This window comes from Sphaeramia orbicularis, chromosome 13 (genome assembly GCF_902148855.1).
Source record: "Sphaeramia orbicularis chromosome 13, fSphaOr1.1, whole genome shotgun sequence".
NCBI classification, from domain to species: Eukaryota; Metazoa; Chordata; class Actinopteri; order Kurtiformes; family Apogonidae; genus Sphaeramia; species Sphaeramia orbicularis.
In genome coordinates this window covers 30,529,378-30,673,556 of record NC_043969.1, presented here as the reverse complement: position 1 = coordinate 30,673,556, position 144,179 = coordinate 30,529,378, and the positions used below count along the sequence as shown (strand labels likewise).

At 38.6% G+C, this 144,179-nt stretch overlaps 8 protein-coding genes, 1 long non-coding RNA gene and 2 other non-coding genes across 16 annotated transcripts; 7 read left to right on the top strand and 4 right to left on the bottom strand.

The window, feature by feature from the left end:
- The first annotated feature begins 21,319 nt into the window (after positions 1-21,319).
- On the top strand, positions 21,320-57,899 carry LOC115432002 (CD166 antigen homolog). Of its 2 annotated transcripts, XM_030152760.1 has the most exons (16): positions 21,320-21,587; positions 43,774-43,877; positions 44,102-44,315; positions 44,462-44,526; positions 44,948-45,035; positions 45,251-45,424; positions 46,734-46,858; positions 46,997-47,129; positions 47,480-47,592; positions 47,677-47,803; positions 47,912-48,033; positions 52,859-52,991; positions 55,256-55,285; positions 55,741-55,852; positions 56,358-56,493; positions 56,599-57,899. In XM_030152760.1, exons 1-15 carry the CDS (start codon positions 21,527-21,529, stop codon positions 56,458-56,460), a joined length of 1,704 nt encoding a protein of 567 aa, XP_030008620.1. In that variant the 5' UTR covers positions 21,320-21,526; the 3' UTR covers positions 56,461-56,493; positions 56,599-57,899. The 2 variants fall into 2 exon arrangements, with proteins under 2 accessions (XP_030008620.1, XP_030008622.1); XM_030152762.1 differs by lacking the exon at positions 55,256-55,285.
- On the bottom strand, positions 43,333-59,316 carry LOC115432003 (uncharacterized). The gene is made up of 3 exons (XR_003937154.1): positions 59,118-59,316; positions 54,030-54,036; positions 43,333-43,346 (listed from the first exon to the last, which is right to left on the bottom strand). It is a non-coding gene; the product is annotated as an uncharacterized LOC115432003 (long non-coding RNA).
- A 7,092-nt stretch (positions 59,317-66,408) lies between these two features.
- dyrk1ab (dual-specificity tyrosine-(Y)-phosphorylation regulated kinase 1A, b) lies at positions 66,409-77,980 on the top strand. Of its 4 annotated transcripts, XM_030151487.1 has the most exons (12): positions 66,409-67,255; positions 69,084-69,153; positions 70,667-70,863; positions 71,186-71,278; positions 71,405-71,593; positions 71,793-71,940; positions 72,046-72,332; positions 72,508-72,654; positions 73,023-73,163; positions 73,304-73,607; positions 73,870-73,994; positions 74,322-74,909. In XM_030151487.1, the coding sequence occupies exons 2-12, from the start codon at positions 69,144-69,146 to the stop codon at positions 74,907-74,909; spliced, it is 2,229 nt and encodes a 742-aa protein (XP_030007347.1). In that variant the 5' UTR covers positions 66,409-67,255; positions 69,084-69,143. The 4 variants fall into 4 exon arrangements, with proteins under 4 accessions (XP_030007347.1, XP_030007350.1, XP_030007351.1 ...); XM_030151490.1 differs by lacking the exon at positions 69,084-69,153; XM_030151491.1 differs by lacking the exons at positions 66,409-67,255; positions 69,084-69,153 and adding an exon at positions 67,920-68,123.
- Positions 77,981-78,194: 214 nt separating this feature from the next.
- trnap-cgg (transfer RNA proline (anticodon CGG)) lies at positions 78,195-78,266 on the top strand. Its single transcript has one exon. It is a non-coding gene; the product is annotated as a tRNA-Pro (tRNA).
- Positions 78,267-78,530: 264 nt separating this feature from the next.
- trnap-agg (transfer RNA proline (anticodon AGG)) lies at positions 78,531-78,602 on the bottom strand. Its single transcript has one exon. It is a non-coding gene; the product is annotated as a tRNA-Pro (tRNA).
- Positions 78,603-79,166: 564 nt separating this feature from the next.
- Positions 79,167-83,906, top strand: thap12b (THAP domain containing 12b). Its single transcript, XM_030152815.1, has 5 exons — positions 79,167-79,516; positions 80,371-80,491; positions 80,580-80,687; positions 80,789-80,825; positions 81,402-83,906. The coding sequence occupies exons 1-5, from the start codon at positions 79,428-79,430 to the stop codon at positions 83,312-83,314; spliced, it is 2,268 nt and encodes a 755-aa protein (XP_030008675.1). The 5' UTR covers positions 79,167-79,427; the 3' UTR covers positions 83,315-83,906.
- Positions 83,907-84,108: 202 nt separating this feature from the next.
- On the top strand, positions 84,109-92,161 carry LOC115432005 (microtubule-associated protein 6 homolog). The gene is given in 5 exon segments (XM_030152763.1): positions 84,109-85,191; positions 86,366-86,579; positions 90,358-90,411; positions 90,413-90,442; positions 90,444-92,161. Coding segments are annotated over 5 exon segments (1,143 nt in total). The 5' UTR covers positions 84,109-84,469; the 3' UTR covers positions 90,567-92,161.
- Positions 92,162-94,871: 2,710 nt separating this feature from the next.
- LOC115432093 (histone H4 transcription factor) lies at positions 94,872-101,767 on the top strand. The gene is made up of 10 exons (XM_030152903.1): positions 94,872-94,926; positions 95,415-95,611; positions 97,136-97,362; positions 97,502-97,613; positions 97,729-97,881; positions 97,962-98,036; positions 98,122-98,242; positions 99,413-99,551; positions 99,661-99,785; positions 100,825-101,767. The coding sequence occupies exons 2-10, from the start codon at positions 95,461-95,463 to the stop codon at positions 101,255-101,257; spliced, it is 1,536 nt and encodes a 511-aa protein (XP_030008763.1). The 5' UTR covers positions 94,872-94,926; positions 95,415-95,460; the 3' UTR covers positions 101,258-101,767.
- A 1,902-nt stretch (positions 101,768-103,669) lies between these two features.
- Positions 103,670-110,510, bottom strand: LOC115431836 (uncharacterized). The gene is made up of 8 exons (XM_030152498.1): positions 110,249-110,510; positions 107,473-107,539; positions 107,335-107,363; positions 107,205-107,304; positions 107,015-107,110; positions 106,850-106,918; positions 104,717-104,828; positions 103,670-104,628 (listed from the first exon to the last, which is right to left on the bottom strand). The coding sequence occupies exons 4-8, from the start codon at positions 107,292-107,294 to the stop codon at positions 103,808-103,810; spliced, it is 1,188 nt and encodes a 395-aa protein (XP_030008358.1). The 5' UTR covers positions 107,295-107,304; positions 107,335-107,363; positions 107,473-107,539; positions 110,249-110,510; the 3' UTR covers positions 103,670-103,807.
- A 4,072-nt stretch (positions 110,511-114,582) lies between these two features.
- Positions 114,583-134,065, bottom strand: LOC115431804 (mediator of RNA polymerase II transcription subunit 13-like). Its single transcript, XM_030152455.1, has 30 exons — positions 133,210-134,065; positions 132,263-132,497; positions 131,250-131,418; positions 128,707-128,852; positions 128,384-128,581; positions 126,989-127,183; positions 126,710-126,866; positions 126,502-126,609; positions 125,164-125,877; positions 124,840-125,056; positions 124,215-124,245; positions 123,955-124,076; positions 123,742-123,832; positions 123,464-123,660; positions 123,174-123,364; positions 122,050-122,927; positions 121,755-121,922; positions 120,833-121,056; positions 120,522-120,717; positions 120,046-120,415; positions 119,514-119,730; positions 118,403-118,594; positions 118,079-118,302; positions 117,834-117,976; positions 117,589-117,747; positions 117,323-117,505; positions 117,080-117,225; positions 116,556-116,720; positions 115,605-115,705; positions 114,583-115,507 (listed from the first exon to the last, which is right to left on the bottom strand). The coding sequence occupies exons 1-30, from the start codon at positions 133,273-133,275 to the stop codon at positions 115,375-115,377; spliced, it is 6,336 nt and encodes a 2,111-aa protein (XP_030008315.1). The 5' UTR covers positions 133,276-134,065; the 3' UTR covers positions 114,583-115,374.
- Positions 134,066-134,728: 663 nt separating this feature from the next.
- On the top strand, positions 134,729-141,876 carry c18h3orf33 (c18h3orf33 homolog (H. sapiens)). 2 transcript variants are annotated; one of them, XM_030152511.1, is made up of 5 exons: positions 134,729-134,890; positions 135,817-135,876; positions 137,155-137,314; positions 139,022-139,182; positions 139,913-141,876. In XM_030152511.1, the coding sequence occupies exons 1-5, from the start codon at positions 134,753-134,755 to the stop codon at positions 140,165-140,167; spliced, it is 774 nt and encodes a 257-aa protein (XP_030008371.1). In that variant the 5' UTR covers positions 134,729-134,752; the 3' UTR covers positions 140,168-141,876. The 2 variants fall into 2 exon arrangements, with proteins under 2 accessions (XP_030008371.1, XP_030008370.1); XM_030152510.1 differs by having other exon boundaries at positions 139,910-141,876.
- Positions 141,877-144,179: the final 2,303 nt, after the last annotated feature.

The window sequence follows — 144,179 nt, the reverse complement described above, 5'->3', positions numbered from 1 at the left end:
CAGTCAGAAGCTGCATATGAATTCAGTTATTTTTTTAAATTAGTTGTGGCTAAATTAATGATATAAAACCTGCAATGCTTATGTCACACCACTCACAGTATCAGGTTTTACTGCCACGTGCTTTTCTAAAAAGTTTTAAAAGGGTCTTTAGAGCCAATCAGCCTCTGTAATAAAAAGTCATGAAATTCAGAACAGTCTCACTAGAGCAGGTTTGAGTTGAATGGCAACGCTGGCTAATCTCCATATGAAATGCGTACAACAAAGGAGAAAATTAGCTGCAAAGAGTAATTGTTTTGAATGAGGCATGGTAAATGTAAGCACAAGCGAGTGAAAGCAGCAGAGCAGGGACCCATCAGCCTCCAGTCATAAAATGCAGAATAAAGGTCCATGAGTTCATACATGTTTTTTATATATATATATATATATATATATATGTGTGTGTACAGGGTGTCCCATAAGTCTCCATACATAGGAAAAATAAATGTTTCTTGACATAAACCATTTTTATTTATATAAAATGCTCTATATGACTGCCATTGTGTCGGGAACAAATTGATCCAAAACACTTCCTGTTTTTTTGAACTTAACAATAAGTTTTGCCACAGTGTCGTGTGTGATACTCGTCTCATGTTTTCTGTTAAATGCGCTTGCAACCATACGACTGCTTGCTGAACCAGCCATCAGGATGATTTCAATTCGTTGCTCTTTATTCAAATGCATTCTTTGGGTTATCTGAAATATAAAGAAATACATGTTAGAACCATATATGTATGGAATGTATTATGTCTCCTATGTATGGAGACTTATGGGACACCCTGTGTGTGTGTGTATATATATATATATATATATATATATATATATATATATATATATATATATATATATATATATATATATATATATATGTCAGGGTAGAGACTGTGATCTGGTAGGATCGGCGATTCTACCAGTAGAAACTCCGATCAGAGTCTCTACTGGTAGAAACTCTGATCCTACCTACCTAACCCTAACCCTAACCCTAACCCCTAACCCACATCTGGACTTTTTAGTTAGTCTCAGCACGCTCACATAATATATAAATAATTTATGGAAAGCACCAAATATTAAAACCATTTGTGAAATATAAAATGACAACAATTTTCTCAAAACCTTTGGAATTTCAACATTAACTTTGCATTTGGCAATTCTATTGGTAAGATCGGAGTTTCTATCAGTAGAGACTCCGACCGGAGTTTCTACCAGTAGGATCGGAGTTTCTACTGGTAGAAACTCCGATCCTATTAAATGTTTGGTAGGATCAGAGTTTCTACCAGTAGAGACTCCGATCGGAGTTTCTACTGGCAGGATCGGAGTTTCTACCAGTAGAGACTCTGATCGGAGTTTCTACTGGTAGAGACAACGATCGGAGTCTCTACTGGTAGAATCGCTGATCCTACCAGATCGCAGTCTCTACCCTGATATATATATAAAACAATCACACTTAGGACTTAAAGCAACTAACGCTTCTATCCTAAATAGGATCCGATTGAAGAGTTTAACACTGCCTGTTTGACTGAGAGTCAATAAAATGTACCCATGCACCATTTATAGTTCACAAACATATCCTCTGTTATTGTCTGGTGGTTTGGTTTTATATGTTTAAGAGAAGTAATTGCTTTGCAGGAAAGTTAGTCTAAAAAGATGTTGAAAGTGGATACTACCATTTAAAACAGAATTTTACGAGTCAAGAAAATCACAGTTCATGGTAAAGTTGTTGAGCTATCAGACTGTGAAAATATGTAAATGTGAAGACTACTTTCCAGAAAGGAGGTGACGTCCTTGCAACTGAAGATCTCTCTGCACCTTCACTATAACCAGACTGAAATAATTTTCACCTCTTGAATACTTTTTCACCTTGTTCTCAAAGGCTGAGGTAAAAAATGCCAGCAGAAGAGTTAATGATGTGTATCACATTTGACATCCACAAAACCAAACGTTTCTTTTCTGTCTTTACCAAAAACCACAACTTTACTGACTTCAAATTATCTTGTAAATTGACAAACATCACATCATCAAGTCAAACTAATGATCTAAGAGTTATTTTCCTCTCACCATTGACTGCTGTTCATATTTTTTTCTGAAGTTCAATCCCATGGAGCCACTGGAGGGGTTCTATTGTGAACCTGGATTTATTGTGACATAGAGAGTTCAACATTACTCAGCTTTAAGAAAATTTAAGGGACTTCAATATTTTATTAGATTAAAAAAAAAGAAGAAATAGTGTAAGAGGATTATTCAAATTAACACAACAGTAATAAAACAAACTAGGAAGAATAGAATAATAGAAACAATAACATAGATCTGTGCTGTATGTGCATAAGCTTCTGTATGCACGTAAGGACATGAACATCTGCACCGTGGAATTGCTTCTTTGTTTTATTTTATTTTCTCACAAAGCAAAGATAAAAGTAAATGTAAAACATCAATGAAAATAAAATACAAAACAGCAAAATGTCATTAAAAGTAAGCCAACACGATACAAACAAGTCAGCAGAACCTGAACCGTGTCACAGTTATATAAATGTAAATATGAACAACAGAGCAAAACTTGTCAACATTAAACAGAGGTGATGTATACAAGGCCAGATTTCAGATATGGATTGTAATCCAGTGCATCGCTTCGGGGAGGTTTCAGGATCATTTGCATTCATTCAAATACTCCCAGATGGTAACAATGGCAAACACCATGTCCTGATCTCCAACGGCAGTCAGCTCTGCACCACCCTGCTCTCTTCCTCTCTCTCTGCAGCTGAAGTTGCATTGTCATGGACACGGCATGAGGCGAAGGGAAAACTGCTTAGAAACAGTGGGGATTGTAATGGAAACATGTATTTGCTTGGAGGTGTGGTGTAAATGGAAGTGTGGCTAATTGCAGTATGTTCTCGTAGGTCATAGGAGATCATAAATGCTTGGCTTTCACGTTGTTATTCAGACCCCGGGGGCATTGAGGAGATAATGTCAACCCGTCTTGAGCCAACAAACAGGCCACTGCTTTTGCCCCCAATCTGGTTTCATACCAATACAAACCTTGGGGGCAAAGATGCTCCAATCTCTCCACATTCCAGAGTTTGGGGGCTTTAGTTGTCCCTGTTTTCTGCAGTGCCGCCGGCGGTGTTTAAACAGTCTTAATGAGATCTGTGTTGGACCGTTGAAGGCTTGGCTGGATCCGCATTGTTGTCCTAAACAATGACTAGCTTTATGGCGGCGGTGCCAGGTGACACCTGTAATGTGCTTCTTTCACACACAACAAATAAAGTATTAGGAAGTAAGTAAGAAAGCAAACTTTATTTATGTGATGCTTCTCAAAGCAGGAGTCACAAATGACTTGTCAAACCAAAACAAAGGAACAGAAAGAAAGACTGATAAGAAAAGAAGCAGAAACATACAAGAAAATAAATAAAGAGGTATTATCTCACTAAAGACTAAGTGATTACACAGTTGCTTGTAATTCAACATAATTCATCTCAGTGTAATCTCACATTTAGTGTAATTTGTTATCAGTATACTGTTTGAAATCTGAAACCTTCCCCTATGATTTTTTTTCTCTCCATCGCTCTAAATAGACAGATTTGTTCCCTGTAAGTTGCAAAACATGTAGTAATGTGAGAAAAAAATCAGCCAGCGGCTCAGAGGTTTTTCACCCGTAGAAATACGTAGCGTACCAAAGTGCAATGTCAAGTAAGAGACAACAATGAGCAGAAAACTCAGTGTATAAAGTATGCGTGTGTTTGTGAGTGACTGCCACCAATTGGGATCTGCACCGGGGTCGTGAGCAGTAGTGCATTCAGATATTTGACACCTCCTCAGAATAAAAGACAAGTCCTATTCTCTGTCGGAGACAAGCGTAAAGTTGGATGAAGGTTGTGAGATAACAGATGTTTACACCAGTTACTTGAAAAAAGCTCCAGTAGATATTAATGTGTGTTATTTTTAACCTGTTCCACATTTATGTCATGCCAACCAAAACTCCATCAACAGAGGCAATAAGGAAATAATAAGGTGTCGATCACCAGCTGTGAGCTCCAGATTTAAGCTAATAAAACTGGCAACCAAGAAAAGACCCAAGGACATTGATACTCAGCAGCTTGTAAAAGGTCTGTGAAGAAAGAATGAACATCAGGTCATTGGTCAGAGTCATAACATTTGCATTTGCTATTTATTAGTGTTCCTAAACTAAACTATCTCCATCCTCACTACCCTGTAGTTCTAATGGTCATATCCTAAATGGAGAGTTTTTACCTGCCACCACTGCAAAGGAGTAAATTCTTGAAAAAAGTATCATGAAATTAGCTTTAAATATTTAACCCATAAGGACCCAGTGGGACATTTGTGGCGGTTCCCAAATGAATTTTTCTATATATTTAACCATACTTAAGTGGTTTATCCCTATTTATTGTAATATTATCTTCTGTATTTTGTGAAAATCAGGTATTTTCCAACATTTAATTCACTGATCATGTAGATGTGTATAAAAGCTTAAAGCAAAGTTGAGGATCATTATATCAGAAATAGAGAAAACTGAAGAAAAAGTGACTTTTCCAGCAAAATCTATCATTAACTGAACATAAACCAAGTGTGTCCATCCACTGTCATTGAGCCAACTCCATGGGTTTTACTGGTGAATCAATGTTGTAGAAGATGACTGTGTTTCCACGGTAACTACAGAACCTCTGCACGTCCAAATGGGTCATAGCTGATGACCATGAAAAGATAATAAATTGTATTTTACACCAATTATTTACATGGATTAGTTGATCAACAGGGATTAGACAGTTTAAATCCGTAGATGATTTTGGTAGGTGGTGCATGTTTGGGTCTTTTTGGGTTAATACAGCTGGGTTTAGTTACATTTTTGGAGATTATATCAAAAAGTTTCACCATTTCCAAGAGCTCAGGAGACAAATCATGCTCAATTTTGTTTATATGTTCCTGTTAGGTATCACTATTGGCGGCGGTGTGAGGTGATACTGCTGACATATTTGCTATTATAAGATTATAAACACCTGCATAAAACAAAGCCCCTGAGGTGTTAAATGACATGTTGAAACCACTTGAGGTTTCTACCTGAGACTGAGGGCAGCTTTAGGGAAGTGTGAGGTGCAGATTTGTAAAAAGTATTTTTCTGTTTCGTGAATTAATATGTGAAGTTCCTTCCCTCGGTGAGTTTTTAAGGATGGCACACACATTGCTTTTTGCTGTATTTCTTGTTTCATTGCTGTTTGCGTTGGTTTGTATGAGTGGATGGAACCTACTTATTCTGTAGTGTTCCAAATAAAGCTGTAAAAAATGCACAGTTTCCTATACAGTTGGAATAATTTTGTTTTCAGACACATTCCCCTTCATTCCTGTTTATACACATCAGTGAACTGGTGCAATGATAACATACTGAATCTCAGGTACAGTTCAGGAATAAATCACATTGTCACAATCGTTTCATGAGAAGAGAAAAATATTTTACTCCAACTTTATGGGGAAAAGCGTACATTCACGGAAAAAAATATTAGACCATCAAAAGTCATCAAAAACAATGGTTATGCACTCAAGTACTAACTCCTGTGTGTATCATGTGACTAAAACAGACAGAAAAGAAAACATGGAATGCCTAAAAGCACTGTTTTTGGCAGTACAATGCCAAGACCTTAAGTGATTTTTGTTATTATCAAGAAAACATGAAAAATGGTTAGGTATCAGCTCTGAATTAAACTCTTATGAGCTATTTTTGTTGTTATCATTATTGTTATCATTATATTTCTCCAAACAAATAGACCTTTAGTTGTACCAGGCATTAAAAGGAACAAGAAATTGTAAAAAACAAGGATGGTCTTATAATTTTTTCTGTGACTGTATTTCTAATAGTGATATCAGTTAACCCCCTGAGACCTGAACAACCAGCAGTGAACAAAAGCATCTAAAATGATCTAAAATTTTCAGTTCCATCCTATCAATACATCGAAATTGTCTATGTTTTCCAGCAACATCAAATGTGTGTTTTTTGCATTTTCAGAGGTTTCATAGTGAATATTGAAACACCATCATCTATAAAACCCATGTAGTTTAACAATCAACAGATGGTACAGATACTTGTCTTTATAGTTAAAGCTATACCGTATGATGTGGCATTTTTACACTTTTCTTTTGTCATCTTAAAATGCTCCTAATAAGTGTGTGTCAAACTAAAATGTAAAAGAAATCCGCCAGGTATTGAAACTCAAAAATGTTTAATTCTCATATATTTCTGGTAAAAGTCTGACCAATCATTTTAGTCGGTCCGAATAAAATAATTGGCCAAACCTGACTGAGCCTCCTGTCAATCATCCATTAAGGCCGTCCAGCATCCGATCCATTATCGCCGTCTCACATCCGATATGTGTCCCTCTGAATCTGACGCTTCACTGGCGCTGCTTCTCCTGTCACTGACCACAGTCTATTGTCTAGGATGTGTAAGATAGAACTGACATGCACATGTGGAAGGGAAAAAACGGATTTATCAACAGAAACAACAACTGAGGGGCACAAACGGGAGTCTGATGAATGAAGGATGGAGATAAAAGTCCGGAAGTCAGCTGTACTGGACTGAACAGGTCTGCATAAAGCTCAGCTTTTATGACGGTGGGACTCATACAGGTACATGTACATGGTGTCACACAATGTAAGATGATGTAGGATGATAATTGTATGGACTATGAAACCTCAAATGTCCACAGAAAATTCGCGGAGGCCGCGCGTTCACAGTGCGCGCGCCCATCCTCTGGGCACTGCAGTGAAGACCCTGACCCAGTACTGCACAGACCAGGTCTACTGATGGAACAGGAGCCACGGGCCCGCGGCAGGTGGATGATGCATCTGATTACTGAGGGAGGGGTCTGCGGACACGCCAAAACGGACCGGACCTCCACCTCTGCTTCCTCCTCCGTTTCCATCGCGTATGAGGAGGAGGAGCCTCAGTGCTCAGGCAGCGGGAAGGGGGCGGGGCTTTGGAGGGAGGCGGGTTGTTCATGTTCAAACTTTTACTAAGTGCTGTGAGAAATGCCACATCGGTAGGTATAGCTTTAAGTTAGTGATGATTTGCTGAAAAAGGTCATTTTTTCTTCAGTTTTCTCTATTTTAATATCCTTTGAATTTACTCTGAGCTTTATGAACATCTCAATGATCAGTAAATTAAATGTAGGAAAATACTGAAAGACACCAAATGTAGAGGATAATATAATAAATGGTGATAAATTTCTTCAGAAAGTTTATACATAGAGAAAAATTACTATTGAAGGTGAGACGAAAATAATTTTAGGTCTTTAAGTGTCAATACATGTGCTATGTATATAATTAAGCACAAAATATTATAGATACATTTTTGTAGAGCAGTATTCTAGACACAAAGAACCAACAAATGCAAAACAGTGCAAAGCAAAAGACTAAATTCACTGTAAAAGCATAAAACATTGTAGGAATGAGTGGATGTCTGTATCTAAATTGGGGTGAGGCGAAATCAGTTTTATCTAATTTATTGCACAACAGATGATGTATGATATTGGTGCAAAATATTGTTGAATTTTTATGAAAACATGCAGGTCCCCGTAGAGTTAATGTAGAAGAGTCTCTACTTGTAGGAAAAACAGTCTATAAATCAACAAATTTGACCTGGATTTGCTGAAAATTGGCAAAACAAAATGCAAATATATGCACTTGAACTGTATATTCCATACTAAAATGTGGTCCATCATCATTTTAGTCAAAGTTTAACCCGTAAAGACCCAACGTTACTTTTGTGGCAGTTTCCAAATGATTTTTTTTTTCTCTATTTAACCTTACTTAAGTGTTTTATCACCATTTGTTATAATAATGTATTTTGCTATGTATTTTGCTTTTTTAAAGTGAATATCTGGTATTTTCCTATATTTAATTTTGAAGTGGCTATTGACACAGAACTGTGACACAAAATATCGGTTTGTCTATTACCACAGAGCCAATCAGTGCTCTCGTTATATAATGTGTTGACTGGCAGCTTACATCCTTAAAAGTACCAAGGCAGTCAGATAGCAAATAGGTCAAATGTAAGCACACTCGGTAACGTATTGGACTGTAACGCGGAAGACTCGAGTTCAATTATCAGTTGGAGTAGGTTTTTTTTTTCCTGAAGGTTTTCAAATGGGGGGGGCACATGGCACGAAGGGCATGAGCAGGTAAATCTGACATTAATATAAATCAGCCACTGGAACAATGTTCAGAGTGCAGAATTCAGACCACAGCACTCAATACACTGAACTGACACAGAGCTGAGAAGTCACACATCACACTGCTGCATCTAACATGTAGCTCCGCCCATCTCCTCCAGCCTCACTGACTGAGCAAAGAACACTGTAAAACAACATACAGAGTATTTACAACAACAATTCCTACTCTATACTATATACTATTACTAATTTGTTGTTTCTTCCATCAATTGCCACAGTTCTGTGGTAGCAAAACGCACAAAAGAATGCACTGAAGTGTACGCCATATATCACCACAGTACTGCGGCAACAAGAGACTAATGGGTTCATAGAACAGTATCCATGATTGGCTCCAGTACAAATGCTAACATTTGATTGGTCTGTGGCAATAGACAAACTGATATTTCGTGCCACAATACTGTGGCAGTAGACATGGCCATTTAATTTACTGCTCATATGGATGTTCATAAAAGCTCAGATTAAAGTTGAGGGTTATTGTATTATAAATGGAGAAAACTGAAGAAAATGTGACTTTATCAGCAAATATATCAATAACTGAACATAAACCAAGTGTCTATCCACTGTCATTTATCAAAGTGTATGGGTTTTACTGGTGAATCAATGTTGTAGAAGATGACAGTGTTTCCACAGTAACTACATCCAAATGGGCCATATCTGATGACTATGAAAAGACAAAAAAAACCAACTGTATTTTACACCAATTATTTACATGGATTGATTGGATTAGTGCAGGGGTGGCCAACCCTGCTCCTGAAGAACCACTATCCTGCATGTTTTAGATGTTTCCCTCTTCCAGCACACCTGACGATTGTTATCAGGCTTCTGCAGAGCTTGATGATAGGCTTATCATTTGAATCAGGTGTATTGGAAGAGGGATCCATCTAAAACATGCAGGACAGTGGCTCTCCAGGACCAGGGTTGGCCACTCCTGGATTAGTGAATCAACAAGTATTAAACACTCTAGATTGGCGGATGATTTTGGTTGCCAGTGGCTGGTTGGGTCTTTATGGGTTAAAACACTAACATTAGTATTTCACACATTCACACAGAACCTGAGCTGTTGATTGAGGTGTAAGTTTCAGTTGTTTTTGTCAAAACCTGACCCTGCTGTAGCTTTTGACCTCTGAGCAGAACCACTGGTTTGGATCGATCATACAGCACTGTTACAGACTTTACAAACCCTTTGTCTAAAATTTGCTTCTGCAGCTCATCATACATGGGATTGTTTTATAAACATCTAATATAGTATTTCTGTCTTTGTTTTAATTCACTGAATGTTTTAGTCTCCCGCTATGTCCACACATGCATAATTACATGCTAAATCTTCTTCCACTTCACTTATTTGTAGTTACTTTTTATCAACGCATCTACTTTTCCATCTCTCCCCAGTATAAAAGCTGGGTTTTTTTTGGTGGCGGGGGGGGGGGGTTTGTGATATTTCAATGTTTTCATTATGTGCAAATTAACACAGTTGGGTGGTATATTACCTGTGTGTTAAGGAGGCACTAAATTGAAACAGTGGCAACAACATTACATTGCACTGAATAAATGCATAATTCTTCATTTTTGACTTTTCATGTGTATTTTTTTCTCCTTTAGTTATACGGATGTCATGATCTTGCAGAGCATCCAGTACTGCAAAACCATTGTTTCTGTGGGGTGTATATTATGATAATAATGTTTGTTACTCTGTGGTTTTCATCCCTAATCTGAATGATGCAACAGTTCTGTGCCAGTGGTGAGTATATTGAGCATATGCAGCAGCAGCCTTGTACAGGGAGGATTTTGAGCTTAATACAGAAGTGAACATGAAGCCAGTGAAAATTAATTAAATTGAAGTTACGTGTTGATGTGGGGAGGTGAGACTGAGGATATGGCACAGTTTTGAAGATACTTAAATTTACAAGATGATAGGAGATAGAGAATTGCAGTAATCTAATCCATAGATAACAAAGGCGAGAACCAGTTTTTCTACATCAAGAGCTGATAAAAAAAAAAAAAATTATTTTCATTACACTGTGGAAGTGAAAGAATGAAGTTTGGTTGATGTTATTGAGATCAGATATAAAAGAGAGACACTGTTAAACATAATACTAAGGTTTCAGATTAATGAGGATGGAGATACAAGATGTTGTCAAAAGGTATATTTGGGTTACTTGCTTTATTTATAGTCGACATAGTACCAAACAAAATAATGTCAGCTGTTGAGCAATTTTAAGAAATTGTATCCTCAAGCAGACAGAGAAGGTTAGAAAGAGTCAGGGTCATATAAGCCTTGGTTGATACGTAGAGTTCAGCGTCATCTGCATATAAATGCGATCCCAGCCCATATTCGAGGCTGAAACTCACTCCCAAGTCGTCACATCTTGCTTCTTGGTCAAGAGCCCTTGGCATCCCATTATCAACCTGGGAAGTGTCAATTTTTGATGTGCAGGGTATCCAGGATAAGTCGCAGTGAGTCTGTAGATGTGGATTTAGACACAAAAGACCTGGGTTCATGTGAAGTTTCTGGGGTTTATTTTCAGGTTCTCTCTAATAGTTCTCTTAATTCATCTTTTAACCCTAACCAATTTGTTTTTTAGTGCCTGAACATAACCAAACTATTTTCTCAGCATTGTCTCCATATTACAAAACAATGCTTTAACCCATAAAGATCCAGTGCTATTTTTGTGGCAGTTATACATTTAATCTTTCTTAAGAGATTTTTCACCATTTTTTGTAATATTATCCTCTTTATTTTAAGTTGTTTTTTAGTGTAAATCATGTATTTTCCTATATTTAAGTCACTGATCATGTAGATGTTCATTAAAACTCAGAGTACATTCAAAGGTCATTATATCAGAAACAGGAAAAAGAGAAGAAAAAGTGACTTTTTAGTAGAATCAAACTGAATATAAATACAGTGTTTCCATCCACTGTCATTGATCCAACTCCATGGGTTTTACTGGTGAATCAATGTTGTTGAAGATGACAGTGTTTCCACGGTAACTACAGAGCCTCTGAACATCCAAATGGGTCATATCGGATGACCATGAAAAGATAACAAACTGCATTTTACAAAAATTATTTCCATGTATTGATAGGATTAGTGAATCAACAGGTATTAAACAGCTTAGATCAATGGATGCTTTAGGTTGCCAGTGAATGCTTGGGTCTTTATGGGTTAAAGGTAATCTAAGATTCTAGATACGATGGCCTGGCAGAGTGTCATTACGTGACAAGTTCAGACTGTGAATACCTCTACATATTCTGTGGGATTCCACATGACAGCAAGTGCGAGCAGGAATCCTAATAATTATAGGTTTTCCTTTATAAATAATACAGATCTAATATTAATAATGTAAAATGAATGATATGAAATGCAGATGAAAATCACCTGTTCTGAGAAATGTAAAGGGTGAGAGGTGCCAAATTGCACTACATTACCTGTAGACACTACCTATCTCAACCCTCAAAGACATAACTACTTTTGTAGCAACTTCCAAATGATTTTTTTTTTTTTTATTTTTTTTTTTTTTACATTTAACCTTTCTTAAGTGATTTATCACCATTTATTATGACATTATCCTCTACAATTTGCATTTTTCTGTGACAAGCACATGTTTTCTTTAATTTACTTCACTGGCTTTCAGTTAAATTTGTCTTAACATGTAAACAATCATCTACAAAGACTGCAATTTGTAGTTACAGGGGTTATATTGTTAAGTTAATGTTGATGACAGTGTTTCCATGTTCATGATGGAGCCTATAAACTTCTGAATAAGACACATCTGATGTTGCACAAAAGCTGAGAATCTGTATTTTGCCTTTATTATTTCAATGCATTCATAGGATTAATGCTTCAAAAGTTATTAATTTTTTTTGCTTAATTCAAGATTTTTTTGCTTAATTCAAGCAAAAAAATCTGCCAATCGAACAAGTAAAAATGATCCTGGTAAGATTTCTTGAAATAAGATTTTCAAGATCTTTTGTCTAAAAATAAGTTCCTATATCTCACTGAAAAGTTACTCTTTAGGTGATTATGTCTTATTTTAAGTGTGATGAGATATTTTTTTCTAGAAATGAAAAAAATACACTTGGTAAGATTTAGATTTTTCTCAGTGAAGTATTTATGTGATAATACAAATCCACTCCTGTCACCCATTAGTCCATATTACCTGATGATGTGGCCAAGTGGTAGCAGGTAAATGCCAAGTGGGCCCAGACTAGCAATTTGTAGATCTCCTTGGGTTAACTCTAATCTGGTGAAACGTTTTTAACCAGTTTAATGTGAGCAGGATTATTGTCATGTATGTAAAGCTCAGAGAGATAACCTACAGTACAGACTCTGTGGGATCCTCCTCCACATCACATAAATGTAATCACAGACTTCATTCAATCCATATAAATAATGAATGACATTAGCCGCTTGAGTTGTTGAAAAAGTTCATCTTTATATTTGATTACTTTGTCATCTGTTTGATATTCTTGACATGCCCTTTTCACTTTAATATATCAAGAGATTGCATCTCACTTTGGCTGGTATCTAGCCCCTCTGCTTTAAAGATTAGCTGGCAAACAGAATGTCAACCTGTTTTCACCACTTTGTGGGGAAAAAAAAGGAGAAAAATGACAGCAGCAAAGTATACACACACAGGTTGTTCTGAGAACTTTTCCTTTGAAATCCCAGCATAGTGAGGACTTACAGCTAATACTAATAACAGAATTGTTGTATCAGGACTTATCTTTTATGTAAGTGTTAATTTCATGGAGCATTTGAGTGTTGTACGTCATAAGGGGAAAGTAGTGGAGAAAGTTTACCCAAAATATTCATTGCTGTATGAAAGACGGATAACAAGAATATGCCATTTCTGTTTATTCTGGGTTGTTGTTCAAAGCTTTAGCCTGCAGCAGGCAGCATTTAAATACCGCCTATTCCACCGGTGACGAGCCACCATTAGCTGACACACCAACAAATAGTTTCAAGCTTAGGTGAGAAATAAACAATACTGACAGCTGACAGATGCCTCAGTTGTAGCAAACCCGTCTACATCTTCATGAATAATTTTTCTGCCTTTCATGTTGCCAGTGAATTACATTTATGCATTCAATACCAGGTAATTTAGGAAAACAGGCACAACCAGCAGCCAAGCTTGCCAGACTGGCTCAAAAATATCAGACATCAGCAGCTGCATCCAATACTGAAGGAGGCTGAGACAGACATTTCACCTGTAATACATCTGAACTTCATTTTTCCCTTTAGCCCTCAGTGTAATTGATTCTTCTTCACATATTCTGTCCCCAGTCATCTGGGTCTGTTTATTTTCTGTTTAGAAATGTATCCCGCTGGAAATTTACTATAAGGTGTTTGCAATCTGTGCTCTGGAGGAAGGTGTTGAAACCAAGTGGCATGTCATCAAAATAAGACTGTGCCAACACTAAAACCTGGTTGTGCACTCGACTTTTATGACCTAAACGCCAGCATACAGCACTTGTAATCATTAATAGAAGCGTGGGTTTTTTCACTCTGGCTCATAAATGTGATCAATGACCAGTAAATACAGTTATTATATAAAAGATAGCAGAGGCACTTCTGCCAGTACTTCTCTCAAGCATCTTTGCTGAAATCACATTCTTTCACTAAGCACAATACATTCACAAGGAATTTGTCTCGGTAAATTTGCCCTGGCATGCCGCAAGTCAGTTCTGCAATACAGGATTAACCGACAAGAGGATAAAAACCTCACACATGGAGAGAGAACATACTGTAGATGATAAACTATGTATGAGGAACAGTGTAGCTGTGTGTTAATACATGCAGTGTTATTATTTAACTGTATGTATGAAATGAAAATGTGATTAACGTGAAGGTTGCATTAATTGTTAAGATCTTGATATGTCTTTTGTGCATGTTGTTTACAATGGATGGATGGATGGATGGATGGATGGATGGATGGAAAAACTAGTGGGGAGGGAGAGCAAGAACGTATGAACACAAGACAAACTTTTAATAATTCATTCAGTTTATAATGCTTATCAAATCCTTTCATTTTAATATTTCCCTGAAGTCCACCTGCATTTTAGTGTTTTTTTTGTTTGTTTGTTTTTTTAATAAACACTTCCTTCTAAGACTGGACCCACATGTTGATCTAGGCATACCTTCTCCCCTTGACCACCAGTCACCTGTGATACTACTTTCCTGTGTTACATACATAACCAAATAGCCAAGTGGTGCTTGGTCTCTTGCTCCAATGAAGTGAATATAGTCATACAGCAATTACACTGAACAAAAATATAAAAGCAATGCATTACTAAATATAAATAAATAAAAAATAATTATTTACGATGGCAGATTAGGGCCACATAAGAAAATAAAAACACTTGTCACTACGAGAACAAAGTCATATTATTTCGAGAATAAAGTTATAATATAATGAAAATAGTTTAAAAAAAATCATTATTTAACAAAAATAATGTTGTATTTTTGGGAAAAATATCATAAGTTACAAGAATAAAGTCGTACTCACTCGTTGCATAAAGGAGAACTTGGAACATTTTGTGAGGTTATACTTTCTTTGGAGTTTGTCCAGTCCAACAGAAGTGAAAGTTGCTGCTTGTAACCAGAAACTCCGTCAAATTTATTTTCAAAATATTATGAATTTAATCTCATAAAAGTATGACATTATTTTTGTTAAATAATGAGGTTTTTTGGTTTTTTTTTTTAAATTATGACTTTATTCTCATTATATTTTGACTTCATTCTCAAAATATTACGATATTCTCGCACTGACAAGCATTTCTATTTTCTTATGCGGCCCTAAAACGCAGTCATATAATAATAATAATAATAATAATAATAATAATAATAATAATAGATTATCACACACTTTTCATTCAGAGAATCTCAGAGTGCTACAATAGAAAAGGACAGATTTTAAAAATATCAAAACATATTCAGTTTAGCTTTAAAAGAGTCCAGACTCTGTGTTTCTCTCAGCTCCAAGGGGAGGCTGTTCCAAAGCTGAGGTGCACCAGAACAGAAGGCTCTGTCCTCCATCGTAAATGGAGTAAATGCTAAGTTAAATGCACCTTTAATGAAATATGTCCACAGATAGTGTTTACAGGTGTTATGAAGGATTTGTTTTGTTCAGTTCTGGTGACTGAATTTTCATTGACCACTCTCTGTGTGATTACTCTTTTATTAAGTTATTCCACCTGAGTACTCAGTACTAAGTGCTCTGAACTCTTCCCACTGTCCACTGACCACTGGTGTGTTCAGGCTGTGATAACTCATGAACTGGGTACAAATTGTTAGTCATTGTTTCTGTTGCTTGAATAGTAAGGCAAGACTAAAATAATAATTACTTGGCTGAAATGTTTCCCAAATGAAAAAAAAAATTATTTGAAACATAAAATGACTTGCTTGTATATTTTTGTTCAGTGAAATTGAATACAATTAAAAACAACCTCTATAAATCTAGGAGCCAGGATCTACTGGATATAGGACAAGTTTTACAGCATAATAATGTAAACATGTTTTTTTTTTTTTAATATCAGAAACATTTTTGCCAAAACAAACATGTTTAAACAGCTCTTCTTTGAATAAATTTAAGAACTTCTGTACCCAGCTCCTCCTATGGATCAGCCGCCACTGGTGAAAGACCATGAAAGTATATATCATATCAACCAACCAGTGGCATTGAAGTATCAAAATCAGCATGTTAACTTGCTTCTGAACTGCTCAGCAATGAAGAAATAGCTTGAGGATTAACAAGTGGTGCCAGGCACAACAAACCCCACCCCTTGCATCTATTGCAGCGTATTTTGGCATGGATCCAGCTGATGTCATCATGTCTATGGGTGTGCTGATGTCAGCTTATCATTCGCTTCTACATGCGTGGCAAGTTTGAAGTAAATTGAAACAAAATTGATGTTTTTATAGACATTTGATATTTCACTCATTGTAACTAAATGTGGGGGGGGGGGACTAAAAAAAATCATATAAAATTGGAACTTTGACCTACTGTTCCCAAAATGTAATGATATCTATTCTGTGTCACTAGCAATCTATAAACCCAATTTGATATGAATCTAACCAATAGTTTTGCTGCTACAGACATTTGAAATTTCACCCATTATAAGTAAATGGGGAAACAAAAAGATTTTAAAAATAAATACAAATTTTGAACTTTGACCTACTGTTCTCAAAATGTAATTAGATCTCTTCTGGGTCACTGGCAGTCTTTAAGCCCAGTTTGGTATGAATCCAACCAATAGTTTTGCTGCTAGAGTTTTAACAAACAAACCAAACTAAAAACAATACCCTTTGCCTCCTAGAGTAAATATTGAATGCTTAGGCTAAGAATGATTGTTTTTGTTTTGTTTCTTAACTAAAACCGATGGAGCTGAAAATCAGGGGGTTTTGTTAATCGTAGCTTTCTCCTTTCTGTCCGAAAGAAAAACGTAAATAGATGACCTGATGTTTCCCTCTTTTCTGAACAAGTGAAGCCACTTTCTGTAATGATGATAGAGTAGAGTCACGTCTGATGGAGTATTAACAGTGATTAACAGGTAATTGCACTTGTCAATCACATTTTTAATCCCGCATTAACTGTCTGAAACACCTACAAGTAGCAAAAAAACCCAAAAAAAACCCTCTATGTCAGGGTAGATTTTCTACATCCCAAAACACAACCTAGATTTCAGCTCCCTTCACATTAGACTAGTGTTACCTTTGGATCTCTGGTAATTTGTACTTACTGCTGAAGCCGCCTGTGATCCGTGCGAATTGGCCATGTTTGTAATTTGCAAGGTAAATCTTCCACAACAAACTCCCTTTCCTATTTCAGCAAACACAGATGACCTATGATAATATTAATCCCACGTGAATCCATTTCTCTGTGATTTTGTGTGATTTGCAACATTTTTGGTATCTGTCACACATTTACGTTTCCTGGTTGAGGACTTTAGAGGCTGCACTGGTGAAGACAGAGAAAGTTTTCGAATCTCATATTACAAATTAACATGGATATTCAGTGAAAGAGCAAACTTAAATCCTTCACAAAGCACCTCAAAAAATGGTGAGATGCATGACATGCATGGCAGGACAAGAGTAAAGAATGTTTTTCTGTCTTAAAATAATTATCTATATAAGCCTTAACATCAGAATTGAGAAATAATAGCATTACATTTATGTGAAAAAAACAGACTTTGCTTTTCCTGTGAGAAACCGAAGCAGATATAAAGTGTTAATTTCTAAACCACCAGAGGTCTACGGGTTATCCTTGTCCCTTGTAAATATAGCTTTAGGTGCAGAAGACTAATTTCTTCTTGAATTATAAAATGATGAGATAAGTTTTACTAAGTGAAGCCAAATGACTGACACTTCAAGTCCCATACCCTCAGAGAACCATCCCCCAAAAGTCTGCAAAGCATTTTGAGTTCATGTTTTTCAGCTCACTGTTTCAGAAAAGCACCCATTGTCATTGCTGTCATCAACACCAGGTCAAGATGCAGCAGATCGATGTTTTTAGCGCTCATAAACTCACTGTACATACTTACCTAATGCCAAACGACTGACATAAATGCTTATCTATTTGGCGAACCAGATATTTCCCTCTAGACTTGTTTGACAGCAAAAAAGAGCTGAAACGAGACTGAATATTGGAATTACATTCACCAGACAAACATAATTACATCTTCAAATGAATGATTATGTTACTCGGCATCTGTTGGACAAAAACAAATACCATTTTCATAATACAGTGTGTCACTCAGTGCTTGATGACAGCATCCATCTGTGAATGTAGCACTATACAATGTTTGCTACCTGACTTTGCAATACATTTTATTTGAATGACATCACTTTGGGAAATGCACTTCTGTTAATTGGTTCACGCTCCTAATTAAATGTGTGTAATTATAAGAAAACTTGGATCAGATTATGTGTATTTTTGGCACAATTGCCTCCAGGAGTAAAAAGAGCCTGGCAACAAAAGACATTTTATAGGGTCTTCTCTTCTCATTTGTTTTACTGGTGCTATCAAGAAGTGGAATCTATTGATTGGTTTTAATATAAGCGAAGTATGGATAGCATGAGGTGCTCAAACAAAGAGATCCATTTTCTTTTTCTTCGCGTAAATGTGAGGATTAGTTGGGGGGAAAGTTAGGCTCTAAAGAGAACAATATAATCGATGAAACACAGACTCCTCACAGAAAGAGAGGTAACTCTGCATCGACTACAGGCTGCTCGCACACTCAATCAGATTAACTAATGAAGCAATTATCGATCCAGAGTGGTGCTGCTGGCCGGCAAAGGACTGGCCATTAAGTGGATCTTCCCCTCCCTTGGTCATGCTGAAAATGTCAGGGTCACTGTGCTGGCTGTTTGACACAGTTTACTGAAGCCCAATCTGGAGGAGACTAATCACTCGTCTATACCTCCCAGGAGCAACTGGGCCACTCAGTCCTTTATACCTCCACGGGATTGAGGAAGATTTCATTCATTTGCAAAAAAGCTGGTGAGGAGCCAAATTAACTTGTCCCTAATTTGCTGCTTCAGCTTTGTGAAAATGAAAGAATGCAACATTTGAGGACAGCACGGCTGAAAATGAGTGGTATCCTGTTCCATCTGTAACCCATCCTGCACAGCCACGTCTAGCCGTTGCATTTCTGACAAACCTAGATTTATCTATTTTTAAACTTGAAATGCACCCACAGTAATTAGTGCAGACCTGTGACATGAACAAGTGTGGAGATGGGGGCATATCTTGCTGCAGCATCTCTGCATGTCAAAAATGTACTGCGCACTTTCATTGCCAGTCCATAGCAACACAACTTGTTTGTTTCCATTCTCATAGCAGTAGCAGTGTCACAAGATGTCTCACAAGATGTCAAAATAGGAGTGCTCATTCTTTTATCAAATGAAAAGACAGCGGGAGCTGCTACAGTTCCTCCAATATGACATGATATATTGTAATTCATTATTCTGTGTGTAATCTCTTTCGCCAGTCATGAGGACTGACTGAAAATGCTCTCCTGTGAATACAAATTCAACATGAGATTCAGTTGTATTCTTACCCCACAAAGAAAAGCAAGACATAAGTCTTTCTATAGTCTGCTCACAACAGACTGTTATTTAGCAACAAAACCCGGACTTGGTCTGTTGTTTCCTCATTATTTAGTCCTTGACCACATCTCACCTGAAATCACAATTATGACCGAGATGTTATTGTTTGGTAATTGAACACCACGCTCCAGGCTTGGTCATCAGTCAGTCTCATTCACTTTCACCCACGTGGAAAAAAGGCAAATAGTTCTTTTTTTTTTGCTCAGCGCACCGAAGCAAGAAAAATATTGCTTTGCGGTTAACTTCTAATCAAATTGCATTAGGTTTTCACAGCCTGTGCCCTCACTCCATTTGCACAAGCCATCACAGACCTACATGAATTTCACACCCAGGGTGAGGAATACTTACTTGTTCACCCCGATAGATTGCTCCAGCAGCCCAACACACACTGTGCACATACAGACACACATTTTGTGATCAGACAAGCATGATCATGCATTTACAGCACAGCGGTAAATCATTTTATTTGCACCAAGTGTGGTTTTAATGACATTATACACATGCTCTGATGTTATTTTTACCAACTTCTGAAATTGACTTCCTAAAACTGTCAGTGTTAAGATCATTTTAATGCTCACTTGTCTGCTGAAACAGGCCTCATCTATGGTCACAATCTGTTTGTCATCACAGTGGAAATTTGACTTGAATCCACTTGCATGTCACACAAGAAAAAGTAGATTAAAACTGTCATGACTGAGCTACAAAAGCACCAGTGAGGTAAAGTAAAGGCTCTGTACCAAAGTACTCAGTGCCTGACATTATTGTCATTATTAGCATAGTCATTATATGTACATTAATTAATATAGCGTTACTCAAGTGATGGGTGAATTAATTTCAAAGTAAGATATGGGGGAAAATTTTAATAATTAATTGTGGCTAAATTATTTATGCGGAAATTTCCTTATTATAATTAACCATGGACCCACCACCTATGGTGTACTTACCATGAACCTTTTGTACTTTGCCTGTAAAGCACAACACTGTGTGTTACTGCGCTGTTATCTGCATGAAACAAGCCTAAGGTGGAGGTTAATTGAAAGTATAACAACAGTGTGCGTTTGTGTGTGTGTGTGTGTCTATGTGCTGAAGACAACAGGACCTGAAAGTAACATTTCTTAAAACTACTTTTTTTTTTTTTTTCCTTTTAGCACTTTCCATCATGGTAGGCAACTACAATTGAGACTGAAGAGTTGTGGCTACCTTTTTCTCTAGCTCATTTTTCGTGGTGGATGCAGTTTTCAGTTACTTTGAGATTCAGATTTGATACTCTGATAAGACTGTAAAATGTCACTGTTGTCAGATAAAAGCAACAAAAGAAATGCATGATTGTAAATGTCAGCTTTCCAGATCCATTTGACAGACTGAATACAGTTTTTTTTTAACTTATTTGGCAGGATGAGAGCTGCAAAATTGTAAATATATAACTAAATACATTCAATATGTCTTTTACATTGCACATTTTAACTTAGACATAGCTACTGCTACTATTTAGGTTGTACTGTAGCCTCCTTGTTCCACCTTTGGCTGTTCTGCATGAAATCTGCTTCACTGAAGGTTCCCCCTGTTTGCGCATTTGTGTGTACGTGGGGTGTGTGCGCATGTGGAATGAAAAGAGTGAAAGAGCAGGGTTGGGGGATTGAAAGGGGGAGTTGAGAAAGGTTGAGGGAGCATGGGGTGAAGGGGTGAATTTAAGGAGGGGGTTCTTAAGAAAAAGGATGGGCTATGGAGGAGGGGGGGGGTGTGCACTTGTGTGTGGGAGGAAAGAAGGAGGAGGAGGAGGAGGAGGAGGAGGAGGAGGAGGAGGAGGGGTGGGTGAGCTGAAGAGAGAGAGGCAGGAGGAGTGGGAGGGAGGGTGACAGGGGAGGGTGGGGGGTATCAGGGGCGGGGCTGCAGACAGTATCCCCCGCCCTCGCGTTCGTCTGTGCCCCTCACAATTACCTGTTCCACCAGAACTGATGCGAGCGCGACTTGGCGAGCACATGCCACAGTGGGAAAGGAGCCAAAACTGAAGTGAGCCGCCTTTTTACAAGCCCAACACCGGACTGAGCGGAGGACCACTTCAAGTCCCCAAGAATTAGACCAGTAAAGAACTCAACCAAGTGGTTTAAACGCACCTCTGAAACAGAACCGAGGATCTGTAAAACTCGTCAGGATGCACTTGTTGTCCGCCGGTTGCCTGTGCGCCTTCCTTACCGCCGCGCTTCTCCGCCAAGGTAACCTATTGTCTCATTTCCTCTGTGTGTGTGTGGGGGGTGTATGTAGTGCGTGTGTGTGCGTGTGTGTGCGTGCGCTTTTTTCCACGCGGGGTGAGGTTTGAGGAACAGTCCCAGGTGTCACATGCAGGTGAAACTAAAACTTCAGCCCGGCTTCTGGACCACATTTAAGGGGGATAAGTGTAAGCAGGGACGGTGGAGTTAGAACTTATTAAATCACAATAATAAATAAATAAATAAATAAAATAAATAAAATAGTTCCTGTAATTCATAGGTGACATAAGTATTAGGTCATGGATGATCTTAGAATGTGATTTGAGTTTAAATGCATTATTATTGTTATTTCCTGTATCTAAAAGTGTACAATGTCACCAGTTTAAATCTACCATCTGCGCGTAAATTACATTTTACGCATTAGAATTAAATAAGATGAGTGACTTTTAACTCCACTTAAGTAAAAAAGATGCTTTTGTATTTTTAATAAATAATGGTGTCGGCTTATGCATGGACGTAAACTCCGTCTGTGAAATGGGATCTCGGCCATTGTGCCACATGTGCCACTCTTTTCTTCTCCAAAATGATGGGAGAGGCGGTGAGGTAGTTATCACCCCCCATGTCTTCACATGTGCTCACTCTATGATGTCATCGTGATGCCTGATTTTTTTCATGTGTTTTCCCTCCTGTTAACCGGGCTGCTGAGCACAACGACGCTGCACTTACACATCCTTTCTGATTTATTGTAATTATGGGCTGCCTGTTGGGTGGGGAAAGCACTCCTGTTGGGCTGCCTCTCTTAATTACATTGAGGATAGGACTCATTTTGGATGTGGGCAGTTGTTAAGAGGTTGTTCACAGGCATGCTCCCAAGTTTGAGGCATGAAATTTACTTGTTGTACATGCATTAGATTTGTATTAAGTGGCAATTTCCATTTATTTATTCAAGTAATAGAGTCATTCTTCTCTGATAACACGAGGAAAGAAGAAGGAGAGGAAGGGAAAATGTAGCTGCTACTCCTCATTGTGCAAAATATGTTTATTCCCTCTTTCTTGTTTCCTTCCTCTCTGTTGTGTGAGCCATGACAGGCCAACAGGTAGCAGCACCATGTGTTCCCATCACTCAGCCAGGCCATTAAGCAAAGCTGCACCAGAGCTCCGACTGTTCCCTTGGAAAGAAAGGGGTGGAGAGGTTGATCTCACTGTACTCCCCTCCACCTCGTCACACTACAGTGGCGCCTGTTGTTGTAAATTAACACCATGCAGCACCTATCAGTCAGGCTCAGGTGGTTTATTTGAGAGGAAACGAATGGCCCTTTTGAGGTGTTTTTATACCGCCGTTCCACTGCAGTGCCGTGTGTTTGAGACTGGAAGAGAGTGCCCAGAGTTGGTAATGAGGTTAGACTTTATGGTCGTCGACACTTGTGTGTGTTCGACAGGCACGTTGTCTTAAGTGATGGGCGAGACATGTGTGTGTTTGCTTGGACAACAGATGGCCAGGCCAGGGATGTCTTCTAGTATCCCGGTTGTTGAAGTGTTGTTACAGAAAGTCACCTTTTTACACTCAACCATGAAACATTCTTTGGAATCACTACAAATCAGAAAATATTTATGGCTTTTGTCAGTGGGTTCAGTATGAGCAAAATCTTACTGAGGTAGATTATTGAGTTTGGGATTTGTAATAAAACTACATCGATACTTTAATCAAAAACAGATGTTAGCTTTATTGTATTTGAAAAGATGAAAAAGAAACAGCTTGAGGGGGTTTCAGCGTTAAAGGCCAAGAAAGAGGCAGAGCAGAGAAAAAAAACAGCCTCTGAATTACTCTAAGAACAAATAGTCTGGAAAGATGCATCTGTTTTTTTGTTCACTCACTTGTCCCCACCCTTCCCCCACCCATGGCCCCTCCTCGCCAGACAGCGCTCGGTGTCACAGCTGGTATTACATGTCAAGCAAGCAGGGCTCTCCCTTCGCTAATGGACTAATCTCTTAGCGGGGTCACCCAATTTCACCTGAGATAGATTCACTCTCCCTTCTTTCATCTTTAACTAGGTTATGTCAAGGCTTGTCTCGTGAATGTTGCGATGCTAATACACAGGAAATAACAGCCTTAATTATATCCTGGGTTTATATGTAAGATTATGTACAACTATGGATTTGTGTGCTTGTGCACGTCCCATCTTGTTTATAGGTACTTTCCTCTTGATGTCTGAAGACTGCTTGTGGTTGTTTCCCCTTCTGAAAAGAGATTTCTTTGTGACTTGCAAAGTATTGTATCCCTTCATGCAAAATTCAATGCATTCATGAGAAGTATGGCAACTGAACCGAATCATGGCTTTGAATAGAGATGCTGCATCTTTCTTCACTTTGTGCTACCATTTTAGCACTTCCTGTCTTAAAGTAGATGTAATGAATTTTGTCTGTTGATCAATTTTTGGAAATATAGACTATCTGTCTAGCAGTCAAAAGAAAAGTTGTGAAGAGAAGTAATTACACTTTCAGTAAGTACAAAATAATAAAGGAGAATCTGCAGATTTGATAGAAATAGGTGCATTATCTTTTTTATACTTTTCAGTCTCTTGCTGTTGTTGAACACAATGAAAAATGTATGTAAGTCAGGCTGAAATCCTCTTAAACTAACAAAAGAATGAAGCCGCTATTAATCAGAAGTTCTCACTCATAGCTTGATTGCTGAAAATTGCCTAAAATGTGCAGGGTACCCAAATTTAGCCACTCTCAATATCTCATAAAACTATCTAGGACTCTCATCTGTCCTCAAAGTGAAGTGTGAAGTGGATTTTTCTTCTCACATCACACCATTTTTTGTTGTTGTGATGTACGACTCCACTTTTATTTTTGAGGCCAGATCAAGTGGTGACATGTGGACACATTTCCTGTTCAGTAACCTCTGTGTTGAAAACTAAATAACTTATTTCCATGTTTAATACATGTATGAACAGGTCTCACTAAGTACTTTAACATGACACATGTTACAATTTACAAAAACAAAACCCGGGGTCACAGGGACTCAATATGAACATCTTTTTTTTTTTTCACTTTACACAAATGTACAAAACATGCTGTTCTCTTAAAAAAATGATCTTAAATGAAACATATAGCTTTAGCTATGATGTTAAACTACAACTGTGATCAATATCGGATAGAAATATTTAAATGTAAAGTTTTTATGAACACAAATGTTGTGATACAGGGACAGCAGTTTGTCACTTTGTTCAGTATCAGAATAAAAGACTTTGCTGGAACTAAAACACTACAAATATACCAATAAACTTTTATTTAACATACATATTACAACTGAAGGGATATATACAGCTAATAGTGGAGCATATTTTACAAATAATTGGATTGTACATAACCTTTCTGTATTCTTGTACTGTTGAATAATTAGTTCCTACAGATTAGCAGACTTAAAATATCACTTATACAAGCAAGAAACAATATTATTATTAACGTTAATAGTGCATTTACATATTTTAGTCCTTTTTAGGTTGTATTTTTTATTGATTATATCTTTTTTTCCTACAAGTGATGCTGAAATTGTATAAACAGTTCCATAAAATAGAGTTCTTAAACTAAAAAAATGAGCCTATTTGAGAAATGAGAGGTGAAACTTTAATATTTGACACTGATGTTCACTTTCGCTTGATCTGGCCCTTGGATGAGTTCCAGTTAGACAGATCTCAGAATTGGGAGTGTAAAGTCAGACAGTATTACTGCCGTTGCATACAGAAAAAAAATCACAGAGCAGTTGAGACGTAAGGAAGAAACAGATGTTCAATATAGAGAATTTACATCAGACAAGATGGCTGATTATGTGCTCCTCAGACGCTGATGAGAATTTAGAAACAAGTTGAAATGTGACCAGCATGCAAAGGTGCTACCCTGAGAAAAAAAGAAAAAAAAAAAAAAAAGAGGGAAATTTTCATGGGTTATTTAGACAGTCAGAGTGATACCATAAATTAAAGTTGTGTTCGATTGGGGAGCCCTGTGTCTGTTCCCATCAGGGGGTGCTGAATTCCTACCAGCGCCCCTGGCACTGGTGTTTATAGCCTCAAAGTGAGGATCAAGCTTAATTAACTGACACAGTAACTTTAGCTTTAAATTACAAATGTCTAAATATAAAAAGGAAATTGCGGGTGAGTGAAAATAACCTGAAGTTTTAATTCTCTTAATGAAATGTGGCTGTTACACAACAATCAGTGTTGCAAAGAAAAGACCAAAGGGCAGGTTATATTTCTTAATTCGAGTCTCAAACTAGGAATTAGCATATTAAAGTCAACTACTAACCTGAGGAGAAGACTCATACAGAAATGCTACAGAAATCGGACAGATGCATCAGCTTGTCCCTGGAGAGATGATGCTCATAACATATGCGTCTGTACCATATGGTATAGTAACTTTGCTCTGCTACACATTAATTAAAGGCAGAATAATCAATAAATTCATATCCTGCTCGGAACTTCATGCTTAAAACAAAGAGAACAGACACGAGGAACTCCATCACTATGCAACAGAGTTCCATATAGAAATGTATTCCTGCTTTGCTTTTTGTCTTTGTTTGCTCTGTGCCTCACACAAAGCCTTGCAGTGGTGTACACTCACACAGTGTTGCTCAGCCTCCACCCCCAGCAGGACGCTGAACAGGTGGAGCAGTGTTGGTTTAGGGCCATGAAGGGGGCGAGTGTCTCTTTATGATTCCTGCTTGTGTGTGCAGTTGTTGGAAGAAAAGCAATGTGTTCCCATCACTCATGTAACTACCTCACTGTTACTCAATAATAACTTTAAATCAAGCTTGATTAAAATTCATTCTCTTGTGGCACAAGGTCCAAAATATCAAAATTCAGTCCCAATAAAAAACCCCTCACCTTTTGATTTGATGCAATGAAACAGCAATAAAGAAATAAGCTACCACATGAACCTGCTGAGTTTCCTACATGTCACACTCTACTGGCCTTACTGAGTGGGGAGATGTATGAGTGGCTTTGCCTTGAGAAAATAAAAGGACTTGTGTGGCAAAAGCAATCACTCTCAGCCAACGACTCAATTGGAAAAAGACCTTTTGTTCACGTCTGACAGTTTTACACACAGGATTATCAGTAAAACAGCAGAAAGTGAATCTTAATTACACTTTGGTGATTGGCTTGCTCCACTTTTAGAGCAGAGTGTGAGATATATTCAATTTTTATAATCTCAGCTGAAATTGCCTCTTCAGCTGTCCATTTTTGGTTTAATTTGCTGGTCAGGTTCATAAAGGCTGGTGGAATTTATCACCATAATGAGTTTTTAAATATATATATATACTGTTTTAGGCTTTTATTGTTTCAACTGTAGGGAGATGATTTTAAACTAAGAAAGAATGTTTTACTAAATGCACTCGAATCGAAGTTTCCCATTTTCCCAGTTTTTGTGAAGCGTTTTTTCCCTCTGCTGTGTAAAGTAATGGTTTATTTGTCATCCAAGGGGAGGGACTAGAGTTTCATTGTTTCAGCCCGAAAAGAAAGGCTTAACAACAGGAGAGAGATGACTGTGCTATGCAGTAGTGCTTCTTTCTTTATGCAGGAATACCCCCATTGAAATGCATGAAGGTATCCTTGGTTTTGGTGAAAGACCAACGGCAGTCTGAAATTGGGCAGCCCTTGTTTCAGGGACAAAAAGTGAGGTTGTTTCTGTCTTTTGTCATTGATGCAGCCCCCAGCTTTCACTGGATTCCTGTGGACTCCTGCCGACTGTATTGTGAGGTTGGCTCTTTTTAAACAAATGAGTGTATGATAGCGACTTCTTGCTCCCGCTCCTCTCTTTGTCATTAATATGGAACAGCACACACCCCTCTGAGAGGGCACAGAGTAGCTGCTGCCTGTCCCTACCCTTCACATGTGCAACCTGACTGGGGAGGGGGGCATCTCTGCTCCATATGAAAAGCCTGAGGCCACACCCATCTTTAACAAGGCCTGGATCTTTGTTCAAATTCTCTATCAGAATCATTGCTTTATTTTAATGAATTCTTTTTGGGGCCTCCATTAACTGTGATGTTAATTGTCAACCTCAGAGAATATCTAAGGGACCCTATAAAGCAGCGCATGTCTGTTGAAAGCCATCGTGTAGGGGCTGATGGTGGCCTTTGTTGTTTTAAATTACATTTCATTAACTTTTTTTCTCATTAAAATCTATGTTATAAAAAAAATGGAACAGTTCCATTGTTTCTGCCTCTGAGCGCAGAATATCTCCATGTGGGAGTGTCAAAGGAGGTCAACACTGAATCTCTGATATTTATGCCTGCCCTCCCTTAAAGTCATTATTTCTGCCTATTCCTCAGAGTCAAGTTTCAAGACATGAGTTTGCTATTGTATTAAATCTTTATTTTGACTTTGTCCGAGGTTCAGGGAAATCACTTGGTTTCACACAGCTTTTGTACAGAAGGTGAAACATTCATTTCAAGCTTCAGGGCAACTAATAAATTGCATGGAATATTGTCTTTGGAATCATCTTGTGTTACATCCAGAGTTCTTCTCAATACTGAGAAGTGACTCTGTTCTTTCTGATGCTGCTTAGCAAATCTTCATTCATGAAGTCCCCCGTTATGTGTTGGCCATAGAGAACTGACACAATAGATTTTATGTCTGCGTTTGACCTCGCTTTTCACATTCTTGCCATTTTAAAAGCTGTTTCTTTGTGTTGTACTGATGTCCACCACCCTTCTCTCATAGACTGCAGCAGCAGTCTGTGGTGCCTGAAGCTATCTTTGATTACTGCTGCTTCGGTTGAACTTGCAGAAGACAGCAGCTCTCATTCAGGGAGACTCTCATTCAGAGAGGATACCACAAGTATATGTCTGGTTGGAATTAAAAGACTGGTGTTCTGCAGGAGCTGAGTAAGAAACGTGATAAAAAGTTAAATGGTTGACCCACCTCTGTGGGTCATCAGTGAGTCGGTACCTTTGGGACTACCCTTGAGTCTGAAAAGAAATGTCTAAAACATACTCAAGACTCTCATACTTTGAATCCATCTGTTTTCTCCATTAGGAATCTTGAAACACTCCTTGAATAGATAAAAGATTATATAAAATGTACCCTATAATAGAGTCTTTGTCCAGTATGTTGGCGCACTACGTTCCAATGATTATGGTCTATTAGGTGGAGAAATTGGTTGAAACGTTGTAGACGTTGCATAAAAATTAATGTAGTTATTTAGAAAACAAGAACACACAACAACCATGAATATGTTGGCCTCGGGGTATGCTTCTGAGTTTACCAAGAAGTTTCACATCTGCCTAATTTGTAACTTCTTGGTAAAACCATGATTAAGTGATAAGAAATGTAATCCTCACAACAGATTATAGGGTCTTATTCAAAACCACCGCGTTGTAAGAAAATGCAGCTGCAGCAGTGTCTCTGCTTGCCTCACATTCAGTGTCAGTTTTTATTCATAGGAGTCAAGTGGAGGCTTTTTGCATGGCAATTACCCCACTAGAGATGCTTTGTTGATGCATGACTTGTAGATGTGTTTTATGATAAGATGCTCTACTTTGCTAAGTATTTGGCTTTGTCACCACCAGACACTAGAAGGAAGGTGAAGAGATACTTGTCTGTTAATTGGATGCAATACTTAATTTTCTAATGGGAAATCTTAAGAGGTCAAGTAGCCTCATGTTCCTTGGGAGAATTTCTAAACATTACAATCCCACCAGTGCAATTTAAATGCTGACATTTGTACTGACTTATCCTCTTAGTACAAAAAAATATATGCATATGACTCATGCTTTTTCTCTGACTCAACAGCAGGGTGGTCACAAAAGAAAAAAAAAAGGAGTGTTTAATAGTAAAGTCACAAGCAGCCTGTCTACTGCAGGCCCATGTCATATAAAAATGCATTATTGCAATGTCTGGCCTAGCTACAGAGTGAGGATGTTGTTAAATGAACTTTGCAGTGTTAAATATTGAGTAATGAAGATGCCATAACCCATTATGCTACCACCCCCCCCCCCAATATGTAGTAGATACAGAAAAGATGACACATCATTTCCTCCTTTAATGATAATGCATAGAATCAAGCCGCAAGAACTCTGACAATGAGAAATGAACAGTGATTACTTTATGGGGATGTTTAAGGTGAAGTGGCCTGGCTTGTGTACTATTTTCGGTGGAAATCTCAGAATTACCTGTCGTATTGTGGACAGCATCCTACAACACACGCATTCTTAAACAGAGCCATTAGAAACCCAGACAACATCACAGCTACAGTTTGTCATTAGATGTATATATGTGGAGACGTTAATATCTTCCGCAGGGATTTTAATAATTGAAGTAACTTTGTTACCTTTTTCATCTGGGCTGCATTTCCTCAGACATTAAGCTTGATTGAATATGCATGTATTGATTTTTTCCCCCTTGTCCTCGATAGCGTCTTGTGCTTACTCGTTTTTCCTGTCTTGGGTCATTACATCTGCAAATATGCAATTTTCATATTAATAACATAATATGAGCATGAACATTTAATTTCCCCCCATATCTCTTTTTACAGTTATCTTTTGTTCTCTTGTTGAAAAAATCTAATTATAAAAAGCAAAAGTAAGGCTGGAAGCCAGCAGCTTCATGAAGCTACACCAAGGCAGAGCGATACTTTGAGCTGTTGGAAATATCAGTATGCTCTCAAGGCCATGTTAACATGTAGAATTGATACTTTACAATTAACATTGTTGATCATTTAGTGTAAGTCTGCCAGCATTAGCTTATTAGCACCAAACAGACATACATTTTGCTGTAGTTTGTCTCTAACCTTGGAACCTGAAGCTGCTGCAAGAAGAAATATTCATCATTACCATCATTCTGACTGGAGCCCAGCATTTACCCAGTAGACCATTCTCGCTGCAGATACTTTGGCTTGTTGCTGCAAGAAAAACACAGGTAATTCTAATAACATTATTGATGGTTCTGTTCCATTTAAGTGTCCCAGAGCCATGCTGAGTAGACACCATGTGCAAACCAAAACCCTGGAATGATGCATCTACATAGCATGCAGCAGCTATAAAGCTATTAAATCTGTGTAATATCTGCCATAACAAGTCAAAATATTTGGAGTGGAAAAGGTTCATTCTTTAGTTCTTGAGGCATTTCATTACAAATACGAAATTTGAGCCTTATATTGGTGACAGTGGTGAAAGTCAGAGCATTGTAGAAATCATTAGGATTCATCCTCTGGGGAATAAGAATGTCAGAGCCAAATGTGAACAGCAACCCATGCAATAGTTGTTGAATTATTTTATTTTGGACCGAAATGGTGCACTGGCCAACCCACATTCACCCCCCTAGAGCTACTTGACAATCTCAGCTAAAAAAACATTCCCATTGCGTAGGTAAACTTTATTATCAGTGGTGTTTTTTTGTTCAGTTAAAATTACACCAGTCTTTTCTAGACTTTCAGGGGAGCTTCCGCCCTGAGCCCCTGTTTTGTCTGACCCTGCAGCAGAGGAAGCTCGTTGCTGCAGAGGACTTTGCGAACAGCATGTTGACTCAGTTTGCTTGAAGGGGATATTCTGTGCAGAACATTCCCATGGAGATTTTTTTACTCTTGAGTTCCTTAGGCCACGTTGTAGTTATTCTGAACATCTTTCAGTGGTGTGAGTGTTGTTTGGCACATTTTTGCGTATTGACGTGTTTGTGTGAAGCCGGGTGTCTCTCTGTTACCAGTTTAGCTCACTATGAGATGGGTCTGTTGGGCTTTTTCCTCTAAAAAAAGAAGCTTGTTCTGAACACACCAGACAAGACAAGAGGCAAAAGGGCAGCAGTGTAGGATCTGTAACAGCAGGGCAGATGGTTAAAAGCACTTACTGTGATATATGGCCTCTCTTCATGTCATGTTAGAAGAAGAAAATGTAATGGCCAGTACTAATGAAATTATTATGCCTTAAAGGCCCTTGCACAGGAGAGGACAGTGACATATGCTGAATTACATAAACCGAGAGTAGCTATCTCAATCAGCAAAAACAAAAGAAGCAAACCAAAGCAGGACAGGGTTTGTTGTGACAGTTTTATCTATTATGTGTCTGAAAAAAGAAGATAACACTATTAGTGACCTTGCTTCAACAAAAGACAAATTGTCTTGTGGACAAAAGCGAATTTATTTCACATAAGCAAACAGTCTTCCCTTTATGGGGTAGACAAAGACATCACAGGATTCAACATAGTGCCGCTGGAATTTAAACTAATAAAACCATGTTAGCAGCTCTCCTACCACGTAAATCTGAAAGCTATGAAGTCGCAGGAAGACCCAGTGGCGTGACATCCCCTGTTAATCTCAAACCTTTCACAGGGCTCCATTGAAACGGACGGTGGTCTTTGGGTGTTAAATGTGAAACCACGCAGATTTGACGTACAAGCAGCTACATAATCCTTTGTATGTATTATCTGCATTCCATGTATTCCTCCCGCCGCTCTCTGGTTCACTAGCAGAGGCTTTAGGACCCCTTAGAGCCAAAAACTGAAGCAGGACACAATCTGAAACCGTCATGCTCTCTTAATACCAGCCAGGCTTATTGAAATGGGGAGCCTTCCTTGGTTTGTTTCACACTGAAGGGTTAGAAGGTCAGGTCTGTCACTATCAGTACACAACAGCATACATGACTCCTTGCTCAACTAATGTGAAAGTAGCGGTCTTGTCGTGGCAATTACCAATGATGAAAGCTCACACACAAACCATCTGCTGAACAAATGAATCTATCTACCTTTTAATATTCTCTGTTGTTTACAGAATATCAAGGAATACATTATTGAAACAGGGGAGTAGGTGCTGTGCATCATGTTCGGGCAATAATACAACAATTGCACAAATTTCCATTAATCATCCATTTTGTGTTGAGAAAATATTAGTCCTAGCCCCATGCAGCATCTAATGAGCCACTTTAGGATCAATAACTGAATGCATTCTTGTTTACCCATGTAGAAAAGTGATGAGACCTAGGCTGGTTCATCTTTCTGTCTCTCCACATGTCTGGTTTGGGCTGTGGCTTTGTTTCCATTTCTGCTATGTAGACGAGCGCCCGTTTAAACTTCAGTAGGAGTGTGTTGTGACAGCAGCTCTGATTGGTATCCTCAGGCACCACTTGCAACCCTAATGTACTGTACTGTAGTAATACAGATACTATAATAGTAAATACAACCGCTCCCCTGGGTCCTATCAGCTACAAATGTTCAAAGCTCTTTCTTTTGAGAGAGTTTGGGGTGGGGGCAGGGAAAAGGTGGGGCTGTTTTTGCAGCGGCAGACAGACAGGTACTTGAACAAAAAGCTGATGGCAGCATGGTTAAAAGCAGCTGCAAAATTATAATCTAATTTACTAAATTTACTTCGAACAAGAGGAAGCTTTTAGTCTGATAGAGCTGTCTTTCTCCCTATTTTGACCCTTGGCATACTGTATGTAATATGTGACAAGCTCAAACCGTCTTTAGACTGCTTGTTATCATTATCATAATCTTAAACTATAGCTAACGATATAACAGCCATAAATAATTTGCTTTCAAGTAACGGTTACATGTTGTCAGATATAGAAGTGTACTAATGAATTAATTTGCAAAAATGTTATGGAATATTCTCAGTCAAACCTTTTAATCAGCTAATTTTTTGGTAGTGTCCTCTATGACTTCAGCATTGAGGACCCCTGAGACCAATAATGAAATGCATTATGTATGCTGTCCATCTAATGGATTATATAGGGTCAATATATGATCCAGAGAGGAGACATTTACTAGAAGTCAATCCTGATCCACTTGGCTCTGCTGCTTCAGGCAAAAGAGTCTGGCAGGTTTATGTCCTGTATGTAAAAAAACTGATACCTCCTGTCTGATGTGATACCTCTTGAAGAGACCTGGTGAAACGACGAGCACTTTGATGTCAAGAAGGTTGTTTTGGATGTGTTAGGAATATTTTATAGCTGCCTATTAACACATCTGGGAGAACAGGGGGAAAGATAAAAAACCTCATGGTGACTTGAGGATTTACTTCTGGCACATAAGTTTATGGATATCTGTTTAAACTTTTTTTTTTTTTAAACTTAATTCAGCACATTTTTAAGATTTAACTACAGTAAAAGGCTCCATCTGGAGTATCACACCATCTGCTACACCTCTGTAACCCTAACATTTATTTTATTAGGCTACAAACTTTTATTTTATCATCAGTTTGACTGCGTTTTTAAGCCTTAATTGGGTTGCTTCTCTGATTGCTGGAGGAAAGGAATCTGTAATTTTAATTACACAGGCAAAAAGGAATTTTCAAACAGCAAGTCCTCCCCCTCTGAGAAACTGCATACATTTATCTGTGCCTCGTTATTTCATATCCTAGTAAAAACCACCAGGGTAATATGTTACATATATGATTAGATCAGATATCTGTTATCAAGACTTGGTTAAATTCAGGTGCATGAAACAGAAATGTTTCAAGTGCAGCTGGAGACAGAGGAATGCACTGTGGAAAATGAATCAGAGCTGCAGATTTGTCGTTTCAGGGCATTTGTTGCCTTTCATGCACATTTTCTTTTCTACTGCATCACCATGGGCTGAGCTGTGACTCCTTGTATTTTATCCTTTAGCATGTTTACAATTCTCTCTTGAAGAATTAGCTCAGTGTAGCTTATCAGAAACCCATGTCAAAGCTATCCCAAGGTAAAACTGGTTTGATGTTTGCCTACATTTACCAGAATTCTCCACATACATGTCTACAAGTGCTTCAGCAACTAAAATAACTCTACTTCAAGCCTCCATGGTGGATGCTGGAGAGCAGGAGAAATTCAATAATGCCTATGTCATCCACAAATTAAAAAAAGTTCGAAGGCTGTTTGGCATATGAGAACGTTTACATTTAAATTACTCAAGAAATGGTGATTACTGAAGTGGCTTATAATCATGCAATCTGGATCGACTTTTATTAAACTGTAGCCTTGTGAACCTTTTATACAAAAGTAGCATTTGAAATAAAGTCACTCTTAAATGACTAGACATCCTTTCTTTGATACTTTTCAGTCAAAAACTGAAAGGAATTCTGTGTAAAGAGAATTTTACTTGAAGAATTGTTAATTTCCTTTTTGCTGATTGGATAATAATACAGTCTTTTAATGTTAAGAATGAAAATTGCTTGCTCTTCTACTAAAAGATTCTTTTTTTTTTTTTTTTTTTTTAACCTAGTCTTTAAACATTTCCAAGGTTTAACCTCTGGTTGAGCTCACAGAACACAGATGTGAAAACAATTAGAGAGAAAGGATTATATTATCATTTCCATCATTTCCAAGGTATGTATTATCATTTCCACATATGGTGACCCTCATTAAAACAGGCTTTATCTGAGCAGCAGAGGGATTCAAGATGACATTGCCCTTTTTTTTTTTAATGCAGATACCTACACATGATTTGATAATCTCATATCCACTGTAAACTAGTGATTTTCTCCTAAGCTATGTCTATTTTTAAGACATGACTTTGAAGGGCAAGTGTGCGGGGGTTGTTTTATTACCTTCACAAATTGAGTTTTTAACATTTAACCCAGTCAAGACGTGCAGACCAATTAGCTTCCAGTATCATCTGCAATAGAGAGAAAGTTCATTCATAACTTGGAGGTTTGGTTGCAGTAATGTCAGCTCTAGAAGGATGAAGTCACTGCCAAAATGTTGAGTTACATTAGAATGGGTCAATGAATGAGTAGGAAGCAGCATGGTGGTGCTTTGTTAATGGCCTAATGTTGCCGTTTTTAATGGTACATCATTATGGGAGTTGTTGGTGGATGTTTAGTGTCATGAACGTGAGCTCTCCTCTGATCTGCGTGTAGTCGACCCAACGGGCATCCCACTACCACATCTCCCCTCAGGCCTCCCAGCCAACACCCCTCAAATACATAATTCACGACATAATGGATGTGACTTCTGAGTGCACTTACCACCCGATCACTTGAGCGGGCTGCTGTTTTTAAGAGCAGTCCCTCCACCCATACAGCTCATCTGCTGATGCAATTTATGACATTTTTTAAAGAGGGCTTTACAGACACTCGTGTGGCCGAGTGTGCAGAGGAGAACATTTTAAAGACTAATGATCATGCCACAAGATCAATTTCTGGGAAACCTTATGGTAAGTCATTTAAAGCGATAATCACCCTTCTGTAATATGCTTTTATCTTTCCCATCAGTCTCCTCTCAGTGACAAAATGTGAAAATGAAATGACGCGACCAGTCAAATACACAATATTGGACACCTTTTAACAGTTTTCTATACAGATATGTGTCTTACTTTTACATACTGCACATTTCTAAGATGTGTTTTTACTCATTTCCAAGCCAAGAACTGTTTTTTGATGCGTAACTTAACAATTTCAGCTAAATCAAAAGCCAGATTGTTTCATTTGATTGAGCTGTCAACATGCTTAGAGCAAGACAGTAATTTAAAGAAACTTGAACATCATTTATTTAAGACTCTTGACAGTTTTTCCCTTTTACAATCTCACATTGTACTAATCAAAAGGAAAAATACAAGAGGTACTTAGGAATGAGTTTTTCTGTCTTCTTTATGAATCTTTATGAAAGCATCTTTACGCCATGCCTTAGAGCTGCAGTACTAGTTATTCACAATACAGAAATGAGAGCAGGCTATATGTTGTGGTCAAACCTGAATACATGTGAGAAAGACCTACTGAGACTTTGGCAACGTACCAGACAATTTAAAGTTTATTTGGTTGTTAGGGGTAATTTTTATTGCCTCGCATGACAGATCAGACACGGACCCAGCAGCAACATGTCGAGGCATTTCCTCTTCCCCTACAGTTAAATTTATCTACTCTACAAAACGATTTGTGAGTTGCAGACCACAGGCAGTGACTGTAATGAACCTGAGTAAAGTGTAGTCACAAGGCATCCTGTGCTCCTGAGCTCAACGCACTTTTTCCTTTGAGCTTATTATTCCAGTGCCTACGCTCCTATTCTCACTCCACCTACACAATTAACCCACAGTGGACTCACAAGTGTTTAAATCTGTTCTCAGGGAATTGCCAATGGGTATTCTGGGAATTGTTTTAAATCTCAAAGTGGAACCAAACACAACATGCAAAAACAAGTGCACCTTAGAAGTCTATGGCTGAGACTTCTGAGAGACACGAAACGAAAAACCAATCACATCAAAAATGGTCTTATACGTGCTCCGTTGCAATTATGTCTGTGTATCGTAATGAGATTTTTAATAAAATGCCTGGAAATTTAGCAACGATCCAATGATTGCTATCATGTGTCAGGTTTTGCTTATATGTGATTAATTGGTGCAGTGAAGTCTTAACTTTTCCATTAACCCAGCCTGCATCAAATCAACAGGAACTACAGAAAGAAAACAAAAGTAGTGTAATGTAAAATGACCAAAAGTATTCAAATTGTGGCAGATAGACTGTTAAATCAATTAATTTTATGTAAAGATACAACTTCTTAATCTAACTTTTTTTGTGCTTGAAAGGCCAATAGATGTTTCCTCCTTTTAGAGCTTTTCTACTCTTGTTTGCCTCCTCGTTTCGGTCGTTGACAAGAGACGGAAACAGAAACCTGATCCTTTAGCAGCAGGTCTGCACAGGCACCCGGGCCTCTTCAGGACAAGCCCGAAGTTAGAGAAAATGGAGCCAGCATCTCAGTCACAAGGGAACAATAGGAACCCGACAGGTGGGACTGCAGGCAATACATTAGGCTTGTTCCTGCCTGCTGTTGTCTCTGTGTGTCTGTTGACCACACATGATGAAGCAAATGAACGTTGTTTTCTTGCCTGAGGGGGAGAAAGAGTTATCTATACTATATGTCTTGCTCTTGAAAAATATGTTATTATCTCACACTGGAAAACTCAATTTTATTCTCTGGAGATACAAGTGTGAAGGTTCGAGCTCTTACAAGCCCACTGAAAAATAAAGATACAAGAAGAACACTGATGGTTATGCTCCTAATTTTAATTCCTCCTGCATTCTCTGTTGTGAAACTTCCTACATTTACATTAGAGTTTTGGGCTGTTTTTACTAACTAACAAGCAATATTAACACCGGTTCTGTGAGTGGGCATTTTGTTTGCAGAGCTTGAACACCATTGTTGTTTTTGGAGCACACTGGTTTCAAAATGTGCCCATGCAGCTGGGGTGAAAGAGGGGAGCCATTATGCCTAATAGACTCACACTAATAGTACTGTGTGTTGTATACTCTACATAATTCTCCATTTGCTGTCCATCCTCCTCCTTAGCAGAACACAGGCTTGTTTTGCCCCGAGGTGACAAACATGGCTCTGCGCAATGCAGGCTGCCAAAATGTGTGGGGTTTCTTTATTTAATTTTTTTTTTTTTTTATCTCAGTTTTTAAGGTTTGTTTGTCAAAAAAGAAACCTCTGAATTTTCATGAATTAAAAGGAAGTTAAATATTTGAGCACTCTGTTACTTGGATAATCTGAATTAGCTTTTTAAACCATGAAATCCTCAACTGAAAAAACTCCTGATTAAATTATTGTCTCGATTTTATTTGTCTGAATAATCAATATAGTAACTGATTGCCTGAGGTGCATGTTGGTCTTCTAATTACAACATATTTAGTATAGAAGTTTTCAGTGATTCTTTGTCGAATTAATCCAGTCGAAAGAGGACACAAGCCAAAAAAGTAATATCTGCTTGTATGTTACACAAAGACGATAAAATAAATTGGTCTGCAGCTGAAACTAATTTCCCATTCCAATATTTTTCTTTGCGTGGCTGTACATTGAGTGCTATATTAATGCCAATACAATGTAATATATCACACAACCTTTTCCATCGTGAAACTAATAACTTGTGGAACCTTTCGATAAAAAATCCATTGAAAATGGATCACTTATTAAAAAACTAGAAAGACTACACCAGCCTTGTTCAGCCGGACTGCAGATAGAGCCTGTGGGAAGATTGTCAGAAAATGAAACCTTTGTCCTAAGTCCCTGCGTCCATAAATGGACCTTCTTTTCACATCGGTTCCCTCTAAAAGGCCATTACTCCCTTCTGAAGGTCAAAGAGACGCAGGGCAATATCTTAAGGGTGTTGGGAAGCATTCTGTCCTCAAAAACAGATGGTGTGGCTGAAAATGAGGCTTGGAAAATGACTCCAAATCTGCACGCCTTAAAACCTGCGCAGTCCATTTACCATGATACGCCCTTTGTCTACCCTGAGGTACTTCAGAACAAACTTGTACCTTCTGTCTACTTCTGTAAAATGGATCAATTTAGGCAACAACTGACTCTAGTAATCATTTGAATCAAGTATTTCTTCATTTTACTTTTTATTATGAACAAATATGCTGTTTTTTTCACACAACTGATTGTAAACAAACCAGAAAGTTTTGTTAGACAATGAATTTAGAGGTTACATAAGTATCATGTTTTGTTTTGGACAAACAATTCTACCACTTTTTCTTCACTGCAACATTGTACAGCACATGCAGGACTATTTTTGGCCTGCAGATTCTCATTACATAGAAAGCCACTCAGTTACATGCATTAGCTGTTACCACTAGATAGCTCTTTGTAGTCCTCTAAAAAAAATACAAATAAAGGGTGATGCCCCTAGTTTTATGCTGTTAAGACACTGACAGGCAATTACTATAGGCAGGAAAAAAGCAAAATTATAGAGCACACAATGTTGACGTTGAGAGGGGTGTTTCTCTGATTCTGCCTGTATTGCGAGCTCAACAAAAGACAGAAGTGTGTGAAAAGGATGTTGCACAAGTGTGCTGTCACTTATCCATCAGTGACATGATTACACCCCTTCCCTCGAGAGACTGAGCTAGTGAGGATGCTGGTGTGTATTTAAAAAAAAAATCCTGTTTGCTGGTGTGGAAGACTTCCCTCATCCTCACCGGTGCTATAACAGAATTCAGATTCAATTATTTGTTTGTCATTGCCAGTAAGACATGAGCTAAGTACGCATATGGATCGAAAAAGTTGACAAAACAGCAAAAATTTGCACCATTGCAGCTCATATATTATCAATTGCTGTTAGGATGCTTTGGGGACCCTGATAGGTGGCAGAGTCATTTTCCAATAGTTCAGCTCCCACAGACCTTTCCATATGACAGCTGTTTCTTCATTTTCCTTGACAGCAAATAATGAGAGATTGAGCCTATTAAATCCCTTATCTATTCTAATTTCAGATACTTGATATGTCTAATCAAAATTCCGTGCTTGTTAAATTATTAAAGAAGAGGCAAGGACAAGAGGCGTAATGTTACGGAAGGTTAGGTTTTCTTTGATTTCTTGCTCCTTAGGCAAGCACCGTATACAATAAGAACCTAGCGCTTCCTCAAGTATTATTGATCTAGTTGAAGCAGTTCTGTCTGCCCCCTCACCACTGAAATGCTTCTGAAGTGAGGCTATTTGCCATCAAGTCTTTGTGGACATGCGCCATGGGATCTCTATTCACTCCACAATTCTCATTTTCAGCACTTAATAAGTTTGGGCCTCGGTTTTCTTGTGGATGTTGCTGTGAAAGACATACACACACACCCGGAGCACACACACGCATTCAGGAGTAGGAGGGCACAAGGTAGCAAAACAGGGATATAGAGACTAGTGCGGGGAGGTAGCTGATTTCCCTGGCGAGCTTATATCTGAGCTGTCGTCACCTGTCTCTTCTCAGGGATAGAGGCGCCTTAATCAGGAACATGAAAGCATCTCCTGTGGTGCTGCCTCCTGTCTCTGTCACTTGCCTGTCTATTACTTGATTTACCATCAGACTATTAGCTAATTTTTTGTGTCCACTATAAAAAGCAGGGTAAGTATGAATATTAAGCCTGTGACTCAAGTAACTTTGAATTCAGAGGGCTAAAATGACCTAGATATATAACTTAAAATATATTTTTTATTTCAATTTCTGCACTTTCTGTTGCAGCTGTCAAATAGACAACTTCTATTTGCAAACCATTGTGTGGACGTGTCGCATTTGTGCCTTTGTGCATGTGTTTGGGAGTGGGAAGTCATACTGTTCACTTACTTTTGTTGCTAAGGATTACCTTATCTCAGTAAGCAGCAGGAGCTTTGTCTTCTGTAACTCAACATGTGCGATTAGTTCTCATTGTGTAACAGTGTAATCTGCACAGATAAAGCCCTTTGCTTAATGCAGACTCTTTTAAAGTTCTCACAGAAGCTGAACACAGCTTTATTTGAATATTCCAAAAATGCCTGTTTGAATTTGAAATGTAAGGAGTCTATTATATGACGAGTGCGATAACCTTTTCCAACACTGCAGTGCTTGCAGTGTAACCTGAATGTAACTGACTGTTGTTATTTAACAATTGAAAGATTCAGCAGGGCAGGTTATGCAGCACTCTCTCTGGAGAACTTGCAGTCTCAACACTGGGAAAACATAGGTGGACCTGGTTGCCAACTAGTTTCTGAAAAACATTGGGATGTCTCTTCACCCATTAGATTATTCTGGCAGCAACATGCCCAGGTGCAAGATGTGTGGGCACGTAATCCAGATACTGCAGATTAGTTTTGGCACCTAAAATAACTTGAAAATAAAATGCAGCTGGATAGGACCAGATTTGACACATATGCAAAGCATGTGCCCGTGTCCTGCACACAGAACTCATTAACTCTCTCCTCTTAACAGAATCACAATGTCTCCTTTCTCTTTTTTTTTTTGCCCGGCGTGTGCAATCTTTTCTGCCTGGACCAGAAACCTGCACATCCAGCTGAAGCCCATTCACGCATGAGAGCCACTTTCATTAGATTTACATCAGAAAGAAAAAAAACAGGTATGGGACGACTGCATCAGCATGCTGCGTTCACACCTGCAATCTGCATTCCCTTTTCAGGTGGATTGCACTGATGTACACCCAGATGCCACATTTTTTTGTGTGACCAAGACACTGTGAAATGCATACACAACTTTACAATCCAGTCAATCGTCTGTTTGACACATGTGGCTGAAACAGAGAGGTAGACGCACAGGTGCATTTTTTATTAAATATAACATATAATCCAACCTTCGTCAAGTGCTTGATAACAAAACTTAAAGTGGTCATGCATATTCATTAAAATATGAGGGAAGGTTTAAAAACCTGCAGCTCAGAATAAAACCAGTGACATTTTGATAAAAGAAAATCACTTATTCAGGCTGATCATTGTGTGACTTGACTCTAAATAAGCTTTTAATCCTTGTAATTTACTTAATAATGTGGAAGGAGCCGATTTTAGGTGTGGCAAATCATGGACAAAGACAGCAATCAATGCAGGAAATGGTTTTAATTGTGCTGTAGTCAACAAGTGACAAAGCTGATCCCTGTGTATGGTGAAGCGTTCATGGTGAAACTGTCAGCAGCTGAAATGCAGTGAGGTTTGTTTTGTCCTGTGCTGTCAGTAATAAATGTCGCCAAGGCTTATTTGAATGCAGGGATTGTATCTAAGTGGGTGAAACGCTGCAATATCTATGTTTTCTCAGTATTTTATACTTGGTGGGTTACACAGCTTTTATTTCCACACAGGCTGGTCCTTGTTCATGAGTATACCTTCAAGTACTGATTATAGTCATTGCCATAAATGCACTTGACTTTTAACAGTTGCATTTTACTCTAATCAGATGTTTCTATATCTGTCAGTCCTCTGCATATATTTTTTTTAGCATTACTACTACTCTGTGCTCATGTGGCCAGCATTAACCTGTTCCTACCTTGGGGTTTTTGGAAGTGAGGTTCGCCTAAATAGACCTACCAAAAATAAATCCAGAGTAGCCCCACAATGTTTAGGTCAATATGTATAATCGTGGTCTCAATGGATAATCAATGGCTTGTCTCTGAGAACTGTTCCTATGCCTGGGCAAACTTTGATCAAGTTGCTGTGGCTGTTGACAATTTTTGGCATGGATGTCATATTAGTAACAACAAAGGGAAACAACTTAAGGAGTAGTGTTGTTAATGTCTGTTTGATGTCATGTTATTAGATTTGCCTGCATTTGCCATTTGTTTCCTGTCGTGTCTTTATAGACTGTGGTTATCTCAGCGTCTGACTCAATGTTGTTTCAGTGTTGACAGCTCATAAAGATGAGTGACAAGCAAAGTGTAAGTGTGAACTTGTTCAGCTGAATGTCAGGAGGGTAGAAATAGCAGCAGAATATTTTGAGTTGAGGCAAGCCGTTTGATACTTTCGTGTCTTGTGCAAAGTGTTACAAGAGAACATAACTTTTTTATGAAGTTGTTTAATTGTCTTGAAATGAAAACAACACTTGACATTGGGGGTTTAGTAAGAGTAAAACAGATGGAGATGCAAAGCTTCTATGCCTGTTACTGGCCTGCTCATCCTGACATTAAATCAACTGTGCAAATAGGCCTGTAGGCCCCAGTTGTTACTGTGGCCCAGTGTAGACAATAGTAACCAGAGTAAAAGCATTTACTTGGATTCAAACAGGATCCAAGCGAGTATTAAACTAAAACAAATACAACTTTTAACTTATCTTCACTTAGTCTCAAAACTTTAGTTGCATTGCAGAACTGCGCTGAAGTTTTCTGCTGTTTCTTATCAGACAATTTCATGGTTGACTGGATACAGAATATTTAAATCTCTTTATTGTTTTGCATTTGCATTGTATATACAGGAAGCAACATCGTTTATTACTTCGACAGAACAGTGGTTGGTCATTGCTTTATTCTCATACACTTTCCTGAACAGCTGATGAGCTGTTTCAGTTGTTCCTTCAGCTGTCATTTCCACTCAGGCACCTCTTGCATTTACTTCAGCCTGAACTCCTAGTGATCTAAAATGTGAATCTAAATACCGAAAAGCTGAGCAACACCTCATTTACTGTTGGACTGTTCAGCCTCTTCTTCCCTGCAGACCTCCAGCTCTAACCCCTCATTGCAACCCATAAGGACACTTCTCCGAACACCATCTTCCCATCCCCCTCTCAAAAGCACTTTGTCTCCATAGCAATGCTTGAATAAAATTTGGGGCAGGGAAGGTAGTTTTTTTTTTTTACCAAAGAGAGCTGTAAAATTAGCAGAACTCTATAGATACTGCAGTTCTTTGACTAAGTGGTATTGATAAATATCACAAAAACATCCATAGAAATAGCATGGAAAATGTTTCATTCAAAAAAATGTCATGCTGTGTTGGACAAGACTCTGAAAAAGTACTTGATATAACTCATAAAATGTTTCCTTTTCTATTTTACAGCCAGTGGTTTGGAGACTGTTGTGGGCGTATATGGAGAAACACTTGAGATCCCGTGCAACAATGGAGCTATAACTGCAGATGTCCTGATCACTAAATGGAAATATGTAAGTCACAGTGGAGGTCAATTGATTCAAAATGGCGAAGTCCGACTGACACCCACTTATTATGTCTGAACCACGCCCCGTCTGAGTGCATATTCTGTGCAGTGGACCATGCATCTGTCCCTCCACATGACACCTCATAAGCAGTGCTGTGATTTTCCATTGAACTGGAGACAAATGCCATATGTGACAAACATGTAACAAGTGCACTCTTCTTTGTTATCCAGGACAAAGGAGATGGACTTTCAGGAGACCTTCTGGTCAAGAAACAGCAGAATGTCTCAGTGAGCGCTACTGATGAATACAAGCACCGTGTAAGCATGGCAGCCAACTCCAGCCTGCTGCTTTCTGCAGCCAGGCTGAGTGACCAGAGGACTTTCACCTGCATGGTCGTGACGGATGCAGACATCACAGAGTTCCCTGTTAATGTGGTGATTTACAGTAAGTGCTGTTTGCCAGGAGACTAAATCGTCAACTTTTCTCAAAACCTTAATTTATGTATCATAGTGAGTGACGTGTAGCTCTCAGCTCACAAGTCACTTAGAATCACACAGATTGTTCATTGACACATTTTTCTTTTTTTCCAGAGACGCCGGCAGGCCTGGAGATTTCTGACAAAGCAGAGGAACTAGAAATTGGCAAACTAACCAAGGTTTGGTTTTTAATGACAAGCATTGCTTATCCCTACAGTATTTTAAGCATTAAACGATCAAGGGAAACCCTTGACTTGAACTGAGGTTTCTTGAGGCATAACATAGGCCATGTTACTACAGTAATGAGTTCTTTGAAGTGATTCTCATGAATTAGTGAAGAGCAGAAGCCCCCCTTCAGTAATTAAAACACCCAAAGGATCTGAGAGACTTTAGGAATGCTTTGGGCATTTCATGGTCTATTGCGTAGGAAGTCTGACGGTGTGTATTTTCTAAAAAGACCATGGATTTTTTTTCTCATTTTGAAAGCTATGGATTTATTATAGATTCATGAAATCGGGATTTTCTTTCTAAATAGTTCTGTCTTTGAGTGCAGGTTTTGCCATTTTCTAAGGTTTTTTTTGTTTTTTGTTTTTTTTCCAGTTAGGAGAATGTGTTGCACACAATGCCAACCCACCTGCAAATATCACATGGCTAAAGAATAATAAAATCCTGGTGGCTGATGGAAAAGGTTTGTATTTCTAATCTTGTTGCACATTTTTAAATACTAACACAACAACCCACGGAATTGTGCATATTGGGGCCATTATGTCATTTATTTCAGTTACATATATTTGTCTTATATCCTTGGAACAAAAGCTTTACATCATTTGTTATGTTGCTGGTAATACCAGCATAGTTTCCTTGCCAGGGTTTTCACAGTTTGTTTGTTTGTTTTCTGTCCAGGGATTTCCATCCAAGCATCTGTGCACGTAGACCCTGTTACTGGCCTTTCGAATACTTCGTCCATACTGGAGTACTCTGCTGAAAAGGAAGACACGGATGCCCAGTTCACCTGCAGCACTCAGCCCATTTCGGATGCGAAGCTTGTGTCCTCTCCAGTGAGCTTTACTATCACCTGTAAGTCTGCAACCAAACCCTGCTAACAACTACTCAGATGGATACGCTTTCTAGAAACAGACCAATTACCGACTGAAGTCGAGCTGAGTGTGCTCTTAATTTTGTTCACATGAAAGATGAAAAAGCTTGATGATGTAGGTTTTTCATCCCAGACCATAGAAAGTTAGTCAGTCCCTTATTAACCCCACCTGGGAATTTTTTTCAGCACTGTTTCTTTTACTTGTTTTACTTACAGTATATCTTAACTCAACTTTCTTTCTGCCTGTTGCAACAAATGTTTGCACTCATTTCTCTGAACTCTCCTTTGCCTATTGCTGTGGGTGTTTTGCTGCAGATCCAAATCCAGGTGCGGATTAGAAATTCAAGTATTTTGTATTAATTAAACAGAAACAAAGAAAAAAAGATTATGCAGCCTTGGAGGAAGATGGTTTTCCATCTCTGCGACTCTACCAGAGTGATCTGATTGAAATAAAGATTGGATCCTCTCCCTTTTCACTCTTAGCCTTATAAAAATATTTTACTTGTTGAAAAATGTATCAAACACAAGAGCCGTTTTGAATTCAGGGGTTTAATTATTAAAGCATTTTATAATGTCTATGATTTTGACATATCACTGGGTAGAAGATATCTGGCATTGGATGGAAAAAAAAAATATTCACAATTAACTCAGTGTGACTTCAAGGCTGTTCAAGGCTAATTCAAGGCTATTTTATTGACATAGTTCAACACCACAGTGTCTCAGTAGACATCTGAAGCCCACATTAGCAGCAGCTCCTGAGCCACAAATTTTCAACAAGGACCAAGAAAATCCTTGTATAAAACTTCAGCTGCATCCAGACAGATGCCTCTGTTATTATTGAGATGATTTTTTTTCTTTCAGCAACAACTGACAACAGAAACAGTAGCTTTTTTGGTGGCAGTCGATGAATTAGGTGTGGATTCAGGGGTGCTGTTGTGGGATTAACACAGAAGGTAGCATTAAATATAGATGCTACCTACTCAACATGGCCTTTAAAGTACAATCTATCAGTACTGAGACGTCTGTCTGTTTTACAAGAAATGTGAAGAGTTAGTTTCAGGTAGAACAGAAACCTTGAGCTTTGAACCAAGTGTCTGGTTGAGTATCTCAGAATATGACTGTGATTGTGCCTTCTCCTTTGTTGCTTTTCCAACCTGGTCAAGGGGCAAAGCTTAGAGACAGAGTTAAAGCTCTGTTTATATCGCGTTGGCCTGTGCTGTCAGCTGTCTGTGTCACACAGTTCACTAGATATACATTTTGAACGCCTTTTGTTTCATATTTTGTGCACAGACTCTACAGAGAACATCGTCCTTCAGGTTATCACCCAGGATCCTCTGACAGAAGGTGACAATGTGACTCTGAAGTGTGTGGCGGATGGAAACCCCGCTCCCACCAGCTTTAACTTCCATCTTAAGGTACACATTCATTCAAAGACACTCATGAGCTTCACCACAGCTTTGTATTTATGGAATTCTGTTGGCTGCCAGACTGGTTTTGTTCACAATTCATTCTAAACTGATCACCTGTCACTGTTTTATTGTATGTCTTTCAAGGGAGAAGTGGTGAAAGTGGAGAATGAAAACACTTACACCATTACAAATGTTTCACGTGACACTTCTGGTGAATACAAATGCTCACTTATTGACAATCCAGCAATGGAAGCCTCCAACGATCTCACAGTCAATTGTAAGAAACTGAAATATTTCCATTCTCTAATGCTTTGAGTAGAGAAATGACTATACGTATGTAGTTTTACCCACGCAATTGTCAGTGCAATTCCTTTTCTATCTGCGGTCTTATGTACGGTAAAAGGGAAAACAGTTTGTTGGAGAAAACAAAGTCCTAATGTCTCTCTTTGTCAGCTCAGCTATCTACCTATACTTTGTGCAGAGGAGTGTTGTCAACCACAGTGCCTCTAACAAGCTGCATCTGCAGAGCTATAAGCCCAGAGTCGGGTCGTGTAGTTAACAATAGGAATGTTTTGACCCTTGTCAGGCCTCTGAACCATCTTTTCTCCATCCTCTCCTCTCCTTTAGACCTAGACATCAATTTAAGCCCCTCTGGGAAAATTGTGAAGAGTGCTGGTGAAGCCTTGCCTCTAACTCTCCAGATTGAATCTTCCGGAGACTCAAAGGTCTCCTGGACTAAGGTAAAATAAATCTTCATTCAGCAAAGTCGAAATCGATAAACACAACTTTGTACAGTGGTGCCAATATTATTTTCATTGAATTAGGATAATATTAAACTGGACAAAGAGCCCCAGTTTACCGCGTTGACATACTCTGATTCTGGATTCTACGAGTGTGAGGTGACAGTGGGGGCCCTCAGCAGAAAAGCATCTTTTGAGCTAGGAGTCGAAGGTAAGGACTTGCGTTAAGACTTTACACAAAACCCCGGGTGACATGCATCCATTTCAAGTCATTTCTTTTCATCTGATAAATCTAATGACTAACCCTCCCCCTTTTTAGGTGCTCCAGTTATCAAACAGCTGATTAAACAACGTGCTGAAAATGGCCAACACAAAGTTTTAATCTGTGAGGCTGAAGGATCTCCTAAACCAGCTGTTTCTTGGAACATCAATGGCACCTTGGTATGCACACATGAAAAATGATGATAATCATAATTTAACTCCTATAAAATACCTATATAATAATTACGACTAAATGTTTGTAAACCCAGTGATATCAACTTAGTGTAGCTGCACATAAATTTATCTTGTCTTTATAAAAGCTTTTTTTAATGTGTGCTAAGCAGCATATCTGCAAGTTCACACGTCACAGCACATTTCTTTACATTTTCAAGGTTAATAGAAACCTTGAATTGAATCACACACTTCACAATGGAAAATGTAATAGCCACTAAATATTTAGAGGTTGCAGCACAGTTACGTAACTGAAAATATCCTGATGTCAGTCTTAAAGCTGCAGTTCTTCATAGTTTTTTACTGTTGTTGGGCATAAATTTAATAATTACCCTCAGAAAAAATTATTAGACCACCCTTGTTTTCTTCAATTTCTTGTTCATTTTAATGCCTGGTACACCTAAAGGTACATTCGTTTGGATAAATATAATGATAACAACAAAAATAGCTCATAAGAGTTTATTTTAAGAGCTGATATCTAGCCATTTTCCATGGTTTTCTTGATAATAACCAAAATCACTTCAGTTCTTACATCAGTAGCTATGGCATTGTACTGCCAAAAACAGTGCTTTTAGGCATTCCATGTTTTCTTTTCTGTCTGTTTTAGTCACATGATACACACAGGAGTTAGTACTTGATTGCATAACCATTGTTTTTCATGACTTTTGATGGTCTAATCATTTTTCCTGTGACTATTTTTTCTTTGTGTTTTCGGGTAATGGAAAATCTGCTCAGTGATGCAGGTTTGTGGTTAATTACAGGTGTTTTCAGACAGGTAGTGGAGTTTATTTATGATATGTAATTATTGATTACTGATCAGATTCTGTGAGATGCAGCATGAACTTGATTTTATTGCTCTGCTCTTTTTCAAAACAGAATCTTGAAAAAATGGCTTCACTATTTCACAACAGCATAAAAGAGTAACAGGTGTATCTATCTTTTATATTTACCTCCGCCAAGGACAGTGGAGGTTATGTTTTCATCTGGGTTTGTTAGTGTGGCTGGCTGTCTGTCTGTCTGTGTGTTAGCAAGATAACTCAAAAAGTTATGGACGGATTTTCATGAAATTTTCAGGAAATGTTGATACTGGCACAAAGAACAAATGATTGAATTTTGGTGGTGATGGGGGGTGGTGGATTTTTTTGTTTGTTTGTCTGTCTGTTAGCAAGAAACTCTAAAAGTTATGGAAGGATTTTCATGAAATTTTCAGGAAATGTTGATACTGGCACAAGGAACAAATGATTAAATTTTGGTGGTGATTGGGGGGGAGGGGCTAATCTGCCTTGGCGGAGGTCTACGCTAGTTGATCTTTTTATTTGGAGAGGAGGGAGCTGCAAAAGGAAAGTATGTATACTCAGTCTGGTGGGTTTTTTTTCACCATACATTCAGCTCATCCAGCTTTAACAATCACATGGTTTTATAGATTCCAAATCATGTTGGTGAGTCTCTAACTGTAAATGAGAAGTTGACCACTCTAGGCCACTTTCATACAGAATGAAACTAATTCAGACTTATTGTACAATTCTTTTTTGACTTTTCTCTGCAGATTTTTTTGAATGTGGCCCATGTTAGGTTTTAGTGTGAGGTGGTCATGTTTCTGAACTGACCTGCATGTGTAAAATGTCAGCTGATTTACCTGTTATCTCCACACCACATGGGTTTCCTCTGGGTGCTCCGGTTTCCCCTGCCATTAAAAACAGGTACATATAGCTTAACTCTCCTGTTGGTGCCCCTGACCACAGGACTGATGTAGATCTGGAGTTGGTCCCCAAGTGCTGTCGGTGGCAGCTCACTGCTCCTGCCATGCTACCTGTGCTAATGTTAATGCAAGGTACTGTGTGTGTATGCACTAGGATAGGTATAATGCAGAGACTGAATTTCCTTACAGGGAAATTCAGACACAAATAAAGTGAGTTAGCCTTAAACCTTTACCTTTTAAAAGAACAAGCTATGGCAAACAACATACAGTGTGGAAGTAAACATAGAACCTGCTGAAGTTTGTATTGGCTTCATTTATAATATGATGTGCAACAGAATCCTGCAAATTCAGGATAATGAGGACAAAAGATTTGATTCTGTTGTTTTGTGAAGCAATAGCTGCTACTGTCTTTCAGTGTTCTTGCAAACACACATTGGTAACATGTCCCTTCAAGGTCTGATAGTACCAAAATGGCACAATAAGTACTTCTGAGGTCAAACACCTCTCTGTTCAACTGACTACCTCTATCACAGCTGTCTTCCATGTGTGCACAAGTTACAGAATTATGATGAATGTCAATCTAGAGTGAGGTAGAAAATGCGTGAATTCACACAGTTCATGGACCATATATTGATGGTGTCCAAATCAGAACTGAATGATTGTGAATGTACTGTACATATGATTTGTGCTATTCACACTGTTATGAAAAAACCAATCTGAATCACATATGGGCAAAAACACAGGGTCACTATTGCCTGAAGTCTGAATGTAGCCCTACATTTTTCAAGGAAGTCATCATTCTGAAGGCTTTGAGGGTTTTTGATATCTTTTCCTTTAAAGTAGACAGTATTTTTCAGATAAGTCAGTACAAGTTGACACAAATTCATAGTCTGACAATGGTCGACCATTGTGACAGATTTCTCCTGCAGCAACAAAGTGCAATACATCTTTAGGCAGCTGAGTGGGAAGGACTTTGATGTTGTCTGTTTTCAGAAAGCAAATCAAAGATCAATTTTGACCTCTGGAAATTGTCTGAGGATGTACTTGGTGATTATGTTTAAAGCAATTTGGGTACCATGTTACAAAAATGATGCTTGAAATCATATGTTTATATGCTGAAGAGTGAGTCACTGAATCATAAAGTAGTTTTATATATACAAGGTGTGTCAGAAATGTTGCACGACTGGTGTCAAAAGATATATTTCAAATCCAAAATACAAACTACAAGTTTTCCCCCTCAAAGAAATCAACCTGTAGTATATAAGTGTGATCTCAGCTCTCTGCAGCCATTGAATTTTTTTCCACATGCTTTTATAACTGCCAAACTATGACCAGAAGGATTGATGCCCGCAAGTGTGTCAGGACATCCTCGAGCATCTTGAAACCGAACCAGACTTGCTAGGGAGAGTAATCACTGGTGATGAGTCATGAATGTTCTAGTACGACCCGGAGACCAATTGCCAGAGCCTTCAGTGGAAGAGTCTGACATCCCCAAGGCCGAAAAAAGCTAGACAAAGAAAGCAGGAGAAGTCCAAAGTCAAAGGTATGTTGATCTTCAATATGAGGGGCATCGTCCACTGCGAGTTCTTGCCGCAGGGCCAGACGATCAACCAGCACATTTACAAAGAGATCCTGCGGTGTTTGCTTCATTCAGTGCACGAGAAGAGATGAGAGTTGCAGCAGGACAACTTGTGGCTGCTTTACCGTGACAACGCACCTACTCACAATGCCCTGAGCATCCGACAGTTCCTGGCCTAGAAGAACATTGCCGTGCTGAAGTAACCTCCCTACTCACCCGACCTGGGTTCGTGTGATTTTTTCCTCTTCCCCAAGTTGAAGGGGGTCATCAAGGGGACCCATTTTGAAGACATGGAAAACATCAAGATGTCCGTGATGATGGAGCTGTGGAGGATCCCGGAAGAATCCTTCCAGGAGTGCATGGAGGCGCTGCAGAGAAGGCTGGGAAAGTGCGTTAGACTCCAGGGGGATTACTTTTAGGAGGAAAACTTGTAGTTTGTAGTTTGGATTTGAAATATATCTTGTGACACCAGTCCTGGAACTTTTCTGACACACCTCATATAATGACCCTGTTCCACACAACATGCCAATAAATAACACCAGCAGAGATGGCAAGTCGTGACTGCATAAAGCCAATATCTCACTGGACACAAACAAATTCAAGGTTTGCCAATGTCTTCATCCTGAGGCAATTCATGCTTTGTTTTGCAGCTCAGTGTACTGCAGGGTGACTGAATACTCCCTGTTATGTGCATAGAGGTTTGTGCTGTTAGTATTTTTCCCAGCTGTCATACTTTTGAACTTCTCTGGTCCAAACATTTTTAGGTGCCTGGGCTCAGTTTTTCAAAACGCACTGAGTGAAAATACATTTCTTCATTTTCTCTGATGCTCAACTCCAGTGTTTTGGAACAGACTGTCACAAAGACAAAAATGGTCTTTTTTCCCCCTTGTTAGAATGTGTGCGATAGCAGGACCACTCAGTGAAGCAATGTGAATTGCATATGAGTATGTGGGTATGTGGGTGTATGTGTGCATGTGCTTGTAAAAGACTATTTGTGCAGGATGGTTAGAGTTCTTTCAGTCCGGTGCCCAGCTTCAGAATAAACTGAAAACCTGAACTAGTGTGCAATAATTAATCGACTACAAAGGTGCACAGAACTCTTTCACTGAGACACAATACATTTCAGAGATAACGCGCTTGTCCACTTTGCAATGAAGTTCAAAGTGCGTTATTTAAAGCCTTTAACAGAGACAACAACATAGGATTTGAATACAATCTCAGAAATGGATATTTACAAAATTGCTGCATCCTCTTTTATATGTAAAGGATGTGAAAAGGGTGTTGGCAGTTCGTCTTTGTGTCTGGGGTTTTCCTCTGAGACTCCACTGTCTATATCCCAGAGGCATGCACACAGTCTTTGTCATGGAGTTACATATCAATCCAACATCGCCCCCTACAGGCAGAGAATGGTTCCCCATTCACTTTTTGGTTTTTACGTTAATATAATGCAATCCTGATGTTTTGGTTTGTTTTTTCTCCCCACATTTATATTTCAGCTTGATGAGAGTCCTTTTATCAATGGAAAGATAAGGCACAAGATCACAGTTGTGCCTACTGCAAACCTGTCTGTCTCCTGTACAGTCTCCAATGAGTTTGGCAAGGACACCAAGGTTATAGATGTCTCACCCCGTAAGTACCATGTGGTAATAAAGCCTTCACCGCTCTCCGTTTTCTGTTTTTTCTAAAACATAACACAGTAATCCGCCTTTCTCTGCTCACTAACTCTGTCTGCATGTTCTCTTGGGATAATATTGAAATATTGTACATTAAATATTGGTGTAATTTAACAGCTATGTACCAGAGAATAAACCTGTTACACACTTGTTTGTTTTTTTTTATCCTCTGATAAAATGTGATTTCATACTGTTAGTGCAGCCGCCAATTCTGTGTCTGTTTTATATAAACAAGTCACTCCCTCAAAAAAGGTCAATATTATACTGGAGGACATTAAAAACGCACAATGAATAATCAGTCTGAAATTGATGACTTGTAGACATTTCAGGCCAAAAATAGAAATTTGTGTAAATGTTTATTGAGTAATCAATTCATAAACACAAATCAAGATAGTTACAGGTCATGTAATGGCTGTAATTATCATGAAATTAGAGATGTTCAAATGGTGATGGAATTTTCACCGTCACTATCATGTATGACCGCCACCGGCCTGAAGCAGTGTATTGAATGTGTGAGTCTCAGAGTCTCAGCTACTGTCACAGCAGATGACAAGAACCCATCTCAGAGATGTGCCAGGCGGATATAGTGAATTGTAGCATGTGGATGGCTGCTGTGAAGTTGATCTACGATGCTGCCAGTCTGTCTATAACATCTATTTAGACGTGATATAGTGCGGTGATGAGCTCTAAAGTGTCTGGCTACAGCTGTCTGTACACCCCGCTAGTAGAATACCGATGATACGTTCACATTGGTTTGTTCTCATGATGACAGCAGATATGATTAGTGTGTTTTTACTCTGGTTTTTATAGGGACTGGTTTTTGAGTATAAGTCACAAACAACATGTGGATTAATCCTGACTTTGAAAATATTACTGGATTTTGTACAAGCTGAGCAGACTGATTTATTGTTAACACAAGTCTTTCAACCCTTAAAGACCTACGACTGTTTTTGTGGCAACGTTCAAATGAGTTTTCTCTTTTTTTCTTCTCTACATTTCACCTTTCAGAAACAGAATCAGAATCATTTAAGTCACATACAGCCAATACAGGCAATACATAAGATCAAATATACTGTACCTGTAGACATAGCCAAATCCAAGTTATTTCAGATCATGGTCTGGTTTAGTGTTCTTTCCCAACTGACTTATCACCATTTATTATAATATCACAAGTTATTATAATATTACTCTGCATTTTGCATTTTCCAGTGAAAATCAGATATTTTACTAGATTTAATTTGCTGATAATATAGATGTTCATAAAAGCTAAGTGCAAATTCAAAGGTTAGCATATCAAAACAGCAAAAACTGAGGAGAAAGTGTGTTTTTCAGAAAAAATATATCATTGACTGAACATAAAAACAAGCATCTATAACCACTGCCATTACTTTTATTGGTAAATCAATATTACAGAAGATGAAAGTGTTTCCATCTTCACTACAGAGCCTCAGAATGTCCAAACAAGACAGACAAGACATCTGACGATGCTGAAAAGATGAAAAACTGTTAAACTGAACTTTATCTGTGTTATTGTGAATATATGTATTAATAGGATTAATGGATCAAAAAATTTTACGCATTTTTAGATCAGTGGATGTTGTTTAGGTCGTAGTGGGTTAAGCGTGACGACTTGGTAAAAACAGTAAATAGTGTCTGACATTTCTGAAGGTTTACGCCAATTTTTTCTGTTTCAAAATTGTGCGTTTTTAAGGTCACTGAGTATAGTTGAAGATAAAATGCCTCCACAAAAACAAAGATGTTCCAGTAAGGCTTGTGAGGTTCAATTAGAATAAGGACACGGTATCTCATATGAGCTGTCCAGGTTTTTACAAAGGTTTTCTGTTAATCCCTGAGTGAGGTTTCACTTTGTTCACTTTGCAGCATCATTGTACTGATACCTTTTGTTATGTGTTACCAGCTGTATGCATGCACTTACCACTGTGCACACTTGGTGCAGTATTAATACCATGTTTTCTCTGTCTTACTTACTCATTCTTGTGTGTTTGGGATGGCACTTCACCTCTCTTTTCCTCTCTCGTATGTTGGGATGCTGGACCTAATCTGTCTCCTCTCTGAATTATTTGCATGCAAAGTACTGTAGACGTAGTGGTGGTCGTAGAATAGAGACTTTTTTCTTTGGCTTGTTAAACAACTTCTGGACAAGTTTGGTTTTTTTTAAGTTGGTTGGACGTTAATTTTTTATTTTATATCTGATTTCAGTATTTGAGGAGGTGAGAATGGATAAACAAGGTAAGTTGTAGTGGTCTTTTGCTTGTAAGAAACGATGGGAAGGGGGGGGATGAGTGGAGACTCAAGGGGAATAAATGCTGTTGATGGAAAAGAAGCCAAATATTTACCCTTAACACCCCCTTGTACTGAGAAACAGGAAAATCAATCTTTGGACAGTGTGTTTCTGATAATTAAAGCATACATCTGAAGGTGGAGAAGGAATGAAACTACCAGCATCCTGACAAAAATGTCAACATCATTGGCGGATAATTGAGTCAAGACATAAGACAATCTGCCTTTTACATATAAACTCAATGATTCATAATCATATACAGTGCGTATGTGTCCATTCATCAATGCATTAATTACATATAACGATTTTTTTCCTCGCTCTACATTTATATGAATTCCAGCCGGAGCTCTACAGTGAAATGTGCCTCCCATGTCTCTGAATTCTCCATTTGGCTTTGTTACAGATCAGTCGGATGATAGTGACCAAACCAAACTGGTGGTCGGAGTAGTGGTTGGTCTTCTCATCGCCACTCTGGTTGTAGGCCTAGCATACTGGGTTTACATGAAGAAATCCAAGTAAGAACATACTGTGTAAAATATGACAGTTGGACACTTGGAAATAATTGATAAGAGACAAGTACACTGGTCTGAAAGGAAGATGCTTCCAGGTTAAAAGTAGTCACCAAATTCTGGTCACTAATCAAGAAAAATTAAGTCAGAAGTGGCTGTAGTTAAGATACAATAATGGGTCAAAATTGAAATCCCTATGAATTAATAAAAGAATGGATTTTACTGAAAGTGTATTTATTATTTAGTTTGCTCATATCACTAATGTATATAGTTGTTGCTGATAACTTATGAGGATCCTATGTAAATAAAAGGAATATGTACTGTTGAAATTTTCTTTTAATTATTTTTTTTTACTATCAGGTGAACTTAAATGAGTGCAAATAGATGTAAATACAGCTTCCACTCTGTTATAAAATGGTTAATTCTGCCAGTGTGATAAAGAAACCACCATATGTTGTTGGCGGGAAGTGATGTTTTATCAGTATATTAAATGACTTTACTCTCTGTAAAGACAAGGAAGTTGGAAGACTGGTGAAAAGGAGAATGGCTCTTCTGAGGAGGAGAAAAAACTGGAGGAAAAAGTGGAGGAGAACAGCCAAAAAGCTGAGGTGTAAAGAAACCGCAACCATCGTTTGGGAATGTGAAAGGTAGTGGATCAGTCAGTGGATGCACGTACATAAAATACTTCTATTCTATTCTTTGTATTTCAGCTAACCTTGTTCTAATCAGGTGTTTTGTATCGTTTTTTGCAGTGAGAACATGGAACTTTGCACATTTCTCTTCACTTCTGTCTTTGGGAAAAAAAACAAAAAACGTGAGTGTACATTGGGATGAAGACAGTTTGGATTTGGTTTCAGGGAGAATTTTACTAAAAAGCATATCCAAACCCCCCGAGCCCCTCAACCCACCTACCCCCCACCATCCATTCTTAAAAAAAATGAATGGATACTGTATGTGATATACATAACTCGTCTGCACTACTGATCAGTGTGTAAAACTGTCGACTATTAGGATTTATGTTTGTTAGAATGAAATTTTGGAACCTGAGAAAATGCAGATCTTTTTGGTTTCATTAGTTGATGCAAGTAAAGTTACTTCTAGACCAGTTGCCTTTGCTGTAAGGATGTTTAGGCCTGCATTAGTCTAATGTTTGACTCTTTGTCCCTCAAAGCAAGAACCGAGGGACGCTTCACCGCCATTGCTTCTTAGTTTCATGTCACCACAGTCAAACAGCCTCTGCCTTTAACATCATTGTAATAAGTGTGTTTATTTGTGCATACATTTTCATTTTGTTCATTCAGGCACAAAAATGTTGAAAATAAGTGGATTCCTGAAAGGGCTAAGGGTATATTGTTATACTCGACATTAGTTATAGATGGTCATGTGATTTACATTGCAGGAAACAGGTTATGTGCCACATGTTTGTTCTTTGGTTGTGTGTATCTTTTTTGCAAAGTACCAGAAAGAGAGAAAATGAAAGAAACTCAGTTAATTTTGCTGTCTGTTTTACAAATGTACTGTACATTGGACATAACCACTGTATAACACACACAGGTAGATTATTGAGAGAATGGAGAGCATGTTGTAACACCTTTAATTTGATGCCACAGATTGTTTTACATAAAGTTACTGGAAGGATTCTTGAATCTGTGCTTGACTCTATAGTATTGAAAGTCATCCTTTTTTTTTTTTTAATGGATCGAGCACAGAGTGGACAGATCATTCAAGTCGTGTTAGTATGTTTGCCTTCTTTTGCGAATCTACCTGTTGTTGCTTCAGTTTGTGATGTGCACTAGGATTCATGTTTTCATGTCTGATTTGTGTAGAATACAATGGAATACATGCAGCTGTACATGTCACAATTTGGTCCCTTACAAGCGTTTTCCTAAATTTGAAAATATATCACACCAGGATGTAATTGTGAAGTACGTGACTTTAGTTTTCTTTTAGCTATTTATATTGTACAAGGTTGATTGTCCTGGTAGGCAAAACTCAACTGTCTCTAAATTGCGATCTCGGATTCAAACAGTTCATAAATGGATTGCGGACTTAAAAATTAAGTTCTGAATGGTCAGTAGGTTCCTCAGCATCGAGTTGAGTAATAAATTCAGCATGTGATCATTTCAGAATATCAAGCTGCTGTTTGTTGCCTACTTTGTGTAAAACCATCAAATTGGAAGAATGACCAAAGAGAGTGAACATTGCCATGCAAGTATTGTAAATATCTGATGTTTGTTTTTGTACTTTTGTTTAAAATAAAGTGTACATTTGGAAAAGTTATGTCCGTTGGATATTATGTTGTGACCTTTTTTCAATTACTTACTTAGTGACACACTGTTTTATCTTTTTAAATAAAGAGCAACCCAAATCAGAGCACTCTCTTCTTTTTATTTGTATACTTTTCCAAAGAAGGAGTCAAACTGTCAGATGGAGAGAAAGAAAGCAAAATGTCAACTTTTTTTTGTTACCAAAAGACTGAGAAAAAGAGATGATTTCCCAAGGTTTACTCTTGTTTTCTCTGTAATGAAATCGGCATTCACACAAAAATAAGGACTGGCAAGATGACCTACTAAAAAACATTTTCAGAGCTTGTTTTAAATGCATGTATGAGATTTGTTGAGGTGTAAAACTGTATTCTGTATCGGTTGCATTTACTCAAAGGTTTTTTTTTTTTTTTTTTTTTTTTTTTTTTACAAACAGAATAAATGAACCAGAAAATGTCAACTGGTGTAACTACAAAACAAGAAATGTAAAAGTCTGCACTATTTACAGTGTATGTAATTGTATTCATAAATAATTACATTATGTTAAAACATTATTCATCAATGTATGAGTGAATATTAAAGCATCATACAGTTATATATGATTATTTACAGTCCGGCCAAAAAAGTCCCATTCCTCTGTATTTTATTTGACCACCTTTAGCTCTGAATACAGACCACATCATTTCAGCGAGATTGTACAATGTCACAACATTAATTTCTGTCCATATTTTTGGCCAACAACATGCACTGATAATGGACAGTGGGACAGCTGCATGAAGTCTTCTCCATCACTCTGTCCAGTCTGTGTGTAATAATGATGTCTTATGCTCCCTGAACCAGTCTTTTACAACCTGATCCTGATGAACCCTGATACTGTCATCTTGGGATATGTCTGTGGCATCAGGGACGAAAGAATCCGCTGATGTTCAGACCTGATCCTTCAGTACTATTCAGGCTCAAGTGACCTCATTTTATGGACTCATAACATTGTTGAACCTAGACCTGACCAGCTGAAACAGCCCCAGATCATAACGCTTCCCCCACAGGCTTGTGCTGTAGGCACTAGGCATGATGGGTAATGACTTCATCCTCCTCTCTTCTCACCGTGATGTGCCCATTACTCTGGAACAGGGCCAATCTGGACTCTATTCTTTATGCTCTCTTGAAAACTGGGGCCTTTTTTGCTGATTATTCTCACTGATGTGTCCATTTCTTAAGGCTACACAGCTTTTAGTCCTAATCTCATTAGTTCTGTTCACACTGTGCATGTACAAGTGCTTTTATTATAGTGCTCTTATAATGATTGTTCTATGATTTGATACCACCAAATATGATCTTTGACCAAGATCATTTAAGATTTTTTTCTGACCACATTTTTTCCTCGAGGATGATGGTTTCCCATTATCCTGCCAGGTTTAATTGTGTGTTGGACAGCTTTCAACCCAGTCTTAGTTTTAGCCACTTTGCTTGTTAAAGGCCAATAATGTGATCCTTCTGAAACACATTTTTTTCCAGAACCACAGGATATGTCTTATGACATGGGTGACATATTAATCACTGCAGTAATTATCCAGGGGAAGGCACTGACTTATTAACACATTTTTTTTGGTGAAAAACACTTGTTGCAGTTTTTGATACAAGAAGTTCCCCATGTGACAGTGTCATTTTGTCAAGTTGTTTTGTCAGGGCGCATTTATTGATGACATTCACACTGAACATCAACCATGAACAGTAATTGATGAATTATGAAACAGCAGAAATGAATTATGCTCATTTTTTCTTTGTATTAACTTTTTAAAGAGACCTATGGTGTGAAAAAACATCTAAAAAATGACAGATGAAAGTATCTTCATTCGCTGTTGGATGTTTATAGCCATATATCTTGTGTTTTTTTTTCTTTCATTATAAATTATGAAAAACCATTCACACTTTAAAGTGTCACACCAATAATAACCAACAATAAAGTTAATTATCTTTTTGTGCTTTATTGTACTTTTTGTACTTTATTGTGCTTAAAAATGCTGAAACAAAACATTACCATGTGCACATTCACAGAGGCCGTAAGGACACAAAAATAAGCATTACTTCAGTTACTTATGAATCTGGAATTGGATGGTTTTACATCAGGTAAATGAGAAAGGATTAGGAAGAACTTTACAGTATTAGTCCCCAATGCCACTGTGACCACCAAGTGAGGTGGAAAGGTAAAGTAATGTCTGGGTATACTGAAATGCATTCTTAAATAAACTGCATTGCTGAGGAAAAGTTTGACACACTAATAATCAGAGGAAGGTGAGAAAGACTGACATAGCATATTTCAGCATATTTTAAGGTATAGATGCCAACACAAACAATACAATATAAATTGTAACATCTTAACAATTTAACCTGAAACAGTATATGCTCTGTTTATATCATAAATCCATCTTTTGACATAATCTAAAAGCAAAGGGTGTTCATAATTTATATTACAGGGTCATTTGCATGTTATTTTCTGTGGCGGTGGCTTGCTCCCTTATCCTGGCAGTTAGAACTGTTGGAGGTGATAAATCATTCCTTTTTACTGTCTTTTACTCCAGTAGTAGACCCCTCCAAGGTAGATGTGTTTGTCCCCATCACCAGAGATCTGAACTGCAAAGTGAGCTTCTACTGCCATCGTGTGGTCAAATTGTTTATTGCACAAACTGTGACATTCTTGTAAAAATTGGTCCTCTATTCACACATACTGTACTAACACACACTGCAGAAACTACTTGTACAAATGCCTTAAAAATCTAACAGCATAAGGATACATTTGGTTAGAATGCTTTATTTACACTGAAAGACATTATATTATTAGACAGAAAGTCTCTATCAGTAATTTCCTCATCATGAATATGTACAGGATGACCAAGTATTGGATGATGGCTTAAACAAAATACTGTATTTATCTTTGGAAAAGATAAAATATACACTGAAGGATAAAATAGAAAGATGTCAAAGTATTTGGGGCCCATTTATTACCTCTCTAAGGGACAAAAATGCCACATGATTCTGATTTGGAGTTTGTTTTTTTCTTTCAAATGTGAAACTTCTATGGATGAACATTGAATTGTGTTAATGCAATGTTTACATACTCTTCGGACACTTAAGGATTGTATATGTGGCATAAGTTTAAGCCTTGATAATTGTATGTAAACACAACTTAGCCCTAAAATGATGAACTTTTTTAATGTTTTTTGTTGTTGATGTTGCTATTTGCATATTATTTTTAATATGTTATCAGCTATATGCTTCATTATTTTATCTATGTATATGTACACACTTATTCATTTTTATGCTTTGTTTTTATATACGTTGTTAATTTTACCTACTTTTAAAACTACTTCTTTTGGTCATTTATTTTGAAAACTCAATAAACATGCTGTTGGAAATACATTTTCTATGATGGTGTGTTCCTTAGAGACCATGAACAAAATAAAATAATGAGTAACATATTGAACTGACCGACTTAGACTGAAGTTTTAATTTAGGATAATATGAAATACAAGGGGGCTTCAAAAAGTTTGTGGAAAAAGGACAGCTGGATAAAACAGGTTAAGGTACAACATTTATTTTTCAACATAATGCTCCATCTAGGTCAATACACTTCTGCAAGCGTTGACACCAGCCTTTAAGTCCATCTGTGTAAAACTGAGGGCCATGTGATTTAAACCATGTCAAAGCGGTTCTTACCTTTTCTTTTATCTGTTGGTATGGCCTATTTAACATCAAAAGAATCACAGGTGTGACCTTGAATGACCTTACCCACCTGCATAAGGTCAGAGCTCTGAATAAGGTCGGTTCTGAATGACCCTGGCCACCCTCTATGGTCAGAAGTCAAGGTGCTTTAGTCTGGTCACAGATACGCCCTACCACATAGCAGCACCAACAGACATGAGAGCTCTTTATTCCTGCTTTTATCCCTGTCAGGTTCTTGAATAGTGTATGATTTATGTTTTTGTATTGTATCTGACATTTGTTTTTGTGTGTACTGCTGGCTGTTCAATAATTTGCCCCTAGGGGATAATAAAATACCTTGAACCTTGAGCTCTGTTCTATTTCCCCAAACTTTTAGAAGCCCCTTCGTATATTTAATGAAAGAATCATTTGTCCATTTTATTTACCAGTTCATCTGTCACCTGCTCTTTTGTGTTTCCACAATTTGCAGGAGGGCAAAAGATGAGTCATTTCTATACGTTTGCTTATTTTTTGTGGGGTTTCACCATTTAGTGAGGTTGTTACATTTGCCCTGCATTTATTTTTAAACAGCAACATTAACAGTTTATGTGCGTTGCTGACAGTGTAGGATGCATGTGTTTTGCATGTGTTGTAGGATGTGCTAAAATAAAAAAAAATCTATAGATTAGAACATCATTTTTATTCAAATAGGAAAACAGGCTGGCTGAAGTGTTAAGAATTTCTAAAAAAGCTACATAAACTCAATACTATGACACAAAGGGAAAAACATACAACATATAGCATATCACGATGACAGAGACACAAATGTATAATGCATACTGAATACTGAAAAATACGCATTATGAATGAAAAAAAAGGATGAGCTGAGAGGTAATGTAACAAACACAAACTAAAAAACAAACACAATAAAAAAAATGAGAGAAGTTTTCACAGTGGCTCAATGGTGAACATGTGGGTTTCTTAATTATCACAAAGTCAGACACAATAAAGTGGCTAACAAATTATGATCAGGACTTAAACCATTTATATTAATCTGATATCCATTTTAATATTTTTTATGAGGTTTTTATTGGTCCAGGTTTGTTGATACCATAAAATAAAAAAACAGTTACAAGAGCTATAATACTAAAGGAATCAAGTCTTTTTTTGGGATTAGATTTATGTTGTATTTGTTGTGTAGAAATATAACAAAGAAATATTAATGATTATAAATTATATGGACAAAAATATTGGGACACAACATGGCTACAGCTTGTAAAATGTCCTGTTCATGATGATTTGAGACATGAACATCAATATTTCCTTAATGTTTAATGGGAGATTTTTCCTCCTAAGTGGGATGTGAAAAAAGTAGATCGTTAGTTGTGGTAGAAAATTATCATTTACAGTCAGGGCATGAAGAAAATTTTAGAAATTTAGAGGTAGAACGTTTAAATTCAGTCAAGGATTTAAAAAAAAAAAGAGATAAAAATCAGCATTGAGAGAAGTTAAGTAAAAACCACCTCTGAGGCATTCTGGAAGCAAAAATAACATTCATGCATTCATTCATTCATTATCCTCACTAGGGTCACGGGGGTCACTGGAGCCTATCCCAGCTACTTATGGGCGAAGGCAGGGTACACTCTGGACATGTCGCCAGTTCATCGCAGGGCAAAGATAACAATTTAAACAAATTAACCAATACAATGCACTGATATTTATCACAATATAAATCTATATTATGATGTTTGTCATTGTTGTTTTGTAGCCCAGATCCCTGTGATAAAAGAAACACCTGAATTCAGTGTGTCCAAATATTTTTGTCTGTATAGATTCTTATTCCCCTCAGTTGTCATCTTTGAATAATTGTTTTTTCACAGATATGTCTGAACTATTTGTGCATGACTCTGACAGTTAACCGTCTTGGACTGAGGGTGTCACTAAAATATAGAAAAAATTAGAATCATAGCTACTGCTGTGATATTACTACAACATTACAAAAGACTGATTGAGAGTGGTTTCAAATAGTTTGAAGAACTCTATTATGATAAACTAACCCAAAAGCAGAGTTTAATAGTGTGTTTTAATATGAACACATATATTGTGATTATTGTAAACATTTTTCTTACTCCATTATTCTCTATTATATAATAATTCTTTTTTTCTTGTGTTAACTTGTCAACTCTTGAATTGAAGGTCTTGTCTTTTTATTGCTTTGTAAACCTTACTACCTTTACTACTTGTTTGTTATTGCCTATTACTTTGTTAAGCCTGTTATTTACTTGAAATCTCTAAGTAAAGATAAGATAAGATGAGGTTTTATTTATCCCACAACAGGGAAATATCCTGATGGATGGACAGACGGACAGACGGACACTCGGTGTTTGTTAAAACCAGTTTAACTAAAGGTTAATGTCTGAGTAACTTGAGCCAAAGGTCAGAGCCATAGCAACATATTTTTACACTCTTGTTTTCACCCTGACCAACATACATCAATTTATTCTCACCATGCAGTTTAAGAAATGGCAGATAGAGCAATATTCAGTATGTTATAATTAGAAATTATAAATAGAAATCTTTGTACAACACGGAAACAAACTCAGAAATAATGGACAATACAAGCAAAAACAAACCATAGCCACAGTTCCCTGTTGATGTTTGATTAGACCCATTTATAAATTATTTAGTTCATGTTTAATAACAAATAATTCTAGTTTTGGCCCACACAAATAGGGCATTTTCACCTGCAGGGAGTTTCCCAAGAACCACTTGAGCAGCTCAGAAGCTAAACGTCTGAACCTTGCGAGACCATGAGACTAATTTTAGTTCCTGCAGCTTCAGGTCTTCCTGTAGGTCCTGTGGGTCAGGGGAAGTGCATACCAAAAAGTCTATGATCATAAATGTCAAGTGAAATAATCTGAGATGTAAGACAGACAATGGACTTAATGTTCAAAGCGTCTCATAGATTTTCATAAGTCTGACTTAGAGGTGTTGAAACTTTCAAAATTAACAATATTTATCTTCAAAATCAGTGTCCTTGAACACTCAACAGTTACAATCCTGGTTTTGTTTTGTTTTTTGTCTTCTTAAAATCATGAGGGTTCAAGCCCATATTTAAATAGCCTATTCTATATGTTTATCATTTTGTGCATGTGAAACAGCTTTTGTTACAGTTTAATATTATTATAGTTAGTGCAGGGCAGGTAAATACAAAGTGTTTTAGCAGGTCTTACCTATGTGTATAATCGGTTGTATTTTTGAGTCGGACTAGTCTTACAAGTCTTGTAACTTGTTTGTAGGATTGGTCTGACTTGTGTGGCCACCTCATGAGACTGCACCACCAAACTTGAAAAGTAGGTTTGGTCTTAAATGTTTAATTTGATGTGAAGGATGATGGAAAAGGCACAAATTTCATCTTGTATTGCTATCATTTCTGTGATGTTACTATATTAGCCTTAAGACATGTTTGCTTAAATCTGAATAGTTTTTACTTCATTCTTCCCATCTTTTGATGCTGTGGACAAACACACACAAAAAAAAACATTGTAATGCCATAGGAAAGTGGCAGCTATTTACAGGTCAAGTTTATTATATTTACTGACCAAATGATCTCACTCATGCTCTGAATATCTTTTGTGTAAACTATGATGCAATTCAAAAATTTTTCATTTAGTTAAATCCTCTTCTTCAACATTGAGAACAAATGCTTTAAAAACCAGATTATTTCTCCGTTATAAAGTGCTTAACACTATATTATCTATTTGTTACATCCCAAATGCACAAAGAGGTGCTGTAACTGTACAGAAGTTGATATTGTGTATTTATGCACATAAAGTTTATGTGTATATAGAGTTTCTTTTTTCCTCCTTATTTTACTTTTTGTACATTTTTTTGTATTACACCTTGCATTTATAATTTACTAGTGAGACTACAGCTATCTGCAAATAATTCCTTGTATACGTTTATGTACTTGGTAATTAACCTGAAGATGATACTGAGTATGATACATGCACAGATTACACATTTAGAGCTACACTGAACATAGTGTCCTCCATGGTGTTACCTTTTTGAATTTTTTTTTTTTTTTCATTTTTAAAATTTACATGTTTTAATGTCAGCCACCACTAAAAGGTAATATAGACGTATACTTTAGTCTTATTACATACTTATTGTAGGTATACTAAAATGGCCCAAATATAAAAAATAAACCCTGACCCTGTGGACATAGGTCTTTGATGTTTTTTTTTTTTTTTTTGTCTTTCTCATTTTTCTCTAGAGACAAAATGATATGAACATTGTTGGGTTGGAGTCAATATTAAAGTATTTATACCTGTAAGAAAACACTGGCAGCAACTTCAGTTAAAAGAATGGAGAATCCCACAAAGTTACAGCCGCAATGGGTTAGACTGAATATAATTTAAAACGTCTGACGATATAAATCTCTTTCGGCTGGTAGCAACAGACCAACCACATCAGAGACGGACAGACAGACAGACGGGGACAACGCTAGAGTTCTGTGTCCTGCAACTCCGGCCAGTTAGATTTTATTCGTCATTGGTACATCCGGGCACTTTATTTTTTGATTGACAGTTGCCATGGCAACAAGCTAGAGCATCGCCATTTTGTCAGGAGGGTTTTTTTCCCCAGCTCAGTCTTTTCAAATGTTCTCCCTTCCCGCCGGAATAATGCTGTCAGTGGATATATATTTGACATTTTTGGATAATGAAATGCGTCTAGTGGATCGGATGAAGAAGATCAAGAGGCCGACGTTTTAACATAGTTGAAATAATTAGGCGGCGCCGCACTAACTCAGTTGTCCGTGTCTCTGGTCCACCGGGCCGGTTCACTGCGCAGGTTTGGACCGCGCGCCATTTTGTGAAAATTGACACAAAATTCTTAACCAAAATTATCAGAGGACACGCTTTCTGTTTCATGTTTTAAATACTCCGAATTTGACTGTAATATCGTATGCATCGAAGTGGCTGGCGCTAAATTTGCAAAGACAACGTAAAATCAGATTTTTGGCATAACGTTTATTTAGCGGTAGCTAGAATTGTTAGCTTGAGGCTAGCCAAGGAAGCTACAGCTAGCCAGGGCAGGTAGCTAATGTTAGCTGCGTTCATTTTGTCAACTAGCTAGCCAGTTCGCTAAGGTTAGCTAGTAAGTTATGCGTGCTAGTTAACGTTAGCATGTTGCTAGTCATCAGCTGATAGTAACGTTAGTCAAAGTTGCTTCGATCGCCGATGTTGTTCATCAGAGCTGGAGATATGAAGAGCGTATTAAATCCGACTGGCAAATTATTTTAGAGTTTGCCGGTCAGAGGACGAGGACTGGATTTAACGTTAACATTACTCGCTAACCGTGCAGGGAGGGGAGAATCTCAAGCTGGATAAGTTTCCTCATCATACAGGTTATTGGACTTTAAATGAAGATCGTGCCATCAGAGGTAAGCAGTTATAAAATCTTATCATTGACACGTGCTTTCGTTAGCTGAGCATCTCATGTTAACGCTTTCGCATATATATATATATTATATGTAACATGAATGGTTAATAATGGACGCGACAGTGAAGTTGAGAATGGTAGCTTATGGTATTGCGGCTAGCTAACATTTTATGGCGGTGCCGACTCCACTCAAGCCGACGGTAACAGTTGCTTCAAGTCAGCAGATTAACTGACCAGTTTTCATGTTGGAGAGGAGCAGTTTTTACAGCAGGTTGTGAACCAGAGAAAGCAACGGATTGTGGGGGGGTTTGGACGGAGTGTCATGCTGGCACGGTTACCGTTACAGCTAACACTAACCCAGTGATATTAGACATTGTCATTGTACGATTGAAGCAAATGTTGCCGGGCAAGCTAGAACATCTGTTTGATTTAGTGTCAGTTCGCTGTCTAACTCCATAAATATTAGAGATGCGTGTTGTGCTTTCGCCTTAAATGGTTCAAAACCTCACTTGGCTAACCTGGCTAACGCTTTGTAGCTAATTCGGCTAACCTGGCTAATGGTTAACGTTGACTTGTTGACGAACCAGCTGAATGGGCCCCACAACCCGCTGGCTGAACACAGCGTCACTAGCTAACGTTAACGTTGGATTGGTGAGAGATATGCTTGCTTGTCCCGCAGTTTTCAGGGTAACGTTAACGACGACGGCGTTAGCTAGTTAGAGAGCTAACGGTAACGTGAGCTTCAATACGTTTGTCATTTCTATGAGGAATTGGAGGCATACGCGAAGGATATGTAGCGAGAGAGGACGCAAATTAAGACTGAATATGCTTTCTAAATTCCAACCATGACGAGATCTACCCCATCATCTGTAAGTACAGAGCTATTCAGGCATCGTCTTTATACACGAACGTTAGGCTTCTAATTGTTGTGGATGGGTTACGTTTGATTCAGATTTGGAATGGATCTAATCAGTTGGGCGTGAGAAGATGACACATATGTTTGTTACAAGAAGTATTTAACCATCACTTGTGATGTGGTAGGGCTACTAATAGCAAGCTAGCTGTCCTTATATTTACACCTAAATAGGCCCGTTGATGCCGTGATGACTAGTGCCAGGAAAGGAACTGTTCCTATGTCAGTACTGAAAATGTAGAATAATCAACCGTTTTAGAGAATACAGAGCTACAAGTGCGCTTGTAAAATGGCTTTGTGGTCAGTTGCAGCTTGAATTTTCTTAGTAAGACTGACCATGTATATGTACCAAATTTATCCCACAGTTTTATTAGTCGGTATAATAATTGCAAATTAGGCACAAACCAAACTTTCCCAAGTCTTATTATTTAGCAGCATAATCTTGCACAGTAATTTCAGTGGGGCAGTATCATTTTTACATTTTTAAAGCAAGCATATTTTAAATATTAAAATATACCATGAATGAAAAAGTAGACTGATTGTGTACATGCTGAGAGAGATCCAGTATTAATAAATCCACAATAACATTAATACAGGTAAGTTTAGTTGAGTGGTATGTTGTCAGTGCTTCTATGAGTAAACTGTTTTCTCCTTTAACATTTCTGAAGAGTTTCAGACCTTTTAATTTTGAAAATTTAATTCCCTGACCTAATATCTTTTATGACTAATAACAGCTGCCTCTTTCAATTTTAGGCTTAATTTTGAAATGCCTGAAATGATAAATTTGCTCCAAACAAAATTTGGGTTGTCCCTACTTCTTCTGGAGTCTTCTTCTTTTCAACAAAAGTTTAACCACTATGAAGTTAAATCCCACCAAAGATACTCAATGATAATGATCTGTTCTTATTCTTTGTAGTGGGTTGTGGTTTGCTGCTGGACTCTCCTCCCAGGATGATATGAAATTTAGCAGGAGACCATGCATCCAGGTTAGCTGCTATATACATTAAGCCTTAACCCTTTGGTCAGAGGTGGTGCACCTAAGAGCTTCTCCCTTACAGTTATTTTGCTGTTTTGAGTTACTCCCCAGCTCAGAATAGAGGGCAACCAAGTCAAATAACATTTAATAATTACAGCATTGGTTTGCACAAGAATATATATTTCCATAAAATTCAGTATAGTTTTGCGTTTAATGTTAAAGCTAAACATGTGTAAATAGTGTTTTCAGGTCAACACATAAAGTCATCATGACAAATTAGCTTTAATATTTTAGTGTTTTAAACTCAGATTTTTTTGTGCAATACAAAGACTATAAATATATATTAAAAGTTTTTATATATATATATATATATATAATAAATTGATTTATACAAATATAAAATAATAGTTATTATAGTGCTTCATTTCTTAAAACACAGCCTTTGCTTGTGCTGTATGTGCTCTATCATCTTACAGCTCCTCTTATTTCTGTCAGTGGATGTGTATTTTTTCCTTTTCCAAAGCTGGGTCAGCTTTCTAACGCTTTCAGATGGAGTGCAGGTTTTGGGCTGTGCAGCTATTTTGCTGTCAGGCTCTTGTGTTGAAAGCAGCGTCTAAGTGTGCCAAAGTTCAATTTTATTTCTTGTTTATTTCTTGTTTTCTCATTGGAAAATGGGAGCAGCTCTGCCCTGGCAACAAAAGTAGGCTATTTGCATACTGCGTTGTGATTGGTCTGTGCATTGATGGGCTTGCCAAATCACGCTGTATCTCTGTGGTGATAGGCTATGCTAATTAGGTGCTGTTGCTGGGATTCTGAATAGTGGTTACTGTGTAGCACTGGTGAATTGTGTTGTCTGGTGAGAGATGCTGATAGCTGAACATGCTATTTAATAATTTTTTGATTCCTTCTGGCTTAAAATGAAGGATGATTCACTGTACAGTGTGGAGATGCTTTACCTTCACCCCTTTTTACTGTTAAACTTGCTGTTTTGCTCCTTTTTCTTCACAAAGGTTGATATCTTACTGCTATATTATGTTTTGTGGTTATCTTATTGTGCTTTTTGTGACTTTACATGTTTTGCAAAAGACACTATGTATTAACCTGACATTTCTTTTAACAACAAATGAATCCTTTCTATTGTTCTTAACATATAATGTTTATTTTTGCCTGTTTTAAAGTGGGGACTAAATTATTTCATCATAATGAAAATGCATATAATACAACTACATTACATATTTGCATTTTTCATAATTTTTTTTTTTTTCATCTTACAGGTAAATTTATGATATATTTTGGTTGAGACAATTCTCACTGTTTACTTTAAAGATTAAATAACCCGTATTTATATCATTTTATGCGAAGTAAGTATAAAATATCTGTAGTTTTCAGTTTTTAGGCCAAAATCAACAGTTTTAAGGAGAAAATACAGTTGTTTTGCTTCAAAACTCTTACCCTTTTTGCTTCTCAGTGTTTGTTTAATATCATTTTAAAATGCAACTCATGGCAGTGTTAATTTCTTTCAGGAGGAGAGACTTCAGCATGCAAACCTTCGTCCGTCCGGCTTGCGCCCTCTTTTTCTTTACACACTGCTGGTCTTCAGATGGCTGCTCCAATGCCCCATACGCACCAGCAGTACAGTGACCGCCACCAGCCAAGCACTGACCAATCTGTTACGGTCTTACCGTACAGCGACCAGACACCACAGCTCACTGCCAATCAGGTACACTAATCTTATCTACAAGCAGCTCTTAGATTTCTTTTAGATATAATGTGTTAACTTACTACAACTGTACTACTTGTGTTAGAAGAAACTCTACTTCCTTTTTTCCTACTGTCACCAGGCAGACTAGCTGCTTGTGAAATGTTTTTATTTGCTTAATGACATACAAGACATGTTATTTTCCTCTAGTATTACAATTTAAACAATGTTCTACATTTTTATAAGTATAATGTTAAGATGTACCCAGAGCCCAGTTACTTAGGACTACAACATATACTGTTTGTTTCTAAAATGTATGTGATTTTCTCTTTTGGTACTTCAGAGGCACATGCCCCAGTGCTTTCGTGACCCAACTTCAGCTCCCCTGAGGAAGCTCTCCATTGACCTTATCAAAACATACAAACACATCAATGAGGTTAGTATAATGCATCCTTAAGTGAAAATATCTTTGTGATGTTTATATTTTCTAAAATGCTCATGAAGTTGACTTAATAATGGACATGAACATAATAATCACGTGATTTGTTTTCTCAATTCTTAGGTGTATTATGCAAAAAAGAAGCGACGGCACCAACAGGGTCAGGGTGAAGACTCCAGTCACAAAAAGGAGAGGAAAGTCTTTAATGATGGCTATGACGATGATAACTATGACTACATCGTCAAGAATGGGGAGAAGTGGATGGACCGCTATGAGATTGATTCCTTGATAGGAAAAGGATCATTTGGACAGGTACATGATTTTGAAATACTTAATACAAAAGACAAGTTTTGAAGATGGACATTTTAATTTTACTCTTTTTACATAACATCAAGATTTCTAATTGCCACCTTTTTTTGTCGTTCTCTTTATATTCACTTAACATTGATCTAAAAATAAATAAATAAATAAATCACTAAAAGTATGAAATTTCTTTTGCTGCTGTGTTTAGGTTGTGAAAGCATATGACCGTGCAGAGCAAGAATGGGTTGCCATTAAGATCATCAAGAACAAGAAAGCTTTCCTCAATCAAGCTCAGATTGAAGTGCGCCTCCTAGAGCTAATGAACAAACATGATACCGAGATGAAATACTACATTGGTAAATAAAATCTTGAAATTTGCATCCACTGTGATAAGATAAGAAGTAAAGTTGGCTTTACTTTGTTCAATGGTTTATAATGTGTTTAATTTGTTTATTTCCTAGTTCACTTAAAGCGTCACTTCATGTTCCGGAACCACCTCTGCCTCGTGTTTGAGATGCTTTCATATAACCTGTATGACCTGCTCCGAAATACCAACTTCCGCGGCGTCTCACTCAACCTCACCCGGAAGTTTGCCCAGCAGCTATGCACGGCGCTGCTCTTCCTGGCCACACCTGAGCTCAGCATCATCCACTGTGACCTGAAGCCAGAGAACATCCTCCTCTGTAACCCCAAGAGGAGTGCCATCAAAATAGTGGACTTTGGCAGCTCATGCCAACTAGGACAAAGGGTATCTAGCTGCATCCTTACATCTACTAATAAAATTAATGTGGTCAATATTGTCTTATTTTTCAAACAAATGATAGCTCGAGTCTTAGTCCTAAATATAGACATATTATGTAAGTTCAAGTCTACACATAAACAGTAAATCTACACTCTACTAGCAATATACTATGTTTTTGCAGATATACCAGTATATCCAGAGTCGCTTCTACCGTTCCCCAGAGGTGCTGCTGGGAATGCCCTATGACCTGGCCATCGATATGTGGTCCTTAGGTTGCATCTTGGTAGAGATGCATACTGGAGAACCCCTCTTCAGCGGAGCTAATGAGGTAAATGTCCAGCATTAGTAATTAAACTTGAGAAGAGCAAGTATTGACTATTATTGACATAATTTACTGTGTAGCCTTATAATGTCATGCAGAAGATTAAAGTTGACTTTTACAAGACTGAAAAGTATACATTACTCACTTGTCAAACCTTGAAAATTTTGTGTTTGTTAAATAATACACAGTGTGTTAAAAAGTAATAATGGCTGCCTCCATGAGAATTTTGTGATCTTCAACATTTTGTTTGACAGGTAATAGGAATAGAAATGTTTTGTGACTTTGCTGCCCTTAATGGTCCTCAAGGAACACATTAGTGACTCTCCCCACTGACTGCAGTTTAAAATTAATTTGGTCAATAACTTGTTCCCTAGGTGGACCAGATGAACAAAATAGTTGAGGTTCTTGGCATCCCGCCTAATCACATAATGGACCTAGCCCCAAAAGCCAGGAAGTTCTTTGAGAAGCTTTCGGATGGTACATGGAGTGTTAAGAAGACCAAAGATGGCAAAAGGGTGAGCTCACTTCTGCTAGTGTTCTTCATACTAGAATATCTCTTTTGTTATTTTGGTTAAAACCCAAAGAGAGTCTATGATGACATAACAATCTCTGATGAATAAGTTTCTCATTTTCTCTGTTCTCTGGTTTAAAACAGTATAAGCCTCCAGCCTCACGGAAGCTCCACTCCATCCTGGGTGTGGAGACAGGGGGTCCGGGTGGCAGACGAGCAGGGGAGTCTGGCCATGCTGTCGCTGACTACTTGAAGTTCAAGGACCTGATCCTACGGATGCTGGACTATGACCCTAAGAGCCGCATCCAACCCTACTATGCCCTGCAGCACAGCTTCTTTAAGAAGACTGCGGATGAGGGGACCAATACGAGCAGCAGCGTGTCTACAAGCCCCGCATTAGAGCAGTCCCAGTCTTCAGGAACCACCTCTAGCACCTCCTCAAGTTCAGGTAACTGCTGTTGATAACCAATGGGAGAATGGACAGAGCCCGTTAATTTTATATTGAATGAAACTCTTTTGTCAACTGTTTGTCAGTAGTTTTGTTCCAACATACTGTAAGAAAGATACCTAAGAATTTAGATTTAGATTTTGACATTAAAATCTACCATATTGCGGAAGATGTATTTTTGTAAACATCATCTCTTCCTTGTCTTAAATTTGATGGATCCTTTGTTAAGGCTGCAAGAGTGACACTTTTGTTAATCCCCTAGGAGGGTCATCTGGGACAAGTACCAGTGGCAGAGCAAGATCAGACCCTACCCATCACCACTTACACAGTGGAGGACACTTTGGCACGGCTATGCCAGCCATCGATGGTGACTCCCTCTGCCCACAGGTCAGTGAAATGATTAAAAACCAGAAATCATATCTGATACACAGTGAAATTATTTGTACAGTGTAAACATGAACTTGAAATGGTAACTATGGTTGGTATATATTGTTACATCAGTGTTACAAACAGCTGTGATGAATAAATAAATTTGTTTCCCATTCCATTGAAAACTTTTATATAGTCATGTTTAGTTTTACGTGGTTGTAGTCTGTGTGAAGGCAGGGTAAACATTACAGGCTTTAATGTGTCAATTTCTGCCTTGTAACATCACTAAACATCTCTTCCACTTACTAAAGCAAATGCATCTATTACTTTGTTTGATATTGACAGGCAAGACAGCCTTACCCACCTCCGCTGGTGTGGGGAGGTGGGGTCGGCCCAGAGTCAGTCACTGGAGAGACCCATCCAGTCCAGGAGACCACCTTCCATGTTCCCCCTCAGCACCCTAAGGCCCTGCATCCCCACTCACATACTCATCACCATCACGGGCAAATGATGGCTACACGGCCACGCCCACGCCACTACACCTCCCCGACACACAGCTCTTCGACACAGGACTCCATGGAGGTGGTTCATGGCCATCTGTCCATGACCTCCCTGTCTTCCTCTGCCTCCTCTTCCTCTACATCGTCCTCTTCCACTGGGAACCATGGCAACCAGGCCTACCAGCTCCGCCATTTGCCTGCCGGAGCTCTTGACTTTGGTCAGAATGGTGGGCTGAGCATGGGGCTAGGTGCCTTCTCGAACCCACGGCAGGAGACTGGCATGGCAGCGCACCCTGCATTCTCCATGGGCACGAACACAGGGCCTGCCCACTACCTAGCGGAAGGCCACCTGGGCATGAGGCAGGGCATGGACCGGGAGGAGTCTCCAATGACTGGAGTGTGTGTGCAGCAGAGTTCTATGGCCAGCTCGTGACTGCACTGACATTTGGCTGTGTGTTCCCCCTGTGCGTCATTTTTAAGGTGGTGTTTTTTACTACAAGGTGTGTTGAGAACAAAAGCTGCTCACGTCAGAAGGGAGATATCACTGAACCGCTACTACAGAGAAAAACCTTTGTTAAAAAGTATATATGTAATTTTCATCAGTTTTTCTTTTGCAATCATTAGGCACAAAATAATACTGCGGAATAACCATAGTGAGATTGAGACATCCATCTTACCATTTCACCAGTTTCATGTAACCACCAAGTAATCACCATATGGTATTATGTGGCAAAATCTTCTAAGGAGCATTTCAGAGCAAAGGTTGAAGCTGTTTTGCAGGTAGTTGTTGGTGATGAAATGCTTGGCGTCCTCTTTCGGTTCCAACCGTGGACTGCCTGACATTACTGTTCCACTGGTTCTTCATTATTTTGCCCTTTTTTAAGTGAAATTTCACACAAAAGCTGCTTGTAAATCCTGTAGCTTGACAATGAGGGGAAGTGTTTGCGGTGATATTTCTTGTTATTGGTCTTGGTATTGTGTAACTCTTTTTTAAGGGGAGCACATAGCAGTGGAGTCCCTAATAGCGTGTGCTGGCCGGATGGAGAGGAGAACCCCGCAGGTGGATACTGGCACCAACGGGGTCAGAGGAGAGGGAAGCACCACCCCTCAAGCCTAGAGGCCCTGTAGCTCTGCAAGCTGCAACCGGGCCCGGCACAGACGAGAGCAGCGATGGGCATGGGAGACGAAAGGATCCAGCCCAGTGAAAGGAAGACAGTCAGTGGCTGGTTCTTAGATAACCCTTTGGCCTTATGACTCATGGACTTGGAATGGGATGGAGCTGGACATTATCATTTGAATTAAGATGGCTTTTCTCTATTTTTCTCTCCAGACAGCCCTTAATTCTTTAAGGAAATTAAAACAACCTAGAAAAGGTAAATAAGAATGGTAATTTGAGGCCTTTCTCGACAAAGATTTCTTCTTCAGCAGGGCCCCACATAACAGGGTCTTATTGTACACAACAACCTCCTAAACATTACTTCCTTGAAAATCTTACTCACTGGTTAAGGATTTTGCAGTGGAAAGAACTATCTATTCCAGAGTCTACCCTTTTATGTTTTGTTATTTTTCCCTTTTGCATGTAGTTCCTCATCAGAACCACCTGCACAAGTCTCTCCATCCAAAACATGGAAACTGAAGAAAAAAATGAGTTAAGTGACTGCCTTTTTTCTCCTCAAATTATGCTGTGAATTTTACAAGAATTTATTTTCCCTTTGGATATGTTTTTATACCAAAGCAGTTGTTTTATAGCATATAGGTGTCTGTAACCAATAATGTAGCAGTTCACCACTTTGACGCAAAGTTTATCAAGATCTTATTTTAACGTCAATACAAACAGCTGCAATATATTACTTTAGCAAAACTGGAGATCGTTGTTGAGACCGTTGGCTATTGTGTATTCTGGCCAGATTTGTTTGCAACGTTTTACCAAAACTGTTTCCATATTAATTGGTAGATTATTTTGGGAGTCTTTTAAAACTTTGGTATGTTAGAGAATTTGGTAGTTACTCTGCAGGCTCCGGAGTAGCAAGATAGAAGCTGATGGTTTAAAAAAAGGAGACTAATGCGTTCTATTTCTGTGTCGTCGTTTTTCTTTTGCCCCCATCATACTATTTCAAAGGGTTGTGCTGCCTTTCATACATCATTTGGTCAACTTGGCTACTTTCTGCCATGAAGCAAGACGTTATGTCATTGACTTGGCAGGGTAAAGATAATTGTGGCAAATCAGTTTGTGTTGAATAGTTTTGCTCTGATTTGGTAGGGCAGATCCCCATGATTGTTGTCCTATTCAAAGGGAAAGGGTGCCCGTCAGCCCACAATCACATGCTTTGCCTAGGCAGACATGCATGTCCTCAAAACATTACAGTCAATAACCAGATTTTTTTTTTATATCAGGGATTTTGAAGTGCTTTCTTTCTTCTGTTGCTCATTTTACCAGCTTTGAAATGAAAAAAAAAACAAAAAAAACAAAAAAAAACCCTGCCCACAGCCACCTTTCAAATTAAGGGCAGGCCACAGGTCATGCTGTTGTCATTTTGAAGGAGAAACCATCATAAGATATCATGCTTGGTATTTTCCACAAACAAATGTAAAGCTACCTATATTGAGATTGGGGTTTTATCTGGATGTCAAGGTTAATTGCAAATTTGCAATCATTTTTCATACCCCGCAGAATTTGAGACATTTAGAAACTGCCAGTGGTTTTATTACTGGCACTCATACTGGTACTAAACATTCCAAAAATAAAGACTGAAAAAGAAAAAAAATTGACTGCAGTGACTAGTAAGTGTGCGCCTATTTCAGATCATGCTGATTGACCTCTTATTTAGAGCAGTTGTCATGAAATGCAGCCCCTTTTTAATAGTTGAAATAGAATTTATGTATATATTTATATTTTTTTAATAAAGGAAGTATAGAACTCACTACCTTGCTCCTGCTGGTATGTTGATTATGTTTGTCAATTTGGTGACCATTCAGTGGGCAGGAACTCCTGTTTTCTTAGTGGCAAAACCTTGCCTTTTGGCAAAGGTACTTGACTACATCAGGACAACACTATGAGGTAGGGTTTGAATCAAACAGGGAAAGCTAGATCTTCAAACCTTAATAATTTTCACAGGGTATATTGTAAGTGCATGTACATCACAAACCTTACTTTTTGGTTATATGAGAAGCACATGGTTGAAAAAAGGTTCCATCTTTCATAAGCCTGTTCAGTTTGTGGGTTATACACAAACACGTATACTTGTTGACATATCTGAACACCCGACAGAAGTTGAAATCCTCTTATTTAATTTGAAATTTTCCCTTTCATTTTTGATTTCACATTTTTTCACTTTTTTTGTACATGCAACATGCACTATAGAATTGAACAGCATGGGGGAAAGGATAAGTCCATGTATCCACAGATTGTAAGATCTAGTCAAGACTTTGCTGTGTTTATGACAATGCCCTTTGTATTATATTAAGACAGTCTTATGTATGATATATAAAAAGAAGTTAATTGAATTGCTCTGCGTGTCTTTATTGTCCTTTGTCGACTCCATCAACATAGCACCTTTCCAATATGTTTTTTACTTTTCACCCCCAGTAACATAAACATACATATTCCACAAAGCCTTGTTAAATTCACACATGCATATGATTGTTATGCTTTAGAACAGTAAAATGTAGTCAGAATATACAATTATATAACATCAGAGACACTATCAGTTGATGCCCTGGCTCGTTGGTCTAGGGGTATGATTCTCGCTTCGGGTGCGAGAGGTCCCGGGTTCAAATCCCGGACGAGCCCATTTTATGTTTTGATCCCAGGAATCAAAGATCAGATATGTTTGTGAACGGACACTGCAATAATAACGGTATGACCTGACAGGCGGGGTGAGGCACTGATCATTTTCGGCTTTACAGTGGCCCATATGGGGTGTCTACAGTGATCCCTGAACTGAAATACGCAATAAAAATGATCTATGTGGGAATGTGGTTTTAATGCCCTATAGGGATACTGGATGATGCCAACTGTAAAACATACCATTCTTTTACTATGAAGAAAAACTGAGGGCTCGTCCGGGATTTGAACCCGGGACCTCTCGCACCCTAAGCGAGAATCATACCCCTAGACCAACGAGCCATATGCCTTCTCCCCTGATCACACAATATGTCATAACTCTACAATTTAATGACGTGTTGCTCTTCTAAATGTTATTTAGAGTTTCTGTGTTAAACCTCATTAGAAAATATTTACATGTTCTTCTACCCTTAACTATATAGATGCTATATGCTAACTGGGATATAGGGACAAGGGCGAAGGCTAGCAGTTAGCTAAGAGTAAAAAGGTAAACTACTCAGCTACATATATCGTCTCCTTCATCAAGCCTAGCTCTTTCATCAGTTAAGGACTCATGACTTGACTTTTAAATCAAAAACTGATCTTCGAATGATTACTAAATGACCTACCCATGAACATTTAGTGACAGACTTGACGGTCCAACCCTCGGCAGTTAGCTAAAATAGCCTACATCCTGCTGTGCTCGTGAGTTAACCAGTAGGTGGCAGCAGTGTGCTTATGCGAGCCTGCTATCATCAGAAAGACAAAGGAGATGACGAAGAAAAAATTTGAGGTCTTTTCATTGGCCCAAAAAACAGGTCGCTGTAGCCCAACCAGCCAATGAGTATGAAATGACCGTTTTTTACCAGTTGTCCAATCTGATGACTCGGGGGCGGGACAATTACCTCCTATACGATTTGTCTAAAGTGTACAGTTCACAATGTGTTGTCAACGCTGTGCTCGTTTTGAGTGTTTTCGCCGAGACTACACCTCTCTTGCTCTGGTCGTTTAGGTATTTATGTCGGTTCTAAATCTAGCTGTGAGTTTGCTTTGGTTGTAGAAACAACTGAACTTCTTAGTTGATATTTGTCATCTAAGTTAGCCGATGCTAACCCGCTAGCCTGAAACATGCCAAATTTTTGCGCGGCACCGAATTGTACACGGAAGAGCACACAGTCCGATTTGGCTTTTTTTCGTTTTCCACGGGACCCGGAGAGGTAAGACAACAGTTTAATAGTAATTTTAGTATGTTTAAAATATCGTGGCGTGGAGAAGTTAGCTTACGCCAACTCCATGGTGTCAGAGCGGGTGAGAGAGTACACAAGCCTATGGGGTAAAACATCTTTAACAGTTTTTGTCAATATTGTATGTTGCTTGTTGAGAAAGAAAAAAAGGGTCGTCCCATGTCATCCGTGTATAGGTAAATCTTAAAAACTATGGCTGAGTTGGCAACTTAATTGTAAATAAATGTGAAAGTGCATTAAGAAGTTGTGCAGTACCATCAACTGACTGTTATCAGTCACCTCTCAGTAGCTGGTGACTTATAGACCCTAATATTGTACTAGTAACTGGAATATATGTCCAAATACTCAGCTGGAAAAGACTGACATAAGGTAAGGAGGAGTATAGTAACAAATATTTAATAATTTGTTTTATTAGAAAAAATATTAGTACCAAAGCTGTGTGATGGCTACAATCATATATCCCAATATAACCTTGGTATTTTCATATCTGTTTAATAAGTATCACGATAGATAACTATAACAATATATACTATTAATAATGAATAAATACATTAGATATGTCTATTTTAATTGAAATGATATGTTAGGTAGAAATATTTTTCCTCTAATTTTGTATCTTAATGTATATTTTATGTCATTATTAATCTTGTACGGAAGAACATAAACTGTCAAAATGAGAAATATTTTAGGAACCAAGAACCCTTTAAATACTTATTTCATTCTTTTCACAGTAGTAACAAAAAACATATTCTCTTGTACATTTATGCTCAAAGTAGTGTGAGCTGTTTGCAACCAATTGTCAAGTAAATCTTTTTTTATTTTTTAAGATGCAGAATCTGGGTAGAGAACTGCCGCAGGGCAGATCTGGAGGCAAAAACATCAGACCAATTAAATAAGCACTACAGATTATGTGCCAAACACTTTGACCCTGCAATGGTTTGCAAAACGGTGAGTATCTCGCATGTCACTCTCCATCTCATTTCTGTCCAAAATTGTACTTGTCAAATACACTTAAATGCTTTTATTATTTTTTCAGAGCCCATACAGGACTGTTCTGAAGGATACAGCCATTCCCACCATATTTGATCTGACAAGCCACCTGAAAAATCCTCATACCAGACATCGCAAGCGGATTAAAGAACTTGTAAGCAGATGATTAGTTTTAGACAATATTTTAAGGTTTCAAACCGCTTAAATGTGTATCCAATGCTGAGTATGTAACTAAACTTCAATGTATAATTTCAGACTGAAGAGGATATACGGAAGATTAAGGAAAGGAGATGTAAGTTATTCAGACATTGATTTGTGATTGTGAGTTAAAAACGATGAATACATTTGGGTTTTATTTTGAATCACTGAGCTTGTTTACATGTGCACCAATATTCCCATCATTATCCGATTTCTGGAATCGTCAGATTATTCAAGTGATCATGTAAACAGGATAATCTGATATGTTCTATCAGTTAATGGCAGTTATCTGACTGAGAAATTGCATTAACACACCTGGATTTCTCCCCAATACGTCAATGTCTTCCAGCATAGAGATTAATCTGTTTTATTTTGTTCTTTTACATCTGCGCTTGTGTAAAAATAATTAAAATGAACGGAAGTTACATTGTCAAATGTGAGCGGAAGACAGCAGGAAATTTAAGTCTATTCATCACTACGTACGTTTGAACTCTGAGAGAAATCTGATAATGGACTGGAGCGTCTAAACCAGGGTTTTTTGATTATCGCATTTCTTAAGTGTGTGTAAATGCGTTAGATGTGATTAATTCAATTACCGATTACTCCCAGTTACCAGACTTTTATGGACATGTAAACAGGCTTGCTGTTTATTTCTCATCTCTCTCCTCAGTGGCATCTTCTATCGGACAGCTTCCTTCCAAGAAAGAAGCTGCAGCTGAGGATAACGTAAGCAACAATGAGGATGAACCTCAACTCTCCACAGAAGAGAAGGAGTTTCGTGACTACCTCAGATCTTTGTTTGAGGTTGTTGTAATGTTAGGAAAACAGACTATCCCATTAGTGATTGATAGAGAAACTAAGGCTGGACACAAGAGAAACAACTTTCATGCCCTTCTTGATTATCGGATGAATGCTGGGGATGAAGCTTTGAGAAAGCGCTTCGAGTCCACAGCTGTCAACACAGAATACCTCTCTGCAACCCAGCAAACCCAGCTCCTGGACGTCTGTGAGAACACAGTGAGAGAGGAGATGCTAATGGAGGTGAGAGAGAGTCGCTTTTTCTCCATCGTCACCGGTGACCTTGTTGAAATCACAGACGAGAAACACCTGCCTCTATTTTTACGATATGTGAACCAGAACAATGTCCTCCGAGAAGAGTTTTTGGACTTTGTCCCATTTGATGGAGATGAGTCTGCACTGGTAGAGAGGCTGGAGGCACAGCTGACCGACCGTTGGGGGCTTAGCATGGAGGACTGCCGTGGTCAGGCCCACAAAGCCACAGGCACTTCTACCACTAAGATGAAAGCTGTGGCAGTCTTACTGATGGAAAAGTATCCCCTGGCATTACACATGCCTTGCTCTTCTACTGCACTCAATATCCACCTCGCCAACACTCTGCCTTTTCCTAATGTCCAGATAGTCATGGAAACTCTGAGGAGGATTGGTAATTTCTTTAAGACTCCGTTCACTCAGGATGAACTTGAGAATGCTATCTATACTCACTACCAGAAAAATGAAGAAAAGGCAGCAACACTAAGACAAGCCTGTGGTCCACGCTGGACAGAGCAGCACAATGTCTTTGATTTGTTGTTGGATATGATGGCACCCCTTGTGCTATGCATGTTAAGCATAACAGAAAATACTGATGGAAAGTTTGCTGATTCTGTCACAGCAGATGCATATTCAGTCACAGAAATTCTGATGGATTTTGAGGTTGTTGTAACTGTTGTCATCTTAAAGAATGTCCTCACATTTACTAGAGCCTTTGGCAGGAATCTCCAAGGAGAGACCTTGGATGTGTTTTGCGCTGCCAACAGCCTAACTGCTGTCCTGCATTCACTAAATGAGGTAAATGATAACATTGATGTGTACCATGAATTCTGGTATGAGGAGGCTGTGAATTTAGCCACTGTTTTGGACATTCCTGTGAGGGTACCCAGGCTGTTTCTTCGGAAGCACCGAGCAGCTGAGGCAAGTGAAATCCAAGCAGAGGCATATTACAAAGAGTATGTGACTGTGCCTGTGATCTGCAGCATCATGCAAGAAGTGGAGGACATGTTCTCTGAAAACAACCTCAAAGCTCTGAAATGCCTGTCACTGGTCCCTGCTATCATGGGCCAAATGAAGTTCAACACCACTGAGGAGAACTACGCCGACGTTTACCGTAATGACCTCCCCAACCCAGACACTCTACCTGCAGAACTTCACTGTTGGAGAATCAAATGGAAGCACAGAGGCAAAGAGGTGCGTTTGCCCACCACCATCCATGAAACGCTGCAGCTCCCAGACGTTAAGTTCTTTCCCAACGTGAACTCCTTCCTCAAGGTGCTCTCCACTTTGCCAGTGCTGAAGTATGAGGACAGTAACACTGACACAGCAAGTGAGCGGCTGCGGGCTTATCTGAACAGCATGTCTCCCACACAGTGGAACAAAAGCCTCGCCATGCTTAATGTTAACACTCATGTCAAGCACGACTTGGATGTCATGGTGGACAAATACTGTAGACTGTACCCAGAGGATGATCCTGAAGCTGAAGGGGAATCGGAGGAAGTGGCAGAGGAGGACGGTGGGGTGAAACAATGACATGGACACATCAAATTGATGAGCTCTTTAATGTGGCTTCAGCGTATATTTACTGGTAGCACACATGTGTTTTCAGGTTATTTACACCTTGATTTTTGTAGTTATTAAATATCAGATGTAAAAATGTGATGCCATTTCTATTCAGTACTTGTAAAAACCAATGGTGCTTTTAAATTGTGCTAATTTTGCAGGAAAAAAAAGCTACATCTGAACTAAAGAAAACCAACAAAACAAAGTGCAAGCAATGTTTAGATTGTATATATTTTTCTGTGACATTTGTAATGACATTTATACTTTTGTTGTATGTTATCTCTTTATTATTTTTTTAAGCTTAGTGTTTGCTTTTAATTCAAGCCTCATGATGGATTGTTAGTCTGCAGTGATCACTTTTTAGTGACTATAAGGCAGGCAGAGCACAAGAGGGAGCAGTTACACCAGGATTAGCTGTATCTATGAAATGATGGTCTGATTTCATACATCTTTAGCTCATAGCCGATTAATTTTGACCTATTTTGACAAATTAAGAGGTTAGTATGTTGGATGTTTGCAGCAGTGTAGTTTTAAGATGTAATAAAGTTGCTTGTTTCACTGTTTATTGCCTTGTTTGGTGAAGTATTTTCAGTCAATCCATGAAAGTTATTAGTATTTCATGAGATTTTTTTTTTTTTTTTGGGTACTTGGATGGCTTGGCAGCAGAGGGGTTAAACCTGTCTCCTCCCTGTTTTGCTGGCCAGACAGTGACGAGCTCAGGTGATAGTTCACGGTGCAAACTCACAGTGCAGACCCCAAGCATCTCGAAGCATCACACAAATGTGGGTGGGGTCGCTTTGATGCGCAACCAGACAGAAATGTGCACTCCACGGCAAACCCCTAAGTCCATTTAAACTTGAGTAAGAACAAACAGCCTGCAGGAGGGAGAGAGAGGGAGTCGTGTGGGCTCCAGTTTCTTTGCATAGACTTAGATCCAGTGAAAATAAAGCAGTGAGGACTAACCCTGACTAGGCAGAAACCTTAGAGGGTGAGGGGCTGAGTGAGCATTTGCAAATCTTCAAGTCGTGGGTAAGACTATTTTTTTTTAATTTTTTTTTTTACGCTTTTCCCTGTTCATAGTTTTATTTTTGTGCATCTTTTCCATTCAGTGTCCTACTATCTGTCATGGCATGGCCGTGCATTACGCGTGCTTGCTGCATCAATCGGTTCTGGAGCGAGCTGGACAAAGCGGACATCGCGGTGCCTTTGGTTTTCACTAAATACTCGGATGTGGCCGAAGTGCAACATCTGCCCCATCACCCGCAGCCGAGGCAGAAGAGAGCCGGTGCCATTGCCATAGAAACCCAGCCGCATCCCGGGGAGCAGGAGGCTGGGAAGGCACCGCCCGCGACGGGTGCCGCAGCGGGCAAAGATGGCTCTACTGCGTCCGTCATGCGCCAAGACTTCAAGGCGTGGAGAGTGCGCCCCGAGCCGAGCTGCAAACCCAAGAACGAGTACCAGCCGTCCCCGGCCCCGTTCAACACCGAAACACAGTATCAGAAGGATTACAAAGCCTGGCCTATACCGAAGAAACACGACCACCCCTGGATCCCCAAACCGAGCCCCACCGGCGGGAGCGCAGGAGGCACCAAGACGGAGCATGTGGCCGCCGAGGCCGAGAGCGGCCCGGAGAAGAGCGAGATAGAAGAGAAAATACAGGAGAAAGAGTCCAAGGAGGCGGTGAAGAGAGCACCAAAGAGGGAAAAGTCGATGGAGAGAAAAGCGGGTGATAAGACGGAGGGGCAGGTGGTTGGAGATGTGAGCGCAGAGCAGAGGAAAGGCAGAGCAGCGGCGGACGCACTCAACAGACAGATCAAGGAGGTGATGTCCACTTCCAGTAGCTACAGGTAAACACAGGACAGCAGAAACTACAGACAAAAAACAAACAAACAAAAAAAAAAACACTTCCTTTCCTGCTTGCAACTTGCAACTAGGTGCTGCATAATCCCCCGTTTCACAACATTTCTTATAGTCTTGTAGTTAATAGTATCCCACACTGGCTCTTCCTGGTCATGAAACATCATTAACTTGCATTTTTCCCCTCACCTCATTATGCTACAGGCCTATTTGTATTGAAGGATGCAAGTTCTCTTGTTACATCCTCCAGTAATTTCCAAAAGCAAACTGATATTGCCACAGATAAAGGCTGAACTATTGATTTTTTGCTGCTTATCCTCCCTAAGAGTACTACAAATCAATGATGAAGCCCATGAATGAGCAAACCAGTAAAAGGCTCTGAATTGAATTGTGTGTCTTATCATGATTTCTTTATGCAGGCTTCCTTCAAATTGAATTAAGGATGTATAATACATGCAAGTAAACACAACTGTCTGTATTCATCCTGCCTTTACTGAATATTAATAAACTCAACATAGTGCATGGCAAGCTTTTTATCTGAACCTAGTCTTGTTAAAACAGTTCTTAGGCTAGTGCAAATTAAAAAAAACTTACGATGATAATAAACTTAATGTTTGCAAAATGCTAGATTAGTCAATTGGAAGCAATACTGACAAAAAATATATCAGTATGTTACTATTTGATAGACCAGATAACCTTTCAGCCGTATATATTCCAAATGAACGCCCTCCTAATTTCCTCCTAATGCAATAAAAACATCCTTAGTTCTTATTAGCTTGTGTTCATAAAGCATGTGCTTTTTACAGACTACACCAGTTCGGTTTGTGTCTGTCTTTAAGAGTATCTGCTGCGTGTCAGATATTATAGAATGTAAAGATCAGGTTTGAAGATGAACTCTAAAAATAACCGACGCACAGAAACGAATGCATGAACATGATCCTGTGATGCAAAATAAAATACATGAAGTAATCCAGGAGCAGTGGAAGTCTGTGTATTATGTGTTATGGCTTTTTCAGGTCAGTTTGCATCTAATTGGACATGCAGTAAAATGACCTCCTGTTACAACAAAATGCCAGCCAAGGATATTTGGTAACAGTATTGAATGCATACACAGCATCCAATTATTTCTAAACCTTTATGTTGGCCTTACTCCACTGTTCTTAGGACCGAGTTCAAGGCATACAAGGATGTGAAACCCGTGAAGCCCATCAAAGCTCCTTCTCAGTACAAACCGTTTGTGGAGGAGACCAGTCTGGAAACCAGCTACAGTGCCACATTTAAGGGGGAGCAGGTGAAGGCTCACCCCACTGACAACAAGCTGCAGGAGCGCAGGAGGATACGCAGCCTTTACAGTGAACCTAGCAAGGAGCCCACCAAGGTGAGAACAGGGTCATGCACAGATCTACTGAAATGAGGGCAAAGCTTTCAATGTACTGGCACCACCATATACATTCTGAGGTACGTTCACGCATTAAGTTCACTGAAGTTCCTGATTTATTGTCAGATGTAAAACTTTATTAGCCCTGCCATATCTTAAATTTAGTACTTGATGTTTAACATAGTGTATAACACATAATGTTTTAATCAAACCAAGTTTCTTAAGTGCATGTAATTACTTTTCAGACTTCATATATTGGCAAAAACAATATATCAGACTTTTGTTTGAGAAATTTCAATATACTGAATAATCTATGATGATGATGATGATGAACATATTATTCATGCATACCAATGAGACGCAAGAATTATTAGTAATGACAAGTTTAACTGAACCAACTATAATCTGGAAATGTGGCATATGTCACTCCTTAGTCTGAATTTTTTTTTCACTACTTCATCTTAATCACTGACTTAATACCTTTTTAATATTCTCAAAAAACTTGGATTGGTATCTTCATGCATGCTAACAATAGGTTAAAAGTGTCTTCAGTGGTGTGTTCATATGGCCACTCCCTCTCTCATTCTTGTAGGACTTCTCAGAGACTGACAGCTCTGTTCTTAACCTGCTGTAGTCAGGTGTGTTTTCTGTTTCTTCTAGAAGGCATGGAGGCTGACCTCTGACTGATCAGGCACAAACGTGCATACTGTATACACACACACACACACGCACACTCAACACAGTATGCACTTTGGCCAGTACCAACTGTGTCCACATTTGTCACCAAGCTGCCAAATGCAAACCTCCAAAAAGTATTTGACACATTTTCACTGTTTTTTCCCATCTCTCAGCCAGCACTGCCCACCACTTTTTTGTTTTATTTAATAAATTTTGGTTATAAATCATAAAGTGGGTTTCTGCAAGAGGATGGCTTCATTAGTGGATGGAAGAAAGGCACTTAGATGTTGTTAACATGTAACAAACTGAAGCATTTGTTACCAAGTTAAGAAAAAAAAACACATTAAACAGATGTGTACAATTAAGGGCTCTATTTTGGTGAAAGGGTGTGGTGCAAATTGCATTGAGCAAAATGGGTTTCCTCTATGTCAACACCCAAGTGCTGGGCATGGTAAGGATCTAATTTCAGTGTCTGTAGAAAACTCCCTTTAATTTTTCGGCTTTGTCACACAATTTTTATATAAGAAAAATTGAACTCAAGTCTCTGATATATTCAAATATAATGAATCAAAAGAAATGTTGGAACACATATAAAATACAAATAAAAACAGAATCCAATAATTTTCACTTCTCCTAAACCCATATTTTGTTGGCAATAGAACGTAAAAAACACAGCAAATGCTTATTGTGAACTGAGAAATATACAGGAAGGTAATGTAAAATGGCAGCATTACATCTCCAGAAAGTTGGAACAGGGGCAACAAACAGCTGGAAAAACAACAGATTCTAAAAATATGCATGTGGAGGAATGTTTTCCAGCTATTTAGGACATTTGACAACAGGTCAGTAACATAAAAACACCACCGTAGTGTCTTGGAAGTAAATATGGGCAGAGGTTCATCAATCTGCAAAATACTGCATTTACAAATTGTGGAACAAATATAGAATAATGTTCCTGAATGTAAAAACTACAAAGACTGATTTAGTCAAAACATTCTGAGAATCTGGAGACAAGGCCAAAAGTCAGTAAGTCTGAGATCTTGATGTCCTCAGGCAGCACTGCATTAAAACCAGACTTGATTCTTTGATGGAAATCATAGCATGGATCAGGAACACTTCCAGAAATGACTGACCACAAATGCAGGTTAAAGCTCTGTTATGCAAAGGAGAAGCCACATGTGCTCATTTAAAGTGGACTGAGGCAAAGTGGAAAACTGTTTGTGGTCAGACAAATCCAAATGTGTGAAATTCTGTTTGGAACCATGGTCCCTGTGTCCTCCAGACTAAATAGGAGAGGGACCATCTGGTTTGTCGTCAGCGCTTAGTTTAAAGGCCTGCATCTGTGATGGTATGGGGGTGCATTAGTGCCTATGGAATGGATAGGTTGCACATGTGGAAAGGCACCGCTAGTGTTGAAAGTTATGTGCAGGTTTTTGAACAAGATATGCTTCCATCCAGGGAAGGCCTTGCATATTTGAGCAAGACAATCCTAAACCGCATACTGCATCTATTACAATAGCACAGCCTCATAGTAGATGAGTCCTGGTGCGGAACTGGTCTGCCTCCAGTCCAAACAATTCAGGAATTGGAAACATTTGGCACATTTTGAAACAAAAAATATGACAAAGAACACCCCCGATTGTTGAGGAGCTTGAATCCTTTATCAAACAAGAACGGGATAATATTCTCCTTCTGAAACTCCACCAACTGGTCTCCCAGACATTTACAGACTGTTGTTGAAAGTACACAGTGGTAAACAGGGCCATGTCCCAACTTTTTGGAGAAATGTTGCTTCCATTTTATTAAAACATTTGATATGTTTTCTATGTTCTATTGTGAATACATTGTTGGTTCATGGGGTTTGCAAATCATTGGAGGCTATTTTTATTTCCATTTTACACAGTGTCCCAACTTTTTTGGAATGGGGGTTGCAGAAGTTTTAGATAAAATGCTCAATACATTGAGAGTCTTTTTGAGGCAGTAATCACATATGTAGAAACTAAGCCCCAAGACGTCATGTGCATGTTTTACACACTGTACTAGTCATGAGGTATATGTGGTGAATAAGTAAATGAATAGTGACACCAACCCCTTCAACTCATTCTGCCTCGTCCCATTATGAACAACAACAGTAGCCAACTGTGACAACAAAATGAACACATGCCCACTTACTGCTCTTTACATCTTCACAGAAACAGAGCCCTGCATTTTTTTTTTCTTTCAGAAGCAGCATTATGCAAACATTTATCATCTCTTACAGTTTACAAGGTGTAAGCTTTGTTTTCAGCAAAAGTTGAGCATGCTTTTTTGCTGTTTTTACATTAACCCATTTATATAACTTGAATGTTATAGTGCTTAGCTCTGATAGTATGTTCCTTGATTAATAAGGGCATCTACCTGCACCTAACAAGTCAGCTGAGGAAATCATAATCTTAAGGTTCTGTTGAGTGGAATGTTACCAAAAGACTAACTTCATTTACTAATATAGAGGATGTAAGTTTGTTAGAGGCTAATTTTGGTGAAAATCCTGCACGAATCACTGTATAAAGGAAGAGGCACAAATTCACCTTTTGTGCTGTTTTGTTTTCTTTTATCTTCATTGCACTAACCACATAATGCAAATGTCACCTATAGTATATGGTGTCATTTGCTTATCATTATAATAAGTAGTAGGGTTGAGAAGGTATGTATTGCATGACCTGATATAGAGTCTCCTAAAGAAAGATTCAAAACATTTTGGAAAATACACTTATATGCTTTCTTGGAATGGTTAGATAAGTGGATCAGTAGTGCTCTCATGTCTGTGTGGTAATTGTATTTTTGTCGATAAATAGCCACATAATCCCATATGAAAAACCATGTCTTTTCCTTCTGGATGAGGCTATGTTCAATGCTATCCCTTTTACTTTACATGATGCTAAGCTGTTACCTGCTGGCTTTAGGTTAAGTATCTAACAGAGAGCTTTGTCATCTAACTCTTTGCACGAATAGTAATAACTATATTTTCCAAAATGTTGAACTATTTGTCTTAACTTAAGTTGAGTGTACGTTTTTGAGACACAGTGTAAAGTCAGTATTTGCACCTCTACTCTCCTCTCAGGTGGAGAAGCCAGTGTCACGCACCAAACCAAAAAGAGACACAACAACAACACAGGAAGATGGTGAAAAAGGCAAAAGAGAAAGCAGATTGCTAGTTCCCTGTCAGCCAAGAAGAAACCGTCTTTGGGCGCCGCTGAACCCAAACCAGAGGGAGCTGTCACAAAGAAGAGCAAAGAGATAAGCAATAGACTGGCTGAGGCAAAGCATTAAAAGTCACATCTTTACACTGTCTTTGCATTTTGGTGAATTAGCAAATCTCTTCCCTTTGGTTGATTTCCTTACCTGTTGTTTTTGCTGCCTTGTCATTTACTGTTCACTTTTTGAATGGGCACTGTGTTGAGCTTTTATAATAATGCAATACTTTCAACTGTAAACTGTGTGTGCGAGTGTGTAAGAAAGTGTGGGGATCCCATGTGTTGTGGTGCACATAATGGCTTTCTATTATTGAGCACATAATTTGCACTTATTTCCTGAGTTCTGTTTGACCTCAAACTTTAAAAAGAGCCATCAGTACACATGCAGCATGTGTATGAAAGGGCATTTTTACCTTTGTTTCAATGAATGTCTCCTGACATTAGTATTAAAATGATTGTAGAAAATGTCAAGGGGATGTTCTTTTTTTTGAGATTGTATCAAATGTAAGGTTTTGTGGAAAATAGAAATCCGTTTTAAAGGTTGCGTTTCCTAGTTACAGTGCCTCCGCTGTATGGTCCTGGTTTTCATTTCATTGTTCTGGATGATATCTGGTTTCATCAGTTTGGTTGCTAAGAAACCAAATGAAGTGTAATATAATTGCTACAGCTTGCATGCAAGAGCCCATCTTTGGTTGAGTAGCAACATTTTAGCAGACTATATGTCACAGCCACATTTTAGCTTGTAAATTGAGCATTTAGAGATAAATGTATAGGGGCAAGACCTTTACAAATATTATGCATGTGTAGTAATAGATTCTGGTCTCACCAAAAACATACAGTAAAGTCATCGTAGAGGCTATTAAAGCTATAGAACAAACACACCAGCAATATGGTCCCACAATTATACAGTATTTCTTGCAACTGAAATGGAAAGAGGCCATGTCTACTTTCCTCTAATTCAATTAGAATACTTCAGTTTTATGATGACTCACTGTTTTGTGGTAACGTACTCTATCCACCTCCTTTGAGCTGTTACACTGTAATTGTGCTAAAAAATACATAAAAGATGCACACTGACCTAAAAAAAACAAAGCAGAACTTCCTGCAAAATTTTCACTTTGATTGGGGCTGATTATTCAGGTGTTGAAGGACAAGGAATGAGCCAGGACTTGACGTTCAGCTCTTGAAAAATGCTGCTGTCCTGAAAATACGCAAATCACTTCTGTACATTGTGAGTGTGACATGATGTGTTTTTACTAAATCATCATCATCATCACAGCCTTCCTGTTCTAGTCGTAAACACATTGTCTACCATGAGCGGCCCACTTGGCTGCACTGCATAACACACCGGTCACACAAGCCACCATGAGCTGCTGCTTCGGTTTCAGCTTCTGTGTGTGTCTGAGGGATGGGAGTTTTTGTTGTGTGACCTCTACAGCCTGCTGCCTGCTAGCATCCAGTCTGACCCGCCACCACTAGAAGTGCTACTCAGCACTCCGACACCCTGGTGCTATATCTCTCATCTTAAATGCTGTCTGGTCCTGAACTGTGTGTGGCATCAGACCAGAGTGAATGATGATATGACAATGTCATGGACCGCTGCAGACATGTTGTGATACCGTGCTTGTATTCTCAAGCTTGCTCTGAATGAATTAAAATGATGTTACTGAATGGTGTTGTGACTCATTGGCCTGCTCATGTTTAGAGATTTTAGAGAGGACAAAATGAGCATGAAATTGCACTAAATGGTAAATAATTGCAAGAAACAAAATATGCTGTGAAAGTTTTGTCATTGAACCCTTCTAGACCATAATAAGGTCATGTACGTTCAATTTTTTATATGCTGATGAATTTACTCTTCCTTTAAAACTACATTCTGGGAAGTTAATATACCCCTAGAGACTGCAATAATATATAGGGAGGCATTATAGGGACATTCAGATGGTGTTAGGACCTGCTTTCCTTATACTTTATAAATATCATCATTACTTCATTGCTCTTGAAATTTACAGACAATCCCATTCATGCAGAGATGACCTGTACTTGGAAGTAAATGCTGATTTAAATAAAACAAAGACTGGTGTAACATTATTTGATTATTGTTTTCAGTAAATGACTGAGTGGCGTTCAGATGCAGGCAGTCATTTTCCTGTGGATCGGTCATCCGGACATAACGGCATGAATATTCAGTTGTTATGGTCGGTATATTTGCAGAGGTAGCATGAAATAGTGATAACAGATCAGCGATGGCACTTGGGGCAGCCTAAGCTCTGTCTCCTCCCAAAAAGACTTGTCTGGCTACACGGCAATGGCACAATGTACATGACCTGCTTATATTTTACAATACATAAAATTACTGTATGTTGTCATTTTGTGCTGTGGCTTTCATTGCCACTGATCTTCTGCTGTGGTTTAAACCTGCTAAGGGATTTGTGTGATTACTATTGCATTCTTCAATCACACTATGTTGTTTGTACTCATTTATTTTCCCACTTCTGTATGTTTTTTGGCTCATCATACTACTCCTGCATACATTATGCTGTTTAAACCGTTTAACCACCCATATATGCAGCTCATTTAGGACATTATCGTAATTAATTTTCACATTTTTACCTTTTAAACTTGATAATAAGCTTTGCCTATTTTTTCCCCTATTAACATGAATGTGAAACTCTGTCAAACCCACTCAACATTTAGCCTAAACTACTTTCACATATATTTAGCTATAGGGACTTCATTCAGACTGCAAAATTTACATACAGAAACATATTCTGTACTGATCATGTATTTGTTTATTGATGGTTAAAGTGTACTTCAAGCATCCATGTGACCGCAGAAGTGCGGTGCTAAACGTTAGCAAATAGTGACCTCCTGTGGTTAAAATGCATTCCACACAACATTGACTATATGACCCTGATGGGCTTTTTGTTTATGGCTCTTCACAGATGGTACTACTTACTATCTTTCTTGTAACCATGGAGGAAAAGACAAAAAAAATAGTGAATTGAGTAAATGTACATATGCCAAAACCTAAAGCATTCAGGATAAATCCATCAGCAGCTTAAACAGTGGTAACACAAAAAAAAATGTCCTCTCATCTAAGGGGCTGAAAAAGGTCTTCTTACTGATCATCATATGTCTCTATCTTGTGATATGGCATGGTAAAATAAGCAGGAAGGGGAGTTTAACACATGATGGAAGTACTGATTAATTCCAATATTGTGTAATCTCTTATGCACAGTTCTAGTAAAAAGGAAAGAATAAACAAAAAGTAAATCAGGGTGAATTATAAGTTTATACTCTTCTGGTACATTCAATGATGAGGGAATAGTCCACTGTTGCCTTAAACATCAGTAATATTGTCTGTAACTTAACAGAATCTCTACATTTCAACAGTCCTGACTTAATTAGAGTCTCTCTCACACTTTCTTGTAGCAGGTAAACAGCAGAATAGGTGACGTGCAGAATCCCCACTAGCCTATAATTCAGTGCATACAGAAATATCCCAACACATCATAATTTTTGTATGTATTACATCACTGTGTCACTTTATCATCTATTTATCACACCCAGAAATTTTGATTTCAGACTTTACACTACTTCATCACTGTAAGAAATATCAAGGTAACGATTTGATTGTATATTTGTGATTATTTGTTCATTTTTATATTTATCTTAAACTGACTGTAAAGCAATTGCTATTTACTATGTGATACAGTAGTTTGTTTTTCAGTATTGAATAAAAGTACACCCTGACCTCAACTTTTCTAAAGCTTTTCGAACATAATGTTTTATAGCTGCTTAAAGTTTTATCCATTATTTATGGGGTTATTCTGATTCTATTATCAGTTCTTTGCTTTCTGTGGTTCCTTTTGATCACCAATTGTTTTTAATTAGCTGAAGCTGAAAAAAAAGCAAAAGATCAAAATGGGCAAAAAAAGAAGAATACAAGTCTATGGACATGTTTTTTCACCAGTTAGTGTTGAGTGAAATATGATGGAGGTGGATGCTCAAGATATTCCTGAATGTGGAAGATACATCTGGAGTAAATATGGATACTATTCTGAGGACCAACCAGATGGTCTAGAGGTCTGTAGTTTAGGATGAACATTGTTGTGGGTAGTATTAGGAATACAAAAACCCCCGAAAAATGAAAAAAAAAAAAAAATCCAATGCAGTGTTATAACTTATATTTCAACCACTGCTGGGTACTTGCATATACTGTTGAACCTAGACCTGACCTTATTGCGACTGTGCAACTTACACGATTAAGCATAAACTGTCCACTAGATGGCGGTATGGATGCTAATGGCCATAAAATTTAGAAGAAGAAAAGGAGCTGCGCAACTTCCGGTTTTGACCGGAAATAAACAAAGTCAGACTCGACGGAGGAGGGAACAGAGCTGCCCGGCACTACAAGTAACAACATCTATAAGGTAAGAAACACCACCTAACTTTGTTTATTCCCACTGCAAGAAACATTAGTATGTGTTTACGGACTGTTCATTAAGATGTCAGACATTTCTCGAGTTGAATTATTAATATTTTTAAACGCTGTTTAGAAAAGTCCTACAGAGTAGGTCAAACCTGTGGCAGGTTTAAGCGGCAGCTTCAGTTTTGAACAAACTCTAATCTATGGCCAAAAATATAACGTCAAAAGGAAGAGATGGGCAGAAGAAAGCCTGTCAGACTATCTTTAATTTTTAAAAATACATTATGTCTATTATGTTTTATAGGTAGTGTTTCTGTCAGACAAAACGCTCCACCGCTAACTAAGCTAACGTCTGTTAAAATGTCGTCATGATAGTTACTTTTTTGATAAAATAATATTTTAGCTTATGGAGTTTAAAGCTAACTCGGCTTTGCATAGTTCGTGTTGCTCTGATGATGAATTCATCCTTGTTTGCTTGTTTGTTTATCTAAGGGGTCGGGTCTTGGTGCAGCAGCAGCTCGACACAGTGATCACCACCATGATGGCAACTAAAAGATTTGATAACTTTGAGGTGGTGTGTGAGTGGGCTTCATGCGGCTTCAAGGGCCACACTATGGAGGAGCTGAGCGACCACATGTCCCTGCATTTAAAGGACTACTTAGGAGACAGTGACGCTTTGGAGGAGCTAGGTGAGTAACTGGGCTGCTTACGGTATGAGTTTTTAGTTTGAAATGACGTAACCACCAGCGTCCCCGCCCCATTTCGCCATTTTGAACTTACAGTCACATACAGTCCAAGGGCAGTGCGTTCAATGTTTTTGTAAATTGTCTGTAAAATTCGTCCGATCGAATAATGCCTAGGAGACACTGCTGCGTTAAAAACTGTTCCAGTTACTCCCGTGATTGACACAGCAAACGTACAGACCCGGAGGTACGTTATTTTGGGTTTCCGACTAGTTTAATGCATTTACAATTTCCACACGCTAACCCACCATCACACGAACCAGGCCATCACTAAACTAGAATCGAACCCCTGTCACTTCACAGATACATGGAATAAGAATTTAGAGAGAAACCATAAAAAAGATAAACAATGCTGTCGATTGACTATGAAACAATGTTGATAGCATTTCACCATGACTACCCCCATAAATACAACACGGAAACACTGCACTATCCATGGGCTTACCGCTGACAGCACCACTGTGCTTTCACAGTCATCGGGCTAGTAGATCGACAAACCTTGAACCCAGCCACAGCAAAACTGTTCATAACTGTCAAGGGACTTGAGGCTTTTGAATTCTTGCACTGTGTTGTAACTTATGCCGAAAACGAGATCGTTAACTAACCGCATGATGTGAACACTGGTAGTTCGTAGGGGTCTATGTCCTTCATATCTCTGAACTTCTCCAAATACCTTTGCTTCGCAGTCATGTTGAGCTTCTCTCGATAGGGACCCCTTGCTTTCGCCGCCACCTTCTCTATTTTTTTCTTAAATCTTGATTTATACGGCTGTTTCCTGCATATCAGTACTATGCTGTTGCCCATAGCAACCGATAGCTTGTAAGTTCAAAATGACGCAGCCTTCCAGATATATCACGTGATATGACATATCATGACTATTAACTCTGAAGCGTAAATAAAGGCTGTATAGTGACATAAATGACAGGTAAGGTTTCAAGTAGATAAAGTAGACAGCACAGTCATTTATTTGATTATGCAGGGCTTGTCCTAGGTTTCTGGGGCCTTATATGCTGTGGTTAATGTTATTCAATTAGAAACTGTGCTTTTACTTCAACACAATTTTAAACTTTTGTAGCTTTTTCCCTATGTTTTCTGAATAATAATAATTATTGTTGTTGTTGTTGTTGTTGTTGTTGTTGTTGTTATTATTATTATTATTATTATTATTATTATTATTATTATTATACATGTGCATAAAATTTTGAAAAAGCTAGAGCACATAAACAACATCCAAAGAAGACTTAAAGACTAATTATACCAAAGAAATGTCATGAAAAGTAGCTCTAATCAGTACATCTTAGAAGAGACAATTACAAGTTATGTTGCTACCTACATTGATTTCACTGAAATGTGGCTCTGCCATATAATATTAAGGAAAACCTTGGAAAAACACTATGAAACTGAACCATTGTGTGGGATAGTGCTTTAAATTACCTGCAATAGTTTCACTTTTTTGTCATTCTTCATCAGATGAATACGCTTGCCTCTGGAATGGGTGTGAATTTGTATCAATGGGTAGTCCTCTGGAGCTGGAGATCCATACTTACTTCCACAACTACCATGGTAAACTCAAATTCATCGGATCACATCTGCTCAAGTCTCGCCCGGACCTGCCCACTTGCAACCAAGGTGTACACAGCAACAACCTTGTTCCTGAAGGATCAGAAGGATATGTTTGCCAGTGGGAACATTGTGATGTGAGTATATTTTATTTGTCACTTTATGACTGAAGTTCTTAGTGAAAGTTGATCAGAAACAGATTTGACAGATCTGTAAGTCTCTCTGTCTTCCGATATATCTTGTATTTTTGATTTAGATACTGTTGTTTTCATACAGAGCACATTTAACAATCCTGAGTGGTTCTACCGACATGTGGACAATCACGTTGAAAGTGCTGAGCCACAGTCTCTCTCACAACAACAGCAAGCACTTTTTTGCCATTGGACAGGTTAGTCAGTCAGAACAAGTTAAAACACGATACTGATCCTATTGTCACCTTATATAAACCTTCACCTATGGTGTTCAGCATACCTTTTACCTCTGTTACTCTGTCTCTATTACAGGGTGTGATGCTTTCTTTAAGATCAGGTATCGTTTGAGAGAGCACATGCGGAGCCACACTCAGGAGAGACTCGTAGCTTGTCCGACATGTGGCAGCATGTTCTCCAGCAACACAAAGTTGTTTGACCACCTCCACAGACAGGCTGAGCCAATGGGTGAGAATTCACCATGTAATTTTTTGATGATAGAATGCTCTTTGCGTTGCAGAGTGCTGATTTCTTTCTCATTCTAACAGAATCACTGGTTTGTGAACATTGTGGGAAAGCTTTTTCCAATGAGAGGCTTTTAAGGGATCATGTCCGTCAACACGGTAAATATTCAGAATGTAAAGAAAATGACATTGGTCACATCTAAGATCAGTAAGGATGGGTTGATTGTCTTTCTTCCACTTCCAGTGAATCAGGTCAAGTGTCCATTCTGTGACATGACCTGCACCACTTTGGCAGCTCTGAAGATCCATATCAGATTCCGTCACTGTGATGAGCGACCCTTCCCATGTGACTTCTGTGATAAAAGGTACGTGGTTGAAACATGGAATTAAGGTCCTAGACAACTCCCAGTAGTTCTGTTTATCATTTGAGGTGGCCCACACAAGAACAGGCTCCATAGACTGGTCTCACTGATTTAAGGCAACGTATTTAGTTAAAGCTTGTTAAAACTCTAGGTTAAGTTTCAGGAGTTGAAGTAAGAGGTAAAAAATGTCAGAAACTCTCCTCCTAGTCCAAATCAAAAGACTAATTATAAACATAGATGGCCTAATGCTCATGCTTTTAGGAAAACATAAAGCTGCTTTTTAAAGCTTCCATGTTGAGACACATGGTAGAGCAGCAGAGTTATGTCCAGGTTGCATCTGGTCTGCAATCAGATGCATTACAGCTGTCAGTTATGTATTTGACCATCTTACCTGTAGCCAAAACACAAACATTAAGTAGATGTGGAAGTCTCATGTCCTCTCAGGCAACTGCCAGTGATGCTAAAAAACTAACACTGCAGCTGTAATGCAAAAGTAGCAAACATTGCAGTAACAGTTTAAAGATTAGCTTTAAAAATGTAATGTCTCTGTTTGGCTGCTGTCCGTCACTGTCCAGTGTTAGCCTCTGTCTAGTCCTGTCAATGTGCTTGTATTCACTGTGTTTGAAACCAGCTGAATTCACTGTAACACTGTTGTTGCTCATTTTTTGTTTTCTTAGTTTTATGGCCAAACAGACAAAATAAGATATTTTCAAACTTACCATATATTGGCAACAACCTCCCAACAATTGCTGAATATAATTTTTGTTTAAAATGCTCAACCCTATTGACAACAGCTTCAGAGATAAAGGCATGGAAATACTCCAACCCATTCATAATGTTTGTTCTTCCTCATAACTAGCTTTTGAAATGTGATAGTTTAATCTATTTCAAGAAACAACACTGTTTCATAAATCATCCACTTGTAAATAGCTGGGTGTTAGCTTTTTATTTTTATAGCATCTTTCAGAACAGGAGTAACAAAAGGAAAAAAAGAGACACACAGGTACATTTGATTTTTAATAATAACATGCTGTTTGTTTCTGTCTTCGTGGGAATTTTTGTCCTCTATCTTAACTTTTTACATATATTTATAAATGCAAATATTTCTGTATTTCTGTACTCACTGAAATGTTATAAAATCATTTGGCATGTGCGTTTATATTTTTTCAACAGGTTTAAAAATCAGCGTGATCTACAAAAGCACACAGAGGTCCATAACGAAGGCTCTGTGTATCATTGCACGGTACAGGGCTGTGAATATTCCTGTCATACATTCCAAACTATGAACCACCATTTCAAGAGAGTGCATGAGGTTTGTGATTTTAAAGCTCTGAATAGACTTACTCCTCTACATATGGCACTTTATAAGGCGCATATATTTTGTAATCCTTCGTACTAACCTGTATAATCTCTACTAACAGGATGGGGGCATGGCCAAATATAAATGCCATATCTGTGATAAGGTCTTCTCCTGGTGTTATACTCTGACCCTTCATCTACGCAAGAAACATGAGCTGAAATGGCCGTCGGGACATTCCCGCTTTAGGTATGTGTCAACACTTAACCCCTGAACATCGACTGTCACAGATTTGCAGATAGCGTATGTATTCCCCCATTGCCGGTTCAGGCATATTTGATACGTATCTAGTCAGGACACTGAAAATAATTTTATGGCATCAATAAAACCATTTCTATTTCCTAAGGCAGAAAATATGTTCTATTACTTTTTCCATTGCTATTGGCCTAGTGTCACAAATTTGCATCACACCCTGATTTCTATCTATTTTTTGTGCTTTAGTCAAAGTGGATCTTCACTTAATTCAGCATCTGCTTGAAAGCAAAAATCCCAATGTATTTTTTAATATACTTGTATATAAATTCAGGCATTAAAGGGGTCATGTTTTGCTAAACCCACTTTTATTAGTCTTTGGTGCATTTATTTGAGTATTTGGGGACCCTAATACTTCAAAAAGTTTGAATTAGAACCCTCCAGGTGTTGCAAATCTATCTTTATATTCATTTTGGCAAAAATCGGGTGGATCTCTACAACGTGTTTTAATTCCTGCTTACTTTTTTGCATCTTTAACTAGTTACATCATGACATTTGCGCATATAAGGTCAAGACTTCTGATGAGCATTTCTCCAAGTATGCCATAATTGTTTGTCAGCAGCAGTGGTTGTAGTCCATACTGAAAATATGTCCAAACTTCAAGCTGATCACCTAAAATGTTCCGTTGTTGGTTGCATTAACGAACACAAGTAGTTGAACAGGACAGAGCAGCACATTCAACAACCTGGAGGGGGTGGGGCATGAAGTGGCTCATTTGCATTTAAAGGCCAGTGCTCAAAACGACCTTTTTGGTGTCATTAGTCTGAAATATGGTTGAAGATGGACCTGTGGAGTTGAATTAATGAAGAATTCAGACCCAAGCATAGAATTTACAGTTTATGTAGACCACAGGGAAATGTTTTAAAATGCATAATTCCATTTCAAAAAAGCAAAATATCACTCCTTTAAGATGTGAAGAAACAGTTTCTTACATCCGCCAAATTTATTGACGGTGTCTGTTGATGTTACTCCCTAGATACAAGAAGGATGTAGACGGCTTCCTAAAAGTGAACATGGTGCGATTTGAGACTGTAGAAGTGACAAAAGAGATCATGAAGAACATGGCCAAAAAGCCTCAGGGCCATCGGAAAAGCCAGAGAACCAGCAGCCGAAACAAGAAGGCCGCCATCATGCCGGAGAGTAACCGCAGCTCTCCTGTCGGGTCCTCCTCACCTTCGTCCAGCTCGTCTTCCTCCTACTCCTCAGACCTTTCCGGAGGTGAGGACGTTTCATCTCAGCCCAGTCCCAGAGGCAGTGACTCCCCCGTGTACTGCGTCATGAGTACCATTCCGCACATTGAGGACGAGTCTGGAGGGTTTCCTCAGGAGGACAGTAACACCAGTGGAACATCCGGAGCAGTCCAGGCCCTCACAGAGGTGGCACGGGGCCTGGGCATGGATGTGGTGTGATTCCTCTCCATCCCATAGTGTTCAGTCACAAACATCCATGAGGATATCTTGTAACTGTTGTGCAGTTAAATCATTTTACTTCTTCCAGTATATTTTGCTGTGAAGCTGTCAGCAGACACTGAATGGCCTGTTTTTATAGCCAAAGCTTTTAGATGTTGTGTTTTAAACTCAAATGTTTCACCTGTTGTCTCAGTATTGGTTTTTGCAGATAAAGCTTCAAGTTTCGTGATGCCTTGCACTGACATGTTATCACTTAATGTTTCTGTGACGCCTCGTGAATGTGATGACTTTAAAGCACTACGATGGAAGGATCTAGGAAATATTTCTTACATCTGATGTTTCTTGTTCCTTACATGTTTTGGTTTCTCTTATTTTTACATAATGGTGCACAACAGAGGATGTCAGAGAATACTTTTTTACTGTAGCCTTGGATTGTTGCTTAATATGTGTTATTTTAATGCAGAAATTAGTTTATGTTGTTACAGATTTTAAATACATTTTGATACAAAGAGAAAATGCTCCTTTTTGTTTTTTAGTGTTGATTCAATTAACCTGCACAATGACACACAAGGGGAGTATACACAGCCCGGGCAAAAAAAAAAAAAAGGTTGCACATGCAGTATTTGACTGCACCACCTTTGGTTTTGATTACAGGAGACATTCACTGTGACATCTTTTTTACCACATAATGCTTATGTAGTGTCACAATAAGGTTCCTAATATGTTTTCCATCCATAGTTGCATTCATTTTTTATTTTTGATGATGGAGAATTGGACCACTTCATCAAGTCTTCACATCCTGAATTGGAGTCTGGACTTTATGGTGGTTAATCCATGTGTGAAAATGTCTCCTCCCTGACAAGCCCGATGATCCTGATCAGTCTTTGCATTGTCCAGTCTTTTTAACGTTAAAGAAATGAGAGTCTACTAAGCATTGTGTGGCAAAAAAAGATGTCACAGTGAATGTCTCCTGTAATCAAAACCAAAGGTGGTGCAGTCAAATATAGCATGTGACTTTTTTTTTTTTTTTTTTTTTTTTTTGATCTGGGCAGTGTACGTAGTGACTTACCAGATCACATTTAACACAAAAAGGGGAGAACAGTACAAATACTAATTTAATTTAAGTCAAAAATACTAAGTCCCCCCCCCTTTTTTGAAGCTCTTAGTATGGTCCTTGCCAGGGACCATCCCATAAATTTCTACTCCACCCATCTGTTCAACCTTTTGCCTCATGGGAATGGATGACCTGCAGCTACCAGGTAAGTCAAAGAAGAGAACAAAATTAGCAAAATATAACAAAGCATTAACTAAATGTGAGCACACTTGCATTTAAAACAGGGCTTTGTATGTTAAACTTAATTCTAAATCAAATGTACAAGTGTTGGGGATTTAAGTGTCTGCACCTTAAAACAATTTAAACCAGTATGTGTGAGTGTGATGACATTATAATGTGATGCTGTGTCCACCACAAGTATATTACACTTAGTCCCATAACTAAACTTCTTAGTTACAGGGTTTGTACGGGTGCTTGAAATCCTTGAAATTGCTTGAATTTCATGTGTTTTCAGGTCTGAAAAGTGCTTGAATTTCAGTTTAAGTGCTTGAAAGTGCTTGCAATTATGTGATTTATTTTTAATATTAACTCTTCCAGGTTTTATGTCAAGCCAAAGCTACTTACAGAGAGGTGATACATTTTGAAACACAAAACTTTATGTCAAAAAAGACAATTACTAGGTGTTCTCAGGTCAACTCCAGGTACATTTTTATCTTAATCTTTGTCTCGGTGTGAGTGTGTTTCTGAAGAATGCCAAGTGGCTTCCCTTTTTTTGGATAAAACTTTGTGTTCTCTTTAAATGAATAAAACTTTTTGCTATTATGAAACATAAAATTAGATGTTCACAGCATAATACAATGTACATTGTGATTAAAAAGTGACAAAAAATAATTGAGTACATGTATTCCTGTAGATATGTATTTTACCCCAGCGATAAGGTGCTGTGCTGGAAAAATTTTGAAAAAGACCCTTAAAAGTGCTTGAATTTGACCTTGAGAAGAGCGTATGAACCCTGTAGTTAAACTGCAGCCTTGTTTTACAGATGAGTATTTATACTATTTGACCAATTTGAGAAGAACCCTGTGTACTTTTGCATCCATAACCCCCCAAGACCCTAGCAATGCATTTTTGTCCTCTTTACATGACAAGAGTTTCACACCTTTACTTAAAAAACGACATTCAGTTAAAAAGAAAAAAAAGTATCATCTGTTTCCAATCAAGGCAATGATGTAATGTAAAAAAAAAAAATCCAACACTTTTACTTTCCAGGGTCTCAGTAAGATAATATAATAAAATAATAATTTAGCAAATGACTTATACAACAATTAAAAAAACAGTACAAACTCCACAGAGGATCCGTGTCAGAATATAAGTTGATCTCCTTTTATTTCACTGCAAACACAACAGACCAACCCGTGGCCATGATAATCACAGTCTAAGTCAGTGTTTGTTGTGAAAGTAGCTGCTCTATTTTTCTCCAGATTGTCTGTGTCGACTCAGAGTCCTGAGTAGGAAGGTGTTATGAAGCCATGATGGGGGAGAGGATGCTGACAGTAGAGGAGGTAGGAGTTGTGAACATGTGACTGTAGAAACATCCTTTGCCTGATACAAGAACGCTCATGTTCCCTCAAACCAGGAGAGAAATAAAGTGGAAGCGTTGGGATGCCAGTTAAAGCCTCTGTGTCTCTCTGGGCTACACATGGTATCCTGATTGCATTGCATGTATTTAGTGTATTGTCTCTTTGAAGGTTTTGCCTGGAAGGGAGATCAGTTTTCTTCTGTATCCCCCATAATGCAGTTTGGTGTGAGTACATTTCAGCTGCAGGCTTCATAGGAGTTCGGTGTTGCACTGTGGTACATCTGCTTTTGGAATAAAAAGCAGAAACCTCACCGGTAACATGTTGCACAGGTACGTTGTGTGATGATAGATGTGTGTGGAGTATCCTGGCAGACTCAGACCGGTTGTTGCTGATTTCCTGCTTCATTCTCTTCACTTTACTGAAGCTGCTAGACTCACACTGCCTCTTCCTGTCCCAGCAGTGTCCGGCAACCACGACAGGAGTCTCCCTGAGTTTCCACGTCTTATCCATCAGAGGTGAGGCTTCCAGCCGCTGGTGTCTGTGCTCCTTCTCATCTGTTTTTGGAGGTTGTTTCTCCCAGTCAAAGCTCACCCTCTTGACAGTGTGACTGAGGCGAGATGATGCTGAGGGCATGTCAGGATGAGCTGGATGACACTGAAACTGTTTTACGTTTTCCACTGTTTTTCCCACATCAGTCCTGTTATTGCTTCCATGCACTGCCTGTCTACACGGAGAGTCTTAAAACAGAGAAATAGAACAGCTTTAATTACCACAAATGACTTTTATTATAAAGAAATCCTCATTTTGTTGGCTTTAAAAATTCACCTGGATTTTGGTGAGTGAAGGGTTCCTTGTGTAGCACCACATCAGGTAGACTAGTTACAGGATATTCGGGTGTTACTTCTTGATGCAGACTAATACAATTTGCATGCTCTTTCTGCAAAGTGATACATCAGATACAGTTATTAAATTAACATATTAAAAGATATCAAATGTAAGAGTGGGCTTACACAGTCACAGACAGTATATCTGGAAAGTATTCACATCACTACACTTGTGTTCCAAACTTAATGTTTTTTGGTTTGGTTAGTTTGTTTGTTAACACTTTAGCAGCAAAACTATTGGTTGAATTCATACCAAACTGGGTTTATAAACTGCCAGTGAACCAGAAGAGATCTGATTACATTTTGGGAAAAGTAGGTCAAAGTTCAAATTTTCTTAAATTAATTTTTTATATCTTTTTTTTTTCATTTACTTATACTGGGTGAAATTTCAAACATATGTAGCAGCAAAACTATTGATTGAATTCATACCAAATTGGGTTTCTAGATTGCCAGTGATCCACAATACATGTCATTACATTTTCGGAACAATACGTTAAAGTTAAAAAAAAAAATTATGAATTTTTTATGTCCTTGCTTTCCCCCATTTATTTATGATGGGCAACATTTCAAATGTCTATGAAAACATCAGTTTTGTTTTAATTTACTTCAAACTTGGCACATATATAGAAGCAGTTGATATACTGACATCAGCACATGCATAGACATGACATCAGCTGGATTGATGCCAAAATAAGCTACAATATGTGAGAGGGGTGGGGTTTGTTGTACCAGGCACCACTTGTTCCAAAATACATTCTTTTTATTTTTGTACCTCAAAATTCTACATGCAATACCTCATAATGACAAAGTGAAAAACATTTGTTTGAAACTTGCAAATTAATTAAAAATAAAAACAACAAGTGGTGCCAGGCACAACAAACCCTGCCCCTCACACATATTTTGCCCATTATAATTAAATAAGAAGATTTTAAAAACTCATAAAAAATTGGAACTTTGACATACTTTTCCCAAAATGTAATGAGATCTATTCTGGTTCACTGGCAATCTATAAACTAAATTTGGTAAGAATTCAACCAATAGTTTTGCTGCTAGACTGTTAAACAAACAAACAAACAAACTGAACCAAAAACAATACCCCTTGCTTCCCTTTCGGGGGGCGGGGTGAAAATATAAGAAGTACATAAGTATTCATAGTGTTTGCCATGACACTCAAAATTGAACTCGGATTGAATGTGTTTCCTCTCAGAAAGGCACACCACTTTCAGATTGTCGGAACAAATGTATTTCTTCATGTTGGTATTTCTGCTCTGATGTTGCATTATAAACCGTTTTCTATTATTAACACAAATAGTTACATCCCCTTCTTCCAAAAATAACATAGTTTTGAGTTAAATGGCAGCAGCATGACTGTACATTGTACTGTACACACTGCTGATGAGAAATTACAAGTCTTTTACACTGAGGAACATTATTCTGAAATTCTTCTATAATTTGTTGAAAGTTTGTGAACCTCTGCTCATCTTTACTTTTGAGAGACTCTGCCTTTCTAAGATGCTCTTTTTACACCCAGTCATATTACAGACCTGTTGTCAATTCAAATAATCCACTGCAAAATGTTCCTCCAGCTGTTTATTTTTGACACCACTAAATATGTTTACAGCATTTTGTTTCCCTATTCTGACTTTCTGGATATGTGTTGCTGCCATTAACTTGAGAATCTCCATGTGTTTTCTATATGTTGAATAAAATATACATGTATGAGATTTGTAATTCATCCCATTTTTATTCATGTTACATAGCCTTTTTCTGCGAATTGAAGTTGCAAAATATACAGTCAAAAATGTGCATATATATATATATATATATATATGTATATGTATATGTATATGTGCATGTATATTTACTTATTTATTTATTTATTTATTTATTTATTTATTTATTTTTCTTATTAAAATTTCTGCTCTAATATTACAACCTGAAACCTTTTCTATGTCTGTCATGGCCAATTAAAGCAAATGATTAAATCAAATAACAATAAAATACTTCAACAGATATTCACAATTTAATTCCCAAACATTATAGGAGCAAAATTATTACTTATTTTAGTTCTTACCTTGATTTTCTCCTGGTAATAAATATTCCATGCTATCCAGACATGCAGTGCACCCCCTCTTCCTCGCTTCTGAAAAACATGTCATATGTGTCAGAGGTCATGCACAAAGCTTTTTTCTTTTAATTATTAACCAGTCTGTCACATTCTATTGCATCTTGGACCTACTGGTGACCTGAAGGACATCTGAGGTGTTTTGTGGAAGGTGGTGACAGGGGTGAAGGAGTGCACTCTGGGTGTTTCTTTGGGAATGTGGTGTGTTAGCTGTGGCATAAGACAAAAAAGAAGACTTTAACCTTTTCAAACCTTTTAAAATTAATTGGAAAAAAAAAAATGGAAAAATGGAAAGCATCCTTACATTAGTGCCCTTTGTTTTCATTGTAGCTGGAGCAGGTGTAACAACTGATGTTTGTGGACGGGCGGGAGTGAAGAGAACGTGTTGATGCATGCACACGACTGTGGAGATGCCAGTATGTGCGCTTTGGACTTCTGAGATGGTGGGATGATACGGTAAACACCAGAGGAAACAATTTCAACATCAATATTTAACACAATGCATTCATCTGTGAAGCAGACATACAGTATTATAAAGTGGTGGGATGTAAACTATAGATGAATGTACACACCTGACTAAAGCTCCTGAAGACCCAAAGGAGTCACAACACACCAGTAACACTCAGAGATGTGTCCGTACTGGAGAAAGTTAGAAAATCAACAACAGATTAAGATTGTTACCAGATTAGGAATCAAACAAGACCAACAAACCAGGGGGCCCCATGCAAAAAAACATATCATTTTGGGCCCTACCTTTTCAATGAGCGAACCATGAAAACCCCTGAAAATATTTAAAAAAATTAAAAATATATATGAAAAATACTGTCTGACATGGATCCATATTCTACTTAACCCATAAAGACCCAAAGATCCACTGCTGATCTAAACCATCCACTGATTTAAAATGTTTAATACCTGTTGATCCCCTAATCCTATCAATACATGTAAATAATTGGTCAGTTTGTCATCGTTTCGTGGTCATCGAATTGTATGGTATGATCATTTTAAATTATGTACATTTTATATATATTATATTTTTATGTATGGTATGATTGTTTTAAATGATGTATATTTTATGCTTGTACTGCAATGTTGTGGGCGTGGACTGGAGTTGAGAATTACCACTAACTATAAACTCCATGTGCATCACATCAGCTGCAAACTTGTAACTTTGTTTGACAGCATTGTCCCTGGCAAATAAATAAATAAATAAATCAGACCCATTTGGATGTTCAGAGGCTCTGTAGTTACCATGGAAACACTGTCATCTTCTGCAACACTTGGTTTTATATTCAATTAATGATATATTTTGCTGAAAAAGTCACTTTTTCTTCAGTTTTCTGTTTCTGATATAACATTTGAATTTACTCTGAGCTTTTCTGAACATCTATATAATCAGTGAATTAAGTATAGAAAAAATATTAGATTTTTACTGAAGAAATGTAAAATAAAGATGATAATATTACAAAAAACAGTGATAAATCCCTTAAGAAAAGGGTAATATAAAGGAAAAACAACTAGCAGCACTGGGTCCTTATGGGTTAAAATAGATTGTACGATTTTAAGCAAAAATGATGAGAATGGTGCAAGTCATCTTTTACATTTTAAGATATATTTTACTTTGATAACTATTATAATTATTTTTTACATTTATATACAAATAAAATATAGCTTTTGGATGGAATTAAATTTAAATCGTCATATGCTTCTTCATCATCTCTATTGGATTAACTGGATTTTATTTTTGCCTAAAACAAAACTAACGCAAAGCATAAAAATGGTTATTGTGAAAAACAGCCTTATATGGTCATGGGTTAATAATTTTCTTTAAAAGATTGACTAATGTTGTAATATTTTCTCGGGCCCCTGTCAGTCCCTTTTCTTCCCTTTATGATGCCCCTGCACCAAACATAAAAACCAGCATCACCTTTAGCCTACTGTTACTCATATATCTTAAAAAAGGAAGAAAAAAAAGAGCTTTTAAATAATGCATATCATAAAATATCTAATGCACCTATCTGGCAATTTGCCTTGCAAATCACATGCAAATGGTATTATCTTGTTAGACTGCATTAAAGAGACAGTAATCCCATTGTGGCTTTCAGTGTGCCAATCCATTTAATTAATTTTGGATCCATCCGTTCCAAGGACACATGATTAGTAATGCTGTTAGTGAATGGAGAACAGTATGACATGCTGTAAATCTGTTATGGATATAAAGAGTAGAAAAAGAAGAATTTATAGGTCTCTGATATAATTGTTCTCTTATGGGCTGTTGCTCAGTTTAGGGGAAAGTCATGGAGACATTGTACAGTATCCTGCTGTTATCCAGAGAGAAAAATGACAATGTACATCATATGAAGAGTTCATTTCTTTTTTTTTTTTTCTTACTAATGATACATACACCTAATAAGAATCTTATAAATTAAAAATAATAATGTACTAAAAATAGAGGATTTATTTATGCAAGCAATGTTATACAAGTCCAGTTCAATCTAGCTATAACGCAAAAAAAAAAAAAAAAAAAACACTCTGTGGAACCATTAAATGAGTATCTGTAGTGAAACTGCAGTGAAGTAAAACAAAGGAGTTAATATTCTTATTTAAAGTAATGGATTGCAGGGTTTTCTGTTTGAGCCAGTGACCCCTTACCCACCTTTAGCCTGGAGAAATCCAATAGCCCGATCCCTCCTTTCTCATAAAGACAAGATTAGCTGGAGGTTACACACTCTATGTTCTCTAAATTTCGTCCATGTCAGCGTGCCACAGAAATCTCTTAATCTAATAAAGGAGCTGTTTGTTAGAAGCACAAACAGAGTGAATGAGGGATGAGAAATGTTAAGCGGTGTCATGAGAGGGCACAGAGAGGATAAAACATGGCCCTTGAATCACATCACACAGGTACTTTCAAACCTTTAGAGTTTCTGATCATTCGCTCGTCATCTTTTATCAGTCATCAACCTCAATGCAGAATGAACAAATAAGGCTTTTAGTAAAATGATCAACTGTTATGTTTGGGGAACGTAGTTTTCTTTGTTATATGATTGTTGATTAGTCTCTATTCTCCATTAATCAACAATCCATGAAATAAGTAAAATCATTATTACAGCACTAGTGCGTACAGTCCATATGAGCTGAAAAGCATTGTACGCATTAGATCTTTCTAATCTTTCTAAAGCAAAATTTAAGGTTTTTAATTTATTAACTGTTATTTCCTCATTTCAGTACATTATAAACCAATTATTTAGTGCTTTTAGCTTCTAAGGAGAGGGGATTCAAGTCTGACTAGTATGTAAAAGTATAAAACGCCAAATTTATCTGAGCTTTACTGTCAAATACGAGCCTTACCTGTGTGATGAAGTGAACAAGTAGAACGTCTAGTGGCTTCCTGTTTTTTTTTTTATCATCCAGTGAATATAATCCACCTCCTTATCTCAGTCAATGAAGTGACGATAAAGGCTCCTTATCTTTAAATGTCCATCACATGAACTATTCAGTGGGTTTCTGTGGGTCCTGAACAGTCCCTTCAGTCCACCACAGACCACCTGTTCCTGTGAACCGATGTCAGCTGTCTGCTGTCCTACGATGATTAGTCAGTGTTACTTACCAACACCAGGAAAGACCATTAACTACTCCTAATGGCTTATGTTAATCCCATTAGCAACCTAAACCCCTCTGATTCAGTTTAAGGGAAGACATCTTATAGGACATCTGAAAAAAATGACACAAAAACACAAACATAAAAACAAATCAATGCAAACAAAAAGCATTACAGTTTTTTTTTTTTTTCATTTTACAGAAAACTGAGGTGACACTTTATTAATATTTAAGATGAGCTGATTCCTTTTGAAACAGTTCTGATGTGAAAGAAACAAAATTAATTAAAGTATACATAAAAGTTAAATTTTCTGATATACTGTAGAAATTATATAGCGCATAATATCATAAAATGCCTTTTAAATTAGTCATTAGGATGTCTACACTCAGTTTAGAACAAAACAGATAAATAAAATACACCTGGTCAATAAAACATTAATACTGTACAACTTCAGTTAGTGAGCAGCTCTTTGTCTAATACTATTATCTAAAGCTCTTTTTAATTTGTTTTCACAGTGGGCACATGTTTAACTTGCAGATAAATTTAACATATATGGTTTATAAGAAGCATAACAGCATGTGTGATTTATATAGTTTTTTCTTAAAGATCACATGGAGCTTTTATAAACCCTTAAAATTACTTGAGTAATTAGCATTTTTCTTATTTAAAAAAAAGTAATGAAATGTAGATACAGTCAAGTTTTTCTCTTAAAAAAATGTTGGACTATGAAACTTTAAACTGGTATTTATAGGATTACAATTGTGAAAATGAATATTAGTTATGCTCAGGACTAAAATTGGACAAATTTGACTCAGAAATGTGGAACAGAAGAATAATTTTCTAATATATTACGCCTTTTTGACACGACAGTGTTTGGCTTTAACAACCCCCGAAAGATGCCTTGTAAAACGAGACGCAAGAGCTGAAAAACAAGAACTTAAACCTTGTACACACTTGTTTGTGTTGGCGTATACGATGAATCTAAGTATATCTATGTACTGGCAATAAATCCGTCATCTCCAAATATAGCTGCAGTGTTTAGGTTGCCGGATGGAACACCTCTAAATACCAAAACAGATTCTTTGAATTCTGTGATTTGGCATGAGATGACTGTCCTGAGTGGCCCCAGACAAACTGGGCTACCCTTCAATTGGATCCCATTAAGCAGAACATAAGAGGCTGATTGGATGAAGCTTTGGGATGACATGTTCTCCTTGATTAGCTAATGCCATTCTCACTAACCATCCAAATCCTGTTAGTATGGGTAGGGGTAAGCTGATGCTCTCTCAAAGAACAGTAGTGACCCTGCCACAAACCATTACCCTTTATAAACTGAAATCCATAATGTGCCAAAAACAATTAGACATAAAGACCCAAACAACCACTGGCAACCAAAACTATCAACTGATGTTAACTGTTTAATACCTGTTGATCCACTAATCCTATCAATACATGTAAATAATTGGTGTAAAATTACAGTTTGTCGCCTTTTCATGGTCATCAGATGTGACCCATTTGGATGTTCAGAGGCTCCGTAGTGACCCTGGTAACACCGTCATCTTCTACAACATTGATTCATCAGTAAAACCCATAGAGTTTAGTAACTGGCAGTGGTTGTACACAGTTATTTTATGTTCAGTTTAGGATATATTTAGCCAAAAATGTCCCTTTTTTTTCAGTTTTCTGTGTTTTGATATAATAACCTTTGAATTGTTCTGAACTTTTCTGAACATCTACACGATCAGTGAATTAAATACAGGAAAACACATGATTTTCACTGAATATTGCAAAATGCAGAAGATTCTGTAATCACAAATAGTGTGACAAAATCATTTGGAAGTCACCACAAAAATAGTTCTAGGTCTTAATTCAGTATAAGGCACATCTTGCAGTAATGTCCAGAAGTTTAAAGGCTCCTTTAACTGATTTCACTCTGATTATGTATGTTTATAAAAAAAACAAAAAAACAAAAAAACTGACTTAATTCAATGAAAACTACGTGAAAATATTTCAACTACTAGAGCTGGAGAACATTTAGGTTTAACATTGTAAAGTTATTAGTCCCTTCCGCTGCTGCATTGATTTGTTGAAGCTTTGGCTGCTTCATAAAAACTTCCATCTTTATGATAGATCACTACATACACATAAAATAAAATGAGATGCTTTTACCAGAATCAAAATTCTAGACCTCTCATTAGATTTTTTTTTAGACTCTGAGTACAAATAGCCAGTGTTTATTATGTTACAAATTATAAATGCTGCCTTTTCCAAACTCAGCATCCAGAATGGATCAAAGAGCTGTTTTTATTGGGTCACCAAAAATCACGAATAAATATAACAGTAATATAGTGGTTGCTGGGGGTGTTTCTGTGTGGACTTCGCATGTTGTTCTTATGTTGGTGTGGGTTCTCTAAGAATACTGCGGCTTTCTCCACCTCTCCAAAGACCTTAATAGGTTAATTACCCATAGGTGTAAATGGCATTTTGTCCCTATATTTAGGCTCCAGCACCCCTGCAACTCCTCAGTAGTTACAGAAAATTAAATGTATGACAGAACATCTGAATGTATAATAAACAGAAGAAAAAATTTAGAGTTAATAGACATGAAAGAAGAAAACTAGAGGAGCATCTAAAAAAAAAAAGTAATATTGTGAAAGTTATTTTTTACTGAAACAATTTTGATTTATTACACATAAACAGTTGCAACCCTTGTTTGTTTCAGTTTTGATTATCACATCTCATGAAAATCAGAAGTCTTGTATCTCAAATTATTAGAAGGAAAGGGTTTATACAACAGAAATGCCAACTTAGGAAAAGTACGTTAATTTATACACTCGGTACTTGGGTGGGGGCTCGTTTTTACAAATTATTCTCAAAGAGACATGGCGAAGAGGTGAGGTGTTATGGAAACATTTACAAATTATCCTTTCACAATAAAATGTGAATAACCTGAACAAATATGAACGTGAAACATCTTAAATGTCGTGCAATTTTAACAACATTACGCCTGTTATGAAATGTTTTGTGCACTTGTAGATCCAATGTGATCTGTCAGCTGTATTAATAAGGTGGGACATAATATTGTTGAAATTACACTCATTCTACTTAAGAAATATTAGGTTGTACATGGTTGTTCAGGTTATTCATGTTTTAATAATGTAAATTTTTTCACAGTAAAACAAAGAAAAAATGAGATTAGGAAAAGCAGCTGATAGGGTACCTTTAATGACCTAAATTTTTACCCCACCCCCCAAATGGGTGGCAAGGGCTATTGTTTTTGGTTTGTTTGTCAACACCCTAGCAGCAAAACTGTTGGTTGAATTCATACTAAATTGGGTTTATAGATTGCCAGTGACCCAGAATGGATCTCATTACATTTTGGCAACAGTGGGTCAAAGTTCACATTTTTTATGCATTTTTAAAATCTTTTTTCCTCATTTACTTATAATTGGCAAAATTTCAAATGTCTGTAGCAGCAAAACTATTGGTTGAATGCATACCAAACTTGGTTTATAGATTGCCAGTGACCCAAAATAGATGTGATTACATTTTGGGAAAAGTAGGTCAAAGTTCAATTTTTTAATGAATTTTTAAAATCTTTTTTCTTCACCCATTTACTTACAATGGGCAAAAGTTTACGTCTATAAAACCATCAGTTTTGTTTCAATTTACTTCAACCTTGGCACATACATAAAGGCAATTGATATGCTGACATCAGCACATGCACAGACATGACATCAGCTGGATCCATGCCAAAGTAAGATACAAAAACATGCAAGGGGTGGGGTTTGTTGTGCCTGGAACCACTTGATTTAATCTTTTATGTCCATGTTTATTTACTTTGACTGGATTTTATGTTTATTATCTAGTATCTAAATTTTTAAGTGTTGATTCATCAGTTATTTCTTATATCATCCTAAAACATCCACTACTGGTCACCCTTTAATGAAAATTTATTTTTAGAAATGACATTATAGCAAACAGAATTAAGTCTATATACTGACCTAGATCTGAATAAGACTAATATCAAATTCCATACTATTACAACTCTGCCAAAAATAAAAATACTGAACAGAGACAGTTCAAGGTAGACGCACTTTATTCCTAAAACAGAAGCTGCACCATCAGTAGCGGCACACAATTATATGTACACATATACACACACAATTACCTAAATCTGTTATATAAAATATATAATCTGACAATGTACCTTTTAATTCCTCTTCAGAGCTCGTTGAGTTACTGTGCAAGAGACTCTGGAGCCAAAGCAGACAGAGAGGTAAGTCTCATCCACTCATTGGGTGGGACGCAAATGCCCAGGCCAGCTTACTTCATTTTTACAGCATGGTAATAAAAAGGTCTGTACCCTTTGAAAAAATAATATTCTAAAAGCAATCTACAGCAAATTCACTTGAACAGGTTTTTCCATGTTGTAATTGAGAAAATTACACTTTTTAAACCAATTCCTTTACAGTGAGATGTACACACCCTCTAGGATTTGTAATATATAAAAGATATTAAGCATTAAAAATTCCACATTTAAAAACTTACAATAAATAATATATGCAGGCATTTCATAAGATAAAATTTCATAGATTGCAATCTACAGTCATTAAAAAGACAATTTATTCTCCTTTATGAAACGTCCCTTGATCATCCAAAATGCTAAAATGTATTCTTGGCATCTGATTGATTGATTGGAAACTTCCAGTCAGTGTTGGGTGAGATACACCAGGGAGGACGAGGGTTGGGGATGATGCTTTCTCCACGCTCGCCCTGATAGGAGTGTGAGGTCCTTCGAGTGTCGGGGATCCTTTGTAGCAGAAAATCCATGATCTGTCCAATGGCATCCCGGCAAGTTTGATCCTGTTAAAGTTCAGAGCATGTTCATGATGAAGTTGTACATCTGGGTGAGCACCACAAAGTGAACGGGCAGACAGGAGCGCCGGTCCTGGGTCGCAGGGTCACACGTCAGCCAGGAGAGGGCGTTGTATTGCTCTAGAACGAATCTGTCATGCAGAGGGCAGACACAGGGAAGTTAATAACCCATTTTTCATGCTTTTCATTCCAACAGATGGGCAGTTTCCAGTTACTTGAGCGGTGTACCTGAGCACATCAGAGGTGTGGTTCGAGTCCAGAGGATGGGAGTGTTTACTGTGCAGAAGCTCATCTGATTGGACAGAAGACACGTGTAGGTGTAGAGAGGCCTGAGGGAAGAAATGTGATACGCTCAAATTAAACACTTAGATTCAATCTGCAAAAATCACACTTCACAACATTATCTTGTACTTTTCAGAGCTGGTCCAAAGGGAAAGACGGCATTCAAAGGTCAATATTTATTCCAAGGGTGTCAAAGTCATTTTAGTTCAGGGGCCACATACAGCTCAATGTGATCTCATGTGGGCAGGACCTGTAAAATAGGCATAATAACCTAGAAATAATGACTCCAACTTTTTCTCTTTGTTTAGTGTGAAAAAAGTAAAATTACATTATGAAAACAACCAGAAATTTCTTAAGCAAAGTAAATGCAATTCAACAATATTATGTCTCAGGTTATTAACACAACTTACAGATCACAGTGGATCAACAAACGCATAAAAAAGTTTAATTACAGGCATAATATTGTCGAAATTGTACATATTTTTCTTAAGACATTTCAGGTTCACATTTGTTCAGATTATTCACATTTTACTATGAAAAAAATATTTTGTAAATATAAATATTTTCATAATGTCATTTTACTTTTTACACAATAAACAAGGAAGAAAATTTGATTCTGTCTGACATCCCTGATTTATACAGTATAAAGTGAAAGAAAATCTGATTAAATTTAGAAGCACATAAAGAAACTGATCAACCCTTTACATGTTAAAAGCAAAAATATACTTCGGTACTTCACTCCCACATAACATCTTAACCTCATCGGACCAAAATTTCCTATTGTGACACCAAAAAGCTAACAACTTGCTGGTGATAGACATATTTTACAGTATTTATCCAATTGGCCTGCGCAGTTCAACAGCAAACTGGGAAAAAAAAAAAAAAAAAAATCTCTACCTTGAGGAAGAGTGGGCACTGGTTCTTGGCTTGTGGGCAGGCTGACCAGAACCAGTCGGGCAGTGGTCCAGCCTTGGCTGTGGAGACAAAGTAGCCCAGAGCCATTGGCTGTTGCAGGATATTCAGGGCCTCTTCGTGGGACTCCATACGATCTGCACTTTGGCCCTGCAAGAAATCATCGATCAAATTAACAGAGCAAGACTAACTTTCTACATTAGTTTTTTTTGGGTTGAAACCATGATTCATTAAAGATACGAAAGTGTGACCTAGTTCCTGTGTCTTTTTTTTTTTTTTTTTTTTTAATTGTGACGAACTGTAGTGAGCAAGAGTTCCTTGTGCTCATTTTTGTTATGGTTTTGACCATTTTGCAAACACACTTACATTTCAGTACACACAATTTCCATCTTATTCACATTGTGTCGATACCACTTTAGGCCTTTGAACTGAGTCTGTAGTATGACATTTTGTTGCACCAGAGGTTATTTAAAGTCAGGATAATAATAAAAGAAAAATAAGACCCTGACCTTGCTTCCATCACCCCCTTGGTGGTAGTGGGAGCCAGGGGAGTGAACAGGAGAAGTGGTGGGAGAATTGGGAAGAATGTTGATAAGGTCTGGATCCACCATATCATTGTCGAACAGGTCGAAGAATCCCATTCCATCAGATCCATCTGTAGAGAAAAACAGGCAAAGACTCAGAGTTTGGACAGCAGTAACATGCAACTGACAGAATACAAAAGCCAGATTCTGATTCAGCTTCACACATACCAGGGTTTATAGGATTGAAGTTGATGTCAATGGGCTCTGAAGTGTTAGTGTTGACCTGCACCATGGCTGAGGTGGGGAACACCAGGATGTGTGTGCAAGATGTGTCCTGAGGTGTGCTCAGCTGCGACGTCTGCATGTTGAGTGTGGTGCTGCGCCCAAACACCGAACCCGTTGACACCGAGTCTACAGAAACCAAAGTTACAACTGTGACATTTGAAAGAAAAAAAAAAAAACACCAAGCAGTTATTTCTGACTTTTGATTTTACCTGGCATGACAACAAAAGAACCCTGTGGCTCCATGGCAACCAGACAGGCGCTAAGGATGCTGGGAGTGTCAGCAGCAGAGATGCCACACATCCTACATGTCTCCTTCAGACGCTTACTGAGGGACTGCAAGTTCCTCCTGCTCAGCAGAATACTCCAGTCTGAAAAATAGAAACATTCATGTGTGTTGATGTACTGTGTGACAAGCTGATACCTACATAGTCTGAAAACATGGTCATATGTCTACCTCGCAGCTCGCCATGACCCATTCTGCCAAGCCGACCAATCACCACCCTCCATGGCAGTGATGTCACCTGCACAAGACCGAGACACCACTCCCACAGCTTCTGCAAACCCAGTCTCCTGGCTGAGCCCTTTTTCCTGCGAGCCCTGTGAAAAGGCATGTCATTAGAATACGGACACAATGCAGACTATTCAGACCATGTTAATGAACGCAATAAATATTTAATATTTGTAGAAAACTGCACACACCTGTTTGGAACATCAATACTAATGATGCAGGTCTCCAGCAGTTCTCCATGTTGGTCAGTACAGGAGGCCAGCAGCCAGCGCTGGTCATGGGACAGACAATAACCGACAAACAGGACGTTGTACTTCTGAGACGCCTCTCCGAATGTTTCCCCCAGCTCAGTCTGCTTATCTTTGACTGGAGCCAAAATGAATGGGGGAGTGTACAAACGCAGACACTCGGGCCTCTGTGTAAAGAAAAAAAGCCGTTAGTTTAGAGGAGAAACGGTGGGTACAGCAGTGTGGTGTCAGACTACACTGGCAGACTCCCTTTATCACAGCAGTTACCTCTGGGTTCTTCAGTGCCATGTCAATGGCAAGACCAGGACCAAAGCCTGTCAGAGCCTTGAAGTTGGTGGAGTTGGGCAGAGGCCTTCGGCACTGAGTGAACACAGAAAAGGCCAACGACTTGAGGTGCTGACTGTAGAGGTGGCGCTCCCCACTGTGGACTGGCTGTAGCAGGTACTGGCAGGGCACAATCTGTCATGAAACAAAATGAACAAAGGTACTTTAACTGACTCTGATAATGTCACTAACTGCAGTTATGAAGCTTTGAAAAACTGAGTTTTCTGGCCCTAAGCAAGACGTGGTAAAGGGTTTATGCCACAGTAAATGCAATTATAGCTAAGAAAGCAGTGATATGCCTACAGACATTTAGACACCTTAGTACAATTTGATTCTTCAAAGACAGTTTGATGCTTGAGGGGTGTGTGTGTAGGTGGGGTGGGGGGTTCAGTTTACAGCAGCAGCCACAATGTTCAGCTACACCTAATTCCTGACATTTAATATCTGCTAAAACTGGTCTTGATATACGGCGCACACACGTGTTTGCATACTGGCTCAAATAAAGTTAACCACTACTAGACTACTAAATTACTTTCTGGTTTAACCAAAAGTTTTAACTTACAGAAAACACAATAAAATTGCCCCAGAGCAAAAATTTAGACCAACAATATTCACAACTTATCCAAGAATGGATCATATATATAATGTGATTGTGTCTCTATATACAGTGTTTTGCTTTATTATTTTATAATCATATTCTAATTTTGTTAAAATAAATTAAATAGGAAGTATAGTAACCTTTCTGTGTTCTGCCATTATTGCATGTAATGACTCAATTAGCACCTTCACACCTCTAGTGTTTTAAATTCCCTTTGGCATGTTGATGCAATCTCATGTCACTATATCACAGGTGTGAACACCTCTATTAGTCTCTGCTAATGAGTCCCTTGCTCCTTCTCACCCCCATTTGTGCCTCCTGGTAACCCGCTCTTTTGCAGATAAATTGGCAAGGAGAGCAAATGAGTGTGAAGTAATAATATCACCTCAAGCATAGCGGCAGATGAATTGTAAGAGAGACAATATAATGCATGGAAACACTCAGATGTTCCTTTACCTGCACTGAGACAGCGTTTCTGATGTGAACTGGAAGAAAATGAAGCATCTCCATGTAGCAGCGCAGCAGGCCCAGAGTGTAAGTGCTGGAGTGGGCCTCTTTATCTGCCTCTTCATAGCTAAACGGGTCTACGATGTATACCACAATGGCAGGTGGGTAAGAAACACCGTGGGACTCTCCGTCAGTAGGCTTGCCCACTTTGTCTCTCTCCATTGTGCTGGTGAGAAAAGACACATTGTTATACAGAAGTCAAACCAGGTACGCACTAAGACCAACAGCTCAAGTACAAGTAAGAAAAGTGAAACATGGATCATTGATAGTACTATGCAAAAAAACAAACAAACAACAAAGCCTGAATTCGAGTATCATGAAGCCATATAATACACACCTTCCACTTAATCTTTTTCTCTTAAGAATAGGTAATACATTGGTATTCCACATACAAACTCAAAGTATATCCATGAACCAATCTCAGTCTGAACACTACTTACACTTTAAGTAAAGAGAAGCCCTGTGTTCAGTGGTGACCTACCTCTCTGGTGCCTCAGCAACTCCTTGAGGCTGGTTGTTGGAGGGTCCATTTTCCGCCCCTGGGCCCTGTGCATTTGACTGGGGTCCGTTCTGCGACGTGCCGCTTTGCAGGCCTGCCGCCCCAAACGGAGAGTAGGAACTGGGCTTGGATGAAGCCATTCCACCAATTGTCTGGGAGCCTGCAGAGGAAGAGGGAGGGGTGCTGTTGACTTGGGCCGGCTGGGCAGAGCTGGTGCTGGAGGTGGTAGTGTTGGAGCTCTGGGATCCTGAGGAGGTGCTGGAAGAGCTGGAGGTCTGGGAGGAGGAGGCCACAGTGGGGCTGCGTTGGGACAATAGAGAGCTATCCAAAGGCTGCTCCGACAGATATGGAGCTGCAAAAAAAAAAAAAAAAGAAAAAAAAAAAAAAGGAAATGATCATTCAGTAATGCCACAAACAGCTTGAACTTTGGGTATTGAGCATTATGACAGATGTGTTACCTAGATCATAGCGGCACACTTGAGCAAAGAGTTTGAGCTTATTAAAGGCTTGATTGTTCCCATCTCTGGCAGCCATCTTGAGAAACCAGTCACTAAGTGCCTGCTCTGTCATGTTCTTGCCTTCTGAAGCACCGACCTTCAAAATGCCTTCTGGGTGACTCTTACAGATGGGTCTGTGTTGCCCGAGCTGGCATGCCTGGTGCAAAGGAAGTAAATGAAGCAAAAGTGAAACAGTGTCAATCATTCGAATATAAATCTTCTTTTGGGATGTGTTGAAACACAACAGGTTGTGTAAACAGCCAGGTGCCTACCTCATACATAGCACTCAGATCTTTAAAGAAGGTTTTGGCTCCTCGAAGCAGAGCCTCGTTTTCTGGGCAGATGACAACATATCCTGCATCCCTCTGGGAACCAAAAGGATCTAGGAGAAGCTTCTCCCAGTAGGGCAACCCAAAAGGAGACAGCACTACAAAATCATACTCATAACCAACCAAAAAGGTAGGAATGGGCAGAGGCTCAGGAGACTCATCGGTACCTATAAGAAAAGGAGGATTGATTTTAATTATGGCATAATGTTTTACAATAACCACTAATGTAGATATGGCACTTTACCACTGGAACATACCCCCTCAGTGGCAAATATATTACAACCTATATACTGAAAATATATTGTAACATGGCTGAAATTTGCAGGGGAACCTGAAAACTCAGGAGTAAAACAAAGGATTATCTTCTTAAGTGACAAGCAGTTGGACTTGGCAGTGATGTTTGTAAGTTGCCAAAGAACCAGTGACCTTGAAATTTGATTTCAACATAACGGAAAGACAGAAAACATACAAACACCTTGATTCTTGGCTGTATTACAAACACATAACTTATGCCAGCCCCCAAGCACAAGTTGGGTGAGATGATGAAGAAAGGTGAGGCTGCACTGACTGAGTCCAAACTGACAGTAGTGAGTTATGTGCAGCCTCTACTCGCTGCATTTTGGCGGTAGCTGTTGGCTTACCAGTACATAAAACAGTGGTTGTAAAGCACTTCTGTGAAATTAATATTTTAAGGAATTTTGAGTGTTCAAGCCAAACACTTCCACATAACGTCCTGCTCCTATTCAGTGGATGTAACAAAAGTGACTTTTGCCTCTGGTGTCACATGCTTACCCTCTATTACAAAACACTTTATTTTTAGTCCTCCAGAAATCACAATGATTAGACATGCCCTCATTAAACATACCATATGACCCTCTTCCAGCCATTTTGTGGAACTGCTGCCAGGTGAGTGGTCCCTGCACACCCCAGGAGCGCACACTCCTCTTCTTCTGGATAGTGTCCTGAAGTACAGGCTGGAGGGACAACAACACCCGCAGGACGTCCTGAGAGAATAGCTTGCTCATGTCAGCAGCTTCATGAAGGAAAACAAAAAAGAAAAACAAATCTTAAATTCACTATGTTTGTGGTTAATATTGTAAAACAAAAAAAGAGAAGATTGAAGGTTATTGTAGAAGATATTAAAACAAAACAATACATACATTTGCATTTTGGCCACTGATGAAGACAGGTGCTTTTCACTAGTGTTTCATCTACTTTGCCTCCTGACATATTGTCCATGAACTGCCTGCCATGCTCCAATGCCATGTAGCAGTCATTATAACAGTCTCTCTCCTCAACCCTTAGGAAAGAACTGGGGGCTGAGCTTGGCTTGGGGTACTCCACACCAGCCATTGGAGCAAATGGGTTGGTGCACTGGTCCTGCAGCAGCAAGATAAGCTCATCTGGAGGCTTCTCCTTCAGGCTGCCAGCCTTGTGTGTAGAGGAAGCCCGCAGCTCTTCGAAACTCCGCTCTGTATCACGGCTGGCGTCTGAGCCCCGTCCCACTACGTCCAGTTCATCCTCCAGGAAAAGCCCTGCAGACTGGCCAAAGCGTCGATTGGCGACAGCACTGAAGCCACAAGTGCAAGGATACTGGGCCTCTCCGTTGTCCTTGAGATAAACACCAACATCTGCCCCACGGATGTTCATGTTGCAGACGCACACGCAACAACTATCGAAGTTACAGTCCTTGAAGAGGTTCATGACCGACTCAGAAAGTATAAGCGTGACGTAGAGGCTGTGAGCCTCTGGGATGGAGGGTACAGTGGCTGGTTCCACTGAGCTGAGGGGCCGACACGTGGAAGGTGTCGAGGCAGGGGAATAAAGGTCGGAGTTGTCATACTTGAGGGAGCCCTGGACGCTCGATGGTCCCCGAGGAGTCCGTGGGGTGCGAGGTGTACGAGGCGTGGGCACAGAGAAACGTGGTGTGGCTGGGGACGGCAGGATGCCAGCGCCACTGTTGCTGGGAGGTGCACTGCCCGACACGAAGGGCGTTTGAGTTTGAGGGGTATATGTCTGGATGTAGTCAGACTCAGCACTGCAACAAGAGAAGCGGAAAAAATGCATTTCAATTTAGCCATGTTTAGTATTCTTAAGATCACTCTTAAGGGCTAAATAAAAAATAAAAAACTCCATTCACAACATAATATTCCAGAATAGTTGTGCACAAAAATGAGAATGATATAATACTGCTCAATGTTTGCAGTAAATAAACTGGCTAAAACTAGCCTAACTTAAAACAGTAGTGCAGTACAGAGACCTATGGTGAACTTAGCATTTTTACCCGTCTTTGGGGACAGTGACGTTTGAGGGCATCAGATCCATTTTTCCCAGAGTCCAACTGGGCGTGTACACACCGTCTTCTGGCAGTTTGATGGGTATCAGACACTGGCTGGGTAGCGTCTTCAGGGGAGCGTACATGGAGCAGCCGATGAATGACTGACAGTTCTCTGGCTTATATACGAAGGAGAAGTCCTAGAAGCAAAGATTAAAGTAAATCAAAACATAGCATTAAACAGCGATAGGGCAATGCTTCTACACTCCATGCTTATCAGGTTATGTGATGAGTCGTACCTTTATTTCAGATGGCTTTGGACTGCAGAAACCCTCCTCCACCTCCACCTTGAAGTGGTTGTTGAGCTGGCTACCATCCAGCAGGGTAAGCCCTGGCCCTGCTTCCAGGCTATCCTTGCTCCCAGAGTTCATGGGAGAATAACCCTGCTGCTCGAGGGAGGGTGGGGTGGGGAACATCTGGTGAAGATCTGCTGAGCCTGAAGGAACGACAGATTGTTATATCTCTAGAAGGAACACGTACTAAAGCACACTGATGAACAGTTGATGAATATCCTTACTTATACAAGACAGTGGGTCCAGTGTGGCTGCTTTAGGTTCTTTACTGCCAAATTTGTCTTCTGTACCAACACCAGCTCGTTTTGATCCAGGCTGTGCAAATAAGGAAAATATTCAATATGTACCTGAATACTGTTAAGACCTTTTCGTTAGTTCTTCAGAATACAGAATGCATTCCTTCAATGTACATTGTATACATGTAAAGAAGCACTAACCGCCAATTCATCTTCATCGGAATTGAAGATTTTATCCAGGTCACTGTAGGACACAGCCAAGTCGTTCTCATGGATGAGGCTGGTTGAGGCGGTAGGTTTGCTGCCTGATGGACCCTGGCCATCTAAAACACATAGAAATTAACACAGAAGACAACATTTTCAGTTTAAAGTTTCAATCTAATATTTGGGTTAAAAAAAAAAAAAAAAAGAAAGAAAAATAAAATGAGAGGCTGCACAGACAAAATGGTAGGATTTCTCACCTTCAGTTGAAGAACCAGCTCCTTCTTCAGTCTGGTTGAAAAAAGACAAATCACAGCATTATTGTAATGTTTAAGAAACACCAACCATGTGATACTGCAGAAACTTCACATTCACTTCCACTTTACTGCATGATCAGCTTCCTGTAGGTGCAACTCAGCATATCTTTGTTCCATTCCACATACAAATACACTCAATACACAGGTAAACAGAACAAAGCACAGACCATAAAAAAATTCACCATAAAAAAAATTAATAAATAATCTTCTATTGCTAAAGGAAATGTGGACTAACGAGTGTGTGACAACACAAATAATGACCGAATGATATGAGTGTCTTATGGAACTGTATAGTTTTAGAACTTCCCTAGTGTATAAAAGTAGGTGTAAACTCAAAACCAGGAGTTGCTCTGGGCATTCAGATCTAAAGAAGCATAGTCATTGACAATGCTCACCAGAAACCAGAACATTGTAAAGCAGTTAATAATATTAAGACAAAGCATTTTACAACTCATTTTCTATCTCATTAAAAAAACATGTGAGCTTAACAGCAGAAGTAAGGTGTTCATTTTAAATGTACTATAAGAAATGCACTCTTGCCATAAAAGCACCCCTGTTGAAAACCCACCTTGTGTTTCTTGTTGCCCTCTCTTTCAGGTCCAGGCTTGTCTTTCTTCTCAGTAAAGCTAAACTCCTCGTCTCCCTCAACAAAGGCGTAAGGGTCTGGTTCCTCACTGTGGTCTCCGTCCCCGGTGGCGGAGACGAGATAACTGTTTCTTCGCTGGGCATAAGTCTTAATCAGCTCTTGAGAAACCTTCAGGTGCTGTGTGGTTGCTGCCATCAACCTGAGGGAGATAAAGTGTACACAAGTCAGTAATACATTGCGAGAATGCACTGGTTAAAATGAACAATGTGCTTAAGTGCAAGTGAGGATGAAGTCTGAAATACATACTCTGTGATAGACTCTACATTTTCTGCTCCTCCTCCTCCAGAATCATCCCGTATTTTATCCACAGGTAGCTGGGGTGTCTGGATGTGGGAAGCCTTCTTCTTGGGCAGGTTGAAATACTTCCAGGGGTTGTGGGTCGAATCTTCATTGGGATTGATGGCTGAACCGACAAAAACAGTAGGTTCTAACGTCTCATTGTATGTTGGGGGAAACTGCAGAGGCATAGACATGTTTTCCAGCTGAGGTTCTTCAGAGGAGTTCTTCTGAGGCAGCAGACACGGCTCTACCGACGGGGGGTAGAAGGGTTGGTGAATGGGCGTTGAGGAGTTCTTCATGCCCCCTGGAGTCATGTCTCCTTCTATGTGGTCACAAGGATGAGGACTGAGAGGAGGAGGAGGAGGTGATCCGACAAGGTCCGCAGGGGGGCCGTGCGTGTGCAGTGTTGGGGCTTTGGAGGGCGCTGTGTCCACGTGGTGCAGGCTGGGATACGAGCCATCCTCCTGTGCTCTTAGACAAAGCCTCTGGCTCTGCGGCTCCAGCGACTGCTCCTCGCTCACGGAGTTGCGGTGATGAAAAGGTGTCTGCGGCCTCTTCTGCTGCTTCTCACCTTTCTCCAGCTTCTCGCCCAACTTGTGCTTGGGGGCCGGCTGGGCGGGCTGACCTGATGAAGATGGGTGTCCTGAGGTGCTGCTGGATCGTTGTTTTTGATTCTTATGTCTGAGTAAAAAAAAAAAAAAAATGAAATGAACATGCATTTTAGACATCATCACTGAAGCCCATAACTCCTCTCAAATACAACTATTTTTCAGTATTTGGTCCTTGGAACATTTACATTTTCCACTTTAAGTGTATAGAATATTGTGTTGTAGAAAACTTGAGGATTTTGGTCGCATTAGTTCAAGACGGAACATTTTCTGAACAAAATTTTTACAAGCTATTGCGATATTTAATACTACACAACATGCAAATATTTACATACCGTCACCTTTCTGAAATAACTGCCCATGCCATTTTTTCAGATTTTTCACGAGACAAAAAAGTTTAAATTGAGTTCCCAGAAATTGAGTTTTTGTTGATTTGGGTAAAACAGTAATTTTTTTTAGGGAATTATTTTAGGAAGGTGCCGATATGTGATGATGAAACCAGGAGTCAGTGATAAAATTTTTAGAGCAAACAGGGGAATAAATCTTTATGAATCAACAATATTTGCAAATTATTTCATGAGTTTGAGCTTTTTAACATAAAAAACATAATAAACTCAATGTATTTAATGGTATTTTTATTACATCTCGTAAGGATTTTTAAGAAGAGGTATTTATGAATGAAAACCCTTCGGTATACCTTGAGCAATTGCAGTGTGGCCTGTGTGTCGACTCCACAAAATCCCAAAATCCAGTTTTATCTGACTCCTCTTCGCAGGTTCCATTGGTTAAGGTAGTAAACTTCCTCCTATGAAAAGACAGGGCAGACATTTTAAAAGTCAGAATGAAAGCATTGATTTGAGTTTTATTCATTGCTATCTTTGAAGAACCAAAAACTCCAAACATACTTGTTCCCTGTATGGTTTATGTTGTACTCCTGCCACGCAGACTCCACCATCTGGCTGGCCAGCCTGCGAGGGATTTTACCTCCGTGAAGGCTGTTGTTCGAGCTGTAGCCGTCGGATGCAGAGCACAACTTTAGCCACTTCTGGGCAGGCTGATAATCTATGAGGGAGAAGATAAGGGATAAAGGTAAACCCACAAGTGCCATAAAATTACAATGTCTTAAAGCACAGAACAGCCAGTTTTGAACTTAAGTAACTGGAAAAAGCATAAGAAAGTGTTACCAGTCTGAGCTTCCTCTGGTGATGTCGGAGGAGTCAGAGTGACGGAGGACATGGCGGGGTCTCTGTGAGTGGCCTGGCCCTGCTGAGCACCACACAGGCTTCCTGAGGTGTTTGCTGAACCCTGAGGAACCACAGCAGGGAGGTCCGACAGGGGGAGGAGCACCAGGCAGGAAGGATAAACCATCCTAACTCCCGCTGGAACCAAACAAAACATTTTATCTTAAGCAATCATTTTACCGTTTTATTTTACTATATGACAATGTATTTTATTTACAACTTTATTACAGAACACAGTTATAGTTTAACTTAAGATTCTGACAGCAGCAAAAATGAAAAAAAGTTTTATTTTACCATTTGCTCCAACCCACCCAACTATTTTTTATTACTGTTTGTAGAATACTTGAACAGGCACAGATGGCTGGAGGAGGCAACAATTTTTCTAAGCCTGATTGGGCTCTGCTACTGCTGCAATGATCTTCATATAACAGGAAAAGTCTGGTGAAGGATTTTGTCAATGCCACCTCCTTAAAGTTGCCCAATCTGACTGTACATTTCAGCTTTACAATTTAAACCTATGGGGTGGGTGATATGGCAAAAATATCATATCATATAATTTAAAAAAATAAAATAAAATCCTGATCTCAATTTTATCACGATTCTTTACATTGATCTTTGAGACTAATTTGCATATCTTTTGCCAGGTAAAAAGTCACTGCTTCTGTTACCTCTTTCCATCGTTTGCTACTCTTCTCATAAAGAGTACCTTTCCTAAATGCTTGCATTAAAGTTGTTTGCTTTTGTTTAACGCTATCTGTTGTCTAGCAGTTTGGCTCTCAGCATACTGTTTGGGCACGCATTGATTCAGGTTGGACAGGGGGCCAACAATGGCATGAGCATACACGTGGAAAGCTTATAATGCGAACAGGTAACATGCCAGTGGTGTGTATATTTACACGAGTCATGACGTCACATTGCCAGGTTATTGAACAGGTTCGTACTGTTGCCATCCGATGTGCGAACCGTATCTGTGCAAATTTTGCAAATTTCTGTTTACACTTTGTCATTTTGGGGAAAAGCCAAACCAATTCCATACGATGGAAGTGGAGTTATTTTAAGGAAGGAACTCATCCATTTCACTGTCAGCCATAACTCCCCCTACACAATGTGAAATTCACGTGATGTGGACCGACGTGATGTGTCTGTGCATCAGCATATAGCTACATCCAGAGCCGTTGAATACTCTGTGGCTCTGACTACATCTTATTGTAGACGATTACACGATCTCTCTGCTTTGTCAGATCGTCGATACGTTCTAATCCTTCATGATCTAATATCGTCATATTGCACACCTCTACTTAAACCATTCGAAAATAACAAAACATTATTACAACTTACCAACAAGAACCTCAACGGCTGCCAGGGAGTCATCTTCCCAGTCCGAATCTTCCATCTTGTCTTCCTGAAGGTCCTTGGGATTGGGACTGATTGGATAAAATTGCCTCCACTCTTCTATGAGCTTTTGAGTAGGATGGTCTGACATCTTAAAAGCTTGGCCTGTAAGGGTCCCATTTAAGCCATAGGGGCTCAGGATGACTGGAGGGCAGAGGGGAGCAAGAAGAGTTATGCAAGGCAATTCCACTCCAAAGTCCAATAAAGAACATGTGTGAACACATAATATGAAATGTATGCAGAGTACAATATTAGCCATGTGTTTTTACCTTGTAATGGGCTGGAGCTCTGCTGTGCGAGGCTGAGGTGTTCCTCACTCAGTCGCTGGAGAGGCTGATGTTGAGCGATCTCCACACTTGTGCACACATTACTGTCACCATGCACGAAGAAGGTGAAGGCGCAGGACAGGTGCTCACTGTGTGAACGGAAAAAAAAGCGACATTGCAATATTTTGTATGGATATAAACCTCCATAAATAAGTAATAAGTTATCAAATTCAAGGTTCTCCTCCTTGTCACCAGCTAGTGTAAACTTACTCTACAGGCTATTCAAGTTGTTAATGTATCCTCCATCACTCAAGGTTACAGACAGTCAAGAAGTGAATAGAGGAATGTAAAGGGTGGAGGAGATGTTAGAGAATACAATTCCTTGCATATTTTTCTGGGCACATGATACAAATCATGTTTTCAAGTGACAAGTGTTGGTTTTGCAGAAAAAAGCTCAGAAATGTAGAGGACTGGTACTGTGCAGTTTTTGTCTTAATTTCAAGGAAAAACATATAATTTTATGAACAAAAAGGAAATCTGATTCTGCCTCCAGTCAGATCATGCACATGATAAACAAGCTACAGTTTAACCACAGTTTAACAGTTTAGTAAACATTCTTGCACCGCAGAGGCAAGATACACAGTGCGAGTCAAAAATAACCATGGTAGATTATTATAGCCCTGAAAAGTTAAAACAATACCCATCTTTATTTTCTTACTACTTCTGGAACACCAGGCAGCTAAATGCACTAAAATAGTGCTTGTTGACACGGTTGCTGTAAAACCACAGTGCAGACTCAGCATTTTCCAAAGACTGCCCTGTTTACCAGCCAGAGAGGGCAGGCGACAGCAAGGCTGCCAGACTCTTCTGTTAGGTGTTGCGCTGCTGCCTCAACAAACACTTGTAGACATCTCAGTCTCCCACAAAAGCACAACAGTGAACAAGAAAACTTTGAGTGCTGTTAAAAGTCTCTGAAGCTGTTGACAAAGCTAAGGCAGAGGGACCTGAGCCAAACAGCCGTTCATCAAACAAGTCAGCTCAAAACACCACAGCCACAGAGCAGAGGCTCAAATTAGCTTGTTGGGGAACTACAGGGTTCCCCTGCCCCCTCGTTCAGTGGCAAGAGCGATGCTGAATATATGTCATTGCCTTCATGAATGAGAGGCAAGGAAATACACAGACAGACAGATGTTTATGTGCTGCTGCTGCTGCTGCTGCTAAGGTTTGTATTTCCACTCTGAGCAGATTTGCCTTGCAGTGACAGAAGTGAAGGTGTATACAACAAACAGTAACCTGGGAGTGCTACTCTATTAACTCCGATCACAGATGATGCAACACAATAGCTAATTAGAACGTCATGCATTTCACACTTAAAACCAGTTAAAAAATGCGTCACTGACAAACTAGTGAGACATTAAATAACAGTCATACATTAAGTATGACGGGATTATTCAACCCTTTAATCCACATCATAAAATCTGATTTGTTTCCAAGAATGCTGATTTTCAGTATGACCTGCAGTTCTGAAATTCAGGTCTTAATCAGCAAATGCTCATAATTCTGAGTGTAGAGCACTTTGCATTTAAAAAAAAAAAAAAAAAAAAAAAAAACTACAATGCAGAGGAACATGTAGTCCCGCAGTAAAGTGTATTGGTTACACAGCTTCATCCTGGTGTCTGTCTGCACTGGATGATTTTCTCATAAAGTGATGATGTCCCGTTCCCAAACAATATTATCAGCTTTTAATAACACCATTGAAAGAATGTGTTTCAGTTAAAGCTAACAGGAGTGAGGTCTCATACCAAGTCTGAGGCCTTTTCTCAAACATGACCAATTTCGTCCATTGAGATTCCTCCACTATCCACAGCAATAATCTCAAGAACAGCACTCATCCATAAAAAAACTTCTCTTTAACAACTGAAGACACTTGCCACAGTCTTGTTCTCAAAACCTGCATCAAATCCAACTGTTTAAAATGACAACTGCAAAAACAAAGCTCCATAAGCTGCCAGTTTGGACCAAAACTCCAGGTTAAACTTAAGCACTAGTACAGTTTTAGGAATGTCTTTCTACTGCCATCTTTTTCTTTAATTGTGTGAAAAATAAATTACTTGGAGGTACATGTGAGCTGAAATCTGTGTCTTCTCTGTCATAACAATGGTGAATAAAAAACAACACAGCCAGCAATCAGTGAACCGACTGATAAGTAGTTGAGTTTCTCAAAGACATTAAAACCTTTCAGGAAATCCAAGCAACATACTGACTTCCCTTTCAGTGGGGGGATTTCATTGTGAAACGTTATGTTTAGCGTCATTAACAGCAGCTTAGCTGTAAGAAACAACAGCTGAAGTTGAATCCATAAAATTCTATTTATGCATAAGAAGATAAAGTGACACTGAGCAACAAGTACCATTACAGTAGAGTAACTGCTTTAAACAGAACACACCCTAATTATAACCTGGCTAATAGTCAAGTCCAACCTTTAATAAGAACATTTATGGCACATTATATCAATTTGCTTTCAGCTAATAGGATGGAGGACATACCTTTTATTCAATGTCTTCTCCTCCTTCTGGTATGGCTTAACAAACCACTTGCCAATGCGAACAAAGCTCCGATTCATGAGACAGCGCTCAAGAAGGTTGTGGATGGCTTTAAACAGGAGCGTCCGACACTCATAGGACAGGCCACTCTCCCACTCACCATCCTCCTCACCTGAAAAGAGTAGAGATGTTCATCCTGATATCTCTACATACATTCTTTTCCCTTGTGTTAAAGATAACAGCCACTGATTCTGTGGATTTGTAACAAGGACTGACTGGAAATAACACCTTTTAATTTTATTACATCTCATTGGATATTATGCAATAACTTGATGTAGAAATGCATTTGTAGAAATGAAACAGGCTCTCTTTGATAAGAAATTTGTTCTGCATCAAGAAACAAGAAAATAAATAGTTGCTGAACATGAACGCTCCTAGAGGGATTTCTTCCAAATGTATTTGTTTGTTGACATAGCTGGAACAAACTCTTCATTCAAAAATCAGGACTGTGTCAGGTGATTTGATGCACAGCAGTGTGCTCTACTGCTTCCATACAAGCCCGTACCTCTGTGGCTGAGAGCCAACAGATTCCATGAGGCTTTAGAGACTTCCAACATAAATGGCCACAAATCATTCAGGCTTTCCTAACTTATTATCACCAGACTTTAAATGATTAAAATGGTGTCAAAACTCTTTACCAGTTAGAATAGGTGGTAGTTCATTCAACACAAACCATGTAAAAATATATTTCATGGACAACACTTGTTTTCAATTCTGTTAGTGCTCCAGCTTAAGTGTGGAATTGTAACATCAACCATTATACACTTGCAGCAGTGTCTGTAGTGACTTTAAAGCACTAAAAAACCTTTTGGAGATGCATTAAAATTCCCTGACATAATGCAAATAAAATTAATAATAAATGCACAGCTATTGTTGCCAATTATGGCTATGCATGATGAACAATGCATAAACAATTGTGATATTGTAATAAAGGTGTAAATGCTGCATGTACTTACTTGAGAGCTCATTATGGATAAGCTCGGCAAAACTGGGGTCATCTCCCCACCAGAAAAGCCAGAGCTCTCTGCGACCCGGGGTGTGGTGCCTTCTCCACACACTCAGCACATCTGCCGCTAGGCAGCGGCTGAAGCTACATAAGATAGGGTCCTCCTCAGTCACAGGGAATAGGATGGGCGAAGAGGTGGGTCCTTGCCACACAAAACGCCGCCATTTAATTCCAGTCAAATCAGCCTGAGAAAAGAAAAGAGAGAATGTAAATATGAACACCGGGAGCAAATGCACAGTATTAGTAATCAGTTCCTGCATACCTCAATAAACTCAACAAAAGTCTTTCTTCACATACGGTAATGTACAGCTGCAGAATACTTGTCATTTCTTACACACAAAAACCCCTTCCAGGGAAAAAAGTTTTAGACTAAGGCCTAATATCTGGAGAAGTTTTGCAATAATTTGTGCATGTGACAACAGAGTCAGGCCTAAATAGCACTTTGACTTATTTACAACTGGTGATACACCAGTTTAACATCAGACTAGTTGGTGTAATAGTTAAAGCAAATGCATTTCTATTATTTTACTCTGAATACGATTAAACATTGCAGTGCCCTTTAATTTAAAGAAATATGCGTTTTCCATGTTTTGATTATTTCAGTTGTTGGCCTGACCTGTTACCATCATGTAACGCTAATATTAGCTGATTATATCTAAGTCCACTGCTGTGTAAACACACGATCCAGTGTATTACTGAGTAAGCCTTCAACACAGTTCCGCTGCAGTATATGCTGTGTGTGTTTTTAAAGTTAGCGAGATCACGATTTGCAAGTTGCAGGCCCAATGCCTTCACGCCAGTCTGCAACTGACGTTACAAAGCTTGTTGCCTGATTAGCCAAAATGGCTTTCTGGCCTCTCAATATGAAAGCTAACGCTAGCTAGCGCAGAGACTTACCAGGCAGAAGAGGTTGGAGTGGCAGTCCTCCAAACTGGCCCCGTTTGGCACAAAGCACGAACTCATCCTTTTACTGCGTGGTTGTAACGTTAAAGTCCATTGTCTCAATCACCATCGAGGGCAATAACTGATCCAGTTATCTCGCTGGTAGTGCACTGTTTAGTTGCAATTATCCCGTTAAAGCACTGAACAACTTGCTAGCTACAGCTAGCTACCGCTAGTCAAACAGACAACTTCTAACCGGCGCTAGCTACTACTAGCCTAGAAGCTAAGCTAACAGGCAGCCAAATAGCGTCAACTGTAAGCTTCTAGCTATTCGATTCATCAATCCTGTTTGAAATGTATTGTCTGATCTGGTTAGCCGCAAGATTGCCGCTACATATCCTTAACATAAAATAAGCAGTTTTAACATGATCTGGGAAAACTGACATTAAATTAAACACCAGAAAAGTTAGATAAGTGATAAAAATAAGTGCTCGAAAACTAAAAAACTTCACCTCAAAAGCTTGTGTCCCTGGTGTGCTAATGCTAATGCCAGCTAGCTGATCTGAAACAATTTCAAAGCAAAGGAACTCTCCCCTCCCCCTGATCTCTCCTAGCCTGCTAGCACACAAGCTAACATACCAGAGCTTCAACGCTAGCTTGCTAGCTACATAAAACAATTTGCTACACCGCCCTCCTTTTCAGTAAAACCATCACAGTGCTCAGACATTGTAAAACTACTCTTAAAACGGATGAAATCCTAAAATAGCGACAGTACTCATCGGCTACTCCTCTCTCAGTGATCCATGGGTCCTGCAGATTTCCATTATTTCAGTTCATGGATTGAATTCTTTAATGGCGGCCAGGAGGACAACTCTGCCTCTCAACTCCTATTGGCCAATTTGTGGTAATGGGGGCGTCATCCGGCCTCAAGTAGCTCCATGACTTCACAGTTTACAAGATGAAAGCTCCAATGCATCTGTCATACAGTCAGTGGTCAATCCTCAGTGATGTCTGTTACAAAACATGTTTCACTGTGCTACATCTGCTGCATGTGACTGCTCCAACGAATGTCGGCGCTTATCAGGTTCAGTGCGTAAAAGCCATTTTGCACATATTATGGATCATGAGAAATGTCAATGTTCAGGAGGCAAGACTTTTGCATGCGGGTTAAATTACACTAACAATCCCATTTTGTGCAGACAGTAACAGTCACTGGTCCCAGCGGTATCCCTAAATAAACACACAGGTTATTATTTTTTGGATGATGTGCATCTCATCTGCACAGTGCGTGAACAACTTTTGTCAGCGTCTGCGTTGATATGCAAAACTGAACTTTTAGCATCAAACACCTGCGACATTCAGGGTGCAAAATGCTAATGTTGGCATTTTCGAGCTATTATTTTGTGTCAACTTCATGCATTTTAGACGCATCTCTGTGCTATCAATCCATCCTGCCATATCCAAGCCGAGCCACAGGGCGGAGACTTTACGCAGCCCCAGTCCTGTCCGACCCTCCCCTAAAAGGCGGAGCGACAGACGCATCGAGAATGTCAACAACATGCCGGAGACTGTGAAAGAAACAGAAACTGAGAAGGGAAGGGGCGACAGACAACAAAGACATCAAGGAAGCCAGTCGTCTCCTAACGTCGTGTCTTTAATATCTCAGTTCGCAGATGATAATTTAACCCTTGTGCGGGTAGGAGTTTCTTTTTTGTCCGCACTGTCTGCGTTTTGGAGCGGTTTTACATGGACATCCTGCAGTATGCTCACTTCATGCTGCACGTTAGCCACTTGGTGGTTACAACAGGGAGAGGCCAGAACAGTTAAATCATTATAACAATGAATCAGTAATCTATATTTTTTGATTAATTCCCTCCATACATTTCCACCATACCATAAAGCAGGGGTGTCAAACATACAACCCGCGGGCCAAAACCAACCCGCCAAAGAATCCAATCAGGCCTGGTATGAATTTGTGAAATGCAGAAATGAAACTGAATGTATTACAATGAAGGGTGTCAAAATCGTTTTAGATCAGGGGCCACATACAGCCCAATTCGATCTCAGTTGAGTCAGACCAGGAAAATCCTAACATAACCTATAAATAATGACAACTCAAACTGAACAACCTAAGAATGATTAAGAAAAATATGTGCATTTCAACTTCCACATCACAAACATTTAGTAACAGGCATAATAGTGTTACAATTTTACTTATTTCTATTGATAACTCAAACTTTTTCTTTCCTTTTTTTTTTAGTAGAAAAAGTAAAATGACATGAAAATATTTACATTTACAAACTATTCTTTCACAAAAAAATGTGAATGACCTGAACAAATCTGAACAACCTGAAACTTGCTCAGAGAAAATCAAATTGGGCTGAATGTGGTTCCTGAACTAACATGAGTTTTGACTTCCCTGCCATACAGTGTTACTCCCAAACCAACACACTAATGGTATTGTCATGGAGTTGCCAAACAGGTTTTAAACACCCATCCTTGTGTTACTATAGTGTCTGTCAAACACTTTTTTTCTATGTTATTGTCCTGCAGAGCTGACTTCATGGTGTCACTGTCACCCCGTCACAACTAATCCCTGTGCTGCTGTCTTGTCTCACACAGAATATCAGCACTGGACTGGCAGTGGCTGGTGTGATTTTAATTGCCAGGAGTATAAAGCTGGTAAGAAAGAACTGCACACAATGACATGGGGGTACACATTCATTCACCTCCATTTTTATTTCCTTGGTGTGTGGTTATTTCTAAGTAAAATGTAAAACATATCCTCCTGAGACCCAGGAAAGTGAAAATTGTGGCTTTTTTATGTTAAACAATTGTCTTGATTGGAAACTGCATAAGGACGAGGTTCAGGGCATCATGGATGGACAGCCCACTACCTTTAGATTCATAACTTTTGAAGCAGACAAGTTTAAGACAAATATTACACACAATTGGAAAGGTCTAAATGCCATCTTAAACATAGTCAAAGGGCAAAATTTAGTTTCAAATATTTTTAAATAAAAAATATCAAAAACTACTGTGTCACAAATGGACAAAAAATGTACGTCAATTTTTGGCAAGAATTACGAAGTTCTCATAAGTGAAGTTCCTATGACATTTTCATCCTAAAATGTATTCAGTGAATACCTTAAACCCTCTATTTTACGACCTAATAATTGGTTAGAGGAAAAAAATATTTTATCATACATAAATAGCAAGAGTTTTGATAAATGGCAGCGTCACAGATGGACAACAAAAGTAAATATCAAATTAAACATTTTTTATTGCAATTATCAATATCATATACATTTTTAAAATAATATTTACAACATACAAATAATATTACATTATATTCAAACATATTTTGCATAGATATATGCATTTATTAATTTTAAACACGTGTCTTTAGGATGCGACATAAATAATATAGTAGTCAAATATCAATGTATTTGGAATAAATTTAGTTTATTATTGAGAATTTATAAAATGAACCCAGGACGATAGCACAAAACACTCATGACACTCATAAAACTCCTCAAATTTTTTTTTCACAAATTTTTTCTCATTTCAAAACGCATTTTCCTGAAAATATAAGTAATTACGTACCCAAAAAATATAAGTTTGATGTAGATTATGGTGATTTAATTTTTTTGACGAGATGTTAACCTTCCCTTGACTTCACCCATAATGCAACAGTTTTTTCAAATACATTTTTAAAATCATTTTAGTTATTTATTTTTTAATGGAATGTCCTTTGCAATGGACAGCATTTTTTAGGTAAAACTGTCAAACTTTTGTCCCCTACAGAGGACAAAAATGCATTGCTGGTTCTCGGGGGAATGCATATTCTTCCAGGATCATCCCAGTTGGTGTTATTTTTTTATAACTGAGACAATTTCCTTAATGCATTTGCCGATGTTTGAGAATGATCAGTCAGTTGTGTCATCTTCGCCCTCTCAGATCACCAAATTTCAAGCAGCATCTGAGATCCCGGCTCGTTTCATTGAGAAGAACGTCAGCCTTCGCGGGAAAGTTCATTCAATCACAGACAAAGGCCTTGAAGTGGAGCACATTCCCATTCATCTGCCTGTCATTTCTCCATTACTTACAAAACACAGCGGTAAAGATGAGTTCATTCATTACATTATATACAGCAGAAGATATGCACTCAATTCAGAACGGGTGACAGGTCTATCAAGTGGAGTTTGACAGTATATTATTAGCTCGTCATAGTCCATAATGAAAATATATTTGTGCTACTGCACAAATCCAACCTTCTGCTGCTTTATAAATATCAATAGTAGCAGTTGTTGCAGCAGGTGCATATTCTTCTACTTTGCTGGTCCTCAAATGTCTCTGCAACATATTTATTTTGTCAAGTCAGACAGAGATCTTTTCATGAGTGAAATCAATGTGTAAGCTTGTTTCTCAGTCCAAGTCAGCTATTATCAAATTATAGTACATGCTATCAAATAAACCAATCATCAAAAGTGCCCTATCAGCAACTTCAGTATAAAGGGCTCCCATAATTCCATTGTCCTCCTACTTGACCTCCTACTTGAATCTTGTGGTACATAGAAAAATGACTGTTTCCTTATTGGTGAGCATGTGCTATTTTGCAGATAAAGACCCAACGGTTCATAGTTCAAGTACTCTATTAAACCTCAAAACATGAAAACTCTTTTTTTCTTGCAGTTATGTGTCAATCACAGTAAATGTGTGAAAATGTCTGTCAGTGAAGTTTGCATTCAGTGTAGGGTTAGATTAGCGATCTTTTTTATGTTGTTATGCTTACATTAACATTACACTGTTACACTATTAGGGTGACACGGTGGTGCAGTTGTTAGCACTTGTGCCTCACAGCAAGAAGGTCCTGGGTTCGATTCCAACACCAGTTGACGGGGGGAGGGACCTTTCTGTGTGTGGAGTTTGCATGTTCTCCCCGTGTCTGCGTGGGTTCTCTCCGGGTACTCCGGCTTCCTCCCACCATCCAAAGACATGCACTAATTGGTTAATTGGTTAATATAAGTTGCCCATAGGTGTGAATGTGAGAGTGATTGTCTCTATATGTCAGCCCTGCAATGAACTGGCAACTTGTCCAGGGTGTACCCCGCCTTTGCCCCTATGTAGCTGGGATAGGCTCCAAGCAACCCCCGTGACCCTAGTGAGGATAAAGCGGGTTCAGAAAATGAATGAATGAATGTTACACTATTAGTATTGGTAGCAAAGACCAGCTACAGTTTTAGTTGCAAATATTTTTTAACCCATAAATACCCAGTGCTACTTTTGCAGCAGTTCCCAGATTAATTTTTCTCTCCTTTCTTAAGTGATTTATCACCATTTGTTATTATATTATCTTCTGCATTTTGCATTTTTTCAATATTGACCAGATATTTTACATATTTAATTTACTGATCATGCAGATGTCCATAAAAGCTCAGATTAAAGTTCATTGTCGTAATATCAGAACCAGAAAAAAATGAAGAAAAAGTTACTTTTTCAGCAAATATATCATCAATTGACCATAAACCCAGAGCCTCTGAATGCTCAAATGGGTCATATCTGATGACCATGAAAAGTTGATAAACCATATTTTACACCAATTTTTACATGGGTTGATAGGATTAATGGGTCAAAAGTTATTAAATGTATATTGGTAGATGATTTTGGTTGCCAGTGGTTGTTTGGGTCTTTATGGGTTAAAGCTTTTGTTAATACTGACACAGATTAAGCATCAGTGTACACATAGCTGAACTGACACACAGCTTTAACCTTTACTTTGCTAGAACTTTTCGCTCATGTTAAATTGCCTCTTTGTTTATTTCAGGTGTGTGCTCATCTCCTTTGCTGGTGCATCTTGTAGGGGTGGAGATGACACCAGAGGGGAAGGAATGGCTGCAGAAGAACCTGCTCCCGGCTCAGACGGTTTGGCTAAAACTGATTAGCCGAGAAGACGACATTCTTCATTGTTTGGTGTCCCAAAGCAGAGTGAGTCATCTAATGACTAGATTAATGGGGATTAGGAGGTAATGCCTGAAAAGTAATAGTTTGTTTTAGAAGTCGACAGATAGTGGCTTTTTAAAAGCTGATATAATAATGATAAGAGGGAAAAGCCCATAACAGATTAGTCAGCTGATATTATGGTTTCCCTGAATTCAACAGTGTTGGAGGTGTACTTCATTTAACTTTATTTGGAATTACATAAATGTTGAACTGAACATTAAAGTACTAAATAACTAAATAAATCTGTATCTGAACACCAAATGAAATGTAAAAAATCTAGGTGGCTCTTTATATTGTTTTGCTTTTTCTCTCCTTCAAAGTCAGCAGTTTCAGTTGAGAAACCCAATATTAACTACTGGTAACAATTCCAACCAAGTTCTGCAGGCTCTGTTAGTTAGTAAAATGTCCTATTGGTCAAATCAGTCAATCAATCAATCTGTCTGTCTGTCTATCTAGTTTATTTGCAATGACTGTGTTCTTTCTCCATGCTGATGTTTTTACAGTTTTTACTCTTTTTTTTCTTACTCTTTTTTTTCTTGCTCGTTTAATATATGTAACATGCTCACACCTTTTTAGTGAGAAAGCCAGAAAAAACTTTGTTGAGAGAAACTGCAATGACAATAAAGTTCCTTATGTTCCTCATACTTTATTTCAGAATGATGAGAGTTCATCTTCTAAGAAAGCGTTGTCCTGTCTTCCCTCTTTTTCCCAGCAGGGGTTGCTGTGGAGCTGCTGTATAAATGAAAACATCCTCAGGCTTGGTCTGGCTCGTACTACTCCTATTACCGGGGTCCAGCCTGACTCTCGCCTCTACTGGCAGCTCCACAGGCGTCTCCACAGAGCAGAGGTCAAAGCTGAGAGAAAGGGGCTCGGCCTGTGGAAGGAGGACAGCCTATGGGAGAGGGCCTCTAAATCCATCAGGGACAATGCATTAGTCAGACTGATGAGGAGGCTTTTTAAGAGGACTTGATGCACTAAGTGACTGATTAATTCTAAGCATGAGCCAGCCAAAAGTTTATTGGCTTAGAGTTCAGAAATATTCAAAACATGACAAGGCACTTCATCATTTGTGGACACATATCCAGTTGGGTTCTCTTGGACTTGTCAGTTCATGTCTTGACTCATTTTGTGTGAAAAAAAAAAAACCCTCTCTATAAGCTAAAAAAATGATCCCATCCATTACTTATTCATGTGGAACAAATGCTTTTCAGGCTTTGAGTGCATTTTAATTTACCTAACATAACTATACGCTTGTTTGAATCAAAGGTTTGTGGCTTGCATAGTCTTCTCCAGTCTTAAGGGGTTTGAAAACATTAAAAACCCTAAAATCCTTACTCTTTCACTAACTGCGTTAAACCACAGCTTTCTCTGTTGGTTTGTGTGTCAGACACCCCACTAAACACAAGAAGGGGGCGGGGTATGTTAATGTTGTTCAGAATGGGAGAGGAGGGTCCAGTTGTCCCTCAATGAGATCACTGTTGCTATAGAAACACCAAATGTGAAATACAAAGCAAACCAAAGGCTAAACTCTATATTGGCCACTCTCAAACCCCATGGGAGCCTAAAATCTACTGAGTGTGTGAGGGGGGTCTTTAAGTGCCTGTAAAGAGGGTCCTTTAACTGCACTGCGACCATAACATTAGATATTTAAACAGTGAAAGCGAAGGGACGGGAGATAAAGCCTGTGTACAGCTTCAGATGTCACAACACTGGCTTTATTGTTGAAAACAAATGAAAAACAGGAAAAAGTATGTTAGACCGTCATTTTCAATCAGTCCCTTTTGTTACAGTGAGTGCACAAGAACATCTGCTGCAGACAGAATCAGATCCATTATCAGTAAACCCTAGAACAAATTTCCTGCTCGTCCAGGATTAGACTCATGTGATTGCAGTACAAGGACAATACTGCATGCTGTGGTTTGTCTGAGCAGGGCTGAGGAGGTGGGCCTGGGGTGGCCTGTTTGAGGCTCTGATGAGTCCTCTGGGGTGCGAGGTGAGGAGGGTCTCAGAGGTCTCAGCCTGTGAGAGTAGTACTGAGTGCTCAATCCAATGGGGCACAAGGAGATTAGTGCAGAGGGGAGGGGGGTCACAGGGGCACAAGGGGATTTTGGGTCCGAGCACAAAGGCAGGAGAGGAGGAGTCACACTGGAAGGGAAAGGGAGTGGATGAAGAGGTGGGGGTAGGGGGGTGAGGGGCTTGATGAATCAGCTAGTCTCCTCTTTTGTTGTGCAAATGTTACTAGCGACTGTTACGGCTGTAGAGGCTTGTGATTGGTGGGTCGGTTTAAATTGTAAGGTGCATTTCAGGCGGATGGCTGTTACTGCCAGACTTTGAACTGTCACACAGGGAGGAGTAGGAGTGAAACCACGGCTGAGGCACACATCAGCGTGAAGGCAGAGTTTCTGATACGGGGGATTACACAGAATTTAAGCCGTTCACTTAAAAGCTTTTAACCCCATCACACTTTTTTTTTTTTTTAATTTAATGAACTGAGTCATGATATTTGCAGATTGGAGTCCATTCAATAATCACTATTTGTTGACAGGGAAACAGTGTTGGATGTTCTCTTACTTGTAGCCTCTTAATCTGCAAATTGTTATTCATCACTGCACACATGAAATTGTCATTTAGAAGTCTGGTGATAATTTTGGATGACAAGAATATAATGTCAAAGGTGAATAGAAAAAGATTTATTAACATTAAAATAAAGAAAAATAAAGTAACTACACATCAGAAAAGCATGTGTAAAAGTATTTTTCTTGGGTTTCTTTCTTGAATTTTATCTGTAAAGTTGCTCTGTTGGTTCTTTTAAAGACAACACAAACAAGCCAGCGTTTCTTTTGTGACTTGTGGCTGAAGAAGTCCACTCTGAATCCACTCCAGGTTTTCTCCAGCTCCCTGTATCCCACAGCAGTAGTAGTTATTTGAAAAGGGACCTAGCTTGATGTAGTGCTTGCCCACACCAGTGAAGTTGTTGGGACTCTCTCTCTCTCTCTCTGTCTCTCTCTCTGAATCTAAACCACTGTCTGGGAATATCACTGACTGAATTTTGTGTCTCATGCCATGGAAATGCAGAGCCTGATGGACTGCTGTTTTGGTGAAAGTGACAAGACTTTATGAGGAGGCTGACAGTGTGATCTCAAAAAGGTCTCCCAAACTAAACTGAGAAGTAAGTAATCTTGTGATGCTAAATGTGATGCATGTATTGTTGACAGTAGATACAGAAAACAGAATGACACTGCATCTAATGAGGTGTTTTCTGCTTCTGAAAATGCTCATAACAGGACTGTACTTTTCAGACTGAAGTAAACACTTAACTGTCACTTTAAATGTGCTGTTGATAGGATACTGTATACAGTATCCAAGCAGATGTACACTCGTTAAACCTGTGTGACCTGGCACATGCAAGCTCTTTAAATGACAAACTCTAAAAGCTGTTAAGTGTACGACTACATATATTTTCATTCTTCCATCACATTGTCAACCACACACTGCCAGCGCTGATTTGACCACTTATCCATTTCTGTCATGCACTTAGGCTTCAATAATTCATCTCTTTGTAATAATAAAATATTTCCTTCTGCATATATTTCACATTTCATTGCTCCTTGGCATTGTCCTCAAAGAGCAGAGATTTGCAGCAAGGCAGCACAACAAAGGCCTTTATTACACTCAGCCAGTAGCCATCCCAGAAAGAAAGAGATGGGGTACTCCCCCCATCTGAGAGCAGGGTCCTTGGGGATTTTTTGATTTGATTGAGTGGTCCTGTGTAGTTTGCTGGGTGTGAAAGACAAAGAGATTTAAAGAGACAGAGGGCTGCTGTGACACTGAATGAAATGTACCCCGAAAAAACAGGTAACCCCATCTCTGCTGCGGCCTGACAAACCCAGTCGTCAACATCTAATACAAGGAGCGTCTTTGTCAGGCGGAGATTAGTAAAACTCATAATGAAACTGATACAGCGACACTGGCCTCAGGTCTTAAGTCGGTTATTTTTAATACGTAATTTGCCACAGCTCACTGAGATTTTCTCCAGATGAGACTGATATTTGCTTTCACCTGTTGTCACTGTAAACAATCACTCGTAAGCAACTATAAGGCATGGTTGATATTCCCTCACACACCCACATGTGCTGTACAGCCTGTGTGTGTGTATGTGTGTGTGAAGGCATGCATCAGCTGAAAAGTGACTCCCTTGTTATTATGTGACTGAAGTATTGTGAGCAGTGTATCAGCTTGCTGGTGTAGGGTTGTAGGAGTGGAAACATGACTCTTTGTGGGCACTGTGATCCCTCATGAATAATAAAAGTTTCTTGGTGGAAAGGAAAGGAGGAGGACTGAGGGTGAAATCTTCGGGATTGAATGAACCATACTTTGTGAGAACACATCTTACTGTATGAGTGTGAAATAAGGAACTGTTCCACAACATTCTGGGAATTTTTTTATGACACGCACGAGCTGTCCCATGTGATATTTTTAAGCTAGAGGCTAGTTACATGCCACATCCACTTATAGACAGTAGAAGCTGTGTTATCAAGTTAGTCCATTCAACTCCTGATGTGCTGTTTAATTGAAAGAGACATTTATCTGAATATGCAAATAAAAGGAAAGGAAAGTAAAAGAATGTGGGGGAAAGTTGGAAGTATCAGTATTTGAAATAGAGCTGGAGAGTTGACTTTTGACCTTATCCGCCCCCCCACCTCCACAGTAAAGTAAGATGACCCCACCACACACATGTTCCCTGACAACATAATTTATGCCAACACTGAACATATAGTAATAGCAGTCAGTAATCTTGGGATCAAATATTTGGTCACTAGACTTGCTTGAGGAAAATTTGCAATGTATTCTTAAATATTGCAATGATGATATGACAATTAAAAAAAGATGAAATAGAGTGACTTTGCAGCCTTCATCAAATCAGAGTTTATTTTTGATATGTATAATATTTTTTGTGTTTTGTGCAGGAGTGTTTAGAATTT

Coding starts and splice junctions, on each gene's coding strand:
- LOC115432002 (XM_030152760.1), top strand. CDS start 21,527: ATGCACTTGTTGTCCGCCGGTTGCCTGTGCGCCTTCCTTACCGCCGCG. Junction 47,593..47,676: donor CAAAGGTCTCCTGGACTAAG/GTAAAATAAATC, acceptor TCATTGAATTAG/GATAATATTAAACTGGACAA. Junction 55,853..56,357: donor GTTTACATGAAGAAATCCAA/GTAAGAACATAC, acceptor CTCTCTGTAAAG/ACAAGGAAGTTGGAAGACTG.
- dyrk1ab (XM_030151487.1), top strand. Junction 70,864..71,185: donor CACAGCTCACTGCCAATCAG/GTACACTAATCT, acceptor TTGGTACTTCAG/AGGCACATGCCCCAGTGCTT. Junction 71,594..71,792: donor GAAAAGGATCATTTGGACAG/GTACATGATTTT, acceptor TGCTGTGTTTAG/GTTGTGAAAGCATATGACCG.
- thap12b (XM_030152815.1), top strand. CDS start 79,428: ATGCCAAATTTTTGCGCGGCACCGAATTGTACACGGAAGAGCACACAG. Junction 79,517..80,370: donor TTTCCACGGGACCCGGAGAG/GTAAGACAACAG, acceptor TTATTTTTTAAG/ATGCAGAATCTGGGTAGAGA. Junction 80,492..80,579: donor CTGCAATGGTTTGCAAAACG/GTGAGTATCTCG, acceptor TTATTTTTTCAG/AGCCCATACAGGACTGTTCT.
- LOC115432093 (XM_030152903.1), top strand. CDS start 95,461: ATGATGGCAACTAAAAGATTTGATAACTTTGAGGTGGTGTGTGAGTGG. Junction 98,243..99,412: donor TGTGACTTCTGTGATAAAAG/GTACGTGGTTGA, acceptor TTTTTTCAACAG/GTTTAAAAATCAGCGTGATC. Junction 99,786..100,824: donor TCGGGACATTCCCGCTTTAG/GTATGTGTCAAC, acceptor GTTACTCCCTAG/ATACAAGAAGGATGTAGACG.
- LOC115431836 (XM_030152498.1), bottom strand. CDS start 107,294: ATGCATCAACACGTTCTCTTCACTCCCGCCCGTCCACAAACATCAGTT. Junction 106,919..107,014: donor AGATGTCCTTCAGGTCACCA/GTAGGTCCAAGA, acceptor CATGTTTTTCAG/AAGCGAGGAAGAGGGGGTGC. Junction 104,629..104,716: donor CTTCACTCACCAAAATCCAG/GTGAATTTTTAA, acceptor CTCTGTTTTAAG/ACTCTCCGTGTAGACAGGCA.
- LOC115431804 (XM_030152455.1), bottom strand. CDS start 133,275: ATGAGTTCGTGCTTTGTGCCAAACGGGGCCAGTTTGGAGGACTGCCAC. Junction 120,718..120,832: donor ATCTGAGTGCTATGTATGAG/GTAGGCACCTGG, acceptor CCTTTGCACCAG/GCATGCCAGCTCGGGCAACA. Junction 116,721..117,079: donor AAGGGGGTGATGGAAGCAAG/GTCAGGGTCTTA, acceptor GATTTCTTGCAG/GGCCAAAGTGCAGATCGTAT.
- c18h3orf33 (XM_030152510.1), top strand. CDS start 134,753: ATGCCGGAGACTGTGAAAGAAACAGAAACTGAGAAGGGAAGGGGCGAC. Junction 135,877..137,154: donor TTGCCAGGAGTATAAAGCTG/GTAAGAAAGAAC, acceptor TCGCCCTCTCAG/ATCACCAAATTTCAAGCAGC. Junction 139,183..139,909: donor GTTTGGTGTCCCAAAGCAGA/GTGAGTCATCTA, acceptor TCTTTTTCCCAG/CAGGGGTTGCTGTGGAGCTG.